Source organism: Protomyctophum bolini, assembly GCF_963924005.1.
Source record: "Protomyctophum bolini genome assembly, chromosome: 10".
Classification (NCBI taxonomy): Eukaryota; Metazoa; Chordata; class Actinopteri; order Myctophiformes; family Myctophidae; genus Protomyctophum; species Protomyctophum bolini.
The window spans coordinates 27,756,660-27,896,164 of NC_137871.1; the positions used below are offsets into that span (position 1 = coordinate 27,756,660).

Consider the following 139,505-nt stretch of genomic DNA (forward strand, 5'->3'; position numbering starts at 1 on the left):
CTATAGCCCATGGTCCAAAATGATGAGAAACGAGGCTAACTTTTTTTTCAAAATTTCAAAAAACATGGGCTATAACCCATCGTTTTTGTCATTTCGTCATTTTTTTCAAATCGTCAAAAATGATGAAAAACGGCGCGCTGTAGTATGCCGTACGATATGGGCTATAGCCCATGGTCCAAAATGATGAGAAACGAGGCTAACTTTTTTTTTCAAAATTTAAAAAAACATGGGCTATAACCCATCGTTTTTGTCATTTCGTCATTTTTTTAAAATCCTCAAAAATGATGAAAACGGCGCGCTATAGTATGCCGTACGATATGGGCTATAGCCCATGGTCCAAAATGATGAGAAACGAGGATAACTTTTTTTTTCAACATTTCAAAAAACATGGGCTATAACCCATCGTTTTTGTCATTTCGTGATTTTTTTCAAATCCTCAAAAATGATGAAAACCTGCGCGCTATAGTATGCCGTACGATATGGGCTATAGCCCATGGTCCAAAATGATGAGAAACGAGGCTAACCTTTTTTTTCTAAATTTCAAAAACATGGGCTATAACCCATCGTTTTTGTAATTTCGTCATTTTTTTAAAATCCTCATAAATGATGAAAAACCTGCGCGCTATAGTATGCCGTACGATATGGGCTATAGCCCATGGTCCAAAATGATGAGAAACGAGGCTAACTTTTTTTTCAAAATTTCAAAAAACATGGGCTATAACCCATCGTTTTTGTCATTTCGTCATTTTTTTCAAATCCTCAAAAATGATGAAAAACGGCGCGCTATAGTATGCCGTACGATATGGGCTATAGCCCATGGTCCAAAATGATGAGAAACGAGGCTAACTTTTTTTTCAAAATTAAAAAAAACATGGGCTATAACCCATCGTTTTTGTCATTTCGTCATTTTTTTCAAATCCTCAAAAATGATGAAAAACGGCGCGCTATAGTATGCCGTACGATATGGGCTATAGCCCATGGTCCAAAATGATGAGAAACGAGGCTAACTTTTTTTTTCTAAATTACAAAAACATGGGCTATAACCCATCGTTTTTGAAATTTCGTCATTTTTTTCAAATCCTCAAAAATGATGAAAAACCTGCGCGCTATAGTATGCCGTACGATATGGGCTATAGCCCATGGTCCAAAATGATGAGAAACGAGGCTAACTTTTTTTTCAAATTTTCAAAAAACATGGGCTATAACCCATCGTTTTTGTCATTTCGTCATTTTTTTCAAATCGTCAAAAATGATGAAAAACGGCACGCTATAGTATGCCGTACGATATGGGCTATAGCCCATGGTCCAAAATGATGAGAAACGAGGCTAACTTTTTTTTTCAAAATTAAAAAAAACATGGGCTATAACCCATCGTTTTTGTCATTTCGTCATTTTTTTCAAATCCTCAAAAATGATGAAAAACGGCGCGCTATAGTATGCCGTACGATATGGGCTATAGCCCATGGTCCAAAATGATGAGAAACGAGGCTAACTTTTTTTTCAAAATTTCCAAAAACATGGGCTATAACCCATCGTTTTTGTCATTTTGTCATTTTTTTCAAATCCTCAAAAATGATGAAAAATGGCGCGTTATAGTATGCCGTACGATATGGGCTATAGCCCATGGTCCAAAATGATGAGAAACGAGGATAACTTTTTTTTTCAAAAATTCAAAAAACATGGGCTATAACCCATCGTTTTTGTCATTTCGTCATTTTTTTTAAATCCTCAAAAATGATGAAAAACGGCGCGCTATAGTATGCCGTACGATATGGGCTATAGCCCATGGTCCAAAATGATGAGAAACGAGGATAACTTTTTTTTTCAACATTTCAAAAAACATGGGCTATAACCCATCGTTTTTGTCATTTCGTCATTTTTTTCAAATCCTCAAAAACGATGAAAAACGGCGCGCTATAGTATGCCGTACGATATGGGCTATAGCCCATGGTCCAAAATGATGAGAAACGAGGATAACTTTTTTTTTCAAAATTTCAAAAACATGGGCTATAACCCATCGTTTTTGTCATTTCGTCATTTTTTTCAAATCCTCAAAAATGATGAAAAACGGCGCGCTATAGTATGCCGTACGATATGGGCTATAGCCCATGGTCCAAAATGATGAGAAACGAGGCTAACTTTTTTTTCAAAATTTCAAAAAACATGGGCTATAACCCATCGTTTTTGTCATTTTGTCATTTTTTTCAAATCCTCAAAAATGATGAAAAATGGCGCGTTATAGTATGCCGTACGATATGGGCTATAGCCCATGGTCCAAAATGATGAGAAACGAGGATAACTTTTTTTTTCAAAAATTCAAAAAACATGGGCTATAACCCATCGTTTGTGTCATTTCGTCATTTTTTTTAAATCCTCAAAAATGATGAAAAACGGCGCGCTATAGTATGCCGTACGATATGGGCTATAGCCCATGGTCCAAAATGATGAGAAACGAGGATAACTTTTTTTTTCAACATTTCAAAAAACATGGGCTATAACCCATCGTTTTTGTCATTTCATCATTTTTTTCAAATCCTCAAAAATGATGAAAAACGGCGCGCTATAGTATGCCGTACGATATGGGCTATAGCCCATGGTCCAAAATGATGAGAAACGAGGCTAACTTTTTTTTCAAAATTAAAAAAAACATGGGCTATAACCCATCGTTTTTGTCATTTCGTCATTTTTTTCAAATCCTCAAAAACGATGAAAAACGGCGCGCTATAGTATGCCGTACGATATGGGCTATAGCCCATGGTCCAAAATGATGAGAAACGAGGCTAACTTTTTTTTTCAAAATTTCAAAAACATGGGCTATAACCCATCGTTTTTGTCATTTCGTCATTTTTTTCAAATCCTCAAAAATGATGAAAAACGGCGCGCTATAGTATGCCGTACGATATGGGCTATAGCCCATGGTCCAAAATGATGAGAAACGAGGCTAACTTTTTTTTCAAAATTTCAAAAAACATGGGCTATAACCCATCGTTTTTGTCATTTTGTCATTTTTTTCAAATCCTCAAAAATGATGAAAAATGGCGCGTTATAGTATGCCGTACGATATGGGCTATAGCCCATGGTCCAAAATGATGAGAAACGAGGATAACTTTTTTTTTCAAAAATTAAAAAAACATGGGCTATAACCCATCGTTTTTGTCATTTCGTCATTTTTTTTAAATCCTCAAAAATGATGAAAAACGGCGCGCTATAGTATGCCGTACGATATGGGCTATAGCCCATGGTCCAAAATGATGAGAAACTAGGATAACTTTTTTTTTCAACATTTCAAAAAACATGGGCTATAACCCATCGTTTTTGTCATTTCATCATTTTTTTCAAATCCTCAAAAATGATGAAAAACGGCGCGCTATAGTATGCCGTACGATATGGGCTATAGCCCATGGTCCAAAATGATGAGAAACGAGGCTAACTTTTTTTTCAAAATTAAAAAAAACATGGGCTATAACCCATCGTTTTTGTCATTTCGTCATTTTTTTCAAATCCTCAAAAATGATGAAAAACGGCGCGCTATAGTATGCCGTACGATATGGGCTATAGCCCATGGTCCAAAATGATGAGAAACGAGGCTAACTTTTTTTTTCAAAATTTCAAAAACATGGGCTATAACCCATCGTTTTTGTCATTTCGTCATTTTTTTCAAATCCTCAAAAATGATGAAAAACGGCGCGCTATAGTATGCCGTACGATATGGGCTATAGCCCATGGTCCAAAATGATGAGAAACGAGGCTAACTTTTTTTTCAAAATTTCAAAAAACATGGGCTATAACCCATCGTTTTTGTCATTTCGTCATTTTTTTCAAATCCTCAAAAATGATGAAAAATGGCGCGCTATAGTATGCCGTACGATATGGGCTATAGCCCATGGTCCAAAATGATGAGTAACGAGGATAACTTTTTTTTTCAAAATTTCAAAAAACATGGGCTATAACCCATCGTTTTTGTCATTTCGTCATTTTTTTTAAATCCTCAAAAATGATGAAAAACGGCGCGCTATAGTATGCCGTACGATATGGGCTATAGCCCATGGTCCAAAATGATGAGAAACGAGGCTAACTTTTTTTTTCAAAATTTCAAAAAACATGGGCTATAACCCATCGTTTTTGTCATTTTGTCATTTTTTTCAAATCCTCAAAAATGATGAAAAACGGCGCGCTATAGTATGCCGTACGATATGGGCTATAGCCCATGGTCCAAAATGATGAGAAACGAGGCTAACTTTTTTTTTCAAAATTTCAAAAAACATGGGCTATAACCCATCGTTTTTGTCATTTTGTCATTTTTTTCAAATCCTCAAAAATGATGAAAAACGGCGCGCTATAGTATGCCGTACGATATGGGCTATAGCCCATGGTCCAAAATGATGAGAAACGAGGCTAACTTTTTTTTCAAAATTTCAAAAAACATGGGCTATAACCCATCGTTTTTGTCATTTCGTCATTTTTTTCAAATCGTCAAAAATGATGAAAAACGGCGCGCTATAGTATGCCGTACGATATGGGCTATAGCCCATGGTCCAAAATGATGAGAAACGAGGCTAACTTTTTTTTTCAAAATTAAAAAAAACATGGGCTATAACCCATCGTTTTTGTCATTTCGTCATTTTTTTCAAATCCTCAAAAATGATGAAAAACGGCGCGCTATAGTATGCCGTACAATATGGGCTATAGCCCATGGTCCAAAATGATGAGAAACAAGGCTAACTTTTTTTTCAAAATTTCAAAAAACATGGGCTATAACCCATCGTTTTTGTCATTTCGTCATTTTTTTCAAATCCTCAAAAATGATGAAAAATGGCACGCTATAGTATGCCGTACGATATGGGCTATAGCCCATGGTCCAAAATGATGAGAAACGAGGATAACTTTTTTTTTCAAAATTTCAAAAAACATGGGCTATAACCCATCGTTTTTGTCATTTCGTCATTTTTTTCAAATCCTCAAAAATGATGAAAAACGGCGCGCTATAGTATGCCGTACGATATGGGCTATAGCCCATGGTCCAAAATGATGAGAAACGAGGATAACTTTTTTTTTCAACATTTCAAAAAACATGGGCTATAACCCATCGTTTTTGTCATTTCGTGATTTTTTTCAAATCCTCAAAAATGATGAAAAACGGCGCGCTATAGTATGCCGTACGATATGGGCTATAGCCCATGGTCCAAAATGATGAGAAACGAGGCTAACTTTTTTTTCAAAATTTCAAAAAACATGGGCTATAACCCATCGTTTTTGTCATTTCGTCATTTTTTTCAAATCCTCAAAAATGATGAAAAACGGCGCGCTATAGTATGCCGTACGATATGGGCTATAGCCCATGGTCCAAAATGATGAGAAACGAGGCTAACTTTTTTTTCAAAATTAAAAAAAACATGGGCTATAACCCATCGTTTTTGTCATTTCGTCATTTTTTTCAAATCCTCAAAAATGATGAAAAACGGCGCGCTATAGTATGCCGTACGATATGGGCTATAGCCCATGGTCCAAAATGATGAGAAACGAGGCTAACTTTTTTTTACTAAATTTCAAAAACATGGGCTATAACCCATCGTTTTTGTCATTTCGTCATTTTTTTCAAATCCTCAAAAATGATGAAAAACGGCGCGCTATAGTATGCCGTACGATATGGGCTATAGCCCATGGTCCAAAATGATGAGAAACGAGGATAACTTTTTTTTTCAACATTTCAAAAAACATGGGCTATAACCCATCGTTTTTGTCATTTCGTCATTTTTTTTAAATCCTCAAAAATGATGAAAAACGGCGCGCTATAGTATGCCGTACGATATGGGCTATAGCCCATGGTCCAAAATGATGAGAAACGAGGCTAACTTTTTTTTTGCAAAATTTCAAAAACATGGGCTATAACCCATCGTTTTTGTCATTTCGTCATTTTTTTCAAATCCTCAAAAATGATGAAAAACGGCACGCTATAGTATGCCGTACGATATGGGCTATAGCCCATGGTCCAAAATGATGAGAAACGAGGATAACTTTTTTTTTCAACATTTCAAAAAACATGGGCTATAACCCATCGTTTTTGTCATTTCGTCATTTTTTTCAAATCCTCAAAAATGATGAAAAACGGCGCGCTATAGTATGCCGTACGATATGGGCTATAGCCCATGGTCCAAAATGATGAGAAACGAGGCTAACTTTTTTTTTCTAAATTTCAAAAACATGGGCTATAACCCATCGTTTTTGTAATTTCGTCATTTTTTTCAAATCCTCAAAAATGATGAAAAACCTGCACGCTATAGTATGCCGTACGATATGGGCTATAGCCCATGGTCCAAAATGATGAGAAACGAGGCTAACTTTTTTTTCAAAATTTCAAAAAACATGGGCTATAACCCATCGTTTTTGTCATTTCGTCATTTTTTTCAAATCCTCAAAAATGATGAAAAACGGCGCGCTATAGTATGCCGTACGATATGGGCTATAGCCCATGGTCCAAAATGATGAGAAACGAGGCTAACTTTTTTTTCAAAATTTCAAAAAACATGGGCTATAACCCATCGTTTTTGTCATTTCGTCATTTTTTTCAAATCCTCAAAAATGATGAAAAACCTGCGCGCTATAGTATGCCGTACGATATGGGCTATAGCCCATGGTCCAAAATGATGAGAAACGAGGCTAACTTTTTTTTCAAAATTTCAAAAAACATGGGCTATAACCCATCGTTTTTGTCATTTCGTCATTTTTTTCAAATCGTCAAAAATGATGAAAAACGGCGCGCTGTAGTATGCCGTACGATATGGGCTATAGCCCATGGTCCAAAATGATGAGAAATGAGGCTAACTTTTTTTTTCAAAATTTAAAAAAACATGGGCTATAACCCATCGTTTTTGTCATTTCGTCATTTTTTTAAAATCCTCAAAAATGATGAAAACGGCGCGCTATAGTATGCCGTACGATATGGGCTATAGCCCATGGTCCAAAATGATGAGAAACGAGGATAACTTTTTTTTTCAACATTTCAAAAAACATGGGCTATAACCCATCGTTTTTGTCATTTCGTGATTTTTTTCAAATCCTCAAAAATGATGAAAACCTGCGCGCTATAGTATGCCGTACGATATGGGCTATAGCCCATGGTCCAAAATGATGAGAAACGAGGCTAACCTTTTTTTTCTAAATTTCAAAAACATGGGCTATAACCCATCGTTTTTGTAATTTCGTCATTTTTTTAAAATCCTCAAAAATGATGAAAAACCTGCGCGCTATAGTATGCCGTACGATATGGGCTATAGCCCATGGTCCAAAATGATGAGAAACGAGGCTAACTTTTTTTTCAAAATTTCAAAAAACATGGGCTATAACCCATCGTTTTTGTCATTTCGTCATTTTTTTCAAATCCTCAAAAATGATGAAAAACGGCGCGCTATAGTATGCCGTACGATATGGGCTATAGCCCATGGTCCAAAATGATGAGAAACGAGGCTAACTTTTTTTTCAAAATTAAAAAAAACATGGGCTATAACCCATCGTTTTTGTCATTTCGTCATTTTTTTCAAATCCTCAAAAATGATGAAAAACGGCGCGCTATAGTATGCCGTACGATATGGGCTATAGCCCATGGTCCAAAATGATGAGAAACGAGGCTAACTTTTTTTTTCTAAATTACAAAAACATGGGCTATAACCCATCGTTTTTGAAATTTCGTCATTTTTTTCAAATCCTCAAAAATGATGAAAAACCTGCGCGCTATAGTATGCCGTACGATATGGGCTATAGCCCATGGTCCAAAATGATGAGAAACGAGGCTAACTTTTTTTTCAAATTTTCAAAAAACATGGGCTATAACCCATCGTTTTTGTCATTTCGTCATTTTTTTCAAATCGTCAAAAATGATGAAAAACGGCACGCTATAGTATGCCGTACGATATGGGCTATAGCCCATGGTCCAAAATGATGAGAAACGAGGCTAACTTTTTTTTTCAAAATTAAAAAAAACATGGGCTATAACCCATCGTTTTTGTCATTTCGTCATTTTTTTCAAATCCTCAAAAATGATGAAAAACGGCGCGCTATAGTATGCCGTACGATATGGGCTATAGCCCATGGTCCAAAATGATGAGAAACGAGGCTAACTTTTTTTTCAAAATTTCCAAAAACATGGGCTATAACCCATCGTTTTTGTCATTTTGTCATTTTTTTCAAATCCTCAAAAATGATGAAAAATGGCGCGTTATAGTATGCCGTACGATATGGGCTATAGCCCATGGTCCAAAATGATGAGAAACGAGGATAACTTTTTTTTTCAAAAATTCAAAAAACATGGGCTATAACCCATCGTTTTTGTCATTTCGTCATTTTTTTTAAATCCTCAAAAATGATGAAAAACGGCGCGCTATAGTATGCCGTACGATATGGGCTATAGCCCATGGTCCAAAATGATGAGAAACGAGGATAACTTTTTTTTTCAACATTTCAAAAAACATGGGCTATAACCCATCGTTTTTGTCATTTCATCATTTTTTTCAAATCCTCAAAAATGATGAAAAACGGCGCGCTATAGTATGCCGTACGATATGGGCTATAGCCCATGGTCCAAAATGATGAGAAACGAGGCTAACTTTTTTTTCAAAATTAAAAAAAACATGGGCTATAACCCATCGTTTTTGTCATTTCGTCATTTTTTTCAAATCCTCAAAAACGATGAAAAACGGCGCGCTATAGTATGCCGTACGATATGGGCTATAGCCCATGGTCCAAAATGATGAGAAACGAGGATAACTTTTTTTTTCAAAATTTCAAAAACATGGGCTATAACCCATCGTTTTTGTCATTTCGTCATTTTTTTCAAATCCTCAAAAATGATGAAAAACGGCGCGCTATAGTATGCCGTACGATATGGGCTATAGCCCATGGTCCAAAATGATGAGAAACGAGGCTAACTTTTTTTTCAAAATTTCAAAAAACATGGGCTATAACCCATCGTTTTTGTCATTTTGTCATTTTTTTCAAATCCTCAAAAATGATGAAAAATGGCGCGTTATAGTATGCCGTACGATATGGGCTATAGCCCATGGTCCAAAATGATGAGAAACGAGGATAACTTTTTTTTTCAAAAATTCAAAAAACATGGGCTATAACCCATCGTTTGTGTCATTTCGTCATTTTTTTTAAATCCTCAAAAATGATGAAAAACGGCGCGCTATAGTATGCCGTACGATATGGGCTATAGCCCATGGTCCAAAATGATGAGAAACGAGGATAACTTTTTTTTTCAACATTTCAAAAAACATGGGCTATAACCCATCGTTTTTGTCATTTCATCATTTTTTTCAAATCCTCAAAAATGATGAAAAACGGCGCGCTATAGTATGCCGTACGATATGGGCTATAGCCCATGGTCCAAAATGATGAGAAACGAGGCTAACTTTTTTTTCAAAATTAAAAAAAACATGGGCTATAACCCATCGTTTTTGTCATTTCGTCATTTTTTTCAAATCCTCAAAAACGATGAAAAACGGCGCGCTATAGTATGCCGTACGATATGGGCTATAGCCCATGGTCCAAAATGATGAGAAACGAGGCTAACTTTTTTTTTCAAAATTTCAAAAACATGGGCTATAACCCATCGTTTTTGTCATTTCGTCATTTTTTTCAAATCCTCAAAAATGATGAAAAACGGCGCGCTATAGTATGCCGTACGATATGGGCTATAGCCCATGGTCCAAAATGATGAGAAACGAGGCTAACTTTTTTTTCAAAATTTCAAAAAACATGGGCTATAACCCATCGTTTTTGTCATTTTGTCATTTTTTTCAAATCCTCAAAAATGATGAAAAATGGCGCGTTATAGTATGCCGTACGATATGGGCTATAGCCCATGGTCCAAAATGATGAGAAACGAGGATAACTTTTTTTTTCAAAAATTAAAAAAACATGGGCTATAACCCATCGTTTTTGTCATTTCGTCATTTTTTTTAAATCCTCAAAAATGATGAAAAACGGCGCGCTATAGTATGCCGTACGATATGGGCTATAGCCCATGGTCCAAAATGATGAGAAACTAGGATAACTTTTTTTTTCAACATTTCAAAAAACATGGGCTATAACCCATCGTTTTTGTCATTTCATCATTTTTTTCAAATCCTCAAAAATGATGAAAAACGGCGCGCTATAGTATGCCGTACGATATGGGCTATAGCCCATGGTCCAAAATGATGAGAAACGAGGCTAACTTTTTTTTCAAAATTAAAAAAAACATGGGCTATAACCCATCGTTTTTGTCATTTCGTCATTTTTTTCAAATCCTCAAAAATGATGAAAAACGGCGCGCTATAGTATGCCGTACGATATGGGCTATAGCCCATGGTCCAAAATGATGAGAAACGAGGCTAACTTTTTTTTTCAAAATTTCAAAAACATGGGCTATAACCCATCGTTTTTGTCATTTCGTCATTTTTTTCAAATCCTCAAAAATGATGAAAAACGGCGCGCTATAGTATGCCGTACGATATGGGCTATAGCCCATGGTCCAAAATGATGAGAAACGAGGCTAACTTTTTTTTCAAAATTTCAAAAAACATGGGCTATAACCCATCGTTTTTGTCATTTCGTCATTTTTTTCAAATCCTCAAAAATGATGAAAAATGGCGCGCTATAGTATGCCGTACGATATGGGCTATAGCCCATGGTCCAAAATGATGAGTAACGAGGATAACTTTTTTTTTCAAAATTTCAAAAAACATGGGCTATAACCCATCGTTTTTGTCATTTCGTCATTTTTTTTAAATCCTCAAAAATGATGAAAAACGGCGCGCTATAGTATGCCGTACGATATGGGCTATAGCCCATGGTCCAAAATGATGAGAAACGAGGCTAACTTTTTTTTTCAAAATTTCAAAAAACATGGGCTATAACCCATCGTTTTTGTCATTTTGTCATTTTTTTCAAATCCTCAAAAATGATGAAAAACGGCGCGCTATAGTATGCCGTACGATATGGGCTATAGCCCATGGTCCAAAATGATGAGAAACGAGGCTAACTTTTTTTTTCAAAATTTCAAAAAACATGGGCTATAACCCATCGTTTTTGTCATTTTGTCATTTTTTTCAAATCCTCAAAAATGATGAAAAACGGCGCGCTATAGTATGCCGTACGATATGGGCTATAGCCCATGGTCCAAAATGATGAGAAACGAGGCTAACTTTTTTTTCAAAATTTCAAAAAACATGGGCTATAACCCATCGTTTTTGTCATTTCGTCATTTTTTTCAAATCGTCAAAAATGATGAAAAACGGCGCGCTATAGTATGCCGTACGATATGGGCTATAGCCCATGGTCCAAAATGATGAGAAACGAGGCTAACTTTTTTTTTCAAAATTAAAAAAAACATGGGCTATAACCCATCGTTTTTGTCATTTCGTCATTTTTTTCAAATCCTCAAAAATGATGAAAAACGGCGCGCTATAGTATGCCGTACAATATGGGCTATAGCCCATGGTCCAAAATGATGAGAAACAAGGCTAACTTTTTTTTCAAAATTTCAAAAAACATGGGCTATAACCCATCGTTTTTGTCATTTCGTCATTTTTTTCAAATCCTCAAAAATGATGAAAAATGGCACGCTATAGTATGCCGTACGATATGGGCTATAGCCCATGGTCCAAAATGATGAGAAACGAGGATAACTTTTTTTTTCAAAATTTCAAAAAACATGGGCTATAACCCATCGTTTTTGTCATTTCGTCATTTTTTTTAAATCCTCAAAAATGATGAAAAACGGCGCGCTATAGTATGCCGTACGATATGGGCTATAGCCCATGGTCCAAAATGATGAGAAACGAGGCTAACTTTTTTTTTCAAAATTTCAAAAAACATGGGCTATAACCCATCGTTTTTGTCATTTTGTCATTTTTTTCAAATCCTCAAAAATGATGAAAAACGGCGCGCTATAGTATGCCGTACGATATGGGCTATAGCCCATGGTCCAAAATGATGAGAAACGAGGCTAACTTTTTTTTTCAAAATTTCAAAAAACATGGGCTATAACCCATCGTTTTTGTCATTTCGTCATTTTTTTCAAATCCTCAAAAATGATGAAAAATGGCACGCTATAGTATGCCGTACGATATGGGCTATAGCCCATGGTCCAAAATGATGAGAAACGAGGATAACTTTTTTTTTCAAAATTTCAAAAAACATGGGCTATAACCCATCGTTTTTGTCATTTCGTCATTTTTTTCAAATCCTCAAAAATGATGAAAAATGGCACGCTATAGTATGCCGTACGATATGGGCTATAGCCCATGGTCCAAAATGATGAGAAACGAGGATAACTTTTTTTTTCAAAATTTAAAAAAACATGGGCTATAACCCATCGTTTTTGTCATTTCGTCATTTTTTTTAAATCCTCAAAAATGATGAAAAACGGCGCGCTATAGTATGCCGTACGATATGGGCTATAGCCCATGGTCCAAAATGATGAGAAACGAGGCTAACTTTTTTTTTCAAAATTTCAAAAAACATGGGCTATAACCCATCGTTTTTGTCATTTTGTCATTTTTTTCAAATCCTCAAAAATGATGAAAAACGGCGCGCTATAGTATGCCGTACGATATGGGCTATAGCCCATGGTCCAAAATGATGAGAAACGAGGCTAACTTTTTTTTTCAAAATTTCAAAAAACATGGGCTATAACCCATCGTTTTTGTCATTTCGTCATTTTTTTCAAATCCTCAAAAATGATGAAAAATGGCAAGCTATAGTATGCCGTACGATATGGGCTATAGCCCATGGTCCAAAATGATGAGAAACGAGGATAACTTTTTTTTTCAAAATTTCAAAAAACATGGGCTATAACCCATCGTTTTTGTCATTTCGTCATTTTTTTCAAATCCTCAAAAATGATGAAAAACGGCGCGCTATAGTATGCCGTACGATATGGGCTATAGCCCATGGTCCAAAATGATGAGAAACGAGGCTAACTTTTTTTTTCAAAATTTCAAAAAACATGGGCTATAACCCATCGTTTTTGTCATTTCGTCATTTTTTTCAAATCCTCAAAAATGATGAAAAACGGCGCGCTATAGTATGCCGTACGATATGGGCTATAGCCCATGGTCCAAAATGATGAGAAACGAGGCTAACTTTTTTTTTCAAAATTTCAAAAAACATGGGCTATAACCCATCGTTTTTGTCATTTTGTCATTTTTTTCAAATCCTCAAAAATGATGAAAAACGGCGCGCTATAGTATGCCGTACGATATGGGCTATAGCCCATGGTCCAAAATGATGAGAAACGAGGCTAAGTTTTTTTTTCAAAATTTCAAAAACATGGGCTATAACCCATCGTTTTTGTCATTTCGTCATTTTTTTCAAATCCTCAAAAATGATGAAAAACAGCGCGCTATAGTATGCCGTACGATATGGGCTATAGCCCATGGTCCAAAATGATGAGAAACGAGGCTAACTTTTTTTTTCAAAATTAAAAAAAACATGGGCTATAACCCATCGTTTTTGTCATTTCGTCATTTTTTTCAAATCCTCAAAAATGATGAAAAACGGCGCGCTATAGTATGCCGTACAATATGGGCTATAGCCCATGGTCCAAAATGATGAGAAACAAGGCTAACTTTTTTTTCAAAATTTCAAAAAACATGGGCTATAACCCATCGTTTTTGTCATTTCGTCATTTTTTTCAAATCCTCAAAAATGATGAAAAATGGCACGCTATAGTATGCCGTACGATATGGGCTATAGCCCATGGTCCAAAATGATGAGAAACGAGGATAACTTTTTTTTTCAAAATTTCAAAAAACATGGGCTATAACCCATCGTTTTTGTCATTTCGTCATTTTTTTTAAATCCTCAAAAATGATGAAAAACGGCGCGCTATAGTATGCCGTACGATATGGGCTATAGCCCATGGTCCAAAATGATGAGAAACGAGGCTAACTTTTTTTTTCAAAATTTCAAAAAACATGGGCTATAACCCATCGTTTTTGTCATTTTGTCATTTTTTTCAAATCCTCAAAAATGATGAAAAACGGCGCGCTATAGTATGCCGTACGATATGGGCTATAGCCCATGGTCCAAAATGATGAGAAACGAGGCTAACTTTTTTTTTCAAAATTTCAAAAAACATGGGCTATAACCCATCGTTTTTGTCATTTCGTCATTTTTTTCAAATCCTCAAAAATGATGAAAAATGGCACGCTATAGTATGCCGTACGATATGGGCTATAGCCCATGGTCCAAAATGATGAGAAACGAGGATAACTTTTTTTTTCAAAATTTCAAAAAACATGGGCTATAACCCATCGTTTTTGTCATTTCGTCATTTTTTTTAAATCCTCAAAAATGATGAAAAACGGCGCGCTATAGTATGCCGTACGATATGGGCTATAGCCCATGGTCCAAAATGATGAGAAACGAGGCTAACTTTTTTTTTCAAAATTTCAAAAAACATGGGCTATAACCCATCGTTTTTGTCATTTTGTCATTTTTTTCAAATCCTCAAAAATGATGAAAAACGGCGCGCTATAGTATGCCGTACGATATGGGCTATAGCCCATGGTCCAAAATGATGAGAAACGAGGCTAAGTTTTTTTTTCAAAATTTCAAAAACATGGGCTATAACCCATCGTTTTTGTCATTTCGTCATTTTTTTCAAATCCTCAAAAATGATGAAAAACAGCGCGCTATAGTATGCCGTACGATATGGGCTATAGCCCATGGTCCAAAATGATGAGAAACGAGGCTAACTTTTTTTTTCAAAATTTAAAAAAACATGGGCTATAACCCATCGTTTTTGTCATTTCGTCATTTTTTTCAAATCCTCAAAAATGATGAAAAACGGCGCGCTATAGTATGCCGTACAATATGGGCTATAGCCCATGGTCCAAAATGATGAGAAACAAGGCTAACTTTTTTTTCAAAATTTCAAAAAACATGGGCTATAACCCATCGTTTTTGTCATTTCGTCATTTTTTTCAAATCCTCAAAAATGATGAAAAATGGCACGCTATAGTATGCCGTACGATATGGGCTATAGCCCATGGTCCAAAATGATGAGAAACGAGGATAACTTTTTTTTTCAAAATTTCAAAAAACATGGGCTATAACCCATCGTTTTTGTCATTTCGTCATTTTTTTTAAATCCTCAAAAATGATGAAAAACGGCGCGCTATAGTATGCCGTACGATATGGGCTATAGCCCATGGTCCAAAATGATGAGAAACGAGGCTAACTTTTTTTTTCAAAATTTCAAAAAACATGGGCTATAACCCATCGTTTTTGTCATTTTGTCATTTTTTTCAAATCCTCAAAAATGATGAAAAACGGCGCGCTATAGTATGCCGTACGATATGGGCTATAGCCCATGGTCCAAAATGATGAGAAACGAGGCTAAGTTTTTTTTTCAAAATTTCAAAAACATGGGCTATAACCCATCGTTTTTGTCATTTCGTCATTTTTTTCAAATCCTCAAAAATGATGAAAAACAGCGCGCTATAGTATGCCGTACGATATGGGCTATAGCCCATGGTCCAAAATGATGAGAAACGAGGATTACTTTTTTTTTCAACATTTCAAAAAACATGGGCTATAACCCATCGTTTTTGTCATTTCGTCATTTTTTTCAAATCCTCAAAAATGATGAAAAACGGCGCGCTATAGTATGCCGTACGATATGGGCTATAGCCCATGGTCCAAAATGATGAGAAACGAGGCTAACCTTTTTTTTCAAAATTTCAAAAACATGGGATATAACCCATCGTTTTTGTAATTTCGTCATTTTTTTAAAATCCTCAAAAATGATGAAAAACCTGCGCGCTATAGTATGCCGTACGATATGGGCTATAGCCCATGGTCCAAAATGATGAGAAACGAGGCTAACTTTTTTTTTCAAAATTTCAAAAACATGGGCTATAACCCATAGTTTTTGTAATTTCGTCATTTTTTTCAAATCCTCAAAAATGATGAAAAACGTTGCGCTATAGTATGCCGTACGATATGGGCTATAGCCCATGGTCCAAAATGATGAGAAACGAGGCTAACTTTTTTTTTCAAAATTTCAAAAACATGGGCTATAACCCATCGTTTTTGTCATTTCGTCATTTTTTTCAAATCCTCAAAAATGATGAAAAACGGCGCGCTATAGTATGCCGTACGATATGGGCTATAGCCCATGGTCCAAAATGATGAGAAACGAGGATAACTTTTTTTTTCAACATTTCAAAAAACATGGGCTATAACCCATCGTTTTTGTCATTTCGTCATTTTTTTCAAATCCTCAAAAATGATGAAAAACGGCGCGCTATAGTATGCCGTACGATATGGGCTATAGCCCATGGTCCAAAATGATGAGAAACGAGGCTAACCTTTTTTTTCAAAATTTCAAAAACATGGGCTATAACCCATCGTTTTTGTAATTTCGTCATTTTTTAAAAATCCTCAAAAATGATGAAAAACCTGCGCGCTATAGTATGCCGTACGATATGGGCTATAGCCCATGGTCCAAAATGATGAGAAACGAGGCTAACTTTTTTTTCAAAATTTCAAAAAACATGGGCTATAACCCATCGTTTTTGTCATTTCGTAATTTTTTTCAAATCCTCAAAAATGATGAAAAACGGCGCGCTATAGTATGCCGTACGATATGGGCTATAGCCCATGGTCCAAAATGATGAGAAACGAGGCTAACTTTTTTTTCAAAATAAAAAAAAACATGGGCTATAACCCATCGTTTTTGTCATTTCGTCATTTTTTTCAAATCCTCAAAAATGATGAAAAATGGCGCGCTATAGTATGCCGTACGATATGGGCTATAGCGCATGGTCCAAAATGATGAGAAACGAGGCTAACTTTTTTTTCAAAATTTCAAAAAAGATGGGCTACAACCCATCGTTTTTGTCATTTCGTCATTTTTTTCAAATCCTCAAAAATGATGAAAAATGGCGCGCTATAGTATGCCGTACTATATGGGCTATAGCCCATGGTCCAAAATGATGAGAAACGAGGATAACTTTTTTTTTCAAAATTTCAAAAAACATGGGCTATAACCCATCGTTTTTGTAATTTCGTCATTTTTTTCAAATCCTCAAAAATGATGAAAAACCTGCGCGCTATAGTATGCCGTACGATATGGGCTATAGCCCATGGTCCAAAATGATGAGAAACGAGGTTAACTTTTTTTTCAAAATTTCAAAAAACATGGGCTATGATGAGAAACGTTTGTCATTTCGTTTGTCATTTCGTCATTTTTTTCAAATCGTCAAAAATGATGAAAAACGGCGCGCTATAGTATGCCGTACGATATGGGCTATAGCCCATGGTCCAAAATGATGAGAAACGAGGCTAACTTTTTTTTTCAAAATTTCAAAAAACATGGGCTATAACCCATCGTTTTTGTCATTTTGTCATTTTTTTCAAATCCTCAAAAATGATGAAAAACGGCGCGCTATAGTATGCCGTACGATATGGGCTATAGCCCATGGTCCAAAATGATGAGAAACGAGGCTAACTTTTTTTTCCAAAATTTCAAAAAACATGGGCTATAACCCATCGTTTTTGTCATTTTGTAACTGAATAAGAGTAGGAGTTTCCACCTCTATGAGTCAACATGAAATCATCTGCCAGTGCAGCAGCCTCTGATACAGTCTTTACCTTTTTCTCACTTATGTACATTGCCACAGTCTCTGGAACAGAGTTCTTGAATTGTTCCAACAACAACAAGTTGCACAAGTCATGAAAGTCATCTACCCCTGATGCTGCACACCAACGGTTAAAATGAGTCCCTAGATCACGGGCAAACTCCATGTAGGACTTGTTACCACTAGTCCAGGTTCTAAATCTCTGGCGGTATTCCTCAGGTACACGTTCATATATCTTCAGTACTGCAGCCTTAACTTTTCCATAGTCAGTGCTGTCTTCTGCAGACATTGAGGCAAATGCCTCCTGCGCACGTCCAGTTAAGACACATTGTAGAAGGACAGTGCAATCTGAATTGTCCCAGCCTCTCGCATCAGCAACACGCTCAAACAAGGTGAAAAACACCTCAACCTCCTGCTCATCAAACTTGGGAACCAGACGTAGGCTATTTACAATGTCAGTAGGCCCAGTTTGACCCACAGCAGACTCTTGCTTCAGTCTCTAATTCTCTATGTCCAGTTTAGCCATTTCAACTTTGTGTCTCAACCTCTCCATCTCCAAATCCTTTTCCTTTAATTTTATCTGTAAGTCAGCATCACTCTCCTTCAACTTCAACTGCCAGGTTAACTGTAAGGTTAACAACTCCTTCTGCTCTTCGAAGTTTAGCCCAGTGGCCCCCGCGGGCACCGAATCTACAGCTACAGTGGACTGAGGTGCAGTCAAAACATCCATATCATATAGACATGCTTTAACAATAGCTTTTATATCCGTTTTTAGTCTTTGATCACTCACATCAATGTTATAATGTTCAGCTATTTTTATCAGCTGATCTCTATTGAAGGTATTTAACCCTTCCTCTGACGGAGCATCCACAAATGCCTTAACCTCTGCCATGACAAAAAAACAACAAAACAAAAAACCCAGGAACCAGGACAGAGTAAGACAGTAAATTGAGCCTCTCCTCTTACCTGCCTATCCAAAAACTTCCCTTACACTGCACACTAGTCTTCAAGGGATACTTGGGCGGGTATTTATGCACTCTAAACGCTAGCGTGGAAAAGGCGACCAGCAAACTGGCAACCCCCCCCCAAGACTAGAGATGTGCCCCCGAGCATATAGCTCTAACCACTTTCTCCCCACACTACTTTTTAGAATGCTCACGAGTCCCAAGGGGAAACGCGCTTTACCTATAGGGTTAGTTCAAAATACTGCTAGAGATTAACAAAGGCCAATACTTACCCCAGTGCAAGCTTTGTCCATCCTGTGACTGACTAGTAACAAAACAAAAAAACTCTCAAAATCCCATTGCCGTTTCCCAATTTAGCGCCAACGAACTACTGCGCTCTTTAACCAAAATGTATTTTTTTAAACCACCAACTACAGGTAACTGTTTGAACGAGCCCCCATTTGTTAAGGTCCGGCTCGCAGACCATAACAAAGAAGGGAAACAAGCATGGGATAAATGTAAAAATGTAATTTATTAAATAGAATAATTAAGTTTAAAGTAGAACGAACAAATGTTTCCAACAAAAACTTGGCAGGGAAACTGAACTGCCACCACAAACTGAGAACTGAACAGTCAAACAAACAATATGCTCTGTGTGGCCATGCTCGGGTGTGGCCCAGGTGGAAGAGAAAGAACCACTGGCAAGGTGGCTCTTTTATAGTGATTGGAGGCACTGGCCAGCTGCCTCCAATCCTTGATTGCCACAACTCTCCAACCAGGTCCCATCACACTGAAAGACAGATTACTATTAGTAAAGCACACACAAACCCTGACAGGCCCTGGGGCCGTCACATCCAATAAATAAACTTTTTCATGAAAACATTAAACGTTAGTTTCCGTCTCACAGATGAGGCATAATTGTCTACAGGTCTGTCCAGTGTGCTTGTCTTGGCCTGCACACTAATGACCAGCCACTTTCCTCAGATACTGTATCATCTGTGTGAATCTAGACATACAGTAGCACTATAGTATCGATGCATAGTTTAATTATAGAAATTTTAACGGTTAGGTTCTTAGCTTACATATGATACTTGATGACTATTTCCAGGCAGGCAGGCAGTCAGGCATTCTGTTGCTGGCTCCATGAAGAGGCCTGGTCCACAGTCACACTATTGAGGCAGCTGGGGGTCCATAATAGATTCTCAGAGACAAATGTCTTTACTGCCACTACCCCAGTGGCTGATAACTAAGTTTCAACCACTAGAGGGAGATATAAGCTATGAATTGAGTCTGGGACTTGTCACAATTAAGCCACTCTAAATATCCTACAGACAACCATATTTCCAATGTTGGTTTGTTTGCTAGTAGCAAATTCTGATTTAAGCTCAGTCTTCAAACAATCCATTGAACTTTAGGCCTGCCTAGGCTACTTAAAATATCTAGTCTTAGCCAACTAAAAATGAACACTGGCATAAAATAAAATAAAACATAATTGCTCAGACTCTTCAACAAAGATGGCAAAACAAACATTATTTGTTCTGTACTTATACATACAATTGTATAGTACAAACCAGAAACCTATAACGCTAACCCTAAGGTAAGTGGGAAACATAGAACCTGCGTGAACATAGAACCTGGGGAACATAGGGATGACCCCAAAAAAGAGAGAGAGAGAGAGAGAGAGAGAGAGAGAGAGAGAGAGAGAGAGAGAGAGAGAGAGAGAGAGAGAGAGAGAGAGAGAGATCCACTGAGGTGGGTGATTAAAGAGATTGACCATTTAGATACATTTGTGATGTAGTCTGTCATATCATATATCAGACATGACCAATATAGAGGCACCATCTCTTATTGACCTGGTGCAAATCACACTCATTTTGTTAAATGCTATTATTAAAAGGGTGGGTTATCATTCAGCATCATAATTTCTAGCTATAATTTTCTTTTGCAGTTTAAAGAAAAGTAAACCACTGGTCTAATGTATTTATAACAGGGATGTTTTCCCACTGCCCACATGGAAAGGAAATATATTTTTATGAACATATACATGCCAATATATTATAGGCTATATACGAATATAGCCTATATGCAGAATATATCTTGCATATATGCCATATTCAGGTTAATAATATGTGCATATACAGTATGCGGATTTATAGGAAATGCATTTGTCATATAAAGCTCATATCCACATGTTAATTATGTTCATATATTTTTAGGATTTATTTTTCTAGGGTGCAATGTCTGTGTTCCTCTAAATCGATGTTAAAAAAGGCCAAATCGACATGAAAAAGGACAAATTTACTAAGGTCTCACTCTTGCCATTTGCTGAAACTTGGCAACCCTGGGTGACATCATATGCTCCCTCCAGTCAATAATATGGCTGCTGGCTGGACCACTTGGCTGGCTCACTCACTCACTCACTCACTCACTCACTCACAAAACCTGCTGGAATAACAGAGCCCACCAGAGTAAATGACAGCCTGTTCAAAAGAGATTTCACTCACTGTCTGTGGGTCAGGGGTAGAAAAGGATGTGGTTGTGGTACAAGCGTTCCCCCCACCTCATGGTCATAACAATATGGGTGAACACATTTAGTCATGAGTTGTGGGGAGAAATAAAGAAGTAGGACATCAATTGGTCAATGGGATTATGTGTTTCACTAGGGGTGCCCATAATGTCCATGTAGCTGATGATCACTCCAGTTGTAGGATGTTATTGTAGGATCCGTCTATAAATGGATGAGATCAAGGTTGCGTTGTAACAAACTTTCCAGAATCACTTTATTAGCAGTAGTTGAAGCTCCCGTTATTATAATCAAGAACAGAACTCATTTCTGCTCCCTGGGGCTGGGGTGCACGGAGAAAAGTGATTATACACTCGCAGCATATTATGTTCTATAATAAATAAATAAAATTAAAGATGCACATGAAACATCCAACTCACAGCACAAATAGAAAATCAGTGGAATTTGACATTACAATGTACCCAGCGTTTAGATCCATGCAGCAACTGAATAAAATATCACAGAGGGAATGAGAATTTTCTTTGGAGCAATAAATGACTCAGTGATTCCTTTGAAAGGGGCTTTGGAAGCCCCTTTGATCTATCCGTCATAATGTGGTTCCGACAACAAGAGATAATGGGAAGGTTGTCTTGAAGATAAGTGGTGTGAAGTGTGCTCTTGTTGCTGTGTCTTATCAATTAGTGCCTGAACGGACTAACAGGACAGACACATTACATAGAATAGAATGTGTTGCCACCCTGTCTCAAGTGTCATGTGGTGACCTTCCTTTGCCCTTTTTTTTTTTCATTGTCATTGCCCACTACTATTTACATGGAATGCAGATAGAGCACTGCCTTTTCCTGTATGTATATTCCTCTCTTGTCTTGTCGGCCCCATCTCCCCGAATAAGTATTTCCTCTAGTAGAGAGATGGCGTGGGAGCTGCCTGTATGTCTTTGAGTCCCGGGGACTTGCGGCATCTAATGTAGCAGCAGGTGGAGGCCGGGCTGAGGCATTGTCATGCTGTGGATGTCATGCGCAAATCAGGCCTTGATCTCCCACTTTGAAGTGGAGTGCCCTAAAAAGAAAGACCTGATGCAATCTGATCAGCGCTTCCACAGTGTAGCAGCTCTGTAGCAGAGCTTCTCAAAGAGCCTCAGAATACTTTGATGATGTTTGGAATTCATCTATATGACTTCAGTTTATACAGTAAAGTACACCAAGTCTCTTCACCAAAAATAGCAGATTTACCAGAGCTTGTAGATTGGCTAGTTTTGTTGAATGTACCGGTGGTACCCCCCAGAATAGGAATGCTGGGATTTAAGTGGTTACGGTTAAAGTATAAAAGTGACATAGTGTATCTTTGGGGGAAGGATTTACGTACCGTTAATATGACAAAAGGTGCCATGAAGTAAGTGGAGTGCTGTGGATGAAAAGGGTATTTACAGGGGTGACCTGAGCCGAAGATGTTTTGATTGATTGAAGTATTTATTAACAGTTTGCAGAATTACAGTATATTTCAAGCACAACTGTGAGTGGACGACACCATAAAGCATTACACTTGTTTACAAGAGTGTTTTCAATTCATCATAACATTTAGAGACGTACAAATATACATTTCTATATAGCCAAAAAACAGGAAATCATCATAAAGGAGGTAAAAAAGGGGGAAAAACATATACAGTGAGGGGAGAAAGGGGTGTGGGGATTCGGGGGCCAGTTTCGAATTGCAGCCGTCCGTAGGTGCCCTTTGAGAGCGGTTTTGAAGGAGTCAAGGGATTCACATGTCTTAATGACAGTTGGTAGGGAGTTCTACATTTTTGTGGCATAGGAGCGAAATTAATTTAGTCCCTTGTTTGTGCCGAATCTGGGTTGCACATGGTTTGTTGAACTCCCTCTGGTGTTGTGTTGTCTTCAATGACATTAAGGAAGTATTTAGACAGGTACATGGGTATCTTGGTGGTGTATTGCAAATCTTGTGGACCAGACCCATTGCAAGGTGCTGTACTCTGGTGTCGTCAATCCTAAGCCATTCCAGCCTGTCAAATTGGGCAGGGGTGAGGTGGGTTCGGGGAGGAACCACTGCTCTATAGCTACCTAGCTCAATTAGAGATAGTTAGGAACGAAATGGACCCTTATGGGTCTGTAACTCAGAGTTAAATTAACAGTGGTTTTACAATATAAATTGGGGTCCCAGAGATAGAAATGCCATTAAATCGGAGGTCCGTAGCATAATGCGTGTAAAACGGGGGGGAGGGGGTCCATGAAATTAATATGTTTCGGAATCACTGCTAGAGCCGTACAAATCCTTATCGTGGGTCACTGGCATACGTTTTCAAATGGGGGGTCCGTGGCCTAATAAGTGTTGATTTGGGGGTCCTTGACACGAAAGAAGTTTGGGAACCACTGCTCTATAGCACCCAACAGAGGGCGCCTGTGACCAGCGAAGATGCACACAATCTGTGCCTGTCCCCTCCTCCTGGCAGACTGGTGCCAGGCACACAGACTGCTGCAATAAAATTCTCACCTCATTATCTAAAGACAGCAACATCACAGGGTTGTGTTGGATGGGGAGGGGAAGGGGAAGAATGGATGGGATGGATGGGGGGTGGGTGGGTGGTGATGGTGGTGAAGAATGGGTGGGGGGATGAGTTGGTGAGAAAAGTAATAGGACCAAAGCAGAATTCATTGTGGCACTCTGTTCTGTTGACACCTCTGGTTCTCCTGAGGGGTGCGTTCGGCTCACTCGGGGTTCACACTGCCACAGTCCAGTGTTGATTTCATCGACTAAAACTAAGACGAAAAATGTTCGTCGACTACCTTTTTTCACTGACAGAAACTACATAAAACGAATTAACTAAGCCATGATGACTGACACTATGACTAAATATACTGACAATTTCGTCAACAAATAAAAACTAGACTAAAATGTTAGGAAGGGACTAGTGGACAAGAGATCCCGTTTAAGTCATTTTACACTTGGTTGCATGCTCGTGAGCTTGTACATCGGCTATTTTCAGCAAGTGTAAAAACAGTCATTACGACAGGCTAGCATCAAGGCCCACCAAAATACATTTCAGTCGACTAAATCAACTGTAGATTTAGTCGACTAAAACTAGACTAACACTAAAACATTCCAGGTGACTAAAATGTGACAAACTAAATGAAGTTTCATTCCAAAGACTATGACTAAACTAAAAAAGACATTTTCTGCCAAAAACAACACTGCCACAGTCCCTGGCTCACTTCACAGGATGGAAGGGGAGACGTGTTATGCACAGAAGCTCCAAGTTGAATTAATTGTTTCTATAATGGGTTGACTGTGAAAGGTTTGCCCAGTGAGGTTGTTAGGAATAGTCAATACAACTTTGCACCTCATTACAGGGAATTGGTGTCCATAGCGAGAAGATGCTTTATTGTAATCCTGGTTAATCCTATTGTAGTCTTGCATACCAATAAAATAACTAAGAACAGGCGTCAACAGTTATATATGCAGCTTTATGTAGTAACACAACAAATCATTAAATCAATTTGTAATTGATTATTTTCATCACTTTAAGGGTGTTAGAAATATAAAGAGAAAATGTCCCTGAGTCTTAATTCTAATTATTGTGAATTTTAAGAACAAATTTATTCAAACATTCATTTGGTCATTCTTTCTTACGTAGTGTGACATCACGATGTCTAATGGTTTTAGTGATATAGATGACAATTCAGAAGGTCTATTGTCTTTGAGGATCCTTTTAGGAGAACTAAACACTCTGGCCTAGATACTGGCAGCTGGTGTCACCTTATCTTCTTGTGTACAGCCAATAAATCAATATCAAATCTAAGGAACAGGAAGGCAGATGGCCTTTCCACACAGCAGACCCTCAACAGTTGTAGAGTCCCAGTCTCTGAGAGCCTCCATGGCTGCTACAGTAAAGCTCTGTTCAATGCAGCTATAGCTGGGCCTTTGAAGGCATACACATTCAACAGGGACCATGTGAATGACTAAAGAGGGACAAATAAGCCGTTACGACTCTGCTCAAATCAGTGTTTGTGTTTCCATCCACATCAAAGGCTCCGGTCTGTTTGATATGCAGATCCCCCCCCCCCACACACCTTGATCCAGGCTAGGTACAGGTAGAGGGAGGAGCAGTCCATTCAGAGCAGAGGAGGTCCTGTGGTTTCACCTCAGCCCCGGCTTGAGGCCACTTCAGGCCAGTTGACCCAGACGAAAGGTCTGGCGATGTTCTCTTATTCCCCAGGGAGCAATTGCCCTCTCTGCCCACTCTTCACTAGACACATTTTTTACTGGCCCGGCCTATTGATTATAAGGCATTGAGGAATACCGTAGTCACATTCATTCCTATAACAGTTGTCACAGAATAGAAAATCATGCTTCCCCCCCCCCCCCCCCCCCCAACAATTTAAATTCTCTGGACCTAATAGAAAGAAGAAGAACATAATAGACCATCATGTTTCATGTCGCCACACCAACAGTAGGTGCAGGACTGCAGAATGAAAAGGGTGCAAGAGTGACCGGCGAATGGCGCTCACTGGAGGGTCGATGAGGTCATTTACCTTAAATACATCCCCGCCAGACTCATCTTGATTTCTGTGTAGGGCCCGGGGGTCAGGTTAAACAGTAGTTTGATTGAATGGCTGTTCACAGGCCAGTGTGAAATGCCAGCTCTATTGCGATGTGGGGAGCGAGAAGGAGGGAGGCACACTGGCCTTTGTGTGGGCCCACAGTCTGAGAGTGCGGCTCCATTGTTTTAGAGGTTAGGTGGCCAGCCCCCTCAGACTCTCTCCGAGTCTTTGCTTTGTCTCGAGCAGCGTGACCATTTCCTTCATCCAGGTCAGGACAGGGTCATGACTTTGGACACACCGTTTCCCCCTCTCCTGTCTGTCTGCCCTGGTCTCTGCACACTCATAAATACACGCAGCGCCGAAACAGATGGACTGCTGTCACGTTTCACTTTCAAAAGGGTAGTAGTGGTTGAGAGAAGACGTCCGAGTCCCGCATGAGAAACCAATGCGAGAACCAACTAAAAGATTCAAATACATTGAATGATAAAACCTGATATACAGTAGGCTACCTTTAACAATAAGTAAGGCAATGTGTGTGTGGAGGAAAATAGATCCATTACACTAATATGAATATTCAGCTTATTGGGGTTCCTTGGTGTCCCCCTCTCTAAGAATGTTACCCTCCACATCAGGGAGCACACTGTCTTTTCTGCCCTCACTCTCCTGTTTCCCTTGACGCAAAAGAAAGCCATAAAAACATCCCACAAATGTTACGAATTTTACAATTTGCTTGTTAACATGAACTTGCATGTAGTCAACGTGAGAAATGTCTCACTTGCCTTAATAGAGCGTGCGTAAGACACGTCCATATAAACATGGAATAGGTAACCTCTGTGTTACCTTCAATTAGCTTTAACTATGTGGCCGAGCAGGGTCAGGGGAGCAAGCAGCGACCCTCCCTCTATCCCCAGGCTGGACCCTGCCTTATCACAGTCTACTCTTCAAAGTGATAAGAAGAGGAAAGGCCAAAATGCCATCAGGAGCAGTGTGCGGAGCTCAGGTCAACGCAGCGCTGAGAGGCAAAGGGAAGGTGGACAAGAATATGACCTGATAACCATCACCCTGAGCCGTTTGATCTCTGAGGGTTCCTGATACTGAGCTACAGGGTGTCATGCTGGGCAGACGAGCAGAGCAACACAACAGGTACAAACAAGTGAGAACTGGAAGATCAACTGGGACCCAGCATAGTCAAACAATCACACAGAGGAGAACAGTGTGGGTCTTGTAGTACATGCTCACTCTCACTCTCACACACACACACACACACACACACACACACACACACACACACACACACACACACACACACACACACACACACACACACACACACACACACACACACACACACACACACACACACACACACACACACACACACACACACACACACACACACCATACCAAACAAATCATTATTTAAAATGTGTGAGTGTAAAAAAAAAAAGACCCGACTAGACCTGTATAAGGTCACTCTATTATTATTTGCAAAATACAAAAACAAATACACCATAATGAAACAGTGTCAATATTTGTACAAAAGTGCACGAGAGGGCTATGACCCTAGAATGACCAGACGTCCCGCTTTGGCTGGGATTGTACCGCTTTCAAACTGGGTGTCCCGAGTTCCGACAAACACAAAACTGTCCTGTTTTTCATCACAATAAAAACAATAACAGATAGATAGTGCTTACATAGATGTTTATCATCTGCTGTTTTGTTGAAAGGTGCCGTCACTATCGGTGTGCTAATTGGTAATTGCTAAATTGTCCCCATCCTGATCCAGGTGAAAATATGTCAAAGAAATTGACAAAATTAATGAAAATAGCAGATCCGATTAAGGGTCTCGGTCAGTGGTGCAAAGTAACTAAGTACATTTATTGAAGTACTTTACAAGTAAAGTACTTCAAGTACAATTTTGAGGTTTTTATTTTTTACTTTCCCGGAGTACTTCCAAATCTCTGTACTTTACAACTTCAGCTCAGATTGACCATTAACCATTTATTGCAAAGCATATTGCATTTAGGCGGTGTGGCTATGCTCATGTGATATCCCAGATTATCTGTGTACCGAGACACAGCTCTGATATCAACAACAAATCCCAGAGCAGAACGTAACATAAAGACATTACAATCATAACTTTCAATGCATTCCATATACTATACATAGATACTGAACATATCACATGATCATCATATACAATCCATAAATCACATTTATAATCACAGAATCACCCATTAAGAGTACTTTTACTCAAGTAGTTTTTTAATTCTGAACTATTAATTGTAACAGAGTATTTCTACATTGCAGTATTTGATAATTTTACTTACGTTAAAAAAATGAGTACTTTTTCCACCACTGACTGATCCGGGTTTGGATTTTCTTTTTAACCCCAATATGACCTGCAGCTGGACTGCAAGCTGTGGCCTGAACCAGATACCTTGCTGTCTGGCCCAGGGCAAGACAGAAAGAATGATGTTTGAAGAGTGGATAGAGAACTGTTGGTAGAGTTTAGCAGAGTTAATGTGTCCTTGGTTTCTGCTCAGCAACAGTTATGTAATAGCGGAAACACTCACTAATTCACCTGTGTCTTCAGCCACTGTGCGTGTGTGTGTGTGCATGCGTGCACGTGCGTGCATGCATGTGTTAACTAGAAAGGGGTAGGGTGGAGCACATATATATATATCCACCAGGCTGGGTTGTCTACCCAAGGCTGTGTAAGTCGTAGGTTACAGCCATCAGGACCTGAGGAAGCTGCAAGGGAAAATAGCGTTTTTCTATGACATACATACCTTTCAACTTAGACAGATAGACAGAACAAACAGTCCGTTTCAGACTCCCTACACCCACACTTTCTGAGATGAACGATAAAAAATTACAGTGATCATCCTCTGTATCGCTTTTTTAATCTCATGCCATCTAAACAAAGATACAGAACCAGAAAAAGGTCAGTTTTAGTATATTTGTCCCCTCAGCCATCGCAGCATTAAACAAACTGCCCCGCCGATAGGATGGTTCTGTTTTGTATATGTGATATGTGATATTTTCATTGCATGTACTCCTACGGGGTGGTGAGTCAGTAGGATACAACAGCAGCAGTGACAGCAACACAGAAATGTCTGGGTGTGTATGGGGAGGAATCAATTGGCATTATAACTAAATTGGAGTTTGGAGTTAACTAAGGAGTAACAGCACCTGTAAACGTGTTCTGCTCTGTGGCATGTGTAACTGAGCAAGGCACAGTTGACCTCGATTTTGGAGCAAGATGTCAAAGAGGAAAACATCTAAATGATTAAGAAAGACGGTTCATTATTGGGGCACAGATGGCAGGAGCTTCAGTCACAAAGACTGCCTGAACTGGCTAGTGTTTCAATAGGAACAGTAGCTAAATTGACATGCGCATTTCCATCTATGGGAAAGACATCACTAAATAGGTCATAGCTCACATTTGATGAGTCTGATGCTCATGCATTAGTAGAATATGTAAGGAAAAACAGAAGGACAAGTGACTTCATCAAAGTGACTGAGAATGTCAATGCAAACAGCAGCAAATTGTCAGGCAGAACAGTCTGTCGACAACTACATATAGTGGGATTCATTGCTGTGCATAAACCCCTCATTACAATGGTTAATGAGAGAGTACAGTGGTTAAAAAACCATAAGCACTTGTTGCTTACATTATGCTTTAGTAGCATGTGACGTGTCAGTTTTCATGATTCTGAATACAATCCAAGCATTAGTTTTGCATGAAAAACACTCCTTGGACAAAAATTGGGCATAGCCACTTTCCCAAATGTGCTGAATTCATCACATTTGTGATGACGGCTATGGCCGTTTTTAGCAGGGAAGTGCAAAACTAATTGGAATGGATTCAGAATCATGAAAACCCACTTTGACATGTCTCATGCTACTGAAAGCATAATGAAATTTAGAAAATAATATTGCCTTATAATAGGTTGTCAATGGGGCCATCTTGGATTAATTTAGGGTATTTGCAGTGAGCAGATTAGTGTAGATTTTTTATCCTGGCTAGTAGACCTAATGTCCTGTCAGAATCTGTTGAGAAACAAAATAAAGCAATTTATTCCAACCTCTACCAATTAATGATTGGACTATTTGTCCTATGATGAAACATTGTTTCCTCTTCTCGGATGACAATGTCTCCTGCAGGATGAGATCCACGGCACACCAAAGCTCACTAAATGGTTTGATGACTATATTAAAATGATGTCACTCATGATCATAATGGGCTATCTATGGCCTTAGCAGTCTGCACCAGATCGTCTCAATCCAATCGAATGACTATGATGAGGGATGTTGACACTGACAGACATTAGGCAGTGCTCCTCAACAAACGAGGGAATAGCGTTTGTTAGAATGCTGTTCCATCCCTCCAGTAGTTCTAGACTATACAATCTATGACACGGTGCGTTGAAGCTCTTCTGGTGGCCTGCGGTGTCCCTCACAACACCTTACTAGTTATTCCCTTTCATTTGTCACCTGTCTCTATATCTATATTGTTATTCTGTCAAAACTGAGGATGTTGAAATGACATTATTATTATATTTACCTCTGTACTCTATTTGTGATTATTTAGACTCAATGGTTTAGGACACAATACACCATATCAAGCTAAAGAAAGGAGAGCGGGGTATATCACTGATCTCTTCCATCCAACACTCCATTTAAAATCATTAAGACGTAAGCCTTTCTATTTGAGACACAAAGTCTTCAGCAGAGTGAGTACAGCTGCCCCCATGGTGTGACTTTCTCCTCTCTCCCTCCAGAGGACCTTGTTTGTGTTTAGGATGTTTACCGATCCCAGGAAAGACAAACAGCCCCTCTTTCATTCTTGTTTGTAGGTTCCCCTTGCTCAAAGAGGGGGCCATGTGGGGTGTTCTCTCTGTGTGCACATGGGAGCGAACGAAAGAGAGCCAGGACTGAGGATGTATTTCATTGTTAGTTCTGCGTTTGCCTCGTCTTTCCTTTCAACTCACTTCCACCATGCAGTTCCCGCCAGAAAACAAACCAAATTCAATGTTGTGAAATTCAACTTGCTTTTATGATCATAATGAAAAATAAACAGACCAAACTTTCAAGATATTTCAGTGATCGCGCACGCATGCACACATGCACACATGCACACATGCATGCACACACACACACACACACACACACACACACACACACACACACTACTTCAGTTAACCACATGGTGTCACTCTTTATCACAAATACCCACTACTACTAATCAGCCTCACTGAGGAGGGTCTCTAGCTGCTCACTAAGGTCTATCATTATTTATCTGATGATGAATCACAAATGTTGTTCAATATTAGTTTTTTAACATGATGGGCCCTTCTACCCGTCTGTAAAACAACTGCCCTCTCCAGACCACGAATGCAGCATTTACTATGGTGAAAGAAATGCAAATGCCACCCACAATGCTGGGTTGCACACTGAAAATAGCTGATCTACAAGCTCTCAAACGCACCCCTGCCCCTCTAACACTCTCTGCATGTCCCTGATGGTGGGTAATAAATGACTGGAAGTGCTGGTGTGGCATGCAGTGATACAGACACTGCACAGTAGAATAGTCAGTGTAGTGATCTTTACTGCGCGCTCTTCTTATTGTGATGATAATGTGTCCTTAATTGTTACTTGTCAAATAGTTTGCCAAAAAGAGTAAAGCACTTTATACTTTTAATAAAGCATAATAACCCATACGCCGAAATAAGAATGATTCATTATGTGATTGATTGATGGAAGTCTCACATGATTGGTTGCACGACGTACTGTATATGGGGATTAGTTTGTTGCTGAAAGTCATAATCTTATAATGTAGACAAAATTATATATATATATGTGTGTGTGTGTGTGTGTGTGTGTGTGTGTGTGTGTGTGTCAAAGACACGCCTAGACATGCATCAAATACAACTTTGCGTGTGCGCACGCACGCACACCTAGACATGCATCAAATACAACTTTGCGTGTGCGCACGCACGCACACACACCTAGACATGCATCAAATACAACTTTGCGTGTGCGCATGCATGCACGCGCACACACACACACACACACACACACACACACACACACACACACACACACACACACACACACACACACACACACACACACAACTAACAGTATCCTACAGCCCATTGACAGTACATCAGTTTCATTGGGGGAAAAAAAGAGAAAACTAAATAATACATCAATCAATCTACAATAGTAGTAGTACATAATGTGACAAAGTAGTGAGGATGAGCCAGCAAGTTAGGTTTCCTTCCTGAACTATAAATCAATGGGAAAACAGATGAACACAGACACACACGTGACACAGAGGTTTTATGGCAGACTTCCCTTCCATCGCAGGGGGTATGTGGCACTTTCAAACTGTGTTACTTTTGTGTCGAAAGTGATTTTCCATCACTGATGCCTACAGCAGTGATTCTCAACCTTTTCAGGCCACGAACGAACACCCCAAAATAATCATATTTGAACTGGGGACCCCCCCCCCCCATCCTGACAAGCACTTGGAATTGTAGGAGTTGAGGTATAGGATTTGGTTTGTCTCGGTTCCACAGATAAACATTGTGAAAATACAGATATACAAGCTCACGACGCCTCGCAATGTGTGTTTCTCAAACAATTTCATGTGAAGGACTCCCAAAAATATACGTAATTGGCCACCGACCACTATCTGAAAATATGTAGTTCCAGAGACCTCCCAAAAGCAAATTAGAAAAAGCTAAGATTTGAGTTAACAAAGTTCACTCTGAAAGAATATATATTCAAAGGTTTGCACTACATTTTCACATAACATAATGCTTAAAACACCAAAAGGGGTTCCCGCCCAAAATGGGGTAAAGAAATTGGCTCTTTCGTCTAGTATTTGACAATTTGGACATTTAAAGAGAGTCCCATGATTGATTGGATTCCCCCCTAAAACATGATCACCACGTATTATGATTATACTAGGAGAAAAAAAAGTGTACAGAAAATGTTACAATTATATGTATGTGGCCACACACCCACTAGGTCATTAAGTACACCTGGTTTTGAGTTAGCGCCACCCACCTGAACTGCCATGCCCACAGCTGTTGTATGATAATGGGGGAGGGCTTTTTCCGGTGTATTTCGATTGGGCATTTTGACTCAAAGGCTTTCATCTTTCAGGAAGAAACCAAAAATACACAGGGAAGACATATTTGAATATTATAACCACACCCGGGGTACTATTATAGAGTAATGTTAACTCCATAGTCCATACACACAAAACTATGGCACTCCATCTTCAACCAGTTTTTGTAGTACAATTTGATTAATTTTGATGCAGTAATGGTATTAAAGAGTGCAGTCAAAGTATGCAAGACTAATTAATTGAGAGGATAACATAACACTAGGCATACAGCTTCTATTAGATAAAACGTCTGTATGAGAATGTGACTGTAGGCCGAAATACATTTGCCAGAAAAGGACCAGATCAGAAAACACATTTCACAAAACAAATTAAGTCAAGACCAAAATACTGTAGACAAATTTCAAGACGTTAATGGTAGAGGTATACAAATTCAAATAAATAGACTAGATCGCGCACTATAGCTCAGTGGCCTTGCGGTTTGAGCAAGACGCGGAGCCTCTCTTGTGCTGCCTTATTGTAGGTGTGGCGGGGCTTACAGTAGGCTATAGTCAGTCTGTTTCGAGGCTCTGTATTCGAGAGACAGTGCTGGATAATTCATTGCAGTGTTGTGCAGGATATACCATCATGTAGCGAAATCAAGATATTAAATTATCACTGTCTGGAGGTAACTTAACTTTTCCTGACTTAATGGTTTTTAGTCAAGAGACTCTGCAAAATCGACTTGAACTTGACTTACGTAGTATTCTACATCTAGACTTGACCACAGTGCACTGATGTGTTCAGTGTTGGCTGAAGTAGTGTTTATTCCCTTTTTGTTCTTAAAAGACTGCCAATGTCCAGGGGGAAAAGATTGAAAAGCTCTTGGAAAAACACCTCTGAGCATGTGAACCGTGAACGTGATGGATTGGTGCCGTCATCATGCCTCTGGAGAATGACATGGCTTGTTAAAGTGCACTAGCTGCTCCCAGCCTGGTTACTGGAGAACCCATGGAATGCAGGGGGGGGATTCAGATTCATGGCATTGATAAAATAACTACAACGTTCCTTTATTTATTTATTTTAAAAAGAGGGGAGAAAATTAATTCAAATTATTTAATAACGCCTAAAAAGTAGGCGTTGGGGACAAACACAAAAAAATTGCCAAGCTCATTTGCTGTCAAGTTGCATGAAATAAAATTAGTTTTAATGCATCTAGGCACCGATTCTGCAGTGGACGCTTTGCCTGCAGGAGGCAAACATCTGATGCAGCGGAATATATAGTCGCTTGGTGCTTGATGTTGACAGACAGCACACATGCTTAGTGTTAACAGATTTAGAACATTAAGGCCTTTGGACAAATGGACACAGAGTCTGACATTTCTTTTTTTTTCTCCTTTTGGGTGTGCATTGGTGTGCAGTGTGGACCATTCAAAACAACTACAGCCTTTTTCCCCAGGAAAGGAACAATACCAATTTGAGCATTGCCATGTGTGAACATGGCGCCAGCACCCACACCTTCTTCTCGGACCACAGCTGCAGGCACCTGACAATCTTGCGACTGACAAATCAAATCAAACATGCAGGGACGCCCATAAAAGAAGATGTTTACGGCTCTAGCAGTGATTCTCAACCCGTTTAATTTCAAGGACCCCCAGTTTTACATGCATTATGATGCATATTAGTCTACAGACCCCCCATTTAATGGCATTTCAAAATGTCTATCTCTGGGACCCCAATTTATATCGTAAAATCAATGTGAATTTAACTCAAGAGTGTACAAATGGAAGTTATGGATTACAGCATAACCATCACCACCTAGGATATTGTCTCGCCTCCTATTGCCTTATTGCCGATTGCTCCAGAATTCCATAACAGAGATCACAACTGAAAATTAATATATATATATTTCTTTTTAAAGTTAAGTATGCATAATTACTGTCTCTTACAGGGCTAGTAGGTAAATATGTGGGCAAGCAGTTTCCCTTCCAGCACGTTACGAAATATAGTCTCATTAGGAGTTTATTGATCATCATAAAACAGTTATATCTCACAGCAACTTTTTACTCGGGGAAAAAAATATTCATGAAGCAATATTTAGAATACTTCCACACTCTCCAAAAGGCCATTGATGTTACACAGACCTAACAGAATGATTAACATAAACCACCGTAGCTATGGGCAGGGCAACAACATTTCCTTTCTACAATTTCTATAATTATTAAAACTTTCAGCAAAACCCAATGTACTGAGTGACAGTTAAAACTTTCTCTCCAAGTAAAGGAGCAGAATAGGAGATAAAGGGGAAAAAACTAACAGCATTTTGGTTTAGTGGCAATTAAGGCAAGTATTCATTTTTGATCTGTTCTTCGATGTGTACAAGGCACCCACTTTATCATCAATGACATTCAGTATGAGGCATTGTACAGAAATTGAAGCAAAAATACAGCACAGTGGTAATGGAAGTCAGTCACAATCAAAATAAAAAGTAATCAATAGATTTTTGCAGGACCAATTCACTTATTTTCCCCATCTTTACACAAGTTAGACCAAGAACTTCCAAGTTAATTTAAGACTTAGGTCTGTCTACTAATTCCAACATCTATAGAAGGGCCAACAGCTTAAGCCAGCTCCCTGCATCCAAGAATCTAGGCCACAAACCAAAAGGTGAGCCTTTACTTTGAAATATGACCCTTTAATGTTCCTGCACACGGAGCGCGTCTTTCGGATTTTTTGCTGCGTTTCTCCATAGTTTTTCTGAAAAACGTGTCCAGTGTGCAACCACCTTTAGACTTGGAACACGTACCCTGCCTGAGGTGCCAGTCATCGACTACCACTTTCACCCCTGGCGTTCCTGCTTTGGTCATATATTCATTAAAAAATCTTCAAGCTCACAATGCTGTGTGCTTGTAGATCTGCCATTTTCACCTAGAAACAACGTCAAGTAGAACGGCGTCAAGTGGTCATTCGTTTTACACATTTACCGGTCGGTAGCCTTTATGATGTTTTCATTATATAATGTAGGCTGTGTGTGTGTATAGTAATTAATGTCTTTCTCCATCACGGTTTTATTATTTTCTAAAGCACTTTGTAGCAGTTTATTTATAACTTTACTAAGAATCACAAAAGGTAAAGGGTTATTTCACTTTCAAATATATTTGGGGTTAATTTCACATCTACTTGGGCACCCCAGACAAGTTTTTAAGTTGCTTGATTCAAGATATTCATTTTAACAGACACTAATTTTAACCACGTTAGGATTCATTGTAAACACCCAGTCCTCAGTTCTGGCGATTGTCCTTCCAATTACTTTTTTTCATTATCATTATAAAAAAAATAAAACAATAATCCCCCACACACCCAAAAATCATATCTAAATACTGAACCAAGCTACTTAAAAACTGTCTGGGGTGTTCACAAAAGCCTGAGTAGATGACCCCAAACATGTTTTGAAAGTGAAATATCAGTAGAAGACAATAAACGAACAGAATGATTTATCTGACTTTGGCATCAGTACGCATCAGTTGATACATTTCCTCACCATACCAACTTAAGTCATTGAGATTTCTTCATTGCCAGAATATGAATAGGCTAACATACATACATGTTTCATCTTTGGACAATGTCAGTGGATGAAACTCATGAATCAACCATTAACACGTAATCATAACATATGATCCGCAAAGTACAATTACATCATTCTTCCAAGACAGTAAAATAAAAACTAAATTAAGCTATACAAAAAAGGTTATCCTCGCCGTTTATACGTTTAGAATTGATTGTCGTCCATCTTACACTGATTAACCCCATTTTGTACAATCAATTGCCCTTTGAGCACAACCAGCTACAAAAAATGTGAAAGGTAGTCCCACTTTAGACAGAGCATTGTGCATTGATCTATTCTACAGTCTTCACAACCTATGCCAGAGAATACAAAGTTTTACTAAAATGAACTTCATTGATCAAACAACTTGTCACATCGAAACAAGATTGTGAGAATCTGTCGCGGGGAAAAAAAGGGAACAGTGAGTTGCAGCTGCGCAGGGCAAGGTGTTTGTTTTCTAAGGGGGGTTAGGGGAGGACGAAAAAGGCTATGGGTTTAACCACTTCTCACCCTGGCGTCCCCATTTGGGGGAATTTCATTTATAGACAAAAAAATACATTCAAAAATATTTAAAAATAGCCGATCTACAAGCCCATGAGCTTGTACTATGTTTGAATAGTGGTTAAAGTAGTCTGTGTGTGTGTGTGTGTGTGTGTGTACTTGCTACAGCAGGCTCCCTGGCCAGGACACCACAGTCAGCGTGACTTTATTCTTCTGTAGCTTCAGCATGGGGATGAGAGACGAGTTGTTCATGCCCACCGTGGTGGCGCCGTTCACCGCTACTATCTCGTCACCACACCTGGGAGAGAACCACAGAACTCGGGCTGGTAAATATGGGCTTCAGTGACTTAATTTAGGCCCGACGTCGAAATGTAAAAATCTAAATCTTGACAGTTTTCTGAAATACCTATGTTTCTGTATCAGTGGTGCTCAATATTTCATGTCAAGGACCCCAAAAATGATATTTAATTGGCCACGACCCCCATCTGAAAAGATGTTATTCCAGGAACCCCCCAGAAGCAAAGATTTGAGTTAAAAACGATCGCTCCGAAATAATATATATATACCGGTATATTCAAAGAATTGTTCGGCATTTCACGATTTTTCAAAAATAGCAGACTTACAAACTCGTAGCACGGCACTCGGTGCTGTGCTATGAGCTTGTAGATCTGCTATTTTTCAATAGCTAAAGTATAACATAATGATTTAACCCATTTTGACCTGAGATCAGTTTCTAAAAATGTCTTCTACATCCTGACAGTTTTCTGAAAAAACTATGTTTCTATGTCAGTCGTTCTTCGATTAAAAAAAAATAGCAGACCTTCAAGCTCATAGCGTGCCACTCGGTGCCGCGCTATGAGCTTGTAGATCAGCTATTTTTCAATAGCTAAAGCATAACATAATGCTAACACCAAAAGGGGTTCCCCGCCCAGAATCGGCTAAGTTGCAATGAGCAGTGAGTTCTAAAAATAAACAACAACAGCATGGATGGGGCGACTTACTTGAGGCGCCCGTCGAAGTGAGCGGGCGTACCAGGCACGATGGTTTTGATGAAGAAGGGCTGCTGCTGCCCGTGGCTCTCCTCGTAACCCCCCACGATGCTGAAGCCCCAGCTCTCGTTGTTGGTCTTCAGCAGCACAATGTCCCGACACCAGTGCATGTGACTGAAATATATCAGAGAAATAAAAAACAGTGCACTCGTCTGTCTAATATATACGAATAGAAAGACGGCAGAAAGGCTAATCTGATACGCTTGAAACCCACCAGGTGTGCAAGCAATGAGCGCACAGACCAGTGGCGTATCTACAATAAAAGGCGGACACAAATCAATTTCTGCCTGGACAAAAACAAGACCTGAGGACAATTAGTGGACAGCGGATTGGCCATTGCGCGTATAGATCACCCATTGGAATGCAAATGCATGCCTTTCAGCCTTTGTATCCTACTGTCTGGCAGGTATACCTCTTTGAAAACCTTTAGTGCTATGATTGTGTGCGGGACGACGACAATAAATGAACACATCTTGCCTGCCCAAATTGATGAATTAATATTTATTGACCTCATGTAACCCGGCAAGGGGAGATGAGGTTTCCGCTGACTGACTCTGCTGATGCACGGGTTTCGATTATGTAAAAGTGTTTGTCAAAACATGCAACAAGCAACTGAAGCATATTTAGCCAAAATATGTTGGCAGTTTCTTTATCCAACTCTCGATTTTATCTTTGGACACCCAACTGTTTGCTGGCAGGCTACAACAGATAAATATACATACAGTCAGTGACTGTATATATATTTACTGCTGAAAATAGCCGATCTACAAGCTCACAACTGCGACGCGTTTCAACTTTCAGCAAGTGTAAAAGTAGTCATTACAACCGCATCAAGGCCCGCCAAATACATTTTGTTCGACTAAATCAACTGTAGATTTAGTCGACTAAAATCTTATATTTAGTCGACTATAACTAGACTAACACTAAAACATTCCAGGTGACTAAAATGTGACTAAAACTAAATGTAAACTATTCAAGAGACTATGACTAAAAACTAAAATCTAAATGTGCTGCCAAAAAACAAACACTGGGTTGTATGTACCTCGGCAGTCCCAGCCATCGTGTCCACAGTGGGGTCCAGTTGAGGTCGTCGTCTCGCGAGCAGCTCTCCCCAGACTCCAGCTCATCCTGGTTGCCCGCCTCGCCGCCACCGTCCTCCTCCGCCGGGCTCTCCGAGATGGTCTGGATGACGCGCAGCACCACCTGGCTGTGGGCCGTCTGGGCCTTCAGCACCGACACCGCCTCGCTGTAGCTCAGCTGGGTGAGGTCTACGCCGTTGATGCTCAACAGAACGTCACCTACCAGGTGACATGATGGGGAAACGTCAAGACAGTGTTGTTTTCCGTCGACTGGTATGAGGTACTCAACGGAAGATGTTCGTCGACTACCTTTTTTCACTGACCAACACTACATAAAAACTAAATAAAAACTAAGCCATGATGACTAAAACTATGACTAAATATACTGTCGATTTCGTCAACAAATAACTGACTAAAACGTTAGGAAGGCACTGGAGGACAAGAGATCTAGTACAGTAGTAAGTCATTATACACTTGGTTGCAAACACTTGGTTGCAAGCCGATCTACAAGCTTGTAGATCGGCTATTTTCAGCAAGTGTAAAATCAGCCATTACGACGGTATCAAGGCCCGCCAAAACACATTTTAGTCAACTAAATCACCTGTAGATTTAGTCGACTAAAACATTCCGGGTGACTAAAATGTGACTAAAACTAAATTAAAACTATTCAAGAGACCATGACCAAATGTGCTGCAATAAAACACTGCATCAAGATGACTATGGAGGCACTGATGTGGAACGAGACTCGCATACAGTAGCATCAAGATTGGGTTCAATTTAATTTCCGTTCAAGTTGATAAAAGTACTTTTTTTGAAATTCATGAATTTGTGCATTTGTGCATATTAGTCCCACCTCCGAGCAAAGAGGAGAGGATTATATGAGAGTACGGCGAAATCAGGCTGGCTGGACTCATTTGTTGCTTCAGTAGCTTAGAATTTTCACTGTTACTCAGAATGTTGTATAACGAAATGCACTTCAGTATCTCTGCAGTTTAATCAAATGGGACACTTTCACTCTCAAACTGTTCAACACACACAGGCAGGCACGTTAAGTTTACATTTCAGGATATAAGCACACAGAACAAAGTTTAGTCGGCTCTAAAACATCCCTTTGAAGTCTGCGACACGCTAATGCTGTTTTTTTTAGACAGACAGCGTAGCCATGGGTTTCCCTCCCATAGCCCAAGAGACCATCCATCCAATAACAGAACAGATGAGGACGAGAACAGGCTGAAGCCTACACTCCCTGTTTGACACTCCAAGCGGCTTGGAGAGCCCCCTCCCTCACACTCTCCAGTCTCAGCTCGTTCCAAAAGAAAATTAACATTTGGGACAAAAATATTTCTGGGTTAAGCTGGAGGACAGGAGTGTGGAGTGAGCAGAGTTCTGCTCCCCAAGGAACAGGTGCCACGACAAACCGAATACATACAGCAATGCTAATGCAGCTACAGAAACCACCGTCCTCACACCAGACTTCTCTGTAAACATGACCAATTGCGTTCGTAGGGAGTCGCCCAGTCAAGCCTATGCACTAGGCCTGTCAAAAAAAATCGATTCGAGTTAGAATCGCGATTCTAATGCTGTCCGATTCAGAATCGATTCTCATTTTCCAATTTTTTTTTTTAATTTTCTTTTCTTTCACAAATGTACCTGTGCATGCAATGCATTATGGCCTGGGTTTCTGCATAGTGCATTTACTACCAGCTAAGCTAAGCCTGCCAATTGTATTTATTTTACACCTGTTTTAATACTAATGTATTGTTCTGGTTTTGAGTGAGAAGAGATTTTGTAACTTTTGTACTGGTTCAAATTTGTGCAAGCTAAATACATGAGACATGTTCTTACTCTTGGATTTAACCTTTGTGTGTTTAAATCATTCAGTTGATAAAACCTTTACAATTATACAAGCTTTTTACTAAATGTACTCTGCTTTCATGCCAGAAGACTGGAGTAGATCATGCTAAAATTCTATTTAATTGTTTTTAATAAAAATAAAATAAACTGCTTTAGAATCGAAAAAAATCTTTTTTGAATCGAGAATCGGAAAAATCGAAAAGATCGTTTTTGAATCGAATCGTCACCCCAAGAATCGGAATCGAATCGAATTCCAACCTCCACAGCAGACAATTGTTCAAGTCGCTCCGGTCCGAGTCCAAGTCGAGTCCCAAGTCGTTTGGTCCCAAGTCCAAGTCGAGTCCCAAGTCAGTCCAAACCCTCAGGTCCGAGTCCCAAGTCATTTGGTCCCAAGTCCAAGTCGAGTCCCAAGTCAGTCCAAACCCTCAGGTCCGAGTCCCAAGTCATTTGGTCCCAAGTCCAAGTCGAGTCCCAAGTCTTTCTGTTGTGGGCAAGTCAAGCCGAGTCACAAGTCGAGTCACAAGGTTGTGTCAAGTCTAGAATTTGAATTTTGTTATTTGTCATGTGACTTGTCATGATTATGAATTGATTACCCAGGACCGAATGGAAACAAGACAGCAAGGACTTTTTTCAGTGATCCCTTTTTGATCAGTGTTTGACTGTACCCTATACCGATTACATTTCTGCCAATAAAGTATTCAATCAATGAATCAATAGATATTCCCCACTGTATTTCACTGTACTATGGCTCCCCCTAATGGCCGTTTTGTCCCTGTACGCTGGAGCAGAGGCAGTGCAATCTGCGCATGCTCACAACTGTCACTGTGTGCCTCCGTGTTGACACTAGTTTACAGACACAACTTCACACTTAGTTAGTACATATGGAAATATGGAATATACAATTGGATCTGGGTGTCTTTCAGCAACACTAACTCAAAGGTAGGAAGCAACTTTTCAATCTACTGCAGCTGTGTGGTGAAAATAAAGGTTTTGCCTTAGTGTGCGAGTGGAGTTGCGCTGCACACCGACTGTATTCAAATACCGTATGCTCGGAAAACAAAACAAGTCACAAGTCATCTTGTCTCGAGTCGAGTCGAGTCGGGAGTCATTGGCTAGCAAGTCGGAGTCAAGTCTCAAGTCTCGTTGGTCTTTTACCTTCAAAGTCCGAGTCTTTACATTCAAAGTCCGAGTCGAGTCGCAAGTCGTCAAATATGCGACTCGAGTCAGACTCGAGTCGAGTCACTATGACTCGAGTCCAATTGTCTGCTCCACAGTAGTGGTATAGGAATGTCACCCCTGCGCCACCCCGATATCTACTAACTATGTTTATATATATATTGCCCAAGCCTTTATTGATAGTACGAGTGGCGATTGACAGGAAACGGGGACAGAGACACGGGGAGTGACACGCAGCAGGTGCATCGAGATCGGGATTCGAACGTGTGACACAATGTCAGGCTGCTCCTTGACCACTATTCCATTACGGTTTTCATTTAAATAAATAAAAGTATTACACACCAAACCTTGGTAGCCCTTTTTGGGGCCAAATCACATTATTTGTAGAAGACGTTCCGTTAAAAATATATACTAATTCAAATAAATAAATAAGTGTGAAAACAACACAAGCACCTGTTTTGATGGTGCCATCTCTGTGCAGACAGCCGATGGGCTGAACGCTGGTGATGTAGACCGGTAGGCGACTGCGGCAGTCTCGGCCCCCGGCGATGGTGATGCCCAGAGAAAGACGAGGCTCCTTCTTCAAGTTCACCGTCTTCTCCTGACTGGAAAAGCCGCCTGGAGGGTCCTATAGAGACAGCAATGAATGACACACTTTTTTTTTAACGATACATTACAAAAGATACACATTGGTCTATTTTTAGCCCAAGGAGTGTATTGTGTGAAAGCATGAGAGAATATCCGTTTCCATTAGGACAGATTTGAAGGAATAGTATGCACCCGCTCACTGTATATTTGCTCAGTACAAGAGTATTTTGCTTTTTAATGCAACGTTGCGGTCCGGAGGGACCAAAATGTTGCGTTAAAAAGAAAAATACTGGGCAAATATACAGTGTGCGGGTGCATTCTACTCCTTTCATTGATGTCCACTGGCTTACGAACATTCACCAAAAATAGGACAACTACAAGCTCACAACGTCGTGTCTTAAGCTTGTAGATCTGCTATGTTTGGCGAAGAGAATTGGTGTAGATAAATAAAAAAACGCACCAAGTACAGTGCAACTCAGGGCCTTCTACTGATGAATTCCAAATATGGGCCTTTTACTGATGAATTCCAAATATTAACAAAGTATTCTGCTGCACCCCTAGGTTGACACAACACTCACTTTGAGAAACCCTGCCTTAAGACTTCCGCCGATTCATATTGTCAAGTACTCGTACAGACAAATGTGAAGCATTTGAGATGCAGCCGAGAAGCAAAGGCAGAGGTAATGTGTGAGGATCAACACCAGGCTCTCGTAATGGGAGAGACGTGTGGAAACTGACAACTTGCAAGCATCTTCCTCCAGGCTCTCTGGAGTTTGTAAACCATCCAGAACACGGCTGGGGTGGGAGTGTGGGGGCAATGATGGGATGGGGACGGGACGGGACGGGGGGAGGGCTCTTCCTGCCCCAGCAGGGAACCCACCCTCTTCAAGTAATACTAGAGAGACTCCACTCTGCAGGCGAAAGCTAACGGTCACCAGGCTTTGATCCTCTGTCACCCCAAAGAAACAACCAAACAAAACAAGACAGTGGCCCCCATAGCGGCAGAGCGAGCAGCACCCTGGGTCTTTTGATCAGGACAGAGGGAGGGAGGGTCCCCGGGAGGGAGGAGGGCTTTTATCTCCCCTCCACTGGCACAGGGTGTCTGCTCCCAACGGGGGGAGGGGAGTCGCTTCCCCATTACTGTGCGTATACGTTGCAGCCGAGTGTGACCCACAGAAATGTGGTGACTACAGCCGTGTTGATTTCATCGACTAAAACTAAGACGAAAAATGTTCGTCGACTACCTTTTTTTTCTCCACTGACGAAAACTAAATGGAAACTAAGCTATGTTGACTAAATTGAAACTAAATTAAAACTAAGCTATGGTGACTAAAAATACTGATAATTTCGTCAACAAATAAAAACTAGTATAAAATGTTAAGAAGGGACTAGTGGACAAGAAATCCAGTATAAGTCGGTTTTTTTCTACAAGCTCACTACAACTTGTAGATAGTCTATTTTTAGCAAGTGTAAAATCAGCCATTACGACGGCATTAAGGCCCGCCAAAATACAATTTAGGCGACTAAATCAACTGTAGATTTAGTCGACTAAAACCACATGGCATTTAGTCGACTAAAACTAGACTAACACCAAGACATTCCAGGTGACTAAAACTAAATTAAAACTATGCAAGAGACTACGACTAAAACTAAAATCAAAATGTGCGCGTGTCTTACGTATGAGTGAGGCCTTATAGAGCGTGGCAGTCCCGCCCCCTTTCAGAAGAACGAGTGGCCCAGGGAATAATTCCCCGTTCATTTTCCCCATAGGCTTTTCAAAAAGTAGATTTATTTAAAGACGTTTACACCGTGGACAAAGCCAACGCGGCTCGTGACAAATCATGACAATAAAACACAATGTTTTGGGCCGATCAAATAATTAGAAAGAAGAAAAAAAAGGCAGGGTACAACACCTTGTTTTGTTTTTCTTCTTACTAATCATTTGATCAAATCTAATTTTGCACAGTTTTGAGTGTGCGGAGGCTCATTATTCATGTAGGGTGTGCGGAGGCTCATTATTCATGTAGTGGAGCAGTGAAATAGCATACATATCCTAAAATTATAAATCATTACTTTATGGCACAGTGGTGTCTGCAGAGAGTGGCTGACAACCAAGCCCCCAGGAGGACCGCAGTTCCATTATGTTATACTTTAGCTATTGAAAAATAGCAGATCTACAAGCTCATAGCACTGCACCGAGTGCCGCGCTACGAGCTTGTAGGTCTGCTATTTTTGAAAAATCGTGAAAATGTGGTGCAAATCTTTGAATATATATACTTTCAGAGCAAACGTTTTAACTCAAGTATTTTCAGATGGGGGTCGGCGGCCAATTGCATTAATTTTGGGGTTCCTTGACATGAAAATGTTTGAGAACTACTGACAGAGAAACATGGGTTTTTCCGAAAACTGTCAGGATTTAGAAGACATTTGTAGAATCGTCCTCAGGTCTAAATGGGTTAAACTAAACTACTAAAGCATGAATATAAAGCATTAATAACTGCAAGCTTAGAGCATAAAAGACAAAACACCTGTGGTTTCCGAGGCTAAGCACACTGACTCAGAATTCCACACGTCGCAAGCCTGTGACTTGGGGCACATTCTCAGATTTTTACGTTTCAAACTCTTTCTTGTCAGAAGTGGCATTGCTCTAATTGAACATTGAATATTGAAATTATTTTATTTGGGGAATCTCCACATTACCTTCATGTAGGTGGAGCGTCGTCTGAAGTACTGTGGCTCAGGAGCCCTCCTGGCCGCTCGGCTCGGTGGGCCTTCTCCATTACTGCCTCCGTCCTCCTGGGAGGCCTCGGTGTGCCTCATCACCACGAAGTTCACTCGCACCTCACTGGCCTGCAGGCACATCCAATGTGAGAACATCATTCATTCGTATATCCTTACCCAGATCATCAGCTATTCGATCAAGTATTTGGTAAGTATTTCGATCAAGTATAATCTTGGCAGCAGCATATACCTGCATGGATTAAAAGGAGAATTCCATGCTAGAAGGCTTTCTTACCTTTATTTGTAGTTGTTACGTCCCCGCCTAAGAGGTCCAGGTGTTATTTTGTGCAAAACGCATGATTGGCTATTTCCCCTACTATAAGCCCTCAATGAATTGAATTGCATTGGGTTGTTGTGCTAATTCGCTTATTTCCATCGATCAAAAAAAAAATATATATATATCCAAGCGGCACACTTTACTACTTATTTCGATGGAAATAAGCGAATTAGCACAAAAAACCAACCCCCATTGATGGCTTATATTAGGGGAAATGGCCAATAATGCACTTTTGCACAAAATAACACCTGGACCTCTTTGGTGAGGCCGTAACAACTACAAATAATGGTAAGAAAGCCTTCTAGCATGGAAACAAAATCATGCCAAGTCCTAAACTGCTAGTTGTGAAAACGCATGAAAGGATCCCCCTCCCACACACTAGAGCTGCGTTTCATAAACAAGCTAAATGTGTTCAATAATGATCATGTTTTGGTAGCCATTTGGTAGCGATTTCTGGAAGATTCAAATACTCTTTCATCTTAAAATAACAACTAATAAGCAAAAATAGGCTATCTACAAGCTTACACCGCATGAGTTGTAAGCTTGTAGATAGCCGATTTTGAGTAAGTTCCAACAGCATCAAAGTCATGGAATCCAAATGAATAAATCGTGGTGACTGCGAACTGTTTTAAGCATTATGTTATACTTTAGCGATTGATAAAATAGCAGATCTACAAGCTCATAGCGTGGCACCGAGTGCCGCGCTACGAGCTTGTAGGTCTGCTACTTTTGAAAAATCTTGAAAATGTAGTGCAAATCTTTGAATATGATATTCTTTCAGAGCCAACGTTTTTAACTCAAATCTTTACTTCTGGGGGAAACTGACATGTTTCATAAAACTTGTCAGGATTTAGAAGGTATTTGTAGAATCGTCCTCGGGTACCTGTATGATCTGGGCAGCACTCTCAGGGGTTCCGTGCCTCAGGTCGTGTCCATTGATGGCCAAGACCTTGTCGTTGTTCCTCAGCTTGCCGTCCTTGGCGGCCAGGCCTCCGGACAGCAGGTCCAGGATGAACACCCCGGTGTCGTCCGACTTGCGGATGAGCTTGATGCCCAGCGGCTCTGTGCGCTCTCGCTTCACCAGCGTTACCTGGATGACCGTGCCCGGGTTGTTGTGACTGGTGCCGTTGGCGTTGCCACCGTGGTGGGGGCTCGTGTGTGATGACGACTGCGAGGAGGCAGTGGCAGCGGTGGTGGAACTGGAGAGGGTCGGGTGGTGATCTGCAGGCCGCGGCTTGAAGCCCTTCTCCTGCATGACGGTGACACGGAGCATGGCGCACGGCCGCTGCAACATGGCGATGGCCCGACCATGGGGGACGGAGGCCAGGCTGACATCGTTCACCTATAGTAACATGACACCAAAGAGAAAGAGTGAGAGGGGACGGACGGGAGGCTGAAAAACAGGTCTCTTCCAACAATGCAGGCATAATATGATGACAAACTTAATTGCAGACACTATATACATCCATATACAAAACAAGACACAAAAACAAATAGCTGGGGCAATATATCAACATTGTGATATGAGCCTATCTTTTGGGATTTTGGTTGTCTTTAACTGAATCAAATGATAAGCATCTGTGGTACATATAGCTAAATATATATAGCACACTGGTTGGCTATTAAAAAATAGCAGATATCATAGCACGGCCTTGAACTTGTAGATCTGCCTTTTTTCTTTTTTAGATTTGCGTAAATCTTTGAATATATAAATGTTTTAAAATGTTTAACTCAAATCTTTGCTTCTTTATTTATTTTGAGATGCGGGGACCCCGGCCAAATACATTATTTTGTTAGTCCTTAACATGAAAATGTTTCAGAACCACCGATAGAAAACCGTTTTGATTTAGAAGACATTTGTAGAATCGGCCTCAGGTTTCAATGGGTTAAACAGGTCTCAGCAATGCAGGTATAATAGCTGGCCAATATATCGACACTGTGTGGCATGAGACTATCACAGTTGGGATTTTGTTGGTTGTCAATATATAGCTTGTGTTGTCTTTTCCTGGTAAACCATTTAGACCCGAGGACGATTACACATAGGTCTTCTAAATCCTGACAATTTTCAGAAAAACCTATGTTTCTATGTCAGTCCTTCTCAAACATTTTCATGTCAAGGACCCCCAAGATTATATGTAATAGGGAATGCAAGGCTGACGTCACGGTAGCCCTACTGGCCTACAGGTGCCATTTTGACTGTGATGGCCTACATATTTGATCTGCATCAAGTGTATAAAGTTGGTGTTTGAGTGTTTAGTGTACAGTGCTAGTGCTATTTCAGTTTGCCAAAATGGGATTTATTAAGCCTACTTGAGTAGGCTACTTGTTGTGTGAAATACAATTAGTAGGCTTCTCACCATAAACAAGGTCAGAATAAAGGGGATGAAATAGCGCAGTTCTTTTAACGAGCCGTGTTTAACCATAGAGTTATGTTTCACACACACACACACACACACACACACACACACACACAGTGCGTTTCCCCCTCTCCCTTCTTCCATAATAAGATGGAAGATGGATATAGTCCACGTGCGTCGTGCACAACTCAGTAGTTAATTCCAGTAGTTAATTAACTTTGAGTCAGAGTTAAATGAACACTCGTGTTTTTAGTGTGTAAAAACTAAAAAACTAAACTAAAAAAAGATCCGAGTTAAAAACATTCGCTCTGAAACACATTTTCACGATAAAAAAGCAGATCTACAAGCTCGTAGCACGGCACTCTGTGCCGCTAATGAGCTTCTAGATCTGCTATTTTTCAATAGATAAAGTATAACATAATGCTTAAAACACCAAAAATAAATGTGAAAGCTAAATGGTCATCCCGAAAACATTGTCACATTATCAATATCAAGGATTCTGTCAAAATATAGCAATATTTGATTCTACCAATACCAGTATGATGCCTGAGGGCGAGAAGCGACCTCGCCCTGCTGGGTGAGCTCTGGCGCTTTGGAATGGGGGGTCAGATCAACATATCCGCGTGGGTGACAGCAGACTGCTGGGCGAGCGTTGGCGCTTTGGAATGGGGGGGGTCAGATCAACATATTCGCCTGGGTGACAGCAGACTGCTGGGTGACAGCAGACTGCTGGGTGACAGCAGACTGCTGAGCGAGCGTTGGCGCTTTGGAATGGGGGGGTCAGATCAACATATTCGCCTGGGTGACAGCAGACTGCTGGGTGACAGCAGACTGCTGGGTGACAGCAGACTGCTGGGCGAGCGTTGGTGCTTTGGAATGGGGGGTCAGATCAACATATTCGCCTGGGTGACAGCAGACTGCTGGGCGAGTGCTGGCGCTTTGGCATGGGGGGGTCAGATCAACATATGGAATTAATTCTGCACCGGCCATATATGGAGCGTGTCTCTTGAGTGTACAGGGTTTGATGAGGTCAGATCAACATATGGAATGTCAGAACAGGTCAGCTCCATATATGGAGATCTAAGGGTGTACAGGTTTTGATGAAGGCCCAGTTAGGGCCGGGCCTTAATTTTCGGGCCTGTTGAGAACTCTAGTTTTCGCCGGCTGCCGAGCGCGGCTGCACTAATAACTTTGGGGCGAGCCCGTCTAGAGTTTAAATGGACAGGTATCAGTCAAAAGGGAGACATCGACGAGGAAAGATCATCGACGAGGAAAGATCTACAAGCTCATAGCTTGTAGGTCTGCTATTTTTGAAAAATCGAAGAACGACTGACATAGAAAGTAGAAACATAGCTTTTTCAGAGAACTGTCAGGATGTAGAAGACATTTTTTTAATCTGATCTCAGGTCAAAATGGGTTAAATGAGTCTCACATGTCACATGACTCATTTAAACAATTCATATCTGGATGTGGCTCAGATCTGATTTGGCTGCCAGGTCAGATGTAGAGTTGCTGGCCAATATTGATGACATCAGGGATCTCCATATATAGGCTTAATATTGATGACATCAGGGTCAGGGATCTCCATCCCTGATGATGTCACGTGATGTTATGAGGCATGGGGGGTGACCGACTGACGATTTCATAGTAAATGCGACCTGCAGTCACAACAACCCAGATCTAGTACAGTATATGTACATACTGCACACAAACTAAAGGCAGCCAAGATTGCCCTTGTGATGAAAGGACATGAATGGATTTAATAGACCATTTCTGTTTCTAGATAATTCTATGATACTGGGAATTCCCTCTGGGAATCTTGCCATGGTGGACCACTTTCTTAGCCTTGAATCATATATCAAATCAAACACATGTACACATGTTAAAAATAGCTGCCTGTCTAAAGTAATGCCTGCTTTTACAAATCTCATTCGAGAAAAGGCCTTCACAAAATCAATGCATTGATTCAGCGGGAAGAGAGCGATTCAGTTTCAAGAAATTAGGAATGCAATCTTCACTCACCTAAAACATATCTGTTTACATGCACTGGGCTTCCACAAAAGCCAAAAGAGCAAGCGAGAGAGAGAGAGAGAGAGAGAGAGAGAGAGAGAGAGGGGGGGGGGGGGAGCAGGTCTACTATTACAACCCCTGAGGCAGGTTTAGCTGGTTAAGTTTGACTTTTATTTCCAGCTCTGGGATTGGTCGGCATTGAGGAAACATTGCATTTTCGATGCATTCTGGAGGCAGGGGTAACGGAGCTCAGGGTGAATCCATCCTGAGCTCCGTTTACAGTGGCACTACATTCCAGAACAGCCGAGGGCAGAAATCCAAGGAGAGAGAGAGATTATGGAAGAGACTGCCGCACCTTACCAAAAAAACCCCCTCTGTAATAATTCTTTGTGCCTTCATTCTGCTCTAGTGCAAACCGCAAGACAACTTGTACAGCTGGTTTCATAATTCCATGGTTTGCCATGAACGGAACACTGCCATATGCTATGTAAAAAAATAATTATAAATTAGCTTTTCATACGTGGGATGAAACCGATTATACTAAAAGTGCTAATACAATTAATAAATTATCATCCTTGTCTTGCCATAGTTATAACCAGCGTACATTCACAGCAGTATATTAACCATTGAAACCAGGAAAGCATCCGTGTCATTTTAGATTTTAACCACTATTTTATACTTTGGCTATTCAAAAGTAGCTCATAGAGGAGCTTGTAGATCTGCTATTTTTGAAAAAGATTGTGCAAATCTTTGAATATATATATTCTTTTGTTTTAGAGCTAACATTTTGAACTCAATTCGAGCTATAATTCTGGGGGTCCTTGACATGAAAAAGGTTTGAGAACCACTGATAATAGTTTTTCAGAAAACTGTTTGTAGAATCGGATTTAGAAGACATTTGTAGAATCGAACTTAGGTCTAAATGGGTTAAGACCTGAGGGCGACTCTCCAAATCTAAATCCTCACAGTTTTCTGAAAAACCCATGTTTCTATGTCAGTCGTTCTCAAACATTTTCATGTCAAGAACCCTCGGAATTATCTGTATTTGGTCGTGGACCCAATTCTGAAAATATGTAGTTCCAGGGACCCTCCCAGAAACAAAGATTTAAGTTAAAAAAGTTCGCTCTGAGAGAATATATATTCAAAGATTTGCCCCACATTTTCACGATTTTTGATGTTGAAGTACAACATAATGCTTAAAACACCAAAAGGGGTTCTTGTTCTGAATGGGTTAATGGGTTAATCGACTTGGCTATGAGCAAAACACAAGACAAAAAGAAAGGAGCTATACACAGCCAGATCCGGTTCCAGTTAGCTTTGGGTGTGAACCTTGATCCTCTGAAAGACGAGGGGATCAGTGACAGTAGCCAGTCAATGTTGCTTACAGTAAATGATGTTTCACAATGCCAGGCCCAGTGCCCTGAAGTGCACAGCCATGCCGGTCGCCATGGAGCTAAACTTGTTTATCTCGAATGTCTGCGTCCCCGAGACCTTGTATTCAAAATGTCATGTTTACAACATTGTGTGTATGGCCTTGAGATGAGACAGAAGTGTTTGTGTACAAATCCTCTCAACTGAACCAGGTCAAATTGGGCACGCAAAGTGCTTTTTTGTGTGCCATTTTGATTGTCACAGGAGATGTGGAATACTTTGTAGTAAGAGCTACTTCATCCCAGACAACCTCATCATCACTTGACTAATATATACTTTGTTGCACAATAAATGATATACTTTATATACTGGCGACGAGTGACACCACATGTTAAGAGTTTCCCTCACCTCTAAGATGTGATCCCCTGGGGCCAGCCTGCCATCACGAGCCGCCAGCGAGTCACGGACAATCTCCTGGATGACTATGTTTCCCAGCGGGGTGTCTTTCCCACCCACGATGCGCAGACCCAACTCGTCTTCTGGCTCCTCTCGGAACAGCTCCACCACGTTGGCCTCTGAAACCAGACTAGACCGCAGGGGGGTGTTGTCTGGAGGGCAGGGGGTGCATGTGTTACAAAGTGCATGCAAAGAGGGACACATTTTGTGTTTACAGCATATCCCCAAGATCTACACTGCTTTTTCCTTAGAATATGGTAACAAAAGAGGGGGGGGGAATAACCTTTTTTCCAATAAAGGTTAAGACTGACAGGAGAGTAAAAAAAATGGCAGGCTGACCTTAGTACTACTACAATGTAAAATAAGTAACATAGGTAGGTACAGCTAATACAAATTGAAAAAGAAAATCTCCCATTGGGCGATGGCCCCTAGCTTCCTACTTTAAAGTACCCACGGACGCTGCCGGGCCACATATTTTTGGATAGATGGCAGGGGCTCCTCCAAACTGTCAATGACCTTGGAGTGTAATATTGATCATGTATTTGTATACATGTAGCCAGCAATGGGAGTGTCATTTGTGAAAAGCATTAGTCATTAGAGAATGTGTCACGAATGCATACCGTTATGTAATGATTTAAACAAAGGTAATATTTGTTTGAATGAATGAGTTATTATAGGCTCACTAGACAGAGCAGCATGAAGAATGTTGTGAGTTATTCCATCCTCATATCTCACAATGAAAATGTCCAACAGTATTGGCAATGCTTGCATATTGGCACAGCAGGCACACCTAAATCCAACACACCCATTATTACTTTTATTAGCTGCAGCTGCATGACTTACATCATAGCGTACAAAAGGCCATGATTTTACCTGTCTATAGTTCTTAAAAGTCCAGCGGCAGTGGTTTTCCTGTTTAACAGAGGCTGGTTGAGTTACAGGGTTCTTTCCATGCATGTTTAACAATGAAATCTCATTCAACCATTTCCAGGCCTATAGCAATCAATGCCTCAGGATGATACGTGCATCAACGCCCCAAGATGCCTCATGGTGCAATGTGCTTAGCTTGTAGATCTTTTATTTTTGTCACACGACATCCTGTATACATTAGGGCGCGGTCACGCAGCTCGCGCATCGCAAGTTCGCAACACTGCATTTTTTCCCCGTTTCCTGTCAACCTACTGTACATCAATAAAAGGCAAAAAGCCCCCCAAAATATGTAAAAATAAAAAAGAAATAAAATAAATAATTGAGCAATTGTAAATCCAGACAATGACAATGAGAATGATGATGTTTTTCCGAGAATTAGGGACTTACAAGGTGTCTGCAAACTACTTTGTCTTTGAACCAGTCAGCTAAAAACGTATGCGAGTTGTTCCATGTTCTAATGATGATGATTTACCTGTGCGTCAAAATCAAAACCCTGAGGCCTAAAACCCATCAGTGTGCACTGTTTTGACAACTCCTGCCATGAGCACTTCAAAAAGGAATGCCATTTTCACAGTTAACAAAAGCATACCATCTCTTTCACATGGACAACAGCTCAACACCAATTTGGATGAATATTATTACAGATAGTGTCCTTTAGGCCCTTTTCCAACATACAATACATAACATTGTTGGATATTAGAAAATAGCTGGCAAAGGAGAATTGCCCTCATGCACAGATTTTATACTAAAAATATACGTCGATTTCCACAAGGACAGTCTGATTCGTCAGTATTCTTTTTATGTGATTTTGTTTGGTTATATACACACAAACTGACTGTTTGGAGGCACTCGTTATCCTTATTTAGGGCGGCTGTGGCTCAGGAGGTAGAGCAGGTCGTCCAATGATCCCTGGGTCGGCGGTTCGAATCCCAGCTCCTCCTGTCCACATGTCGAAGTGTCCTTGGGCAAGACACTGAACCCTACATTGCCTCCAATGAGTCGGTCGGTGTGAGCTCGCCACCATTGGTGTGTGAATGTGGGAAGTGAGGACGCTGGCGTCGACGGTTCACCGCTTCACCTCCCAATGTATGAATGAATGAACCATTGTAAAGCGCTTTGAGCACTTGGAAAAGCACTATAAAAATGCAATTCATTCATCGAATGAGCCACAGCAATCAACAGGCAATATGTGACATTGTCTGGATTCATCGCTTTGCATGCCAGTGGGAAACAGGCCTTAGTATTTGGTTAGTGAAATGACTCCATACCATCTTCGCTCTCCTCGTAGGCAGGATTTATTAGCCCAGGCTCGGCCTGGCTTCGGACAGAGGATCTTGAAGAGCCAGGGGCGTGTTTGGCATCGGCCGACGACTCTCCCTCACTCTTAATCCCCTTTAACTCGTTCCAGGACGGCTTCTTCTTTCTCTCCATCTCCTCCTTCATCTTTCTGAAAACAGGACACCTGAGGGGGAAATAATCCAACCGATAGTCAAATCTATCACACATTTCAACTGAATTGGTCCCACCAACAGAACACAGAGCATTAATTCACGTTCATCAATGATTACAATATATAAAATGAGCAATGAAGTTCGGTTCTGAAGCATAACTAAGAGGTGCAAAAAAGATTAAAGGACGACCCGTCTTCATATAATTGGTCCTCACTAATACTAATGAAACATGGTACCATTTTGTCTACTCTGTGTTTCAGAGGAGGGCTGTGGACGGTTCAGAATCCTGCCTACCAGTGACATCATCGATGGGGAATCCAAGCTATAGAAAACTACAGACATTCTATTCCTGCTGGACCGTTAAGATGCTATAAGAGAAGCCAGTGTTCTCGTCTTAATAATTTAAAAAATAAATGTCTGGGAAAAAATAAAACACCTGCCTAACGGTGTGTTGATGGTGCATTTATAAATATAGCGCTTTTATCCAAAGCGCTTCACATAGATTATGCATTACATTTACACACCGATGGCGGTACACTTCGACACTAACTCTGGGGGTTGCCCAGAATCGACTGGGAACCTCACGGCTTTCCCATGCAGCCGTTCTACCGGCTGCTCGTCTCTACCCCTGAGCCAGTGCTGCCTCACTGGTAGGCAGGGTTCTGAACTGAAGTATTTTATCATGAGCATTAGTGAGGTAGGTTGAAAAAGTGGTCCTTTAAGGCAGGGGTTCTCAACGTTTTTGGCTGGGGACCCGTGGAAATGCTTTGACCCCCCTCCCCACCCCCAATACAAACTGACTGCAAAAATAACCTTAATAAAGAAAATATATCATAAATGAATAGTGGAAAGTTTATGCATGCACTAAAATGTGTACTAAACTCTAATTTCCATTTTCCAGCCATTCAGTTGCAAAAAATACATATTTTTTTAATAATTTGGGGACCCTCCAAACGCAACCCACGGGTTGAGAACCCCTGCTTTAACGAAGAAAGGACAGAGGGACTAGTCAAGTACAGAGTTTCTGTCAGTGTGGTAGACTAGAGTAAGCATAGAGTAAGCAGGGAGGCTAAGACTCGCAAAGCACACTGGGCCCCGGGCAGCGCACCCCCCGCGCCCCAGTTCTTCTGCGTGCGCCGTGCGTCAACACATGCAGAGATGACAGATCAGAATCACACACACACACTCGCAAGCACACGACAGTTTTGGTATGGAATGAACATAATATAATAATTAGGCCTGCATCGCTTTGCCTAAAACACTGAATTAAGGACCGCAATTGGAAAAAGCCCTGCCGCTGGCTCCCATACATTTGTTGAAGAGACATCTATACATTTTCAAATTATATTGTTATTATGCTTAAATTATCGCTTTGGCTAAAAACGCTGAATCCCGTGGATAAAGTAGGGCGGATATGTACAAATAGCTACAGGCATTAATAACTGCAGACATTAATATAGTCTACTCTACCGCATATGTACAATTATATAGCCTACATTTAACAAACAAGCTTGATTGACGTTGGTAAATAGGTCAATACAAAAACTGCTATGAGGATAAAACCAGAAAAACACTAAGGCTTCTTTACATCAGGTATAAAGTAAAAGGAAAACGTGACAACTGTATGGAAAAAGGGGCAGAAGTACTGGGAGGCGCCGGAGGCGCGGGGCAGTGTGCTCTGCGAGTCTTCGAGAGAGACCAGATTCACATACAATTCAGAGAAGCGCTATGCAGATGAGCACACTATTATACTGCATTGCAGGGAGTTTGTGGAGGGGGACAGGTCCAGTCTGATTAAGTCAGTCATTCAGTGCTAGTAGTACTGCCGTTTGTTGCTGGTGGCTGAACTTTGCCTCCTCATTGTTTACACTGGGAGGCTGCAGCAGGGCTGTGAGTGACCATATCTATGACAGCGATCGAGGCCTTAGTTTACCCACAAATGAATGCGTCACCACAGAGATGATAAGCATCACAGCGACCGACCAGACCACGTGAAAAACAATACATGAAGGCTGGCTTGTTAAGTCTTATGAGGTTGTGAATGAAAATTACAGTGCATGTTTTATGTTACAAATGGCAACATTGAACATATAGCTAGTAGCTAACATATTGCTAGGTACTATAGCTGCCAGCAATATGTGTCACGAAGACATTATAATAGCTTTAGCAGCCGTATAGAAGAAGGGGTGACATTTGAAACTAGGCACCTTTAGAAACTAGTCGTTTTACATGCCAAGGGCAATCAGTAGTCTCTCTGTCTCTTCATGACTTCACAACCGTCACAAACTCAAGCACTCCTTCAGGTAGGGACTCTCACTGTGCTACTAAACTCAAGCACTCCTTCAGGTAGGGACTCTGACTGTGCTACTAAACTGAAGCACTCCTTCAGGTAGGGACTCTCACTGTGCTACTAAACTGAAGCACTCCTTCAGGTAGGGACTCTCACTGTGCTACTAAACTGAAGCACTCCTTCAGGTAGGGACTCTCACTGTGCTACTAAACTCAAGCACTCCTTCAGGTAGGGACTCTCACTGTGCTACTAAACTCAAGCACCCCTTCAGGTAGGGACTCTGACTGTGCTACTAAACTCAAGCACTCCCTTCAGGAAGGGACTCTCACTGTGCTACTAAACGGAAGCACTCCTTCAGGTAGGGACTCTCACTGTGCTACTAAACTCAAGCACTCCTTCAGGTAGGGACTCTCACTGTGCTACTAAACTGAAGCACTCCTTCAGGTAGGGACTCTGACTGTGCTACTAAACTCAAGCACTCCCTTCAGGAAGGGACTCTCACTGTGCTACTAAACGGAAGCACTCCTTCAGGTAGGGACTCTCACTGGACTACTAAACTGAAGCACTCCTTCAGGAAGGGACTCTCACTGGACTACTTTTTCCCTGCTGACACAGAGTCCGTGTTGATGTGATGTGAATTGAATTTAATAGTCAATGATTAACATATAACAAACTTAATTTATAATACAAGTTAACCCATATTGACAGTTTTACACCCCTTTTCAGTATTCCTATGTAGTTCAAATGACCATGAATTGGCAAACACTGGCCTTACATGCTTGCTCATAGCCCATAGGGTCTATGACTGCAATTGCATCATCCGATTCAGTCAATATAATTATTTTGTACACCAAACTTTTCAGGACAACTTCAGTGGCATTTCAGAGATACACATAAGACATACGTTTAGTGTTATGGCCGCTAAGGGAAAATTAGCCCTACTAGAGAAATATATACTGCTGAAATTAGAAATTAGAAACAAACCTTCTGTGGAAAATTCTAGCATGAAAAAACGTGCCTCTCCACATGGGATTTTGGCATCTGAGAAGAAATATGCATACGATGCAATACGTGCCATGCACTCTCTAATATTGGGACAACTAGCTGGGGAGCCAGCCACCAAAAATGACATACTTTTTATTTATATTCTTTTCTACTACGGTAATTTGGTCATTAAGGTCCACACTAGAATGAGAGGTCTGCTCTGCTGGAAATATCTCGAAAGAAAAGTTATGGCCATTTTTGTATACCCCATCATAGACAACCAATATAAGGCAAAATGTAATCATACATTAAGTAGCATGTGACTTTGATTGAAAAGTTTTAATACAAATAGTTCCAATGGCATCAAAATATAAGGTTGCAAATATGCTCATCGGTGTTGCGAGGATGAGGTTGGTACACAAAAATGTCCATCACTGCGATGTTTCCGGCAGAGCAGACCTCCCATTCTGTGGACCTTAACGACCAAGTGAATAGAAAAAAATCACACCCGTGTGAACCGAGTGGTGCAACTCCCCTCTCGCTCTCCCCCCGCCCCCCCCCCCTTCTCTCTCTCTCTCTCAACAGTGCAGCACTGTCTCTCCGTTTCTGGCACAATAGCGCCCCTACTGGTACTCCTCATACTGGTGCTCATTAACATCACATAGGTGAACCAACACGGACATTGCTGTTCCTTGGAGTGGTTGCACCACTCAAAAAGCCCACAAATAAAAGGTATGTCATGACATCACAGGTTAATCCTTAACCGTTGAGCTTTTGGGCCTATATATATGGCTCCCCCGCTACACTTCAAATGTCAGCCTAGTATCAGTATCAGCATCACTATCGCCACTCCTATTCTCCTCGTTCAGTGGGCCCCTTACCTGTTGTGCAGGTGAGGCTGCAGCTCGCAGCGCTGCATGCGCTGCTGGCACTCTGTGTGGTAGGGGCAGAGCACCGTCATCTTGTCCAGCAGGTTCCTGACCAGCAGGCTGGAGGGGCGGCACTGGTGCAGCTGCAGCCGCTGGCGGTCCACGGGACAGAAGTCCTGCTCCTTCAGGAAGCTGCTCAGGCAGTTGAAGCAGTAGGTGTGGCCACAGGGAGTGTCCATGGGCCTGAGCAGAGGCTGCAGACAGATGTGGCACACCAGCTCGTCGTCCACCTCGTCCTGGTACTCGTACAGGTGGCTCTCCTGGCCCTCGTGTTGCTGCCCACACTCCTTACACACCTGGGCCCATGTCAGGCTCGCAGTGTTGTTGTTATTAGCACTGCTGCTGCTGCTGGGAACCTTGGGCTCCGTCATCATGGCCACTGGCAGAGGAACCCCCCAGTCCCAAACTTCCTCTGCTCCAGAGGAAGGGATATGAGTCTCCTTAACTTATTCTCCTTGAGAAATTGGTCTCTAAGTTCACTTCATAAGGTATTATTCTATGTGAGTTTGTACATCCCCGGTTGAATCCATTGGAAAGATCATCAGACCCAGGTCGGCAATTCACTGTTCACCCGGTCTCCTTCATGACTTCATGTTGGCTTTCTGCTGAGAGAAAAACAGAAAAAAGTCGTCGTCTGTTGAAGAATTTATTTGTACTCAAACCAAACCAGCCAGCTCTACAGGAAATGACACAAATCCACAGAGGACCTGCAATATGGCAGCAAGCGGCAGCTGTTTCCTCTCAGCAAGTTTCCTGAGGGACAAAGGGAATTCCCATTTCAGCTAAATATCACCGCGCGCTTCATCAAAAGGATTACGCTGCTATAGTCAAAGACCTGCTAATGGGACGAAACGAAAAGCATGGAGCTACAGAGAAATAAGAACTTAGAATGAACTGGGAAGAAATGCAATCCCCATCACCAATGACCCCCATGCGCCCAATCAACAGAGGTCTGTATCCCTCTGTGGAGTCTCCTAATCCCCGCTAATTCGCTCTCCTACAGAGAGTGCTGGTTACAAATGCATTCTTCTTAGAAACTATTGTCACTTCATCCACATCAGCAAACACATACTCCAACCAGTCAGCTCCAAAAACTCATTTGTTTTATGAACATACATTTTATTTCAATTTCACATGCATTTGCATTTATGGAAGAAAATTCTAAAATCAGATGCTACACAACCAAGGAGCACAATCACATTATAGACATACAACTTCTGTTGCCCATTGTCAAAATGTAAATTCCTTATAAGAATAAACAAACAGAGCCTAAAAAAAAACAGCTTTCGTTCCTTGTATTCACAGGTCATTGTGTGACCCCCATGTAGAGGTCAGGTGGATGTAAAAAGGCTTTATCATGTTTTCATCTTCCACGTTAGCTTTGTTCCACTCACCTGAGATGATATCTGTGTTGTCAAGCACCCAGCAGCCTCTGTCTGCACAATCAACCAAACTAGGAGCTATGCTGGCTGCCTACAGCCTGAATGAAACCAGAGCCTTTACCTCAACAGCACATCTCAGAGTAATGTATGTGTGCGTCTGTTTGAGTGTGAGAAAGAGAGAGAGAGAGAGAGAGAGAGAGAGAGAGAGAGAAGGGGGAGGGGGATGTAGCAAAAGACAGTCCAGAGAGAGTGAAAGGAATATGAAGGGTTATGTAAAATTGGTTGTCACACACTGAAAATAGCCCATCTATAATACCATAGGCAGAAAAGCTTGTAGATCTGCTATTTTTGGTGTGTGACACTGCACACGAGGAAATAAAGGAGTATATCATATATATATATATATCATCAAGTGTGTGTGTGTGTGTGTGTGTGTGTGTCCTCCCACTGCACTGGCTGGGAGGACCGTGGAGGGAGAGCTGTGTGAAGAGGCACAGGGGAGTTCAGAGTAAAGGAGAAACATTCAGTCTGCTTCTGTCAGAGAGAGAGAGAGAGAGAGAGAGAGAGAGAGAGGTGGGGGGTATGGTTTATTATGTGCTGATGATGTCGCACTACCGCAGGCAAAAGCACTCAAGAGCATCTGAGAGCTAGATCAACCAGTTATCTATATACACAGTATAGCTATATCCATCTCCCAATATATATATATATATACACACACACAGGACTTGTCCTTCACACAGCCTTTCTTTTACTTTGCTCAGGTGATACCTATTCTTGTAATGGATATGGGTCATGAATCCTGTAACACACAGCGAGGCAAACAAATGAGAAACCAGGGTGGGTATGCTCAATTTAGCTGGGAATTTACATGACCTTGTTACCAGCCCCAAAAGAACGCGATCCGATAGCGGAAATCTAACAATAAACTAGATTTTAAAAATAGCCTGCATGCATTGCCTAATTGAAAAGGACACACAAGTGGTTTGTGCTGCGACAAGAGACGGGCAATCACATTAATTCATTCTCTTGTTGCAAAATACCGTAAGTTGCATTTAATTAAATGACAAAATGTGGTCCCGTCGTTTTGGAAAATCACCAGGCATTGTATAGCTAGAGAACGCACCACTGGGGGTTTGGTTTAGGATGCAGTGCATGTCTTCATTAGAGCAGTGGCTATCTGAGCAGCGAGGCAAGCAGTGGCCCTGGGGATGATGATGATGGATGGCCTCCTGGCTTGCCCTGTGTCGCTGCACTGTCACATTCAGGGTGTCAATTGAACCCAGGCAGGCCGCATACGTTTGTTTGTTTGCCATGATCACCCCCCACCATTCTACCAGTTTTGACCCACTAAAACCGGAGACATTTTAAAGCACAGCTGATCCCGTTTTGTGTTGGAAACTCAGGCATTGCTTTTTAATGTGGATGGTAGGAATGGAGACCTTTTGAATCCAATGATGTAGACAGACACCTACATTAGCCTTCTGATTCTGTATCACCAGTCAGGGACTCAGGACGTAGCTTTCCCTAATTGAATCATCAATTGATGAATCATCATTATCCTTTTCCATAAGAAAAACAATGCATCGAACTTACTAGAGTGGTTCATTCAACATGAATAACAAATTACAGGTGTTGCTGGACGCAGATGTGAAGAGATCTGGCCACACATGAGGACAGCTCGAGAAAATAGCCCACGTTCTCACGTTCCCACTGGCTTTCATGTTGTGAGCCGTAGCGAACGAAAATAAAAGCCTGGGTAACAAGGCTATCCTTGAAGCAGCTCCAGTAGAACTATGGTCTACGGTCTACGCAGACCTACCTTACCACCGTCCTCATGAGTGTTATGGTACGTCTCCCCCATCGTCACATCAAATTAAAGCATAACCATCACCATCTCCTAGAATATTGTCTCGACTCCTATTGCCTCGCAAATAGCCTGCATTAGAGTCAATAAATTGAAAAAGGACGCAATCTGACATGTCACCCTCCGGTGGTCCTGGGATGCAATACTATTTTTTTATCCCACGATTTTGTGAGGGTACCTATCCTATGCAAACTCCACACAGAAAGGCCCTTTTGCCAACCCCGCCTCAGGTATGGCGCGGAGATGACGCGGAGGAGACACGCCGCCAGCACCCACAGCGTCCCGAGTGGGAATCGAACCCAGGACCTTCTAGCTGTGAGGCGACAGCACTACCAACCGTGCCCCCAGTAGTAGCATTATGAATGCTGAATTTAATTCAACTGCATATGAAATAAGTGAAATCTTGTTTCATGGACTCAACTCAACTGTATTTAAAAAGGTAGTTTGGCAACAAGCTGACTATGTTGTCCACTGTATGTGGACAACATAGTAGACTAGATACTACTTCTACTGTAGTGTACTGCAGTAGACTACATATTGATTCAGAATCTCTACTTAAACATGAACGCTATGCATAAGAATGTGATGTAAAAGCATGATGGGAATCTACTCCAATATAATATACAAGCCGCAGGGACCTTGAGGCGGTAGCACATTCTCAAAATCAAATGCCTAGCAGCAAGCATGTGACTTTCTAAGCTTTCTAGGGAAATGTATTTTGCCCGAGTGTCCTCGGGTCTCTCTCTAAACTCTAAAGAGAGGATTACCAGGGGTGGCATTCCCTCATAGCTCAGCAGTGTTGCCAGATGTTGTTAGCGAAATAAGCAACCAGGTCTGGTCTAGGAAAACAAGCCCAAAATAAGTTAAGTTACTATAGGCCACATGAGCACTTTAAAGTAAACCTATATACTGTATACAACGCGGCTACTTGACAATAGCCATGCGTTGTGAGGTTGTAGATCTGCTATTTAAAATATATATATCTTGAAATAAATGTGTAATATTTTTAAAGCGTTCTAATTATTTATATATATATATAATTTTTAAGCAAGACCTAATAAGCAACTACACTTTAGTCAAAGAAAATGCAACCCTGCAACTACCAATATTTACAAGCAACTTTACAGAAAAGGAAGCCCAAAGTCATTTAGAATAAGCGGACATGGAAACACTGTAGCTCAGCCGAATCACTTGCTCAGATTGTTGATGAGAACGTGAGACGTGAGTCACATGTGCAGACACACCTTCTGTGACACAGGTGACTGAGGTGAGGGCAACAAACGCATGCAAAGTTTCCCTTCTTGGCTGCCAGACTGTACCAGACAGGAGGTGTGTCATGTCTCTAACCACAATCTGAAATGCATGGTGCCAGACCCTAGTATTAAGCTAGCATGGGTCATACAATGCCAGCCCCTGCCTAATGTATCCTCTCATGCATCCTCTGGAGTAATGCATTACCAAGTGAAGAGTTGGAATATGAATGATAATAATGAACATGACATCATACCTGGGCACTTCAGGAGACTAAGGAGAGACTACTACTAATACTACTACTACTATGTTTGCCTATTTTGTATTGCATTGGATTGATGCCAACAGATTAATTTCGTTGTACACTTGTGTCCAATGACAAAATAAAATCCATCCATTCATCCACTACCCAAATTAAATATACTGTCTGGGACAGTCTGGAGCACTCGACTGGTCTGCACATGTTTTATTGTTTTGCAGGGGTGGCTTGGCTGCTAAACATGTGCCTGCAGACTGGTCAAGTGCTCCAGTATATTTTATTTGGATGGTCTCTCCTGAAGTGCCCAGGTATTATTATTTTCTCCGCTGCAAGTTGTCTCCGTTGAGCACCGACGAGCCCTTCTATCTTCTACTGGCTGAAGTGCGCTGGAATTTACCATGTTAGTGTCAAAAAAGTTGAAACAACATTTATTGGCAACATGTAGCTGACTTCATTTAAAAATATTGAAACTTGAAGAGTGAAGACATAGATTTTTAATTATTGCCAAACATGCAAATCGAACCCTTTAAAAAGCAATGAACACTATTTGCATTGCACTGATTTGACGATAATTCATTAGACCCCTTGGTGTGGTTGTTATGTGCAATGGATGTCTTCCTTTTGTATTTAGGGTTTCTTCCTGAAAACTGATATAGTGACATCACAATATCATCCCTTTTTATCATACAACAACAGTTGTGGGTGCGGCTTCAGTTCAGTTGGATCACCAGTCACCACCCACCACTAAAGACCAAACTACAAACCTCCCAAAACAAACTAATTCCACTACTCCTCGGTCTGGGGCCCACCATGACACATCTTTTTGCAACCCATTTTGAAAGTCTAGGGTGGCTCCGGGTAGAAAAGAGTCAGACATTTAAAATTGTAAATGCCGCTTTGCCCTCTGTACCCGCATACCTGTCAAAAAACGTGATCGACTCCCACAGCAACAATACAAGAGGAAGTGAGAACAACGATCTGGTACCACCACCCACTTTCAAAATAAACATGGGCAAATTCTCCTTCTACAGCACTGCCACCCAAGTGTGGAATGCCCTGACTCCATCCCTCAAAAAATGCAAATCCCTGGCGTCCTTTAAAACAGGCCTGAAAATCCACCTTTCAGCATGCCAAAGGGAGAGGAAATTACCTCTCTTTATGTTTCAACATTCACGCACAATATTTGTGTGACAATTAACCATGAAGTAAAATGTCATGATTATGAATAGCCCTATTTGCCACTGCAAAGTGCCATTGGTCAGTTCGCAACCACTTCAAGCCGCGACACCCCCCCAAATAATCACGCGTGAAGTGGGGACCCCCCACCCTGACAAGCACTTTTTGAATTGTAGGAATTGAGGCATTCAATTTAGTTTCACTCGTTCCACAGATAAATATTGTGAAAATAGCAGATCAATAGCTGATATACAAGTGCACAACGTGAGCTTGTAGATCCATTTTTATAGCATAGTTTGTTGATTACTTTTGATTTAGTAATGGTCTTTTTTCACTCTTTTTTTTGCCATTAAAAAAAAATGTCTACCTATTTTGGGCGGGAACCACTTTGGTGTTTTAACTTTTAAGCATTATGTTATACTTTAGCTATTGAAAAATAGCAGATCTACAAGTTGGAAGCGGCACAGAGTGCCGAGCTACGAGCTTGTAGGTCTGCTATTTTTGAAGTCTTGAAAATGTGGCACAAATCTTTGAATATATATTTTTTCAGAGTGTCCCCAGCCAAATACAGATAATTCCAGGGGACCTTGACATGGAAAGATTGAGAACCACTAACCTGGGTTTTTCATAAAACTGTTAGAATTTAGAAGCCTTTTTTTTTTAAATCGTCCTCAGGTCTAAATGGGTTAAAAGTAAAAAGTTAAATTATCACTTCACTGTGACTTCACTTCACCCCCCCCAAAGTCAGTTGGGAATCCCGACCCAGGGGTTGAGAGACTAAAGCCCAGGTTGTACTACTAAAGCCCATACATGGGGTCTCTACACCTCCCACTGTACAGCAGACCAGTGTCTATCTCCATTCTCTACGCATACCAAACTGGTCGAAAATAGCACCCATGGCATTAAGGTTTCAGACCAGGATTCCTCTAAAACATGGCATTCCATTCCATTCAACAGGGACAGTGAGAAGTAAAGTAATTCATTACGAACAAAGACTCTCTCTCTCTCTCCAAATTCCCAGTTAAAACTGTGACTTGAAACATTGCGACGAAGCAGTGTTGTTTTCGTCGACTAAAACTATGACGAAAAATGTTCGTCGACTACCTTTTTTCACTGACAAAAACGCTACAAACTTTCAAATCTGAGCCTCTCTGTGAAAGAACGTTTGCAATATTGAATTATTAGGTTTAGCCATTTGCTACGTACCTTGCTTTTGGAGGGGAAAAAGTAGTATTTTGAAGTATGGTAATGATTACTTATGCCCGTTATGGCAGTGGTGTCAGATTACATACATGTATACATAGGGGCATTACCTTTAGTCCACCCGACACTGAAACATATCATTACGTGACGTCACCATCGTAAATCAATTATACCCTGGCATTGGTACATATCTTCCATCACGTCATGGGACATACGCTTTGTAGCATGACGGAAAACATAACTGCACAGTCTGCTTCGTGCCAGCATACGTCAAATCATATGCTGCTAACGGACATACGCATCATAGCACCTGATTGATAACATTACTTGCACGCGAGTTTGTGTTTTGTCATTGTGTGTGTTTTAGTCTCTTTTTGTATTCGTCACATTAAAAAAAAAAAAAAAAAACATTACTTGCACGCTCTGCTTGCGCAAGTAATAATATACTGTTGATTTTGACACCAAATAAAAACTAGACTAAAATGTTAGGAAGGGACTAGACGACAAGAGATCCAGTTTAACTCATTTTACACTTGGTTGCATGATGAAAATAGCAGATCTACAAGCTCACGACACGATGCAAGTGTAAAATCAGCCATTACGACGATCAAACAAAGCCCGCCAAAATACATTTTAGTCAACCATTAGTTGACTAAAATGTATTTTGGCGGGCTTTGTTTGTTTGTTTGTTTGATTTCATTCGACTAAATCTACAGTTGTTTTTAAAACAACTGTAGATTTAGTCGAATGAAATCGCATGATATTTAGTCGCCTAAAATTAGACTAACACTAAAACATTCCAGGTGACTAAAATAGGACAAAAACGAAATGAAGTTTCAGTCCAAAGACAATGACTAAACTAAAATAGAAATTTGCTGCCAAAAACAACATTGCAACGAAGGCCTCTTGTTTTACATTTAGTCATGACTAATCATACATGACTACAGAACATTACACTGCACTGGTTCTCAACCTTTTAAGGCCGCGAGTGACCCCCGAAAAATCATATTTTCACTGGGGACCTCCCCAAAATAATCATATTTAACTGGGGACCTCCCACCCTGATAAGCATTTGGAATGTAGTAGTTGAGGCATAACATTTTCTTTGACTCAGCTCCACGGATAAATATTGTGAAAATCGCCTTAGGCTAGCTACTACAAGCTCACAATGTCAGCTCGTAGATCAGCTACTTTCACAATGTTTTCCTCTTTCTTATATTATTTGATATTTTTACCAGTTAGTTAGTTTGATGATTACTTTTTATGCGAGATCTTTTTCTTTGCTTTCTTTTCCAGTATTCTTTTAAGTATTTTAATTGTCAAGTGAAGTGAACATGTGAGGAGGACCCCCCTGGGGGTCCAGACCCACAGGTTGACAGCCTCTGCACTAGAACATGGACATTCAGTGCCGCAATTACCAAATAAGCCAGTCGTTAATTAATACAGTTACCTGAAACTTTCCACGAGATAAAGTTTGGTGACAGGTACGGTAACAATGCCATAGCCTATAGTCCTATACCCTACATGACAAATATAAGCAAACTATAAAAACCAAACTGTTTAGGCATAATCACACTGTATGTGGTCACATTACAATTCGTATCGCCAAACCAAAAATGTAAATGTACATAAATGTTAATGAAGCTGAGCTGTGAAAAAATGGCTGCTCTACAATATTCTTTTTCAACACTTTGGATTGTTTCACATTCTCAAAAGTGTATATAATACAAACTGGCTAGACTAGCATATAGTAGAACTTTATGTACAACAACACAAGGTTAGTATTACTATCGTTATTGAAAATGAAAACACAAAGGTGCTGGCTGGGGCATGGCTGTCTGGCCAGCCCATAAAGGAGTATCTCAGACTGAAGAAGTGAAGCCATAAATAATTCACTGTCCTCCACTGACAGCTATAGTGACAGTCTGTTTGGTCCACCTGACTGTAATAGATCCAACTGATAGAGAAGGTAATAAAAAATACACACGTGCATAGGGAACAAAGAGAGAACTCTAGATACTCGGTCGTGTCGCTCACCTGGCTCGGTTGGCTGGCATTATATATATACAGTAGCCTAATAAATGGCCCCCGACCGTGTTCGGGTGCGACTGCGAACACCTTTAACCGTTTTAACAGTTTTTGTTAAATCAAACAATTCCATAAGTTTTCACCCTAGCACGGTTTTACTGTACGTTACCTTTGGACCTTTTAAGCCACATTGTTTGCTTTGAATTACATAACCTGTCCGAGAGTCAACTCAACTCAGACCGAGCGAAACTCGTCTTACCTGTAAAGGTTTTTCCCCCCGGAAGTAAGTTAGCCTAGCTCAGCCTAAAAAACAAAGAAGGTATCGTGGTGGCGAGTCTCGATGAATCGCGGAAAAACACGCTTTAAAAAACGGTGGACGACGTGTGTCTATAATAGCAAAGACTCTCGTTTAATGATCACCATAGCGCGACGGAATTGGTCATATTTCTGGCTGCTCGCCCCCAGGTGTGGTTCATCAGGCGAAGGCTGGCTCGCTCTCTCTCTCAGACAGGCAGGCAGCAGGCTGGCTGGGCAACAGTCCCAGTTTCGAACAACACACACAGTGACACACACACACACACACAGATAAGACACACCACGGTCTGACATTCACCACTAGGACGTCCATGCAAATATCACGGGTAACATAACATCTGTCATATAATGTGATTCTGTGAACTGTACTTTCCTGTAGTGTGCTTTGTTTCTGCACACTGCTTCAATCAAAGAACTCACAATAATATTATGGAGCCTATGGGGAATATACAGTATATGCCTATAGTTTATGTGGGCTAAAACCCAAAGGAAACAAGACCAAAACATTGTATATTTTTACCCAACTTTTTTTAATGAGTGTGCTAATAAGTAATAATTGGTAGGACATAATTTGTCACAATTCTCAATAATATAATATAGTATAGCCTAAGAATTAACTTTAAACCCAGAGAGATTGCCAATTATGTCTGAGCAATTATCCGATATCATTGGAATTCAAATGATTTATCATGGGACCATGGGGGGGGGGGGGGGGGGGGTCCTCAGTCCCCACTACAGGCAAGACCCCACAGAAGACAAGGTGGGAGGCGCCCACTGGCCTAGTGGTCCAGGTGCATGCCACATACAGTAATGGCTCCCAAAGTGGGGTCCTTGAGGGAATTCCAGGGGGTCCCCAGCTAAATGATAGTTTGGAACACTCTCAAAGTTAAATTAACTTAGATTTTACTATATAAATTGGGGGTCCCAGAGATATAAATGCCATTACATGTGGGCCCATAGACTAGTGCATGTCAAACTGGGGGTCCTTGAAATTAAAATGGTTGAGAATCACTGCTAGAGCCGTAAAAATCTTCTCTTATGGGGGGGGGGGGGTCACTGGCATATGTTTTCAAATGGGGGTCCACGGGCTACTTAGTGTCAATTTGGTGGTCCTTGACATGAAAAAGTTCGACAGCGCGTCGCGTGTCCGAGTCCCGTTCATGACAACCTTTGCTTTGTCTCTCCCCTTCTCTCTTCCTCATTCCTGTCATTTTTCTCTTTCACTATATTTCAATAAAGGCAAAAATGCAAAAAAAAAAGAAGAGGCTGGTGAATGTAAATCTGTGCTGCAGAGCATGCCATGGACAACTCAAGGACAACTGCTTCAAATCAGTCTTTTCCAAACTGTGTAGGGACCCATTTTGGAATCTCAGACTCAGACCCATTTTCATGGGTCAGGATTTCATTTGCTAAATTATTTCAAAAGATAAAACAAACCAAAAGAACAATAAATGCATACATTAAAAAGTGCTATATTGTCACTAGTTTAGGTCCTGATCTAGAGCTAAAAATAAAATTGTGAATCTTAAATCACTCAGTACAGTTCCATGGTGTAAGTAAATCCCTATCATAAGTCATGTTTTGTCTCAAACATTAATAAATATAATCACTGCAAAGTGCATTTCTGTCGGCCAATAGACTTGATATTCTGATGTACTATATGATGATGCAGGAATATTGCATACTGCCTGGTAGGTGTGCCAGATTTCAAGAAGGAATCTACAAAACGGATACCAATGGCTTACCATATAGGCTGCATACAATAATAATAGTCCAGTGTACATTATAATGTACAGAACGTTCATGGATCAGTCTGCCCCCTAGTGCACAGACTCTGTCAGCTCCAGGAATGGTTCAGGTTCTTGTTATTGTGGCATTAAGTCATTTCAGTCCATCAAAAACTATTCTCCCCTGTATGCTGAGCCAGTGTTTTGAAGACCAATCAGTGTGAAATGATGTTCCTTCCTGTAACGGTCATGTTGAAGCATAAATAACAAATTTCAAATAAATAATGAATGATAAATAAATACATTTAAATGATAAATTATTTTCAAATAAATTGTAAACATTATGGACACGGATGGACAGTTGTAGTCAAATTTACCTGTTCAGTCAAAATGTTTATCGCCCTTAATGTTAATGTATATGTTGCAGTCATCACAAGTCCAATGATGAATAAAGTTAGAATGAAAGAATTGAGTGCCGGCTACATGTCTGACCCAGTATTATTTTTGGCATGATAAACAATGAATACACCATCTGAGAGGTAATGCTGAGTCGAGTATTATTTGATGACTGAGCAGCCATTTACCATTCCATTATTGGAGCAAATGCCGAAAAAGCTCATGCCCAAACGAAGACTTCTGTCCGCATTCTACAGATCAAACGGCAAAGAAAGGACAATGTAAAATAAAGAACAAAGAGGCCCATAAATGTTACAATGAGGCCCACTCCTGCATACAATGGATTGTGATATACAGTAAGAGCAAAGCATTTCTTTGAAATACCATACCATGGCCATAATATTATAAACTGTTGGTAATGGTGTTTATGAATTTTACACATCAAGTAATTACAGGCAATCTTGTGAACTTGACGGTTTAACACCTTATTAAACATGAAAGATAGCCATGTCTCTGTTATGTGGCAGGAGGCTTTGGGGAAAGTGCATGACTTTTCCCCCTTTTAGTAAATAGGATGGTTTAAAGTAAAAAAAAAAAGAAAAGAAAAAAAGATGACAAATAAAATTCAAAATCAACAATTTATTTCCTCTCTCCATGGGGATTTATGTCATCATGAACATTAACAAGAATTTTAACGGGGACAATACTAGGGAGGTGGCTTTAAAATGTTACCTGCAGTACAAATACGGTCCGACCCATACCGTGGTTCATTTACTATTCCAGAGGCACTCTAACAATGCAATGCATTGCAAACTCTCCGTTATAGGACTTGGGGGGACGGGACGGGGGGACGACAATACTAACACTGGGCAGAATGAGTAACAAAGGAATCTTTAGCTCAATATGCCATGTATTGTAGAAGTATGTGCTTCAGAACACAGCACAGGGAAATACAAAACTATAAAATAAACAAAACACAAAGCTGTAATAAAACAATTGACAAACAAAACGATGAGAATGTAAGTGCACAGCTCAGATCATTGTGCAAGCAACAACAACACGTCATTAAGAGATGCAGACATCTCCAGTTAAAATGGATGACACTTGTTTCAACATCATCTCCTTCATTGGCAAAAGAAATTAAAATCACACAACATGCACTACTAGTGTCATAAGCATAGTCAAGACATCAGATATACCACAGTCTGAAATCCTGACATTTTGATGAGCTTGAATTGAAGTGCAATTATCAGTCCTACCTCTGGCATCACATACATTGTAATGTAACTATATGGCTTACTAGGTAAACAGGTCCATATAAACTGGAAAAAGGTACATACTGTAGACATCTTTCATAAAAAACAAAACTATGGTACAGCAATATATTGGCAGACCAAACTAAAAGAGATAAGTAACTTTATGTAAACAATGGTATACCACTGTACAGCTTACTCTAACATGGTATTTACACGTTTTTTTTACTCCTTTCTTTTTTCTAGCTAGTTCCCATGTACAGGGTCAATACTAAAGGAAAGAAAAACACATGGTGATGACGTACACTGTACGTTAGGCAAAGCCAACCATCTCATCTACTTGCAAAGAACTAGGACCAAGGAGAGGAAAACAACCAACATTTGAACTTGTTGATCAGCCCAATGCCTTTCTCCTCCTGTTACTGAATGTATAAAGGCAAGGATGCTTATGGAGGTCGGCTGCATAAACTTATTTGCAAGGGATTAGAGACAGGATTGCCGGGATATCGGTCAATAGTTCTTTGGGGTAAATGCACTTTCTCAAAGTTTCGAGATTCACATATTTGTCATAATATGTAACAAAGAAAATATTTTCTGTTTTTCAGGATATGTGCAAAATCCGCTCTAAAGCAAAGTGACGGTGTTGCAAATTCTACTGTACAAGGTACTGGGAGACGCACAGTATTATCTCAAGAAGACGCCAGTGCACACCCTTATTCCATATTTACAAGGCACTAAGGATAGGATTCAAGGGACACACATCCAGTCTCATAACAGCCTCCTCAGTCCGGTCGGAATATAGGATATTTGGGTAAGAATTCTATAAGAATTACCTATGAAAGGAAAAAGGCATAAATTCAGTATAGATGCCATTGCCATAATGAATCCCAACATACGACAATAACGACTCTGAGCTTTTACTTACGTATTCCATCATATTGCTGCTTTCACATTTTCTTTTACTAAGTTTCCAGTGCAGCCCCAGCTGATGAGAGGAGATAAGACACACACATTGTGAACACACACACACACACACATACGCGCACATGCACGCACGCACGCACGCACACACACGAAAATCACAAAGGAAAATCTGTCTGAAATCTCCCCCTCAGTGTGAGGGGGAGTTTGGGTAAAAGGCTGTCTGCTTTTGCCGGGGTCAAATTGTGGCCAGACACCCTGAAGAGCTTCCTTTATGTCTGTGCACAGCAACTAGCGGTAATTTGTTGCTGTGAGACAAAACAAAATTAACATGGCATTTTACTGCTGACCTCATGGTCTGCTTGGACCCCGAGAAGACCATGATCAGGCTGAAATAGCTTTGAGTAGAAAAATGACTTGTATTGGTGGCTAAGGTTTACATAATAAGTTAATTAACGGTCATCATCCATCAATCAGGTACTCTCACAACACTCAACAGACAATTAAACACGTTCAAACAGGTGCTAATATGCAATTTGTCCTGTCTTACCTTGTGGTATAATCGGTTATTTTCCCACTCTAACAACTTTTGAATGGATCGTCTTGTCTGTAGGGGGAGATTATAATGTTATATGTTTACCTTGCTTATTCTAAGTCACTCTGGTTAAGAGCATCTACTAAATCCCTAAATTGCAAATATATGCATATGAGCACAGAGTAACAGAACAACAACTCACTCGTGCACTGACTTTTACAGATAACAGTATTTGCGTTTATAGACTGTAGTCCCCTTTTACCAGCCAGTAATTTCCACTTTGTTGTCAGGAACACTTGGCAGTAACACTGCCTTTAAATGACGTATCACTCTTGAGCGGGGCTGGGCCTGTGCCGTGAGATGCATAATTTCTACACAGTCACTAATTGATTATGAGCTGTTATTGGCCTATACGCTTCGACCAGTACGTCTGGATTGCTATAATAGTCCCAGAGCAATTAGCGCTGATTTAAGGGAGAGTTGAACTGTGAAGCACACACACGCCACAAGGATGGCTGATACTTACTCTCTTGTTGAGGCAGATAACGGGCCATAGACTGCAGCCTACTGTACAGCAGCAACACAGACAGCCGCAAAGAAGCCACTTCACATTGACAGGCAAGTTCTTCCTCAAACAAGAATTCACTCTACTGATGCTGGTTTTGAATTCTTCTGGAGCTACCTAGAAAAGAAAGAATGGATGTAAGAACATTAAATGCCCACTTCCTAATGGTTCTGAATGGGTAAGCACTTTTCACAAAACGGTATGAGGCAGTGAGTGAAAGAATTCAAAGGTGTTGAGATTCCTAATTGCTCAAAAGAAACCCGCCCTAAGAGGATCAAAGGGATAGCCTTTAGAAAACAAACAGGTAGATATTTGCTAGATGTTGTCCAGAGATGAGATATCTCGTAATAAGTAGTATGCCTCTAACTTGCTAACCAAGACCTATTCTAGACAATTCAGGGCGAGGAGGGAGTCAAAAGAGATAAGCACAGTGCCTGTGGCAGTGTGGCAGTGCCGGGCCAAACAACATGAATGGATGCTCATTCCTCGCCGAGTCTGTACGCCATAAAACAGGGGTCGTAATCTTTTATGACAGGATGCAAAGGTCTCTTTGCAAACAGCCAAAGACCTTAGAATAAAGCTCAGCAGGGCTTGATCTGCACCCTTCAATCATCATAATTGTGACCCCGTCCATCACATGTCACCCCTGGTCACAATACTGACGGTACATTTTATTGCCCCACACTTCCCTCTGTCCGATCTTACCCCTACAGCCTTTTTGTGTTTCAGTGTCCGACTCAGGAAGCTTTCCTTTCTTGTGGATGGCAGAGTCTTTATTTCATTATTTTATCACCTGGAGTTGTACCTTCCCAAACACCAGGGTCCCTGCCAACCGAACTCCAAAGGCGGCTTACTCATTTACAGAGCTCCACTGCAACACATTCAGGCACTTTGGATGCACTGTGATGTGTTTCTGAAAATGCATCTCCTCGGATCAAAACCAGTCCAAGAGGTTTGATCAAAATGCCCAGAAGGACAATGGATTCACCATGGTCTTAATTGATTAATTCAACCCACTTGGAGTCAACAGGACATTTCTGGAAGTGCATGAATGATAAAAGTGTACCTTTCCTGTGAGGACAGAGGGAAACTCTGCATCAAATTTGTTGCTCAATCCAAACCTGTAAAAAGTAATAAGTCAAACGTTAACATTGATTTAATTGATAAAATACGTTCCTACAATCAAGTGTCAATGCAGAACACTTTCTCACAAAACAATAAACCAGCAAACTAAGGCTCTATTGTTAAGGCTAAATCTGAAGCTACTCCGTCCACTGACAATGGAGACAGACAGACTGGATCCAGGGAATAAGGCTGGGCTGTTTGTTGCAGAGTTAAAAAAGCATGTTGGCCCATTTGCATCAGTATCTAAATAATTATTTCTCAGCATTAACTGGCATTAATAATACAGTAACCAATAAGACTGATGTTAAAGTGAGGGTTAGGGTCTGTTCGGGCTGAAAATACATCATCTAGATTCTAGAGCTAGAAGGATGATATTGTTGTTTCTGACCTATATTGTGATAGATCTTTTTTGGATTATTATTATATTTATAACATGAACACATATTCCTTAATTTGTTATTTTGTGTCACCATGCTTTAGTACTTATGCATTTTTAAGTGTCCTATGAAAGCCACCTGATAAGCCCACTTTGTTTTTTCCATTGTATCCTATTTTTAAGAATTTGTCTTCTCTTTTCTCATGTGTTTTTAACTATGTGCAAATAAACTAAACAAAATGGTGTGGTTCTCAAACTTTTTCATGTCAAGGACCCCCAAACTTAATTAATATGTATTTGACTACGAACACCCATTTGAAAAGAGTTTGAGTCAGGGAACCAACTCCCTCTTTTAAAGTAAAAGAGGGCGCTGTTTTTCCTTTTTTATTGACGATGGGTTCTCAGATTGGGGAACCCCATACAAGATTTGTGCTGTTAGAATGTTTCAAATATATTCAAAATTGTTCACAATTAAAAGGGTAGGAAACACCGTTTATATTCACACTGATGCTGGCTGGATATCCGAAACATTTGTCCACCCTTATCAATATGCGGTCTACAGGCCAGTTGAATCTCAAGGTCACAAAAAAGGAACGTCACTCTAAAGTTAAACTAAGACCAGAGCCTTTTCTGTCATAGCCCCCAAACTGTGGAATGAGCTCCCCTCTCATGTCAAACTGGCCCCCACCATTGAGACTTTTAAATCTAGCCTCAAGACCTACATTTACACCTTGGCATTGAATTCCGTTTGAGATTGTCTGTTTTAGTTTGGCTTTGTTATGTGTTCTTTTTACTGTGTGATTTTGCTGGTATTTCTATGCCTTAGCTTTATAGTGTAATTTAGCTTTTAACTTTCTGTACAGAACTCTGTAAACCCTGAGTTGTGAAATGTGCTATATAAATAGGATTGGAAAATGAGGAACAATACAAATTATGGACTTTTGTTTCAGGGTGCCGACCCTCCATGGTTTGACAATAGAAACTGTAGTGGTCAAACTGATTTGTATATACTATATACATCTATTTATTTGGGGAACCCCTGGAAGCCCTTTAAGGATCCATAGGGTTTCTCCAGACACATTGAATGGGTGTCCTGTCCGCACTCTGCAGCCTCATATGCTAGCCCCTTTCGGTACCCTCGGTTACCTAGGTAACCGAGGGTACCGAAAGGGTCTACCTCATAGGCATACATTTGGACTGGAGGTACTTGACATGATGATGTGTGAGAAGAGAACCATTAGTAGTAAGTCTAATGTCACATCAGTCTAAAAAAACTATTCGGGCTAAGATAACTGAGAACTGACAGCTGCTTGTAAACAAAACGATGCAACAGACAAGTGCCTGGGGGGGGGGTCTATTAAAGCTCAATAGATATTACATCATCCTGTCAGTCATCATGATGATGATGATGATTGTGATGATGATGTTGCAGCTGAACAGAATAGACAATGATGATGAATGATGTTAAGTCATCAGGCGGCTGACTGCTTCTAGTTAACGTTGCAGCACATGACAGTCATCTAAAGTTAATTACCTAGTAGTTAACGGTTAACTACCTTACAGTCGTTCCCTGGTGGTCGGTCACACACACACACACACACACACACACACACACACACCTACTGAATATTGAATGTCACACACAGGTCTCTACTACCACAGCACCACAACGTCGCCTATAGCACCAAACCTAACGGTTATAAGCTCGCTGTTGTTGTGCTTAACGGTTAGCTTTAGCAGCCAGCCAGCCAGGCAGGCTAGACAGTTTTGAGGCTAGTATGAAGGAACAGAAACATGGCCGCTGGGGACCGCTGTAAAGTGTTCACTCGGCTTACACTGTGATGTGTCCGGCACCTCGCATGACCACGGGCTCGGGGCAGTACCTCGGCAGGTGCTCCTCGCTCACTACCTGCTCATCTTCCTCCTCGTCTTCTAACTCATAAATGGTATCAAAGTCCGCCATGTTTGTTGGGCTGAGCGAGAGAACTAGACGCTCATCGTGACGTCACAGTCATCATAGCCAGGCTGCGCACGCACTACGCAGCCAGCCACGATCTGAGCGAGAGCGCGCATCCATCGCGCGCGTAGCAACTGGACCTTGCTTGCCGTGCTGAAAAAAAGTACTCACATGTAAAAGTAAAATATTTGCCTACGCTGAGTCTCTGAAATCTGCAGTGGAGAAATACTCCAGTAAAGTAACAAATGGTATAGCCTAAAAGTATTTGAGTACTTTTTTTGGTAGCCTATAAATGTCATGGGTTTATTCATCCCTCGGCGAAGATTTTAAAAAAAAGCTTTGTATAATAAACTGCATTTATCTGGGTTAATCGGAGTGGGATTACATTTTTGTTTACAACTTTAGTTGTAATAATAACCCGCTTACCCACTGGAACAGCTATTGCCATAACGTGATTCAAAATAGTTATGGGATTCAATTAATTTGACCATGCTGACCGGTTCTCAACATGTGAGGGGTCCCCCACGTGATTCTTTTGGGGGGGTCCTCAGGTGACAGTGAGTGAAGTGTCAATTTAAGGACTTTTATACTTTTATACTACTTTATTCTATACTGCTTCAAAAGTAATCAACAGGCCTATAAAACTGGTCAAACATATTGGTCAAATTGTCAAATAACATAAGAAAAAGGTGATCTACAAGCTCACAATGCATAGTGTTTGCAAGGCGTTGTGATCTTATAGATCTGCTATTTTCATAATAGCCTATTCATCTGTCATCTATGTCATGGATGGAACCGAGTCAGACTGCAAAATGCCTCAACTACAATTCCTGCAGGGTGGGGGGGACCCCAGTTCAAATATGATTATTGTGGGGGGTCCCAGCCTGAAAAGGTTGAGCATCACACTGGACTTCAAGGAGCCAGCCCATTATTTTCCATAAACATGTGCGTAATATAGGCCTATATGGGCCTGCCTGCCTGTGCCATACTTACGCTCACGGTGCGACTCAGTGTGTGCTTCTGCAAATGCATGCGTGTAATATGCAGCATTAAAGTAAAATTAGGTAAAGTAAATTAGCTTTTTTGAGAATTTATACTTCACAAAGACCCCAAAATAGTCTATATTTGCTTCATCCTGCGCCATCTATTCATGCATGCCTGCTGTCCCATTCAGAGCATTTATAAATACCCTCAAAAGCATTATGCAAACAATATGGTATGTAAACGCTTAAATGCTTTATTTTGTCATTGTATAATATTTACAAGGTTCAAATAAAAGTGTGCTAGCCATTCAGAGGCTTTGTAGACCATCGGGCTGCATGATATATAGCGTGTTTTACTGCCCACTGTGCCCAGGCAGTCCACAGCCAAAAATAAAACTGCTAGAACTACTATCGCAAATTGGCTTGTATTTACACTTTGAAATGTTGCAATCAAGCGCAACCTGCAGGTTATTCCCTGTTGTATTGCATGCGTTCTTATTAAATATGCTCGATGCAAAGCAAATGTTTCTAAATTCTCATTTTATTAACAAACACATATATTCGTCACAACATACGAAATTGATATTTATATTTTTTTTAACTCAGACACAAACCATTTAAAGCACTTAGTTAATAATTGTAGTCAAACATGTTGATTTTCTGCTTGCTTCTTTAATTCAAATTATTAGAACTATTCTATATGTTTTAAAAAAACGAAACGATATTTCAAGAGCCTCCAGCATTTCGTTGCTATATACACATCATCCAGCATTTCGTTGCTTGCTATACAGATCATCTTTTTCCTCCACATCAAATCCATAGCAAATCCATTGTTCACGAATTAAATACATATATATAGGACCACAATGGAAACAAGTCTCCAGGACGTTGTTTGTTGTGTTATCCTTTTAGCCTTAATGTCAACTGTAGCCACGTGCTGTCTACATTTCTGACTAATACAGCATCCAATCAATCAATCAATCAATCAATCAAAATAGCATGTGCTTAAGGATGTATTTCTTGAGTCAGTCCCCTGGGGCCTCATGGTTGCTTGCCTGCGTGTATCCAAGTTCAGGAAAGGGGAGTGAGTGCTCAGTTATGTTCATATAGATCGTCCAAAAAAAGGCGAATTTACCGAGTCACAGTGACTTGCTGTATATTCCTGATAGGTGGCAAGGTGTTCAATGTGTTCATGCCCGGCGGAGGGTATACGAGAGAACCGTGTCCGTGAATGTCCGACGGGCTGAGTGACCCGGGCACCGGCAGGGGACTGACTGAGCCCGGGTCACTGTGCACTGACCCTCCGCTGCCGTCACACTGGCCCAACTTCTTCTTGATTAATTTCCTCTCCTTCGCTCTGCGATTTTGAAACCAAATTTTTACCTGCAAATAGAAAATAAATGTTTTGTTTAGACGGGTTGCATGTAAATGTAACGTGTTTATGTGTACAACTATATTTTATATCGTGGCGTTTTCATATTATTTAGCAGCAGCACACCCTATAAAAAGGGCCAAGACAACATACCTGTCGTTCCGAGAGACCCAGGTTGACCGCCAGTTCCGATTTTCTTCTAATGGTGATGTATCGGTTGAAGTGAAACTCCTTCTCCAGCTCCAGTCTCTGGTGGTCCGTGTACACCACCCTGTATTTCTCCTTCGTTCTCGTTTTACCTAGAGAATGCAACAAATTGTAGGTTAGGATATGCATGGCCCAAGGGAACTCATGGTCACACATTCTATAGTCTTTCATCTCATATCTGAATGGACATGTCAGATGGTTCGTTTGTTAAAATAAACATGTTACATCAAACGATTTCCAGGCTACATCAGTCTATCGGTCGAGACGATCTTTTATAAATTGCCATAAATCCAGATTGTCCTGTTTTAAGATATGCAAAATAGGCATCTGATCTCGCTTTGATGTCACTTTGAGAAAACAGCACAGTGGAATGCATTTACCTTAACATCCATTGATATGTTAAGAGGAACACATCGGACACACAAAGCGAACAGGGGAAAAGATAAAAATCGGGTTTTGCCCTAATACCTCGAATAAGCATCGGCAGACAAGTTCTATATGGAAATAACAAGAGCATATTGTGGTTGGCTTTAGCCTACCTATAGGCCTACAAATTGGCCTGATACATTATTTTAGCCTAAGTAGGCCTATTGCCTGATACATTATTTTACAAGTTGCGTCACATAGGGTGTCCACTTTAAATTATAGCAGGTTATAAGAAATCATCATATCGTTCTATATTGCCAGACCACAATGTTTATGGAATTTTACGCACATGCATGGGTCGCGCAGGTGTTAGGCCTGTGGCACAATTGGCTCATTCCCCCCCAAAAAGCAAAAAAGAAAAGAAACGTATAGGCCTATTGGGAAAAATACGATTATACTATTATAGGCTTTATAGTTACATATTACATATACATTATGTTACATATACATTGATGAAGAAGACCTATATATTAGTAGACCTTAGTTCTACTATAACCTCGCTCGAGACGTGCTGTGAAAAACGTCACTCTTTCCGGCAATATAACTCCCCAAGAGGAAGAGAGTTTGGTGCATATCAAAGCAAAAGAGGTGCTGAAAGAAAGGAGAGACAGCCCTGAATATGACTGAATAACCCTCAAAACACGAAACAATGTCAACAGGGAAGTCGAACGAACCCACGTCTTGTTTACAAGAGTAACAAAATTAGCATTACAAGTGAGCTTGGCACCGATTTCTCGCACCTTTATTATTTGATTTCCTCCGAGTGCATAGCAGTACACACACACACACACACACACACACACACCGCTTTTTGTTATACGCTAAATAAAATCGTCTGTTATTTATAACTTATTATTTATTATTTAGGCTAGGCCTATATATAACCTATTGCATAAATGCTGTCGGAGACTATACATCTTTGTACATGGATGCAGTCTCATGTTTAACTACTCAGCTGATTACATGCAGGTCAATGGGATGTCAGTGAAAGTGAAACCATATCCCACGAATTTCGATTTAATCAAGGATATTCAAATTACATATATTTTTTGTTATTTATTTTATGATTCTATTTTAATTGGGTTACCCTACTAATTCTTTATATGACATTATTATACCTGTACGCCTATATTTTAAATTGTTTCACCCTTGCGGTGCTGACAACTGACAACTGAATTCCCTGAGCTCGGGATCAATAAAATTAAGGTACATGCATGGTTTCTCCTAAATAAACCTCAAGAGCTAATTTAACGAACGCAAGCCACGGTACCTCATCAATCAAACGAGCATTATAACTTCAGGTTACGATCATCATCATTGAGCTCCCAAACTCACCAGTGGAAGACGATTGTACAGTTTTGCTCATCCATTGGAACGAATTGCGCCTTTCCCTGTCATCGGGAGAAAGCTGTGCAACAACGGTAACGTTCTCTGGCGGCGGCTGCAATACCACCGACCCCGGAGCGTGCATGTGGTTGTATTCTGCCGACGAGCAATAAGAAACCTGTCCGGGAGAAGAGTTGTTCATGGGTGTGGGGATTGCGTTAGGGGGCCCCAGACTATATGCTCCCCAGTCCTCGCGCGTCGGCGCGCCGTACGCGGGGCCCCAGCTCGCCGCGGACTGCGTGTGCGTATCCATGTTTGGCACATGATGGTATCCAGAAAAGTCGGGATATTGTGGCGTGGAAACAAAGTTCTGTGGAGGGAGATTGAGATTGATCCCCGGTCGTCTTACGGGCCCTTGGTGATACATGCTGCTTTCCTTATCCAACAGGTACCCCACGTACATTATATTTGTAAATAAATAAAGTACAAAATAAAATAAAATAAACGGCTAAAAACTACTAATATATAGGCTAATCTTGAGGCGCCATAGTTTCCTCCTATATTTACATCAAACAATCCTTGGTTGTCCTGTGTTGTTTCCGATGTAGTCCAAAACCGTTCCCCTTAAAATGATATTATGCGACGTATAGTCCCAATCCTTGTTCAGCTTCACGTGATCTGGCTCCTTTGCCAAGGTGGTAAAGGTTTATAGATGCCTGCCCTGAAGTCTTGGAGAGCCGTTATCTAAATGAGAAGAACGCATTGATGCTGCCGGCCCTAACTGCCCCTTCCTGCGACGCGTCATCAGCTGACAGCGGGCCTATCCCCGAACATCTGAATAACTGACTACATGAATATATTTACATATTAGGCCTTTCATCTGAATATCCCATGCAGGCCGCAACCAACCATCCTGCAGGGAGAAAATAATACACTTCCAAAAACTTTATATTTTCCACTGTTCATTTAAAGATGGCATGCACATATATATATAAGTTAAAAAATGTTTTTACTGTATGCTTGTTTTATTGATTCAATATTATATTAGCAGTTTGCAAAAAAAGAGCACAGGAAAGTATAGGCCTACTCTTTAATACAAGGTCTGCAGAATGATTTTAAACCAGAAAGCCTATATGGCTTGTTTCCATCACTTTATATAGGCTACACAATTCACATACACATACACAATAGGGGAAAGGGGCCTATATACTATGCAAAAACATCATATAAACCTAAGTTGAATATTGCGTTTCATGCTAATAGTTGCCTAATTTCACACTAGCCCGGTGCGCATCTGTTCTGTATATAGGCCTAAATTGCGAACAATTAGCCTATCGACCGTTTCGCGACAGTTCTCTGGCCCATAAAGCTGTTATCTTTCAGCATAAGCCTACAACACATTTGACGCATTAACCTGTTTGTTAAGATATTCATCTTAACAAACGAGGTGCAAAGTATGGGCAACTTTTCTTTCTTGTTAAGTTGTAGGGCGAACCATTCGTGTTTTCCACCCACGTTCACACCTCAAGTTCGCACTTCACAGCTAATTCCGGTTAAAAGGAAACTCATTGTGGAGCGACCCCCCCACCCCAAACACCCCCCCCCCCCCTCCTCAAGCACCCCCCCCACCAATGACATGTCATCTCTACACCTATGTTTGCACGTCCACAGACACCCCCCCCCCAAACTGGCTGCCGTTTCATTTTTGAGCTGAATCTGCGAAAGAAAATAAATGCCTGCATGGGTACCGACGACTCGAGGCTATAGGCTAAGGCTACTGTTCACTGTTTCAGTGAAACTCTCATCACTCTGATAATTTACTTTAGAGAGAAGGAACAGCAACCTGTACTATCAGAAGTCGCACCGGTCAAGGCCGGCCAAGAAGAATGAGGCAGCTCCCAGACCCAAGAAGACCGGCCCCAGCATGCAGCGTCGCTGAGCAGGTCGTCATATCAAGGCCGTGTTCGCCTCCTCCAAGGAGCGGTGTCTCTGGGTGGGTTCGAAAAATCTCTGAAGAACAAGGCTCGCTTCAAGATCGCAGTGCAGGGGCTTGATAGCTATATAAAGGCCTGGTCCACCTCAAAGTCTGGCTCTTTCAAGATGAAGATGTATAGTCGGCCGAATAGCCTACGTCTTTAATTACTTTAAATGTTCTGATTAATTGAAAATGGACCCTGCTGTAAACAAGTCCTAGTGCTTCCCCTGGATATATCTTTGAAGGCCTATAGCAGTTTTTGTATTGACCTATACTTTCTTTTGAACATTCTACAAACTGTAAATAAAAATGTCAATCAATCCCTTTCCCCTTTTCCATGACTTGAAGGTCTAGCCTACATTATTGTCACACACCGGCTTTCCAAAGTCATTGAATATACGTTGCCTGAACGTGAAATTGAAAGCAAAACCTGTTCTATTCGTTCATTATTTAGTTTTATGCTATTTCAGCCGCGGCCTTGCAGTTCATTAGGCTCCTTTAGTCCTTTATATTAGGCCAGTGGTTCCCAAACGTTTTAGCTCGAGACCCAAAGACATGTTATGTCTCCTCCTCATGGACCCAAGTCCCAAGCTAGTGAAAATAGCAGATCTACAAGCTCACAGGGGTGGAGATGCATGCTTAAACATTCGTTTTTCAATTTATTTATGTATTTACTTTAAATGTAGGCTATTTATTCATGAAATTAGTTTGAAAAAAATAAATTAAAACGCACAAACGGTCCGACCCAGTGTTGTGGAAACTTTAGGGCAGGCTACACTCACTGAATGGAGTTTGAATTCTTGGAGAAAATAAGCATATGACTATATTGACATAAATAATGTTAGGCAACATGATGCATGTGACAGTATAGATTACAGGCTTAGGCTAATTATGAATATATATATATGTCTCGGTTCATTTGAGCCTGTAGAAGTGTATATTTGTACGTCTCTAAATGTTTTGATGAATTTAAAACGGTGTGGGCCCTATATTGTAAACAAGTGCAATGCTTTATGGTGTCGTCCACGCACATTAACAGTTTTTGTATTGAGTTGTCCTTGAAATGTACTGTAATTCTGCAAACTGTTGATAAATACAAATACTTCAATCAATCAATGTTACAGTGAGCCAGCCAACATAATTCTTTGATAGGCTATAGCTATTTGATATTAATCGGCGAATGGGTCGTTTATAATGATAAGCATGCCCTATGCCTAGTGTAGCCATTTCTGCATTTGGGCCTCTTTTGGGATTGTTTGTGTAGTCTACCTGGATTCAGCGACATGGAGATATGTATCCTCACTGATGGTTGCTGCTGCCCTCTTGTGGACAATTCAGTTCTCCATTAACCTCCATTTCAGTCCCAGGCATTGTAAACTGTAATAGGCCTACTACAAATAGCTTGCTAATTGCTATTTTTTTTAAAGTAAAACCAAAAAAGTAAATTAATTAAATATTTTGAAATGTTTGAAAACCTTACCAATATAAGAATGCCAATGAAGGGTTAATTGTGGTTAACTATAGCCTAATTATTTACAACATCTGCTCTCTCGTACTGAATGTAAAGTGGTAAAAGCATAGTTCTATAGGCTACTTAATTAATTAAATTCATTATACTTCCCTGTTCAGCAAGTGTATATCTCCACTATACTGGGGAAGGGGAGCTCTATACCTTCCATATATTCGAATTAAATATAAACCGACAGTTCTAACAATTAATTCACACAGTATCCAGGAAAGACCTGCTGCGTCCTTAATATTCATTATTTTCCCACATAGCACTTGCTAGTGGATCATACTGCAATGATAGCAGAGAAACTGCAGGAAATCAGGGCTACGTTTTCCCAATGCAATGAAACTACTGGCACAGGCCACCGGCCCACCATGGCTATGGTGCCATGAGTCTTTAAGGAAACAAGCTTTGACAGGGGAAGTTCAGCTTTGGTGAGGGAAAGAGGGGACTGGGCGAGACTGTGTGGAAGTCCACACCCACAACACCAGAGGGAGTGCAACAAACCATGTACAACCCAGATTCGGCACAAACAAGGAACTAAATTATTTTAGCTCCTATGCCACCAAAATGTGGAACGCCCTACCAACTGTCATTAAGACATGCGAATCCCTTGACTCCTTCAAAACCGCTCTCAAAGGGCACCTACGGACGGCTGCAATTCGAAACTGGCCCCCGTAAAATCTGAATCCCCCCCACCGCCCCCACCCCCTTTTTTCCCCTCAGCCCTCACTGTATATGTTTCTTTTCCCTTTTTACCTCCTTTATGATGAATTCCTGTTCTGTTCTTTGACTACCGGTATATAAAAGTGTCTATTTGTACGTCTCTAAATGTTTTGATGAATTGAACAGGTAAACAAGTGTAATGCTTAATTGGGTCGTCCACTCACAGTTAACAGTCTTTGTATTGAGTTTGTGCTTGAAATGTACTGTAATTCTGCAAACTGTAAATATTTCAATCAATCAATCAATCAATAGGGAAATTCAGTTTCAGCTTCACCCAGCTGATGGCTGCTCAGATGGTTGTGATGAGCGCTAGGGGGAGCTCTGAGGAGCCCGTTTCTCACATGGACTTTCTTTCTACCCATTCAGCTATGGCTGCCCCAACAAAGTCCATGGACATGCACACATGCAAATGTCCTCACCTCTTGTGTACGTCCTTTTAAGTGGCAAAATTGTGAACAACTCTCTTGCACTCATGTCATCAAATATTACTAGAGCGGTGCCCGTTGGCCACTGTCCTACTTGGAATGATGCAAGTTGGAAATGCATGTCCCACCCAGTTATTACGTGTCCCTTTTATGCTCATATATGGAGCTCTTGGGCAGGCATGCCCAAATATGCAGATGTCAGAACATATTTGTGATGTCAGAACAGGCCAGTGCCATATATGGAGCCCGGGCAAGGGCACTGTCCTGAGCCCGGCCAGAGGCCTTTTGTGGCGGTTCTGGAATCTGGACAACCAACTCGACACCGGGCACTGCACTCCCTGTAGGGTTGTGGAACGTGTGTGTCAAATTTGATGACGATGGGGCAAACGGTTCTTGAGTTATGTGGATTACAACCGTACACACACAGACAGACAGAGACGGATTTCGGTAGACAAGGAAATAAAGGATTTCACTTTTCTTTTAGTTGACTGCTCAAATATCAGTGCAGCGTTGGCATGGAAAGGATGAGTAAGTGGGGCCTTTGCTGTAAGTGCTAAACACAGTGGGCAGTTACCTACGACCGCTCTTACAATGTGTATTGCGAACGCAGTGAGCACTTACTATGAGACCTATAGCAGATCATGTCTGTCCGTGTGTCCGTCTGTCCGTGTGTCTGTCCCGCTATCCAAATATGGAGTGTGTTGCATCAGCAATCACTCAGCTCCATATATGGGCACAAAAGGGGCCAGGTCCACTCAGCTCCATATATGGGCACAAAAAGGGCCAGGTCCACTCAGCTCCATATATGGGCACAAAAGGGGCCAGGTCCACTCAGCTCCATATATGGGCACAAAAGGGGCCAGGTCCACATATACAGTAACAGCGGGACAGACACACAGACAGACAGACATGATCTGCAGGGTCTCAGCTGCGTTCGCTTCCCGCGTTTGCGCGTCTTACTGGTGTCATGGAGTCATATGTCATACAAAGTCATTGCGAACGCAGTGAGCACTTACTATGAGACCTAGCAGATCATGTCTGTGTGTCTGTCTGTCCGTGTGTCTGTCCCGCTATCCAAATATGGAGTGTGTTGCATCAGCAATCACTCAGCTCCTATTATGGGCACAAAAGGGGCCAGGTCCACTCAGCTCCATATATGGGCACAAAAGGGGCCAGGTCCACTCAGCTCCATATATGGGCACAAAAGGGACTGTTTTCACAGTCCCTTTCACAGTACTACACAGTTCTCACTAATTCGTAATTTATTCTAATTGTTATTGCAATTTACGATCTGCGTTCGCTTCCCGCGTTCGCGCGTCTTACTCGTGCATAGGCTCCATCCTCCGGACAGCATGAATGCGCTCTGTAAGTTTCACAGCAGTCTATTCAATACTGAGATATATTTTGTGCATTTTGGCTTCGATTAAAGGTTATTGATCATAAATACACAATGACAAATACAAGCTCACAACATGTCGCAGCGCAACGCGTTGTGAGCTTGTAGATCAGTCTTGTAGATGTGAGCTTGTACATTAGTCTAGTTTTTATTTGTTGACGAAACTGTCAATATTTTAGTCATCATAGCTTAGTTTTCATTTAGTTTTCCTCAGTGAAAAAAGGTAATCGGACACTTTTCGTCTTAGTTTTAGTCGACGAAATCTACAGTGCTGCTTTGTCAGTTCTGGGCCTGTGGTAAGAAAGTAGCATGAAGCTGTATAGAGCTATCAGAATATTGTATGTGGAAATCCCACCTTGGTATTAATATGGTTGAGTGATATGTTTGGATGAAACCAAAACGTATTTTGTTAAAATGTTAAACAAAGCTCTATATTCTGATAGTATTCATTGCTCACAGGTCCATCTCTCTAGCTCTTTAATAAACAAAAAATATGAATGTTTCAGGTGGATTGAAAATGGTCAACTCATCAGGAGAGAGTATTGTCTGCCGATCTTTCGATCTTTTCTTGTTTTGGTTTATTAAAGTATTTTAAAGTAATAGGCTAGGCCAACTTGAGTTTTAAGAAAAAGTTAAATTTGTATTTGTTCACACAAGAACTGAAGGGATATGAGGTATGAGCTACCACCCACTATAATATATATATTTACATTAAATTAATCGAGTTAAGAGATTTATATCACGTTGAAGATTAATTTATAATATAGAGCATATATTGAGTGTATTAGACAGGTTATGAGATGGTGTCTTTGTGTTGTATGTTGTGAGGAGTCTGTTGTATGAATGTTGTATTGATGTATTGAATGTTGGCAGGTTGAGACGCCAGGAAGAGTAGTTGCTGTAGCATTACACTAAGCTAATGGGGATCTAATAAATACATTAGAATATATAGTTATTTAACACTTATTTTAACAAAGGAATATTACTTAACCTACCTATAAGATTGTATGTTGTCAAAACAGTCACAAATTTGATTGCGAGAACCATTTCTGAATGTAGTACTTGTTATACCCACTGGAGGGCACCGTAATCTAACAAACGAATAAACGATGCCTTGATAGTTGATAACATTTCATGACACATTTTGTCACATTGTTTTTTTTTTTGTTTGTTTTTTAAATTTATATGTTTATACTATTGTTATTCAGTGTAGCATCAACCTCTGGGCCTTGGTGTGGCAGTGGCTCAGGTGTAGAGTGACCGGATGGCATCCCAGTTAGTTAGTGTCGAAGTGTCCTTGAGCAAGACACTGAATCCCTAATTGCTCCGGATGTGGATTGGTGCCTTGCATGGTTTCCTCCTGCATCGGTGTATGAGTGTGTGTGAATGGGTGAATGTAATGCACAATCTCTGTAAAGCTATAAATGCACCATTTACCTCAATGTCACATGATTCGATGAATTGAGTAATTGATTGGGAATAAGGACCCCCCCACCCCAGAGAGGACGTATAGGGCCTTAGTCCTACTCCTCCTCCCAGCCAACACTCCCCACTGACAGGTAGTTACCCACCCTCCTTTTATCAAAAGGGCATGTGAGCTCAAACCCACAATTCAACATTTTGGTTTTAAGATGTTGATATTCATTTTGTATTCATCCTTAGGACCCCAAATCACACCTTGGAAAGCATGAGTGTCTATTTGAAACAAAGTGTTTTTTTGACTGGGGGGTCATATTTTGACAGCAGGAATTGCCTGTCACGATTTGACGCCCCAGTATTAGGATGTATTAGGATGATATTCATTCATCAGCCAACACTCCCCACTGACAGGTAGTACCCCCCCCCCACCAGAGAGGACATAAAAGGCCTTAGTCATACTCCTCTTCCCAGCCAACACTCCCCACTGACGGGTAGTTACCCCCCCCCCCCCCCCCCCCCCAGAGAGGAAGTATAGGACCTTAGTCAGTGAAAAAAAATAAAGAATACAAGAACTGCCGCACCGAGCTGTAGGCGTGAGGTCGGCGGAAAAAAGCTGGAGTGAGATGGAATTGGGGCAACCGTACCGGTTTCCAAGCCAAATACATACATGCCATCCTATCTATTAAATAGCTCAAAGCTCTATTGCTGATTACTTAGGTTAGAATCCACCGCAGTGGTGCCCAATATTACTATTACTTAGCACTTAAACCAGGATGCTTCGACTTCTGCTTTGAGCAGACCTCTATTATATTACCAGTAAGACGCACAAACGCTGGACGCGAACGCAGCTCGTACATATTTGGGTTTTTTAAAGATTTATTTTTAAGTTATTATTTTTTTAAGTTAAGTTTTTAACCATATAAGGAGTCCCCAAAGCAGCTATACGTACAAATATGGAGTGTGTTGCATCAATCACAAACAAATCACTCAGCTCCATATATGGGCACAAATGGGGGACACACGCACGCACGGACAGACATGAACTGCTAGGTCTCATAGTAAGTGCTCACTGAGTTCGCAATCACTGCGTTCGCAATAATAGATGGATGACTGAGCCAATAAGATCTATATATGGGTTCTACCACATCGATCGGATATCAGCACTAAGTCAACCCGGACCAAATATAGGGATTATCATTATCATTATCATATGTCATATAGCCCAACGTGCTAGTCGGATATGTCATGTAGCCCAACATCCTAGTCGGATATCCCCATATTTGGGGACTAAATATCCAATGGAGCAACTACTCGGATCCAACATCATGACTAGAGTCTAGTGAGAGTCTTCGTTACACTATCTAAAATAAATAAACAGATAGGCTGCATGAAAGTTTAACATTTTGAAATATTAAATGAGTTTGGTAAAGACCAAGGGATCAACAGTACTGAATCTGGTTTGATTGTGATTGGAGCTCAAATTAAAGCTACAAAAGTCAACGTATGAAAAATAACGTTTTATTATTTTAATCAGTAAAACAAAAATGGCAAAAACGCTCAAATGCAAGCAATTATTAAAATGAGATTTAATAACATGTTGGAACATGAAAAATGTCAAACGCTTTAGTTCTGATTACGGTGAGGCAATTTGGATTTAGGAGCTTGAATTTCAGTCTGATGAACTCGCCGCCTCTTCCATTGCTGGGAAGCCTGAAAGGAAAGGGGAAGATTACTGAAATGAAGCTATAAATTCAGCTTTGAATGCAATCCGGATTCCTGAGGTTAATCAGGATAATATTAACAAATTCAGACTATACAGTTTTAGCTGACCACCAAATACTTGAACATAACGTCACGCTGTGGTGGCAAGCGCTTCACCGCTCACCCAAACGCATCCGCTTTTACCAACCACCGTTTTAGCTGGTCAACTCATCACCTAAAACTGTAGTATGAATATGCCCTTATGGTCCATTTGAAATCAGGAAGGGTCCCTGGCCTGGACCCCAAGATGGTCCCAGGTTGACATACCTAATGGCCTTAAATATGAGAACAGAACCATACTGGCATACTCTCACCCTAGTGATAAAGAGACAAAAACAGGATAATCAAGGAACGTGACTGAAGTAAAAAACAGGCCTCAGACCAACTGTCGCCCAATGACAGCATGATGACGGCACGATGATATGACATTTCAATTGAAATGTGACAACTGGGGACTGAGACTATGACATATCTTTTGGTATAAATGTTTGTGCATATGAGATGACATCATCAGAGCATCTTGGAGACCTCTCTCTCCTTTATCCTTTTACTGTGGCGAGCGAGGGACACCATGAAGGCGTCTGGCGCACTTAGGGAATATAAAGTCGTAGGGCGTCTCCTGCCCTCTGCCAAGAACCCTGCTCCTCCTTTGTACCGCATGAGGATCTTTGCCCCAAACCATGTGGTGGCCAGGTCCCGCTTCTGGTACTTTGTCTCCCAGCTGAGGAAGATGAAGAAGGCCAACGGAGAGACGGTCTACTGTGGCCTGGTGCACGAGAAGACTCCCCTCAAGGTGAAGAACTTTGGCATCTGGCTGCGTTATGACTCTCGTAGCGGCACCCACAACATGTACAGAGAGTACAGGGACCTGACCACCTCTGGGGCTGTCACAATGTGCTATCGGGATATGGGAGCCCGCCATCGTGCCCGTGCTCACTCTATCCAGATCATGAAGGTTGCAGTCATTGCTGCCGACAAGTGCCGCAGACCTGCCGTCAAGCAGTTCCATGACTCCAAGATCAAGTTCCCTTTGCCCCACAGGGTCCTTCGTCACCAGCACAAGCCCCGCTTCACCACCAAGAGACCAAACACCTTCTACTAAAGGAATTTGTGTATTTTCATATTGTGTGGCAAAATAAAAAGGAAAAATGACCTTTGAGAAGGAAAACAACCTAATTGCCTTAAGATGAGAACAGCATCATACTCTCTCACCCTAGTTATAAAGAGACAAAAACAGGATAATCAAGGAACGTGACTGAAGTAAAAAACAGGCCTCAGACAAACTGTCGTCCGATGACAGCACGCTGACATGACATTCCGACAACTGGGGACTGCAGAGACTATGACATTTTTTGGTATAAATGTTTGTGCCTATGAGATGACATGTGTAAGTGTTCAGAGCATCTTGGAGACCTCTCTCTCCTCTATCCTTTACAACTGTACATGCTCTGGATCTGAAGTTACTCACTAAAGATAACTTGGAAATACTTTACGTCCTTTGCCTGTGTGTCCAAATTCTTTCAGGTCTTTCAAAAATATTTTTCATAGAGTTGTCTTTTATTCCTGGGTTAAAAGTTTTACATGGTTTTCATCTTTCCGGTGAAGTTATTAAGGTGGAGGATTCTGGTCTTGGCTATTCATTTCCATAGCCACATACTTAAGAATTCCAACACCAAGTTCTTGTCGTTCTCGTTGTAAGAGACGGATGCCGCTTCAACCTCAAGCAAATCCTAGACACCACAGTTGATCATTAGAACGCTACCTAAAAGCCAAGGACTATTCAATTTCAGAAGTTCATATATACATAAAAAAAAAACACTTTAAGTTTCTCTGAAACTTTAACTTAGCCAGTCAGTTAACAGAACCACAGATGTTTTCAGTGAATCCAACATGGCTAAAATGGAATTTGAAGTTACTGAAAACTATTGTGGTAGACAAATGACAAAATGAATAACCGTTAACTAACAATTGTTGGAAGTAATGGCCGATCTACAAGCTCACAGCGACACTGGAAGAAGATATTTTGAGATGGGGTCCAAAAAACACGAGCACTGACATAACATACATTTTTAAGAAAACCGTTCTGCCCTAGTCAGTAACTACCAGAGAGGTCAAATTAACCTGTGTCCAAAAATGTCGCTAGTGCATTTTGGCTTTGTAGGGCAGTCAGGTCTTAATGAGTTGAAGAGTTTACCTGCTCTATTCTGGAGGTAGAACGAGAGCTGGAGGCTGAACAACACAGTGCATCAGTGGTGGCCTGCAGTTCAATGGTGGCCCCCTGTTGACGCAGGCTCTCCAGCAGTTCAGAGTGCCTGCTATGGACAGACTGGGATCGGCAAGACCTTCACCATGGAAGGCGAACGAAGCCCAGATCTGCAGGTCACTTGGGAGGATGTAAGTTTTTCACACAACAAGCAAAGTACTGCAAGGCATTGTTCGGGGCAGTTACAAGTGAACAGGGTGATAAACAAAAAAAAACAATCTCTTTTTGGACTGAGGTTTGGTCTGCTTTCAGTTTTCCATTGATGTATACTAAACCAGTCACACAAACGCATGTGCACAGTGCAATCATGTTCATTTGGGTGCAGTTAAGTTAATACCTGTCAAATGGACAAAGAACACATGGCCACATCGTACCAGTGCGTTACCATAACCTTGTTGTTGCTTTCAGGACCCACTGGCTTAATCCCCAGGACGCTGCATCAGATCTTTGACATGTATGCTGATAGGGAGTGAGAGTGTCTCAGGGAGTGAGTGGCTCAAAGTTCTCTGTCAGTGTCCTCAAGATCTATAACGAGGAGCGTTTGACCTGCTGAGTCCTGGTGTTGGCGAAAAGCTCGACCTCTTCGATGACCCATACAAAAAGGTAACGGTCTCTGATGTACTGTTTTACTTTGCATGCTAAAGCTGGGTAGTTTGTGTGAAATTCTAAAAGTGTTATGATCAGGGGTTTTTTCCGCGATCGACCAATCGTGCATAAGGGGACAATCCGATATTTCCAAAATTAGTATTATGTTGATTAAGGGTCAACATCTTTGCAGTCATGTACATGCCGTCAGTAAACGATGGGTGATTTTGTTAGTGACTAATTAGCTGTGTATCGTTTGTCCCAAGGTTATAATAGTTTTGGATTTTTCATTATAGTTTATTTTTCTAATTCAGTTCATTTTTAGAGCGGGTTTGCTAGTTTCCATTTCGTTTTTATTTTGGTGAAAATGCTTAGTTTAGTTATTTTTCAGGTATAGGATTAAAAAAAAGATCAGAGTAAAGTATATAAAAAATACCATTTAAAAATATAAACTCTGCAACAAAAGTTCAGAAACTGGTCCTTTATTTCTCCACTTTAATACCAATTGGTATTATGTTTTATATATTCTTAATCGTTGATCGTCGTCACCTGTACAACAAGGTATAGATTGAAAGTGTGGGTAGTGCCCCCAAAAATGTGCCACAAAAATGGCAAATGGTTGGTATACCAACCCTTGCTTTGAGTTGCTTAGTGGATTGGATGACTGCACTCTCCCTCAGTAATAAGGAAAAAACATGTGGTTCTGTTGGTCACACGTACACTCGTACAGCACACCCAATCTGATCCCACAAGTGTTCAATTGGGTTGAGGTATGGACTCACGGCCATTCCATCCTCTGCACTCCTACATTTTGGAGGTACTCTGTGATCCTGGCTCTATGGGGCGAGCGTTGTCATCCTGGAGGATGGCGTTAGGTCCCAGATTCTGAAGATATGTGATCGCCACTGGCTCCGGAATCTCACTGCATTGAGATTGCCTTTAATGATGACAATTTCTGTCTTGCCCGTGAAAGAGATACCAAACCAAGCTGTTGTGGCAAGGGTGAATGCCAACCACTTGCCATTTTGGCAAATGTTGTGGGCGCTACCCACACATTTAGCCGTGTTGCTCATTCCACGAATGCCAGTGTCCCCTCTTCAGGGACCAGGGCTGCCTGGCCGTCGTGGGCCACCCGAAGCATCACTTGAAAAACCAGCACACCGACCTCACTGAACATCAGATGAACGGATACCGAGGCCTTTGCGGTACAGGGTCGCCATGCAGAAACTTGGCGGCCCAATCGTGCCGCAAAGGTACCAATGGTCACTGACCTTGACGTTATATTCGTCAATGATGAGGTGGAACCCTTGGCCACAACCCACAATTACCACATGGGTTAGGGAGAGCTTCATATGCTTGTTTGACAGTGCTGTTGTAACAGTGTGTGTGCAACAACAATACATATCACACCGCTGGGACAGCGCTAAAACCGTCTCTCAACCCTAACCACTTAAACCTTCCATACTTGGTAAACTTTACCTAACAAAGAAATTCTATTTTCTATGGCTCAAATGGTTAGACGTTAGAGTTACTACAGGGGAGGCTGCCAAAGCTTTTTTTCTTCATACCGAGAACCGCTAGAGTAAGGATCCCTGAACACCTGTTGAGGAAGACCCCTGCTCTATTGCAAATTAATGTAACTTGCTATCCGAATATAACTTGTTGATGGGCTCTATGCACACAGAATAACTCTTCCTACTTCCAGGCTCCTTTCCTACTTCCTTCACAGGTGTTGCTGATGATTCTAATTAAGGCTCCGTTTAGTGTACAGTGGTTCTCAAATGTTTTAATTTCAAGGACCCCCATAACTGAGAGTACGGGGCAATTTGGAACACACTCAAGGTCACTTTGAGACCCACTGGTGTAGCCAGTGTTTCCAGTGAGCCAACCATGCACAATAGCAGTCCCCTGACTCAGTTTGACCAGAATGGAACAGAACCTTCATTAGCATCATCTGAAACACCTGTGAAGGAAGGGGGCAGCCCAAGTTCTTTCCAAAATGGCGTGTGTGCATACAGCCCATTCATTTGTCTCAGGAGTGCTGTGTACCGTTCAGAAACCTGAGGAGTTCTGTGGACTGTTCAGAAACCCGCGTACCGGTGACCTTCAGCCATGGCCACATCTAAACCATCTGGATCTGACCCATCTGCTGACATCCAGCAGCAATGCCAGTATGTTTACACATCAGTGTTTTTCAACCCCCAGTTTGGTACACGTGAGCGAGAGAGAGGGAGAGAGAGAGCCACATTTTTACGCTCTGAGTTAAGAGACCCAGAAGAGTCCATTTGGAGCCCTTCTTGTACCAAAACATTTGTTTTAAGTACCAATAACTAAAATACCGTAGACACACACTTCATTAGAATGACTATCTTCCACATACGGTAACCGCTATGTACAGTAGGCCTGTATTCATTTTTAACAGTCATTCATCTAATCACAATTATTTTATATTTTATACTTTATTTTGTATATTAGGTATTAAGGGTCTATAAAGTCCTTAAATTATCACTTTAGAAATGTGCAGATACACTGTATGCATTGCGAGAGTGAGAGTAGGAGTGGAAAATATATAATATCACAATTATTTTTCAAGCAGTATCACGATCCACGATATCACGATTCTTTTTCATGTAAATATAGTACAACAAGGTAACAAAAACTAAAAGTTTTCAGACAAATACTTATTTTTGGCTTAACTGTCGTTCTACAGAAGTATAGTTTATAATTAAGGCAGTGGTTCCCAAACCTAGCTGATGCACACACTTAGACGGAAAGGAAATGTATGAACATATACCTGTATATACACACGTCCACAAGGAAGCATACTAGGGCCTTTACTGTTCCTAATATACGTATGTTAACGACATGACATCATCTTGTGACTGCAACTTGTTCCAGTTTGCAGATGACTCAGCACTGCTGGTCTCGGACAGGAACAAGCTGCAGGTTGAAAAGGCCCTCAGTTCTGAGCTCGGTAGAATCTGCACCTGGCTCGCTGATAAACTATCTCTACACCTGGGAAAAACTGAATCCATTCTTTAGTTCAAATAGTAATCTCAGCTAGGCTGATGACTTCTTGATTAGAGTGGGGGACAATATTATCACAAAGAAATTACCTACCTAGGTTCCATCCTGGAGGCAAATCTTTCCGGTGATAAAATGGCCACCAACGTAATCAAAAAAGTCAACCAAAGAACAAGATTCCTATACAGGATCTCCTCACTGGTCAACAAAAACACCTTGAAGACCCTAACAGAAGCCCTCGTACAAGGTTTCTTCGACTATGCATGCACCTCCTGGTACCACAGCACCTCTAAGGCCCTTAAAACAAGGCTCCAGACGTCCCAAAACAAACTGGTCAGGCTCCTACTTGGCCTCACTCCCCGAACCCACCTCACCCCTACCCACTTTGACAGGCTAGAATAGACGACAGAGTACAGCATCTTGCAATGGGTCTGGTCCACAAGATTCGCTACACCACCAAGATACCCATGTACCTGTCTAAATACTTCCTTAATGTCAACGAAGTCCACACCCACAACACCAGAGGGAGTTCAACAAACAATGTGCAACCCAGATTCGGAACAAACAAAGGACTAAATTAATTTCGCTCCTATGCCACCAAAATGTGGAACGTCCAACAGTCACATGCAAATCCCTTGACTCCTTCAAAACCGTTCTCAAAGGGCACCTTCGGACGGCTGCAATTCGAAACTGTCCCCCGTAAAATCTGAATCCCCCACCAACCCCTTTTCCCCCCTTACTGTATATGTTTTTTCCCCTTTGACATCCTATGATGATTTCCTGTTTTGACTATATAGTTGTGTATATTCGTACGTCTCTAAATGTTTTGATGAATTAAATTGTAAACAAGTGTAATGCTTTATGGTGTCGTCCACTCAGTTAACAGTTTTTGTTGTACTTGAAATGTACTGTAATTCTGCAAACTGTTAATAAATAAATCCATTTATTAGACCTGTTGCAAGTTGAAACCTATATGTTGTGATACCTTTCAATCCACCTCTGTGTCTGTGTCTCAATAGTTTGCTATACACGTATAAGCACATTATTTTGTGTTTGACATTACATTTAGACATATACTGTAAGTTTCAACTTGCAATAGGTCTAATAAATATAATATATATGAATACATAATGTATAAAAAAATATCTCTGCGCGTGCTCTGCTACGACGGCACAGTCTGTTCGTTTGTTGGTGCTGGGTGTTTTTCGTCCATTCGTCAATTTGTTTACTTTTACCTTGTCTGTCCGAGAGGTTGGTGAGCGGTGCGTTAAAACGACCGGATTAAGGGGTGCGTTAAGGGTTGGGAGAGGGTTAAGGTTAGGACTAATGACTGGTCTAACCAAAGACTAGTCTAAACTAAGTACTGCACCCGTACAGAACTACTACCTGCAACACGCCTACCTGGATTGTTGCGAATGCAATGAGCGATTACTTATCAGAGCTGTTTTTTTGCCATTGGCTTGCCTTTCAACTATGCACCCCTATCGGTCGGGAGTGTGGCACTGGGTGTGTTCGATATAGGCACGCTTACCGCACTGCCAATACAGACTAATAGGAGAGTGCGCTTCCGGTGTGCAGCAATGCTAATCGCTGTACCAGCAAATTTGTATGTACACGGTTTCCGTGTAAATGTAGCGATCATGTAAAACTGGCTTCAGTTGCAGGGCTAATATTGTCCATGCCTAACAGGAACAAACTTTTCAGTATTAACCGTATTGCTTCCAAGATCATCGGACTTCCTACACCCACACTTTCTGATATGAACAATAAGGCCATCACACTGGTAGCACTTTCGATATCAAATGACACCGAGCATCCCCTGTATCGCTTCTTTAACCTCATGCCATCTGGACAAAGATACAGAACCTTGCCATGTTTTGTCCCCTCAGCCATCGCGGCATTAAACAAACTGCCCCACCGATAGGATGGTTCTGTACACAGTGGGGACCTCATGTTTTTGTATTGTCTTGGTGTTATGTGCGCTGTGTTGTTTTTGATGCGAGTGTTGAACAGACTGTGAAGACGAATATCCTTCGGGACAAGATTATTATTATTATAAAAGATATAAATATAAATATATATATAATAATAATATATATGATAAATATATAAATGGGTTGAACTATGTTGACGGTGCTGCGTTGTCCCTGTGCTGTGTAGGAGACATTGAAGACCTTTGTGTCAGCACTCAGCAGAGCAAAGCACGTCATGAATAAACTGGAGATTAACCAGAAGAGGACCAAGAAGATGCTCGTAGAGATACACGGAGAAACTAGTCATGTTAGGAATTTAGCCTTTAAAGTGAAAGACCACTTTGGGCTATGTAGTTACTAGTTACCCTCCCATGATGGAACTCTAAATGTGAAAAAAGAAAGAAAAATGCTCGACCGTGATTAGAAATTGATGATTCAAAATATGCTCCTCATTGACTTTGTATGCCAAAACAGCTCTCAAAGTCACCAAATGAATAAACTTCCTGTTTTGTTTTTTTACTATTTGAAGATCTGGATTAAGTCTGGGTTTTAATAAAAAGGCAAAAACAGGAAGTTATATACTTTAATGTTTTGGTGGGAGTTTGTTCTATAATTGTCTGAATGAACTTGTTTGTTTTATGTACTAAAAGAGTGACTTTGAGAGCTGTTTCAGCATACAATACAATGTAAGTCAACAAGCATATTTTTATATTTTATATTATATATTCTAATCACTGGAGCAATTTAGATTTCTTGTCCACATTGGAGTTATATCATGGCTAGGTATTAGGTAACTATAACCAAACTTCTACCAAAGTTCTTACCCTTTAAACTATACACTAGTAGACTGTAGGCTACAGATGTGATCATGTGACACATCAGTTCTTGAGAATGACAGTTTTTGACAAACAAGACAAATAATTTAATGTTCCAACAAAGCTGAATGTCAGTCATCTTATATGTGGACTCCTTTCTCACCCCCACTCAAGGAATGCAAAGAGGAAATTGAGCGCTTGAAGCGTGACCTGGCTGCCACTCGAGACAAGAATGGGGTGTACCTTGTCCGGTGAGAACTACAGGTAGCCTATACTTGTATTGAGTTGTGCTTGAATTGTACTGTAATTCTGCAAACTGTTAATAAATATTTCAATCAATCAGTATGGCACCAGGGGAATACAAAATTCGATGCCTACATAAATTGGACCCTAGTCATGAGCTTTTGTTTATAAGCTCAACACATTTTAGTTAGTGGTTATGCCTATCCACGCACTTGAAATATATTGAATGCAACCTTTTCACCATTCCTGAAATGGGGCTAAATTGATCTACAAACTAATCATAAAAGCTCACAACTTTGTCCATTTGGCAGATTTGACAGAACCTTAACTGCACATGAACATGATTGCACTGTGCACACATTTGTGTGACTGATTTGTATACATCAATGGAAACCTGAAAGCAGACAAAACTTCAGTCCAAAAAGAAAAATTGTGTGCGCGTTTCAGGGTGATTTTTAAAATCACCCTGTTCACTTCATTATGCAGCTTGTAACTGCCCTGAACAATGCCCTGCAGTACTTTGCTTGTTGTGTGAAAAACTTACATCCTCCCAGTCCCAAGTGACCTGCAGATCTGGGCTTCGTTCGCCTTCCATGGTGAAGGTCTTGCCAGTCCCAGTCTGTCCATAGCTGACCAATCACAACAAATATACATCAGTCAGGGATCACGTACTGTGCGATTTTGAACAGTTAGTAAAATACTAGTTATTAAACGAGTTAAATAACTAGTATTTTTACTAGTATAACTAGTAAGATCAGATAAAGTAAAATAAAGAATTTGGTTTAATCTGGATACGATGTTCAGATTCAGAAAAGGGTCAAAAGTGGACATGAAAAGCCAATTGGCCTGATTAAGCACTTCATTTAGTTTGTTGTGGAATCAGTTGTTAATGGGTTTTTTTTTTAAATGCCTGCTCACCATGTCCAAGGTGTAGGCTTTCCTGGCTGCTGTGTCCTGTCAGACCTGGAAGTCTTCACAGTCACCTCCCTGGCCTCAGTTCACTACATTGCGGGTGCCCTTGCTCTCCGCTGCACTGGAAACACAAGGATAAGTGACTCAAGTTAGTGGCACATTTACTTTACTTGGCATTTTTACTTGCGCATTACCAATACATCTCAAATCCAAATATTGTACTTTTACGCCACCTCATTTGACAGCTGTAGTTACTATTCATTTTGCAGATTTGATTACAAAACTAACATTAGCCAGTTCAACCCTATATACATTTCTTGAAATGAGACCCCCCCAAGGACTACAAAGTGTCAATTTCATACCCAGGAGGGACACCTACGCACATTATACCAAGTGCAGTTGAAGGGGAACAAATCAATGTATTGGATTACAGATCTGTTCCAAGGGTGTAAATGTAACCCTGGCAGAAATAGACATAAATATATAATATTCGACTACGCCACCATTGGAATTTTAACCCAAGTAAAACAATTAAAGTGCTAACAGAAAGTGCAACACAGGTTCGTTGTAAGAATAGGAGCAGAGACGTGCTTCTCAAAATAATCACTTACAGATTATTATAACAAAGTATGAAATGTCAATGTTCGTTCAATCAATTCGTAATAGACGGTACAATTTAATAGTTAAAAGGCTGAAAACCATTAAAGGAGGGCAACAATCCACTAGGGGGAGGAGAGAAAGAAGGTTAGTCGGGTGAGGTTCACTACTTAAATCCACCACAAATTACAAAACCACACTTACGCACTGGGTGATTTGTGATTAGGTGCACTCTAAACACACATGCAGTGAGTGAGAGGGGAGAAGCCCTCCAGTTAGTTTTCCCCCACAGTACGATTGTTGGTGCCTCTCTGTGTCCTCGTCTGAGTACACAAGAAACAACGATTAGTATACCATTGTTAATTTTTTTTGGGGGGGGCTTTCACCTTATTTTATATTTTTTATGGAGGGATAGACAGTAGGCTGCGGGAGAGAGATGGGGGGGCAACAAGCAGTAAAGGCACACTGCCAGACTGGATTACCAGCCAAGGTGCCTGGACCACTGAGCCGATGAGGCCAATTAGTATACAGTTAGCAGCTAAGTGAGCAGTTGGTTATCAATGCAAAATAAAATACAATACAAAAGAGATAAATTCTAGAAAAAGGGGCAAGCACAGCAAAGGAGCCTAGGATATAAAACAAAACACAACAGTTAGCTCCCACCATGTACCAATGTACCATAATCAAACATAAACACATGATTAAACTATATTGTTTTAACCTCAACAATCAAGGCCCGATACATGGCAAGGACTCATGAAGACATGGCAGTCAAGATCTGGTACAGCAGGGACTCATGGAAGGAGAAGGCATACACACTGAACATGACAGACGGTACCCCAGCCTGATAAGTACAAAATGATGTCAGAACCACAATATAAAAGATACATAATATAAAACATTACTTTGAAAATGGTCGATCTACCAGCTCCCTGCACAAGAACATACCTCCAGTGAAGTGTAGTTTTGGCCCCAACAATGGATTACAAACAAAACAGGTCCTCGGCACTGAGGCCTATGAGGGCACCTGAGGAACAATAGGACCATTAAAAAATACACAATGATTTAAAACATGGTTTAACATCGAAACAACCCAATGCCTGAGAAATGCCTACCAAGTACTCACACAAGTCAGTGATACAGCCAAGCAGGCATGAATGACTGACTACCTCGCTTTATAGGGGGAGGGGATAATCAGTGAGCACTTGCAGCTGAGTAATTGGGCCGTGGACACAGAACTTTGTGTGGAGACAGGTCTCCCCTAGTCTGTTCTCCCACCAGGCTGGACTAGGCATACTCACTCAACTCTCCCCAGCTGGAGTCCACAATGTGTTGCAATGTGACATATTGGAGCTTGTAGATCTGGTTGCCAGTGTAAATGGGACCTAAATTGACCCCCCAGGGGTCATTGGGGGAGTTCCAGGGGGTCACCAGCTAAATTATAGTTTGGAACCAAATGGACAAACATTGGGTCTTTAATTGTAGTGTAAAATGTCCATTTGGTTCCATTTGTACACTCTCAGAGTTAAATTAACAGTGATTTTACAATATAAATTGGGGTCTCAGAGATAGAAATGCCATTAAATGGGGGTCCGTAGCCTAATGCATGTCAAACTGGAGGGTCCTTGAAATTAAACGGCTTGAGAATCGCTGCTAGAGCCGTAAAATTATTCTCTTATGGTGGTCTCTGGCATATAATTTCTGATGGGGGGTCCGCAGGCTAATTAGTGTAAATTTGGGTGTCCTTGACATGAAAAGGTTTGGGAAGCACTGGCCTAGTCTATCAGGGCTTCTCGAAGTGGATGCAATGACACCCAAGGTGCCTTGACACAAGTCTAGGGGTGCCTTAGAATACTTTGATAATATTTGGAATTGGGCGATGTTCAGTTTAACTAGTCTACCCTCTAGGTTAAACTGTACTTGTGTTATTTTTCAGTCTACAGTAAACCAAGTCTCTCCACCAAAAATGGCAGATCTACAAGCTCACAACATGTTGAGCTTGTAGATCTTGTAGAGCTTGGAGATTGGCAGGTGTTGGGTTGCCATGGCAATCAATTGGCTGAGGCAGAGGCTGGAAATTGCACTCGATACCGGGCACTGCACTCCCTGTGGCCGTGGGGTGTGGAACGTGTGTGTCGAATTTGAAGTCGGTGGGGCAAATGGTTTCCGAGTTACATGCATTGAAACCGTACACACACACGCACGCACGCATGCAGGCAGGCAGGTAGGCAGGCAGGCAGGCAGGCAGGCAGGCAGGCAAGCAGACAGACAGACTGACTCCATCACATTTGTGATGACTATAGTGACAAATCTTGAACAAACATTTTTGACTCGTATAATCAAATGTCAAGACTTCGACATGCTGTTGGCTGTTCCCAATTATTCAATACATACACTCTGAGTTACAGACCTGATATGGACATTCAGGGCTAGCTCTTTCTGTGTATTACTGTCCACTCATTTTGTATGTCTGTGGCAAAAATTGAATTTTGACAAAAATGTCCGCCACAAGCCATCACGGCGATGACCCCTGTAGTCAAGTAAAGTAAACATTTTACTTAAGTACAGTACTTAAGTAAATTTACTTTCCACCACTGCTGGTGTGCCTGTATGAATTAAGGACTCTGGTCAGGTAACTGTATAAAAGTGAACTTTTGCCTCCATTAGTGCCACCCAGTGGAATAGACTGGACACTGCAACCAAAATGTTTGTATTAATGATTTTGTGTTTGTTGTTTGTATTGTTTGTCCCGTTTGTAAAACGAGAAAAACAATAAAAGAAAAAAGATGAATATATGAAGCAGTAGGCCTATGTTTCTGTCTTTCCCTTCATGCTTTCACTCTATAGGCTACCACGCTCTGTGCAAAAATGATGGAGCACACAAGAAAAAAACACCTGCCCCTCCACCAAATGGGACCAGTCTGTGCATGGACATATTTGTTCTGGTGTGTGTCTATCTACTTCCAGATATTTTTCACAGTATGGATATATTGATTGATTGAAATTATAGCCTAATGGAACCAAATGGACCTGTCAGGGTGCATTTGGTTCTATTTGTACACTCAGTTCCATTTGGTTCCAGCTGGGGACCCCCTAACTCCCTCAAGGACACCTGGGGGTCCCTGGACCCTACTTCCCATTGCTCTAGTGAAGTCTATATGACTGTCATTTCTTCTTATTCACACAGGATTAGGCCTATCCTGCCAGGCAGTATTGATTTACTGAAGCTGTAACTCATTTCAAACACCTGGTTGCAGCACCAGCTGGCATTAGTATAGGTTTAGGCCATTAGGCAGTACATATTGAATTGCATTTTTATAGTGCTTTTCCAAGTGCTCAAAGCGCTTTGCAATGGTTCATTCATTCATACATTATGATGAAAGTAAGGATAGCACTCAATCCATTGATTCACAATTTGGGAGGTGAAGCGGAGAACAGTTGACCGTGACGCCAGCGTCCTCACTTCCCACATTCACACACCAATGGTGGCAAGCTCACACCGACCGACTCATTAAGGTAGGCCTACATGTGAACTGAGGCCTCTAATTCATCTATACAAAATCTTAGCTTTGGTAGGCTACCTGGCTACCTATAGGCATATCTCAAATAGAATTTTAAACATATTGCATATAGGCTATGCATTTGAAATAGCTACACTTTCAGGATATGCCAAAGTATAGCAAAAATTATTTCGTCTGTATTCAATCAGATTTGTTATGATTTAACACAGAACATGCTTCTCCATTTTACTATTTCGAGAACACTAAATAATAGAATAGGCCTATAGGCTTAGGCAGCCTAAGAGCTATAGGGTCCATTTAAATCATCTGCCACTAGATGATCGCTGTGTGGTAAATATTATCTGAGTGCTGACTTAGAGCTTGTCAGCGACAAAATGGCCTCTGCCATCACTGGTAGAATTTCGCTCTGTTCCATTTAGCTTGTGTTCAGGCTTGCTTGGTTATTGAGCCCAGAGCTCCATAGTGGACACATCATCATGATCACACTAGAATAAAGAGACAGAGGCGCTCAAGTCCCGCCTGTCATGTGTGTGTCGGTCTCTCTGCAGGCAGTCACCATTAACGGGCCCTGCTGTCTGTCTGGGGATTGGAGCAGGGGGTTTGTCAGTAAATAAGCCCACCCTTCCCCGGCCACTAGGCTATGGTGTGTGTATGAGCGAGAGACAGACCAAAGCCAGACGGCTCGGTGACGAAAATAGACAACCCCAGTCATCACTCACACACACACACACACACACACACACACACACACACACACACACCAGGCCTGCCTGTCTGTCAGTCAGTCACACACACACACACACACACACACACACACAAGGACGCGACAATAGCGACCATACAGGACGGGACCGACGGTGGGTGTGCGTTGTCTTTCTTGATGACACATTGGTCGCGATGGAGGGAGAGATGCAGCCCGCGGACGAAGGACCCTGCGCCCCGAAGATGTGCCGCCAGCAGCGGGGTCCCTACAGCACCCTCAAGCCCCTCCACAACAACAAGAGGTCCGCCGCCGCGGGCAAGTCGCGCTTTGACAGATCCACCGTGGTCGAGGTCCCTCTGTTCGGCGACGGCGGCGGACACCACTTCACCTACCACCCCGGGCAGGCGCATCTGTTCCAGCCGCATCACCATCACCACGCAGCGGCGGCGGCGGCGGCAGCATCGTCGACCCGGCAGAGCCAGCAGCATGAAACCGCCGCCACAACCAGCACAGCGACCATCAGCAGCAGTCAGCAGCATCAACACCGCTTCCCCTGTGAGAACAGGCCAAGTAGCAGCAGAGCGGCGACATCCAGCGTAGCAGCATCACTTGGCAGCCAGCAGCAGCAGAGACGGGCCAGCAGCAGCAGCCTCTCAGCAGGTAGCCATGACTCCAGATATGCGCCTGGAAGAGCCGCGCTCAGCAGCCACGAGTCCCCGGACTGCACGTACGGCATAAGCTCAGGTTGGTTTCCAAACTTTTTCTTTTTGAAATGTGTGTAAAGAAATGGTTGCTTGGAAAACTTAAAAAAAAAGAAGTGTGTGAAGTCTGTGTGATGACTGATGAGAGACTAGAGTAGCCTAGTATAGGGAACAGAGAGGGAGCCCACTTCAAGGTGTGTACTGTAGCCTAGGATGGTTTATAGACTAGGCTTAGGTTTATGGTTATCATCTCAAATATCATCATTTGGACTCCTACATTAATGTATAGGCCTTTTTGCCTTGATTTTGTGCCAGCTATAGGGAACCCCTAATTCCCCCTATACGATGTCGATTTGTGTGGTTGAACATTATTTCCAAGATTTGTTGGGGAAAAGCATATATTCAATGAAATCACATTGTGGTGCGATGTGGGCTTGTAGATCGGCTATTTTCAAATAACCAATGTAGACAAAGTGGTTAACTTCCGGGGACCCCTGTAACCCTCTCTCTAGGAATCTAATGACGTGTGATGATAAGAGCGCCCCTCACTTCACACAAGTGTGATTCCTAATATTCCAAAGGCCTGTGTTCAGCACACAAGAATGGTCGAGGGAAACATGACATTTATGCTGAGCATCTCCTTCGTTTTTTTTCCTCCTACATTAGCTAGCCTATTCTTTCCCATTTCCTTCTCTCTGCATCGATTGGTCCAATGTTGTATGAGAGCGAGGGCAGTCTCGATGGAAACTAGTGTTTATGTATGCTGAAATCCATAATTACATTGTGTGTGTGTGTGTGTGTGTGTGTGTGTGTGTGTGTGTGTGTGTGTGTGTGTGTGTGTGTGTGTGTGTGTGCGCGTATGTGTGTGTGTGTGTGTGTGTGTGTGTGTGTGTGTGTGTGTGTGTGTGTGTGTGTGTGTGTGTGCATATACTGCACGTGCCTCATTTTATTCCATATTGTTCATTTCATTTGCTTCTCAAATGAAAAAATGGATTCCTGAGAACAGGGCTGGGTCCACCATGGGAACCTACAGTACATTAAGAAGAAAACAATCAAATCTATTCCCAATACTACTACTGCTCCTCTAAATCAAACATTCTCATCTCTAAACAGATATTAATGCTGTGTTTATTGTCCTTTTGCGGGCCCGCAACCGTTCCATCTTCTACACATCCCAGGAATATATGTTTAGTGCGGTTAAATTGTGCTCGAGGGCCGCTATAGACTATATACATGTCAGTGAATACAAGATGAGATTTGGGGTGTCACGTCCACCAGTCCACCTGCAATGTGCCATGATGTGAATCATAAGCTCAGGTGTCCAAAACGGTTGCTTTTCAGCATTCAAATTCAAAAATGGCAAAAGCAGATCTACAAGCAGATCTACAGGCTGTGATGCAGATCTACAAGCTCGATCTACAAGCATGTACTGTAGATCTGCTACTTTTTATACTTTTGTGTGATGCTGTTGTATGATGATCAAGTAAGTGTTAATTTACAAGAAAACACAAAGTTACAATATTGGATACCTATACGTAAGAGCAGTGTCTACATATCTGAGCTCGTAGATCGCCTACCTTCAAAATATTTATTTTATACATTTTGAACTGAAAACATTCTGAACCATGAGTACTTTTACTTATCGTGCTTTAAGTATATTTTGATGCAGATACTTTTGTACTTTTACTCAAGTACATTTTGAATACGGGACTTCTACTTGTAACAAGACCCATTTTTTGCAGTTTTGGAAGTTCTGTTCTGGCGAGTCTGGACCTTGTTAATGCATGGTGGTGGCAGAAGTACAGCGTTGACAGACAATTAACCCCTTCCGCCAATCAGCGAAATAAAAAACACACCCGTGTGAAGTCAGGGGCGCTCTTATCATTATACATCATCATACATCATCTCATGAACAACTGAATTTATGTGATTGGTTAGCCGATTTGCTCGTCTACATTTGATGTACATTTTCCCTTCATTGTCAATGGCATTTAATGTTTGTGTTGGCACGAATTTACGTCATATTTGGCGGACATTTGATCTAATTTCTCCTTTCATTGTCAATGGCAAATATTGAGATGTGTGTGGACAGAAGCTGTATATAGGAGGGGCTAGCGCCCCTCAAAAAAGCTGATCATCTCCAGTCTCCAATCAGTGAACGACACTAGCCCGGAACACGGAACTTGATTGGGGCCAAAATCTGGACCCTGCTAATGCATGGTTGATTCATGGGGGGTAACATAACAAGTGATGTCATCTCCAGTCTCCAACGTATTATTGTTAATTTGGAAGAGTATGACATCACTCATCTCTATAAAAGATAACTTTTAAGTCCTAATGCAGTCATTGTAGTTATCATTGTATGTAAGTATCAAGTAGTACCAATTAGAAGACAGGCATTGCGTATAGCCTTTTGAGCGGCACTATAGCCACTCCTATGCACAGCTTTGTGTGTATGTCCGGAATGTATTGTCTGTTTAGCACGGAATGTGTTCAGCTGATTGGCTGAGCACGGAATGTGATGTATAATGATGTTATAATGATGTTATCATCATACATCATCATCATGATGAAAGGTGCCGCAACTTGCCGCTCACTTCACACAATTGTAGTTTCTTCTTCATTGTTTTATTACTTTTATGGCTCAAGTCGACCCCGTCTTCTCGCTGCTTTTAGCTATATATATTATTATTAATATTATGAGTGACACCCTCCTAGCCCTGGTCCAGACAATGTTAGCGAGTTCTCTCTAACGCCCTACCAGGCGCTCCCCTGCTGCACATGGAAAGAAAATTCCACTGCCGTGCGTGGACTCCCGAATTTAGTAAAAATAAACAAAACTACTTTGTTACTCACTCACCCGAAACAAAGGCTGTTTTGTGTTGTTGAAAGTATTCTCCAGGGTGGGAATCCTCTCGGGACCCCACCTTCTCTGAATAATATACGTTGTGGGGGCTTTTTGGGTTAAGGTTAGGTTTAATATAGTTTTACTGAGTTCAGGGTTAGGTTTCTGGTTGAAGGACTTGGAGGTGAAATGCTTAAGTGTGATTACCTTTGAGGGCATTAAAGGGTAAGACCACTTTTTTAGAGGTTTGGGTTGTTTTCTTACCTTATTATGGGCAAACTAGTCCATTCCATGAGTTATTTCGCTCTGTTGTGTTGTTTATTAGCAATTTAAGAAATAAAAATACCAGCCCATTGACTTCCATTGTAAAGGGGAAACAGCTCTCAAAGTCACTCTTTTAGCACATAAACCAACGGAAACAAAAGCTGATTCTGACAGGTTATCACATCAGGAAAACTGCAGTTTTATTTTCGTCTTTAGATTTATAAAGTTACTATTTTAGTCTGAGATATACTGAAGCAGTACTACGGCGTTCACAACTCTTGCGGGGACATCTTGCGAGGTTTCGTTTGTAAACAAGTCTCCACACTGTTTGAGATGCACCCAGCTGCAGCCTCAGAGCAGTCCCAGACACTTCTTCTAAAGTGTCTTCTAAAGTGTCTCCCTCAAACACGTGACAACTGACAAGTGGACATGATCAATCCATTAGTTTACGTCCCCGTCGTGGCTCAACGGCATTCCAATAATACGCTTCAGGAGTGGGTGTACAGTTTTGGACCCAATCAGATCTTTCTCCACAAATGCTAAAAGAGTGACGTTGAGAGCTGTTTCCCCGTTACAATGGAAGTCAATGAGCGACTTTTTTTAATGTCTTAAATTGCTAATAAACAACACTATGGAGCGAAATAACTCATGGAATGGACTAGTTTGCCCATAATAAGGTAAGAAAACAACCCAAACCTCTCAAAAAGTGATCTTACCCTTTAAGCATGTTTACTTACACCAAGTTAGGTTTAGGTATAGTTTTACTGAGGTAAGGGTCAGCTATTTAAAATGCTCATTTGTTAATTGTATGTTTTTTTTTTCCTTCAGTGTTCTATCTATGGCTTACTGTGCATATATTGGCTTTTTTCTTCTTCTTCTTTTTCTTATTGCTTGTCCCCTGTTATCACTGCTTGCAGCTGTGAGGGTTGTGCATGTTGGTGTGAAACTGTCTGTGGCTGTGTAGAAGACAGACAAACAGACAGACAGGCAGCATGTGAGGAGAGGATGTGCATGGTCACACAGAGTAGCATGTAGATCTGTTTATTAGTACCAAAGATGGTGCCACTTTCAACCTATAGCCTCACGAGCTATGCAGCTCATATGCTTTCAACCTACGTAAGTATAGGTGCTATAGAGCATTGCAGTCCCACCCCCTACCAGGGCCCAGGAAATGATTCCCCGTTCATTTTCCTCATAGACATTTCAAAAAGTATTTATTTAAAGACCTTTTACGCCTTGTACAAAGCCAACTCTTGTCGTGACAAATCATGATAACAAACAAAATTTATTGGGCCGAACAATTAGAAAGAAGAAAAAACGGCAGGTTTGTTGTTTTTCTTCTTTGTAATTATTTGTTTGGTCCAAAATATTGTGTTTGTTGTCGTGAGTTGTCACAACTCCAGTTGGCTTTGTCCGCGGCGTACCCGTCTTTAAATTAATACTTTTAAAAATGTCTATGGGAAAAATGCATTGGGAATCATTTCCTGGGCCTGGCGTCGTCATGAAAGGGGGCAGGACTGCGATGCTCTATAGGTCAGTGGTTCCCAAACATTTTCATGTCAAGGAACCCCCAATTTCACACTAATTAGCCTGCGGACCCCATTTGATGCCAGGGACCCCCATAAGAGAAGATCGAGATGGCTGTCGGGATCGGGAGTCGAACCCGCGGCACACTGCCAGACTGGATTACCAGCCACGGTGCCCAGACAGCTATGCCAGCCGCCCTAAGTGTCGGTTTAAAATAAATTGCTCAGCCCTGTGTAGTGTACTGTACAATCTTCTGTTACATACGTTTTGGTAAGCAAACAATACAAACCTGATCACAGCTCTTCTCCTCTGCTTGTCTCAAACAATTTGACATCTTTTTCATTTTCCAATGACCCAGCCACGAGTTCGGCGTGCAATAATGCAAATTGCATCTAAAAGCTGTCCCAAAGAGTTGTGATTAAAATAAATGGGGCTCATAAATGTGCCTCCGCCGAGCATGTTGTATTTAATGAAATTTTATGAGGCTCTCTGAGGCGCGCAGTGCCATGGAAGCGGGCCGAGAGGAGGAGGGGGATATCAGATACATCTCCACGGGTAAACAGAGACCGTGTGCATATTAATAAATGCGACACGCATCTGTGCCAGGCCGATAGACACGTCTCAGTGACTGGCAGAGCAGTGGGGGCTCTGTGTGTGTGTGTGTGTGTGTGTGTGTGTGTTGTGTGTGTGTGTGTGTGTGTGTGTGTGTGTGTGTGTGTGTGTTGTGTGTGTGTGTGTGTGTGTGTGTGTGCACGTACGAGTATACGCATACTTGCAAGGGCCAAATTGCCTTCTGCGTTTATTATTGCTGTCGGGCAGAAACCTCTTACCTCCATATTTTAACTTTTTATATAAATCAACACCCTACCCCAGGCTCCCAGTTACTGCCTGCACAGAGTACAAACACTGATGTTGACCTACAAAGCAATCAAATGTATGGCACGCCCATACCTTGAAAGCCTGATCCAACCCTACAAGCCCTTCCCTCACTCAGATCAGCGAACACAGGGAAGACGCCCCTTTCGGCTGTGGAGCGTATGTGCTCGAGGGAGGGCAAAAAAATCCCGAGATTCCTTACGAAGCCCCGCGGAAGCATGAGTGTGAAAAGATGCGCTGTGATTGGCCAGTTGTCACTTGAGTGGCAGCGTGACGTAGTGTCCCGTAGTGTCCCGTAGTGACTCTTCCTGTACCAGTGTAAATTCTTCCGCCCTCCCATCAACACACATGGCTCCAACCAACTGCAGCAGCCAATGAGGCATCTATTTTTTTAATATCTATGCTCCACACATCCCAGATTCTTCTCCCTTCTGGCTCTCCAAACTGTGGAATGAACTCCCCATTACAGTTAGAACTGCAGTCACTGGCCTGGGCCGCGCTGAGTGGTCCAGGCACCTATGTCGCGGGTTGAAGTCCCGAGCCTTTTCTGCATGTCTTCCCCCCGTCTCTCTTCCCCTTTCCTGTCAAATTACCGTACCCTATCAATAAAGGCAAAAAAGCCTAGAAAAAAAGAACTGCAGTCACTCCCAATCTTCTCAGACAGATGTTGACCCGGCAGGGCATCCTATAGTGCGTATACAGTTTCAATGTACAGATTAGATGTTCTGCTGTGCGTGCGTGCGTACGTGTGTGCGTGTGCGTGTGTGTGTGTGTGTGTGTGTGTGTGTGTGTGTGTGTGTGTGTGTGTGTGTGTGTGTGTGTACTAATAATCATTAGGGAGGGATGCCATTGAGAGGTGATTAGACCATGACAATCAGGGGAGGCTGTAGTCCTGGATAGCAGCTTAGTACTCTTCTCTTCTGAGACACTGAAACTCACCTGAGCGTCTCATTAGGCGAGGTGTTTAGCCATAAAAATTGCTTTTAGCAGGAAATGCCCAAAACATGCATTTAAGTAAAAAGAAAAAGAAAAACATATAAAAGAAAGAAAAACACCTAACACCCCACATCTTTCACACATTTTTCCGTAGAGAATCGTCTTATCTTGGACGCCTTTGCCCAGCAGTGCAGCCGCGTCCTCAGCCTCCTGAACAATGGCCGCCTCCTGGAGCCCCCCTCCTCCTCCCCGGCGGTCACCTCCAACATCAAGCAGGAGGGCGGCAGCCCGGGTCGGGGAGGCCAGGCCCTCCTCCAGGGGGGCCACGGCTCCTCCCTGGTGGTGGGGAAGCCCCCGGAGGAAAGCAGCTCCACCACCGAGCCTGACCAGGACGCCCAGCGGACTCAGTGGAACCAGCAGCAGACCTCGGCCTTCCTCCGCATCTTCACCGACTCCCTGCAGACCTACCTGCTGACGGGGCCTCAACAGCAGCAGGTATAGGGATTCTGGATCAATCAGTGGATAATGAGAGTTGAGACGGAGAACCATTTAAGTCCATCGTTTATGTCTCCTCCTTAAAAAGTCCCAACTGTCCTGAACCATGAATTATAAATGATGGCTTTATAAATGGTTCTTTGTCTCAACTTGAGGCAAGGTGATGGTTATGCTTTAAAGCCCAAACTCTTGGTCGGGACCCATTTGTGGGTCGCGGACACATTTGTGTCCTACATATTTTTAGTTTCCTACATTTGGTTTTTAATTATTATTATTTAAAAACATAAAAAAAAAAGATTCACCAAAAAGTTTTGCATGAATTAAAAATAGATTGAATTAATTTAATTCAGTAGTTTCATGAAGAAATAAAATAAAAATCTAAGAAATTTGAAAACAAATGTTTTAGAAGTCTTGGGGGAGAAGTACAATAGCACAGTGGTTCCCAAAGTGGGGTCCGGGGAACCCTAGGGGTCCTTGAGAGAGTTCCAGGGGGTCCCCAGCTAAATGATAATTAGGAACCAAATGGACCCTTATGGTTATGGGTCTGTAACTAAGAGTGTACATTCTCAGAGTTAAATGATTTTACAATATACATTGGGGTCCCAGAGATAGAAATGCTATTAAAAAGGGGGTCTGCATGTCAAACTGGGAGTCCTTGAAATTAAACGGCTTGTGAATCACTGCTAGAGCCGTAAAATCTTCTCTTATGGGAGGTCCCTGGCATATCTTTTCAAATGGGGGTCCGCGGGCTAATTAGTGTCAATTTGGGGGTCCTTGACATGATCAAGTTTGGGAACCACTGCAGTAGCACTCAGGCCGGTGGAACGGTAGTTCTGCCAAAGAGCACAGGTCTCAAACCATACTTCTACTAGCTGCTACAAGTACAAGCAGTACCAAAACAATAGCTATCAGGCCTAGTGGAGACATCTAGGCTCTTGCATATATGGCAAAATATAAACGTTAGATATAAGCAACCACAATAACAATGTAGTATAATGAACAATTGTTCTGCATACAGACATTTTGGGCGATATCCGATCACTGAGTAATTGCAGTGCATTAACCTTAGCACAACCCACATGAACTGAAGCCGTGGCCACACCTATTGTTGTATGATGGTTAAGAGGGAGAGGTTAGGGAAGGGGATGATAATTTAGTGTGTCACTAAAGTTGTGTATTTCGTTTTGGGACTTTTGACTCAAAAAGTTTGAATATGGAGATAAGAGTTTTCTGCCCAACAGCAACAATATATTATTCAGTATATTGCATATTTATTTAGGTCGATATATTGCCGATACAATGACCATGACAATCATGCCCCAACCCCCCTTGCAGCAGGCGCACCTGGCCGTCGCAGGGGGCCTGAAGGACGAGCGGTGCCCACCGGCCGAGCCCAGGTCTGGGGTCTCCCCAGAGGGCCCCACCCTGGGGGGAGGAGGAGGAGGCTGGAGCTCGCCGACTCCGTCCGAGTCCTACGGCCACCCGTCGTCTACGCTGCCCGAGGAGGACGAGGAGGAGGAGGAGAGCTGCTGCCCGCGCTGCCTGGAGCTGGAGCAGGAGGTGCTGTCCCTGCAGCAGGAGAACGAGGAGCTCCGCAACAAGCTGGACACCGTGCCGGGTACGAGAGCGCTGTCGAGTCCGAGTCAAAACCGAGTGTGGGAGGGGGTCCAGACCGTGCTATTCCATTCAGGACCTGAATGGAATATCGGTGATATCCTTTTAGACGAGGGGCCCTATCTTCGTCAGTGCCTAACCCATATCCCTAAACTTCTTTGCCTTTTTTACTATTTTGAAAAACACTTTTGGATAGTTCAAAGTTCAAACAGCCAATCTACAATCTACATCTGTTGATGTAGATTGGCTAGTTGAACAATAGTAAAAAAGGCAAAGAAGTTTAGGGATAAGGGTTTAGGCACTGACGAAAATAGGGCCCTAAGTGCTTGACTGTACTCTTTACTGTTTACATTTCTGACTAATTTAAAGTATTCAATCAATCGATCAATATTAACCTGGTGTTTTTCTTCTTGCAGTGCCCTGTCAAAATGTGCTGGACTACTTCAAGACTGTTCTCCAGTTCCATAACCAGCTGGTTCAGCCCATGCCAGAGGAGCAGCTTGTTGAAGTGAGGTTAACACTATGTTGCCGGGGAATTCTTCAAAATATTTCCAATACGTTTACTTCTACTCCACTACATCTAAGGCCTCACTCACACCTTTCGATCTAGCATACAACATTGATGCATGCTAGATGTAAGCAAGATGTAAGTGTCATGGCCTCCCCAATGCATTTCCAATGGAAGTCACATGGTTTGATACAACATTTTGGACTACAAGCTGTTGTATGGCTTTCGGCTGCGTTTCGACTGCCCCCCTCCCCCTCATACAACACAAATGTTGTGTCAAACCATGTGACTCCAATTGGAAATGCATTTGGGCAAGATGTATCACACCCTTTGTATACAACAAGCATACATCAGTCTGGGAGCGATAAAACGTGCCTAATAGTTTTCTAATTTTCAATGAGACCTGCGTTTTTGCTCGGAGAAGTCGTGGTGCGACAACGCAAGCGTATTTACGCGAGCGCGGTCCTGTGATTTTGTTGCGTGTGTGCTCGTTTCGTGCGCACGCCCGCGACTCACCAGACCTGGATTCGGTTTAGCTTTTCTTTTTACGCTTACGTTGTCTGCGCCCCTCTGGAGCAGACCTGCAGCAGACCTGTCGTTGATCCAGGCAACAACGTGTGCGTTCCTCGCTCCTCGTTTGCAAGGCCCTTTAGGGGTTTCCATATAAAGATGTTGGCAGTAGAATGGATCAACCCATGTTGGTTCATGCAGTAGCTGCATCTGCATGCAAACACAACTATGTATAGTAAAGTGGTTAAAATGATTGTGATGATATATTAACACATTTCGCTGGGGACCCCTAATGATTTACCTAAAGTGCCAATGATTTACTGCAGACCATCTGTCATAGCTCACACATGCACGTAGAATTATAACACATTCAATCCCATATAGATTTGTTGTATATATTTATTATTCACATACAGTATATCTCTGCTATCGGGCAGAAACCAACTATGTCCAAAATAAATTTGTAAATTGAAAAATAAATGTTTTTAAAACAACAATACTGCCTCATCAAAGTTGGTATGATGACTTTATACATTGTTAGATGTGTCCTTATCATCACTTTACCCAGCTCCAATGGCGTTTGTGCCTTTATTGATAGTTACAGTGAAGACGGACAGGAAAGAGGGAGGGAGAGAGGGGGAGAGACATACAGCAAAGGTTGTCATGAATGGGTCAGGCCAGAGCCCATATGTGGCATGCGCCTGCAAAACTATAGGCCAGCGGGCGCCCCGGTTTGGAGGGTTTTGACCATTCATGTGGAGATAGTTGTTATTATGTCTATCAGTATCAGTCAAAGTCAGACGAAAAACAAAAATAAATAAAACTATGTTGGAGTTGAACGACAGTTTGATGATCCAATGGACTTAGGAGGTTTAGTCAGAAGCGTATAGATCTAAATAAACCTCTCTCTCTCTCTCTCTCTCTCTCTCTCCAGGAAGAAGAACAACAAACAGTCTTTGAGGTCAGTAATGTTTTCACAATGGTGTTTACATTGAAGCCTGCAATGGGCTGACACACACACATATTACTCCAGTTTCAGTTTCATACTGCATTCATGCATTTTGATGATTAATGAGATATAATATGTGCCAGTCACAGACTTTGGTTTTGACATTGGGAAAATAAGTAGCTATGTATTCCAGTGTGTACTTTACTGTCCATGTGTCTCAAAACCTCTCTGTCGGGTGGAAACCTCAACATGTCCAAAACTGTTGCTTTTCAGGATTCAAAAATAGCAGATCGACAAGCTCAAAATGTGTGGATACGTTATAGGTTTCTGTAACCTGACGCTGCCAGATCCAAGAAGCTTGCTACACAAATTTGTTTCACAGCTTATTGGGATCTGGGATCGCGGAAGCAAATTCGATGACGGGGCTGTTCCTTTTTTTCAAGATACTTGGTAGATGATTGGATGGGACCATCTGTCTATCACCATGTGGGCGTGCAAACACAACCAATCATATTGACGTGTCTATATAGCTTCACATCCGGTTTCGCACATATCCCGCCCTTAGCTCACGCTGATTGGTTCGGTACGGAACGGATTGGTGTTAGCTGAACTCCCTGAGAAATCCCAGATGGAAGCTGTGTTGGGGAACATGCCCAATACCGCCCCCATCTGGCAGCGTCAGGTTAAGGTTTCTGCCCTACAGCAACGAAAAGTGTCTTTGTGAGCAGAGTATAGTGGAGGCAGGGTGGCATGTTGAAAGTGTCCCCATGTCTCAGTCTGTATGAATGAAAGATCTTTGTTGTTTTTGTTTGGGAACCTGGGGCGTATTTTACGAAACTTGTATTAACTAATCCAGGATTTATTCCGTTCCACTAAAGCCAAGCGGGCGGATTTGGCGAGCCAGAATCATCAAGCCTGGCTAAATACAAAGCCTGGCCCTTTCTCACTAGACCCATTCGGTGGAACACAGATGCTTCTTCTTCGTGGGGTATTATGGCAGTTGGCATCCTTAATAGTTGCATTATTGCCCCCCTGGACCCCCAAAATGTATTTGGCTGTGGACCCTCATCTCAGCACAAACTTTCACGATTGTTCGCACTATGAGCTTGTAGATCTGCTGTTTTTGAATAGCTACATAATATAAAATGTGGTTAAAGTGGTTAAAACGACGAACAACTCCTGTTCCTCTTTGTGTTTTCCTCTTCCAGGGCAGCAAACAGCTCCTGGGGAACTATCCGCTCTTCATCTCCAACAAGCAATGGGATGAGGCGGTGAACTCTTCCAAAAAGGACGGCCGCCGGCTGCTGCGCTACCTGATCCGCTTCGTGTTCACCACGGACGAGCTCAAGTACTCGTGTGGCCTGGGCAAGAGGAAGCGCTCGGTCCACTCCGGAGAGCCCGGCGTGGAGAGACGACCGCTCAACCCCGTCAAAGTCAGCTGCCTCAGAGGTATACGACAACACCGGCCGAAAATAATAATAGCAAAAGTTGTTCCACTGTCAATCAAAGCACTCAATAACAGATGACTAACTACTGGGGGGGAATGGGGAAGACCTTATGATGAAGAGTGCAATACTGTAATACTTGAACCTCTTGATATATTTGCACAGTGTGGGTAGGATAATTATTTTTGTACTATGAACTGTATTTTTTGTACTATGAACTGTGTGTATGTATGTATGTATGTACGTACAGTATGTATGTACAGTATGTATGAATGTATCTATGTATGTATGTCATGTATAACGCTGTCTCTTGGTGCCCAAGACAAATTTCTCCTTGGAGACAATAAAGGCTAATTTTATTGAATTGAATTGAAAAATAAATACATGCTATGTCATATCTGAAAGGGTTTGATGCTAAAAGAAGTTCAAATGTGGTGGAAATGGGTACTATAATTAGGGCTGCAACAGTTACAGATGTAGTGCCGTGATTTTTTTGATCATCAGGTATCACAGGGTATTGTTATGATATAAGGAGGAAGATTTATTTCAAAAAATTGTATGGTATTTGTTAAAATGTCGTTTTTATGTGGACAGTGGACACGCCCACAGCGCTAGTCGCTAACCCATGTTAGCAACCATATTTACGATATGAAAACCACGGGTTAGTTTTAACCTGCCATGGGTTAGTTGTAACCTGCCACGCATGTTGGGGGCCACAGGTGAGTTTTAACCTGCAGCACGGGGTTAGTTGAAACCCGGCAGTGCATGTCGGGAGACACAGTCTTGTCGAACTAATGCCTGTCGGACTGTTAGTATGTCTCCTAAACCTAACCTCACAGGAAACCACGGGTTAGTTGTAACCTGCCACGCATGTCTGGAGCCACGGGTGAGTTTTAACCTGCAGCACAGGGTTAGTTGTAACCGGCAGCACATGTTGGGAGCGACGGTGTTGTCGAACTAATGCCTGTCGGACTATTAGTATGTCTAACCAACATATGCACCCCCCAAAGAAGGCGCCACTCACTTCATACGAGTGTGATTATTTGTACCTATATTCAGCTATTAGTGTAGATTTCCGTCTTACACAAACTTTAAATTCCATTTGACAATGAATGGAGAATTTTACTTCATAGTGTCTGAGCAATTGGCTTAAGACTCATTCATAGTCTGGATTTTCGGTGGTGAGGTGACCACCGCTCCGGTGGTGAGCTGACCACCGGAGCTGAAATAATGTTGAGCGGTGGTGAGTAAAAACAGAGAGAAGGGCTGGGGCAGTGGCGGTGGTTTGCTCTTCACCGCGGCTCAGTGACGTCATGTTGTAGTTCGGTGGTCACCTCACCACCGAAAATCCAGACTATGAATGAGCCTTTAGTGTCTATGTTTGTCCTACACAAACATTAAATTCCCATTGACAATGAATGGAGAAATTACGTCATAGTGTCTGAGCAAATCGGCATAGTGGGCTCTATTTTCGTCCAACTAGCCGTCTAACTGCTAATACAACGCTATTTTAACTATTCAAAAAATTTAAGTTTAGGTATAAGGGGTTTAGCATGGAAGAAAAAAGAGCCCAACAGTGTCTATTTTACGTCATGATGATGCACAATGATAAGACCGCCCCTCATTGTTCTATTCCTCCAGAGTTCATCCGGATGCACTGTGTTCTATTCCTCCAGAGTTCATCCGGATGCACTGTGTTCTATTCCTCCAGAGTTCATCCGGATGCACTGTGTTCTATTCCTCCAGAGTTCATCCGGATGCACTGTGTTCTATTCCTCCAGAGTTCATCCGGATGCACTGTGTTCTATTCCTCCAGAGTTCATCCGGATGCACTGTGTTCTATTCCTCCAGAGTTCATCCGGATGCACTGTGTTCTATTCCTCCAGAGTTCATCCGGATGCACTGTGTTCTATTCCTCCAGAGTTCATCCGGATGCACTGTGTTCTATTCCTCCAGAGTTCATCCGGATGCACTGTGTTCCATTTCCTCCAGAGTTCATCCGGATGCACTGTGTTCTATTCCTCCAGAGTTCATCCGGATGCACTGTGTTCTATTCCTCCAGAGTTCATCCGGATGCACTGTGTTCTATTCCTCCAGAGTTCATCCGGATGCACTGTGTTCTATTCCTCCAGAGTTCATCCGGATGCACTGTGTTCTATTCCTCCAGAGTTCATCCGGATGCACTGTGTTCTATTCCTCCAGAGTTCATCCGGATGCACTGTGCCTCCAACCCAGACTGGTGGATGCCGAGCGAGGAGCAGATCAACAAGGTGTTCAGCGACGCGGTGGGGCACGCGCGCCAGGGCCGCGCCGTGGGCACCTTCCTGGGCAGCAGCGGCAGCAGCACCAGCAGCCTCTACATGGAGGCCTTCGACGGCCACCTCTCCCAAGACGAACTGTACCTGAAAGGATGCCAAAACGGCCAGGCGGACTGAGGGTGGTGAACCCCCCCCCCCTCCCCGTCCCCGTCCCCACCTCCCAGGGTTGTGCATGTGTTTGGGCCGACGTACTAACAGTACTACAGTCATGAGTCCGACACCCTACCCAAAACCAAACCCTAAACCTATAACCTCACAGGAAGCCACAGGTTAGTTTTAACCTGCCATGGGTTCGTTTTAACCTGCCACACAAGGCGGGAGCCGCTGGTTAGTTTTAACCCGCCACAGGTTAGCTTTGACCTGCCACGCATGTCGGGAGGCACGGGTTTGTTTTAACCTGCCAAGGGTTTGTTTTAACCTGCCACACATCGGGAGCCACATGTTCGTTTTAATCCGCCACGGGTTAGCTGTAACCGGCCACGCATGTCGGGAGCGACGGCGTTGTAGGACTAATGCCTGTCGGACTGTTAGCATGTCTAACAAACGTATGCACCCCCCTCCCAGGGGTCCTTGAGGGGGTTCCAGGGGGTTGTCTAACAAACGTATGCACCCCCCTCCCAGGGGTCCTTCAGGGGGTTCCAGGGGGTTGTCTAACAAACGTATGCACCCCCCTCCCAGGGGTCCTTGAGGGGGTTCCAGGGGGTTGTCTAACAAACGTATGCACCCCCCTCCCAGGGGTCCTTGAGGGGGTTCCAGGGGGTTGTCTAACAAACGTATGCACCCCCCTCCCAGGGGTCCTTGAGGGGGTTCCAGTGGGTACTCAGACGAAATGATTGATAGTATAAGGAACCGAATGGACCCCTTGCCGGTCTGTAAAGGGTCATTCACACCAAGCACTATAACGATGATTATGTGAGCGTCCGCACCGATCAGCGATAACTGTCAACTGTAAACAGTCCAGCTGTGTCGGAGCACGAGTGGACGAGGAGAGGCCTGGCCCCATTTCCACCGCAGGGTTGAACACGTTCCGTTCTTTTGAGCCAGTACCAGAGAGTTTACACTGAAAATTAATAGGTTCAGAACCCTAAAAGTTGGTTCAAAACTGGAACCAAAAAATACTTTTTTACTGTTTTTTTCATGCCCTGAATGAACTGGGAACCAAAGTGGGTGTGTCACTATTCTACAGGTTGGAAGATGCAGATATGATACAGTATGTATATGATGGCAAATGCAAGAGAAAAATCATCATTTTAAAAGAAAAGAAAAGGGAAACTGTAACTGGCCTGCTATTGGCAATAATTGAATATGTTCTATGCTCACACACCATTTTGGAACTTGGGCTCCTTCCCTACTTCCGTGTTACAGATGATACTAATTAAGGCTCTGTTCCATTCTGGTCAAACAGAGTCAAGGTGCTGCTATTGTGCATGTTGGCTCACTGGAAACACTCTGCTACACCAGTGGGTCTCAAAGTGTCTTTGAGTGGGTTCCAAATGACCCTGTACAGGTCTGTAACTCTGAGAGTGTACAAATGGAACCATTACTGGGGACTCCTGCTCCCCAACTGGGCATAGCCATAGTTATCACTGTAGTTACCGTGCTTGATGTGAACAACTCTTCATTCTGAGAGTGTATGAATGTATTGAACCAACATTTGGTTCCATTCACCCACTCTCAGAGGGCTATAGGCCAGGGTCCATGGCCTATAATGCAATAGCAAGCTGGGTGTCCTTGAAATTAAAATGTTTGAGAACCATTAACATACAGTGCAAAGAAGCACCCCCACCCCCCAAAAAACACTGACCGTCTCCTGTCCCTGCACAGGCAGAGTAAAACATTCCATTGGAAGTAGACCAACAGAACTGTTGTAATCCCCTTTTCAAACAGGTTTCGTTGCGTTTTTTTATTTTGTTTTACCAGCATGGATTTGGTTGATCGAAAAGAAGAACCTAAAGGCAGACAGACTCACACATGAACCTGTGTCCCGCTTGCACACGCACGCACGCACTCAACACACACACAGACACACACATGAACGTGTGTCGTGCTTGCACACGCACGCACACACTCAACACACACAGACACACACATGCGTGTCTGAATAGCATTTGTCTACACTACTACGCATAGTCTACTTTAATAACTAACATTACAGTGTCTTGCTATGTTTATATATTTTTATTACATATAGCCTAATTTCTCTATTTCCTAGAGATGTATTTTCTATTTTACAAATCATTCCAAGACAGCATGTTCATTCTTACAACAGAACAGATATTAAAGTATAATTTCAAAGACACTATACCAGTGGCCAGAGCTTGTGAGCAGAGCGGCGGTGAATGCCACTCCTCTCTCCAGGGGTCTGTTGTCAGCACCGTTGGTAGAGTAGCCTTTGCACCACGGGTTTGATCCCGGGCACCACCAACTCAGTATTTAGTCATTTGCGCACCCTCTTGAAAACGAGATGGTTCATCTCACGGGGTTTACTCCTAATAAAGACATTTAAGACAGTGAATATTTACTTACTGGCGTCCTAGAGTGCATAATTTGCAGTATTTCTGAACAGTCATTAGTCATTAGAGTGGATAGGGCAAAGAATCCACAACCGTCACATTTTGCAATGACACTTCATCCGACCGTCATTGTTGTCATGTAACCTGAAGACGCAAACCATTAGTCAGTCAGTGCTTGGAATATTCGATCGGCAATGATCTGCGCATTCGTCCGAATGACCAAGAAAGAGTGACGCGCGGCCCAGGTCCATTCAGCTCTCGGAGCGTATATCCAAATGCACAAAGTGGTGTACTGTAAATGGGGTGGCACCTTGCCTGGCACCTCAACGGGCATCGCATTCAAGGGGGTGGCCTGTGCCACCTGAGGCCACCCCCTGTAACCGCCTCTGCCTAAAGGGCTCGTCCACAGTCTCACACACCAGTGTCGTTCTAGTTGTGTGTGGACTCTGCCATCCACTTCAGTGCACGCTTTCCCCACAATAAAAGAAAGCAGAAAACTCCCAAGCACAGAGCCCTGAGGGACTCCAGTCAACCATATGGAGTTTTAAAGGAGAATTCCGGATTAACCTTAATCTGATTATATCCAATAACGAGTGGTACAGGTGAAAAAAATCCTAGAGCACACGGCTCTAGGAGCACACTGCTCTAGGAGCACACTGCTCTAGGAGCACACTGCTCCTAGGAGCACCCTGCTCTAGGAGCACACTGCTCTAAGGAGCACCCTGCTCTAGGAGCGCACTGCTCTAGGAGCGCACTGCTCTAGGAGCGCACTGCTCTAGGAGCGCCCTGCTCTAGGAGCGCCCTGCTCTAGGAGCGCACTGCTCTAGGAGCGCACTGCTCTAGGAGCGCACTGCTCTAGGAGCACACTGCTCTAGGACACTGCTCTAGGACACTGCTCTAGGAGCACACTGCTCTAGGAGTGCGTAACGGTCATACGCTTAATAGCTTATTTTGATCGCTCAAAAATAACACTAAATAAATAAATAAACTATAGTCATGCTTAGTGTCCCAGAAGAAGGGTGAAATCAGCCGTCAAGGGCTTGAACTATCCCATTGGCCAGTCTCTCATTGGCTTAGAGGCCAGCCAATCATGAAAATCTCGCCACTACATCGCTACTAGACCACTTGACTAGACTAGAAAGTCTGATCACTGATCAGCTCTGCAAGCTGATAATAATCTACACATCTGTCTGACCGAATACTGACTGCACAGTGTTTGGTCCCAAAGGGGCTTCTAATTCTTTCGAACGAGCCTATGACCCAGCCAGCGCGCATGCTCTGAGCTCCGCTGCATTCTGGATGGATTTTTTTCACCTGCCTCTTCCACTGGTTGTTGGGTATAATAATAGTATCAGATTGGTGGAAGAAGAGCGCTGGTCCGGAATTACGAGACTCTCTTCAGATTTCACATTGTAAAAATGAGTCTTCCATTTGTGCTATACCCTTTTCAGTGGTTTGGTCTTAATAGTATTAATAGGAATATCAGCGCCCATATTAAGGGGCCAACCTAACCTCATTGAGACAAGACTGTTTTGTGTTCAATTCCACGTTAGGAAAGAGGTAAAAAAGAAAAGTATTCAATGTATGAGCTATACTCCTATTTGAATGTTGCCCAATTCAAAGTCAAGCTTCTGAGAAAACGTCCATGAAAGGTTTGGATAGGATGTCCTGTGTTCAACCACTGCCATTATGGAAAGTGACTGTGTCCATACAATTACATATCGTTGGCTAAGCATCATTAACGAGTGCCTCAGAGAATGATTTTATAACGAGTTTCTTTATAGTTAAAAAAAATAACTGTAAAACTAAACTTATTTCTGCGAAAGAAATTAAAACAAAGTCCTTTGTGTTAAATTAACTGAGTTTACCGGAATGTGATACTGTACATGTCTTTCAATGATCAATGAAAGTGCACCTCTCAGTTTGCCAAATGTATACAAAAACGTTGACACTTGGAATGGATGATGTAATTCTCTGTTTCTTTCAGAATTTGTGTCCATCCTACATTAGCCTGGGCAGCATTCCTTTTCGGGTTTATGATCCAGTCGGGTGCGAATGATATCGCTACGCCATGTTGTAGGCTATGAGAGCTTTTATTGTTATTCTTCCGGTTTGAGGGGAAGGAAGTTCAAGATGATGGTTCCTGCCTGATAACTACAAAACAATGACTACAACATGACGTAACGATATCATCCGCTCCAGACCGGTTCCCACGGCAACAGACCAGGCTTTCCTCCGAGGTGGAAAGCCTGGTGACGCGAGGTTAATCCTATACGTGACGTCCCTGTCGGGTGGAAACGTTGAATGTCCAAAACTGTTACTTTTCCGGGTAATAGAAAAGAGAACCAAGTGTTCCAGTGGATCCAATGTACTTATTAATTAATCACAAGCTCTTGTTAATACTTTTCATTGGTTCAATATTTAGCACACGCGTGCGCAGCCGCACACACACACACACACACACACACACACACGCACGCACACACACACATACACACACACACACACACACACACACACACACACACACACACACACTTAACCGCTTTCACTTTCCTTGCAATACAATACAATGCAACGCGTAATGTGAGCTCGTATATCGGCTGTCTCCGCTACTTTATACACTATACCACGAATTGACTATAAGGTATTAATTTATGAAACAACATACAAAGTTGAAATATGGACATGCAAGGTTCCTGTCCAACAGCGACAATGATTTTCTTAACCACTGCTCTTCAACACAATTTACAATTCAGGCATTTACTGTAGAATATGCTCTTAATTCAGAGCAATTTTCAGTAAGCAAGTTAAACACAAGGTAATACATCAGATGCATAGTTCATCTAGGATTATAGGTAAACCAGTCTAAAACAGTATAATACCAAATTAAACAGATTAACTTGTCATCTGTCTACATAACATGCTATTTAACCTTTGCATAAACCTGCAAGGTTGTCTTGTCAAGGCTAGGGAAAGTGAGTACACAAGCCTGGCATGCCCGTATGGTGTGTGGCCGTCATTACATCAACCTAAATCAGGGCTGGGCGATATGACTTCAGATCAACATCATGCACAATTGTGAAATTAGCAAATTTACACATTTTTTTGATATTTTGCTTGCCACCGTTGTACAACAAAATGTAACAGCGTTATGTGTTTAATCAGACTAATCCGGTTTAATTGATTTGAATGAATCTATTAGAATTTATAAGAAATAGAAAGAAAAAATGCTTCTCGATTATTTGATCAGGATAAGTGAGATTATCGGTTCTAAATATCGGTGTCAACAATTGCCCATGCCTATAACCTGAGTACCTGACAGTGTCTAACCTGATAGTGTCCCTTTAAGTACGTCTGAAATGCAAAATCCAAAACTCAAAAATATCAACTCCAAAAACAAATATATAGATACCGAAGCGTTGTGGTTATAGCCCTTCTGTGTGCTTCTTTGTCTCATTTTGGCTTAATCCAAAGCAGAACTACAACGTGAACTGAGACTTAAAAAAAAAAATCATTACAGTATGTTTTTGTTTTTTGCTTTATTAAGACTCGAGTAACAAAACTCTTTTTATTTTTTATTTACGTGTGAATGTAGATTTATTACATGACCGTGTTTAGTTACAATGATACAATGAAAAAAAGAATAGGTGACTGTGCTGTGTAAATGTGTAATATAAAGTACAATATTGTGTGAGGTGTCTTGAAATGCCACTTTTCTCTTTAAGGCCAAGTAGGAAAAAAAAGTGCCACAGACACCTTGCTATAGGTTCTGTTGTTCTTGTGCTGTCCTGATATGAGCATTTATTTCCCTGTGATTTCTCTGCATTTTGATGGCATATGCATATTTATGCTGACTGTGTTTAACACTGTGAAAATGTCAAGATGATTTTTTACAAAACAAAAAATAAATGGAATAGTTTCTGTTGTTGGTTTTTATTTATTATGAATAAAACAAGCCTTTGTGCTGAAAACAATAACGAAAAAACGAGTGGTTCCTCATGTAAGGCAGAGCCCTGGTTCATATAGGGGGGTAGCAAAGCTTTGATGTACAGTAGCTGGGAGCCAATCCCTGTCGGGCTTTTGTAATGTTTGTAAACAAATAGTACAATCCCTTGACCTTCAATGGAGCTGTTCAGTACTGCCACACTCCCACTAGATGTCGCTGTGATTCCAAGATACTGAATAAATACTGCTTTGTAGGTGGAGCTCAGCTCATTTATCTCCTAAAGTGTTAACTATATTTGGCATATCTATTCGTTTCACGTGGATATCATTAAAGAATAGTCTCACACACAGGCCCTGTCCTCTTGAGAGAGGCAACATTGTTTCTAAAGCAAGCATGCCACTGCCATGCCAGTATCCTGACCTGAGCATATATACCCAATTGGCCAATTCTGAACAGCATTCAGATGAAAATAGCAGAGCTACAAATTCACAAGATCAACAAGTGAGATTGTAGGCCTAATGGAAAACAAACATACAAATATATGACAGCTCTAATTTGAGAATATGCAAAGTTATCAGCAGCTATAGTATAGCTTAAGTATCAATTAGCCTAATCATTAATGAATAATCAATTTGGTATGATGACCAATTGGATTTATTAGCCTATAGCCTATAACGTGCAGCATCTATTGTATATTGTGCAAGTCATTATGAAGAGGCTGCAGCCCATACATCATGGTGACCATAAACAGTTCAACAAGCACTATAGTATTGGTGAGAGGATGATGATGACTATCTGAAATATTGATAGTATACAGAAAATACATAATGTGAAATATTACACATATCCTATGCCAGTGGTTCTCATACATTTTCAAATCATGTTGATATATATTTGGCCGCGGACCCCCATCTGAAAATGTTTTGTGCCAGGGACCCCCAGAAGATTTGTATATTAGAAACTTCAAAATGATTAAAAATGTTCCACACTTTCAATATTGTTGTTATTGTTATTGTTATTATTAGTATTATTACTACCCATATATTATTATTATTATTATTATTATTATTATTATTATTATTATTATTATTATTATTATTATTATTATTATTATTATTATTATTATTATTATAGCTTTATTAGCCTAAACAACACGTGGGTCTCAATCTCAGGTCCAGGGACACTGCAGGGTCAGAATTCAGAGTAGACCCCAGAGTGTATGGACTATGGAACCTTCAACCAAATGGACCTCTTCTGGGGGCGGGGGGTCCCCTATAGTTATAATACAGATTTTTTTTTGCCCTAACATGAATCTTCTCTTCTGGGGGTCCCTGGCACTAAACCTTATTGGCTATATAAATCATGTAAATTTGGGTCCATTTGGAAACGATTAAGAACCACTGAACCACATTATATACCAAGCTTACATGCAGCGGGGTTCGGATGGATGGGGTGTTTCTCTTTAATTCCGCAGCATCTGTCATACTGTATGCGGCCCTCCGTGTTCGTTCACTTCGGAGGGCGGGCCGTGCCGTGCCGTGTGTGCAGACACACAATGACTGCTCGGAGTCTTTATCTCGACTCGGAGTCGGACAGTAGAAGAACTATAGGCTGGTATTGATGCGACATCATGGACCGATAGACAGGATCGAGATCGTGCTCGCACAACAACATGCACGTCGAGGCAGGCATTGCACTGCAGTCTGACCGATGGCCTATAAACGGCATTGACACAGGATTTTAAGGAATGCCATGCGATCATCATCAGTGCCTCCGGCGCCGTACAGCTGGCCTATGTCTAGATCTCCTCTGCTGCTGCAAGAACTGACGTCGGGGAGAGGAGATCCCAGAGCCAGACAGTGTCTGTGTTTGTTGTTTCGTGTTGTGCGTGTGTCAGCGTGTGTGTGTTTGTTTGTGTGTGCGTGTGTGTGGGACTAATTGTTGATATTCTGCAGTCCTGCGTCTGTTTCCAAAACGCAAAGGGCGAGATCGAGAGAGCTAGCAGATCCTAAATTAACGGACCAAGACGCGCTCGGCTCTCTCAAATAGGCTACTACCAGAAGAAGCCACAACCAAGAAAGAAGAAAGAACAGCGCGACACTTTTTGGGAGGAGGAGGGGGGGCTTTTTTCTTTCTTTCTTTCTTTCTCTCTTTCCAAGCGGGGTCACAAGATGATGTCGCTCATAGACCTGGACGACGACCAGCGGTGGGTCCCCACGCACGTGAATGTGACCGTGCTCCGCGCCAGGGGGCTGCGGACCAAGGGCAAGCACGGCAGCCGCTACCTCTACACCATCATCCAGGTGATATTGGGCACTGCATGGCATGGAGGGGGTCATCGATTCAATATTATGTCGATACACGGACACAATGTCTCCGTGGCAATGTGGCAAGAAAGACTTGACTGACTTTATTTTGATCTTGGTTCCCAAACTTTGTCATGTCAAGGACCCCCATATTGACACTAATTATTAGCCCGCGGACCCCCATTTGAAAAGATATTCCAGGGACGGACCCCCATAAGAGAAGATTTTTATGGCTAGCAGTGATTCTCAACCCGTTTAATTTCAAGGACCCCCAGTTTGACAAGCATATTTGTCTACAGATCCATTCCACATTGATTTAATGGCATTTCTATCTCTGGGACCCCAATTTATATTGTATATAATCAATGTTAATTTAAATCAGAGTGTATAATTAATTTAACTCCGAGATATAGTTTGGTTACAAACTATATCATTTAGCTGAACTCACTCAAGGACCCCTGGGGGTCCCACTGTCTTAAGAGACCAAATTACTCTCCAGGTCCAGGTTTTCTTCAGAATATGTATGACACTGATTAGTGATTGACTACACATTAGTAGTCCACTGGGACAGTGGTTCTCTAAACGTTTTGTTTCCAAGGACCCTCATAACCAGTGTGGAGCAGATGGAACCAAATGGACCTGTAATGGTCCATGTAGGGTTTTTAGCATCTGCTTTTAGATTAAAAACGTGCAGCACTTTCCCACACTATTCATTCATTACTTACTTTTAAAGATATCTTGGTTAAGTTTCATATTCATAATTTAGGCCTATACAGGTGAATTTATTATTATTATTATTTAATAGTTTGAGTGATTTAGTGCATTTTAGATTGACTTCACCTTCATTTAAATTGCATTGAATTGAGAGAGAGAGAGAGAGAGAGAGAGAGAGAGGATAGTTGTTTAGAGTTAACACTAGAGAAAGTAGGAATGCTAAAAGTATAAACACCAAAGTACCGAAACAATGTAATTCATTAGTAAACAATTCCTGAAATGGTAGGCCTACTTAGTGGTAGGCCTACTTATCATTGGTATTCACATGCTGACCATTTAATTGCACAAAATAATTTGAGCACTTTGGAAATGAACTATATAAATACATCTGGGAGTTTGACATACTACACTGATGAAGACAGCATGTTAGCATAACGATGAAGACATTGATGAAGAACTTTCGACCATGGCGACTTGGTAAACTGGCGAGTTCTCCGGTATTCCTTGCAGGTGGGGAAGGAGAAGTACACCACGGGCCTGGTGGAGAAGGCGGCGGTGCCCGAGTGGCAAGAGGAGTGCTGCTTCGAGCTGCTCCCGGGCATCCTGGAGGCGGGGGGCCGGGGCGACTACCCCCCGGGCAGCGGAGACCTGGTCCTCACCGTCATGCACCGCGTCCTCATCGGCCTCGACGTCTTCCTGGGCCAGGCCATCATCCCCCTGGACAGGATCTTCCAGGACGGCATGTGTCCCAGAGACGAGTGAGTACAGGCGCCTATAGCGTTTCACCGCCGAGCTACACCAGGCTTTTCAGCACACATGCACTTATAGATCCGCTTTTAAGGTGCGCCTATGCAGGACTCGCGTTGGTTCGAGATCTGGTTCAGTTCTAGATTCTTGGAACCTTTCACGGAGCCGTCAACCTTTTCTTTTTGGTTCCAGTTCCGAACCAGCTTTTAGGGTCCTGAAACCAATTCATTGTCAGTGGACTGAACTCGTTCAATATTAGGCAGGAAAAAAGAACCGAACAGGTCCAACCCTGGTGGAAAAGGGGCGTAAGAGTTGGCCCGGTATATACCGATACATACAGCATCAAAAAAGCTGCCGGTACCGCCTAAAATGCTGGTATCGGTATCGCGGCGAGTATATGCCAGTCTATGCCGATCCGATTGCATTTACGGTAATATTTAGTTTCAGTTGATGTTTCATGACTGTTTTATACTGTACTATATTTACATAATCATTTTACTAAATTTACCTTACTAACTAGCTGCACATTAATGATTAGTAATGGAATTTTTACTTATTCCAAGATCCATGTTTCATTTCAAGGACAAATGGAAGTGGTTCCATTTGTACACTTTCTGACTTGCAGACCCTGCAAGGGTCCATTTGGAACCCCCTCAAGGACCACGAGGGTCCCTGGACCCCAGTTTAAGAACCACTGCCATAGATCATTTCAAAATTATTATTGAATTGGTACTCGGTATCGACCGACCGTATCGGAATCTGTAACGGGACGGGAAGGAATAACTGATATCGGTACATCGCTAAGAAATACCACCACCAGGTCTGTTGTTTACTGCTCACAGGCTGACCGAGAGAAATGGGTCAAATCTGTCAGCACCACCTCAGAAACAAAGTCACACAACCACATTATCTTATAAAGCATGAATGATTTGTATTAATTGCTGCAACAATGTAGACAGACGCCATTGGTACAAACCGACCCTCAAATTATTTCTGCATCCATGTCTTAGACTCTGGCCAAATTAACTCCAACCCCTATCTGAAAACCCATGTGATGACACATTCTTTTCTCAGTATGGCTTCATTCTATATGCGGTAATTGCAGTATGTACCTAAAACCATCTGTTCTGTCGCCTATCTGGATTGACATGGACATGTGGTGCATGGTGGTGGTGGTGGTGGTAGTAGTATGTCAGCAGCCTAAGGCCATGTGTCACAGGTCACTAGACCCCAAGCTTACTCTCAACGCAAAGTGGTCACACTGATACAGAAGCACACACAATTTAAATTATAACTTAATCATATATCCTTATTTCTTAACATTGTCACACGATTGTCTGTCTGTCCGTCCATCTGTCTGTCCCCTTATTGAGGCTTAATTTTCTCTTCATGGACTGTCAATTAGACTATTCTAATGTCTTCATATTGTCTCTGTCGGGTGAAAACCAAAACTGTTACTTTTCCAGGACTCAAATTCAAAACTAGCAAAAGTAGTAGATCCACGACCCAAAATGTGGCGCGTAGTGACACTTTATGAGCTGCTACTTTTGAGGCTTTGGTGTGATGCTGTAGTGTGATCACTGATAAAGTTGGGCGTTAATCTTATAGATTGCAGGTTTGACCACTTGAATGCCAGCATCTCTTCTGGGGAAAAAAAATCACCTTAAAAATCACACCCGTGTGAAGTGAGGGGCGCTCTTTTCATCTTACAACATCGAGGACAAAACGAACATTAAACTCTGTTCATTGTTAATGGCATTTAATGTTTGTGTTAGTGACAAAGAAAACATTAAACCTGTATATAGGAGGGGCAAGCGCCCCTCAAAAATAGCAGATCTACAAGCTCACACAATGCGTTGCATCGAATCAGCTCACGACGGGTCACATTGTGAGCTGAAAATAGTACTGTTGCAGTTTTATTAATATTAGAGGGTTTAAGGACTAAAATCCCACTGTATGTCGTTGCTGTCCGACAGAAACCTCTTATCTTCAACACCCTACTTGATCACACTGCAGCCTCACACAAAAGCATCAAAAGTAGCAGATCCACAAAGCTCGAAATGCAGCTAAAAGCGACGCGTTCTGAGCTTGTGGATCTACCCGACAACAACCATGTACACACAGGCGCATGTGGGTCCTCCCTAGCCCATCCCACAATGCACCGCATCCCGATCTGATCTGAGATCAGGTGGTGGTGATGATGTTTGGACAGTTCGTGCTGTGGAGTGTGGAGACAGCGAGGCTACTGTGGGAACCATGCATGGGATGTAGCACTATCAGACGGGGGTGCAGACGTTGGTTAGACATACCAACAGTCCTACAGTCATTAGTCAGACAAAACCGTGCTGCGAGTTAATAATCACCCGTGCTGCGGGTTAAAAATCACCCGTGGCTCCCTGTGAGGTTAGGGTTTGGTTAAGGTTTGGTGAGGGTGTCTGACTAATATTCTGTTGGTTCAGGAGGCTGCAAATCACTGATACAGATATACAGTTAAACCATTTTCAACACAGTCTCCACATTTTGGGGATGCACATACATAAAGCCAATGGCAAATCGAGTGGCAAAGTGAGTGACAAAGTCAGTTTAATGTTGTTTAACGTCATTTAATGCAATCAAATAGAACTTTTCTGTTTGGATGTATGGGCTGTCAAGGCCAGAAAGTAGTTTTATGCCATTCAATAGAAGTTCCCGCATAACTGAGTTTGATGATGTCACGCACTTACCCTCTATAGGCATGAATAAAAAAGTGTTTTTTAATACATAACCCTGTCACGATTATGACATTTTACATGATGGATAATTGTCACACAAATAATTGCAATGAGCGATTTTATTGTGTCATTGAACATTATGCATAATAATGAGTAAAAAACAAGACCTTTTTTAAGTATTTGCAGCGTGCAGTCAGAACAGAAAGCCTACAGATATTTTTGTTCTGAAAAATGTGAATCAGAGGTCAAAACTCCTCCATGTGTTCAGAAAGACTACTCTCCAGGAAATTGCTTTGCGGCACACTGTTATTATGATGCATGGTAGGCTAATGTATAGCATTAACATGTCCATGATAATTAACTAAGCTGACAATGTGTAGTTTGGTTTGGGTGGGAAATTCACACAAGTATGAAAAGTATGCCGAGCGTCCACGCACGCACGCACGCACAAACACAGTAATTTAGACTGCTATTCAAGACCCATTTTAGTGAATAAAACATGATTTTAACCAATGTGTATGGCAAAGTATGTTAATATAAATGTAAAGTACAGTAGCACAATGACGTAATAGAACACAGTAGTAGAACAAACATTTATTAGACAGAAATGGCGTGATCAACTGTCTAAGGGCCTGATCATACTATAGCAGTGGTTCCCAAACGTTTTTGCCCGTGTACCCCCTGTTACCTCCTGACTTAGCTGGCGCACCCCCAACACTAAAGTCTCGTTGTATTTGGCCGAAAATGTAAATTGTAATAGTAAAATACTTTAATATGATTTTGGCAAATTATCACAGCATGTCACTGCACTGAGAGACATGCAGCTGCTGTATACTCCCGCAGCTGCTCTATACATATCTTCACAGCAGTGTTTTGCCAGAGTTTGACGTTTCTGCTACATAAAACTGCCATTACCCCTTTTCATGTCACCCACCCGAGGGCATTTGCGCACCACAGTTTGGGAACCCCTGTACTATAGCGTCACACAAAAGCATCAAATGATGCAAATCCACAAGCTCGAAATGCGGCACAAAGCGACACTACTTTTTGATCTGCTACTTTTGCTATTTTTGCGTTTGGGAAATATGAGTTTTCCACCCGACAGAGGTGATAATACTTCATTGACTGGGGTCTCCTAGGGCTCTATACTAGATCTGATCTCCCTTTGAATCAGAATTTGTTTTTAGTGTGACAATTACAGTTTACAGGTGGTGAAGCAATGGGTGAAATTCTTGTTTTCGTGCACGGCGTCCCATCGTTTTGTATATTGATTGATTGAATTAATACTTTATTACTTATTAGTCAGTAATGTAAACAGCACGTATAGTACAGTAAGACAGTCCTGGGGAGACTTGTTGCCATTGTGGTCCTACAGTATGTATTCAACCCATCAACATAGCATACCTCCTCCAAAATGTACACAATAATAGGTCTACATGTCATACAAAAAAAAACCCACTATACAGTATAGTATCTTTTGTATACAGTGTATACAAAAGAGATGGGAAGTTACATTTACATCTGCTCCTTTTCAGTCCAACTCTCAGAGAAGAGAGACTCTAGATAGATAGAGATAGAGTCTAGCACCAACCAACTGGCCAGATGTATGGAGAACCAGGATGACTGGAAGCGATGATGGAGGGCTCGTCTGAGGACGACCTCCTAGAGAGATTAGTGGTTCCCAAACGTTTTAGCTTGAGACCCTATATACAGTGTAGGAGTAGGACCCAAACTAGTGGAAATCTACAAGCACATGCACAATGCAGTGACATGTTGTGAGCTTGCAGATCTACTATTTTCACAGTCACTACTTTTTTCGTTTAAGCACACCACAGTGACGTGTTGTGAGCTTGTAGATCTACTATTTTCATAGTCACTATTTTTTTTATTTTAAGCACATGTAACGCCCAGGACTCGAACTTCATGGGTCTCCCACATGAAAGTCCAAAATCTTAACCACTAGACCAAAGGGATATCCCTATGGACAGGGGGAGATATTAGACTATTGATGCCATCAGGTAGAGGCTCTGAGCCACACTTGTGAGCTTGTAGATCTACTATTTTCACAGTCACTACTTTCTTCTTTTAAGCACACAACACAGCAACATTGTGAGCTTGTATATCTACAGAAGGCCCATTTTCACAGTCACCATATTGTTTTTATGGAATTCCTTTGATTATTTAGTATTTGATTGTAATACTTAGGCTACTAAACTAAGAAAATAAAGGGAGCATTTACTTGTGACCCATTAAATTGGTCCACTGTTTGGGAACCACTGGCATAGAGGATAGAGGTAGGGAGTGACACCAAATATCTATCTGAAAATAACCAATCTGCTGCTCACAGATCCCGGCTGTAGATAAGCTATTTTCGGTTATTGTTCTGCCCAGAATAGGGATGCTAAGGTTCATGAGGTTAGGTGTCTGACGCACAAGTACAATTACTCCCAAGTACTGTACTGTTTGAGATATTTCCAATTGTCAATACTTTCACTTCTCTGTCTTTGGTGAAAATAATAATAATAATAATAATAATAATAATTACTTTTGATACTTTAACTATAATTTTGTTGCCAATATTTTTCAAGTCAAATTGTAATCGCAGACTTTTACTTGTAACCGACTGAGGTTTCTGCCCAACACCAAACCAAAAGACACAAAGATACTAAGCATATGTCTTAGCTTTGAAGTTGAAACCAGCCCAAACGTCTTTGTAGCTTTGTAGCTGTTGCAGCCTCTAACGGCGGATGTATCTTTGTGTCTTCATGTCGCTGGCTTACATTGGAAAAAAAATAATAATAATGGGAGCCTGCATCTTTGTAGCTGAGTCACGTTTTCACTCCCTATCAGATTTCATAAACACTGCAGCTCAGTTCTTCAAGGTGCTGGTGGATGAAGAGATGTGGAAGAACGACTTTAGCATAAATAAGTCAACATCACACTTAATAAATAGCAAAGGGACACTTTATCATTTAACCCATTAAAACCGTTAAATCATCTGTGTCATTTTAGATTTTAGCTGTATACTGTATATACCATAGCACAAGAAAAAGTAGTTAATATTGCATATACTCAACTCAAAGTGCTTCATAATGAGATAACCATTAATTATTTCTCTCCGTATATATACGTACCCCCCAGCTAGGGGATGTTATTTGCTAAGTCTGTATAAATACGGACCCCAACGTATACTCCGTGTATATAAGGGTTGAGCCCCACGGCAGCTTTTAACATAGATCCGGTTGCTATGCAACGCCTCCGTCACCACCAGCTATGGGACGTTAAGGGTGCGTTCGGAAATGCGCACCGGGAGCGCACTCGCCTATTAGTTTGCATTGCACAGTGCGCTCAGTGCGCTATTCCCGAATGCGCCCTAAATCTGATGTCCGTTTACCTCGGTTACGAGCAGGATTTTAAAACCTCCATAAGTCGGAATCCAGGAAAGGAAAGGAAAGGTACTATGTTTACCCAGGGTTACTGGGCTAAGCTCAATAATGTACTTACTTAGTTACTTTCCATCACTCATTCTGTCTTGTCTCTGAAGTGAAACATGGAGCTGGTCTATAACTTTTGTTTGATGTGTGTTTATCAATAGGGCCTTTCATTAGAGGCACTGGCTGTGACGCACATTTGTTAACTGTCCCCAGCGACCTCCCACAATTTCCCGAATGCTTCTATCATTCAGTCTGGAGCAATGGAAGTTCTGAAAATGATCAGAGGATAAATCAGATGCGACGCCTCCTCTCCATTAGCATAAGACATTGAATGTAGGCCCCAAGCCCCCAGTAAGGCTATCCAACATTGAAGCTTCCACTACCTAGGCCTACTGCCGAAAAGTGGCACTGTAGCACGTTCATGGAGGTGGACGGATGTTCGGTGACGTCATGTGCGTAACGTGCGTAATCCCGGACCTCAAATTTGAGGTCCGGGCTGCTCTTCCGCTCGCTCGAACCATTCAGTTATAATGGTACTTCCGGCAGTCTTCGGGGTGCTTCAAAACGGGGGGGGGGGGGGGAGACGGAGACGGAGACGGACGGACTGTCACTCCGGTCCTCCCTCTATCCTTTATAACTCTATGGTGTGTGAAATGGCACAAGGGACGGACCCCACAAAAAGACCACCCCCGAAAAACGGGGCGCACTCTGCACCCACACACATGTGCCCTTCCTGTGTTTGAGCTGCCCCCTCAGTGCTCTCTGCACGGCCCTGCGTCATACCCATCTAGTCTCAGGTTTCTGCATGTATCAAACCAAATGTCGGAGGTTTCAGAAGTAACATTGTAAACCAAATGGATTGAGCTGCAAGCTGATGATTCTTTATCGTCAAAGATTATTATAATTGTTTGGAACTATGTATTATTTTAAGCTACGTTACCTGGATCAATTATAACTTATAATAATAATAATAATAATAATAATAATAAAACTTTATTTGTATAGCACCTTTCATGACATGAAATGCAGCTCAAAGTGCTTTACAGAAAAATGGAGAATAAAAGAAAAGCAAGGCAACAACATTAAGAACAAGCAGTAATGCAATACAGTGAGGACATGAATAACAAAAATAAAAAAATAAAAGATCAATTAAAAGCAATGTTGTAGAAGTGGGTCTTGAGCTGAGCTTTAAAAATGTCTACAGAGGCTGCCTGACGAAGGTACAGTGGGAGCTTGTTCCATGCCGACGGCCCGTAGAAGCAAAAAGCTGCTTCCCCCGTATTTTTTAGTTGCCATTTGTTTTGGCAAAGCGAGCAGGCCAGCAGTGGAAGACCTTAGGGGGCGGTTTGGGACATATTTAGGCAGGCAGTCATGTAGGTAGGAAGGTGCGAGACCATTGAGAGCTTTATAGACAAGTAAAAGAATGTTAAAATCAATCCTAAAATCAACCGGAAGCCAGTGCAGTGATGCCAAAACTGGAGTAATATGTTCTCTCATCTTAGTTCTAGTTAAAACTCTGGCTGCTGCATTTTGGACAAGTTGTAATCTGTCAGTTGTTTTCATAGGCAGTCCTGAAAAAAGTGCATTGCAGTAGTCAAGCCGAGAAAAAACAAAGGCGTGGATTAGCGTTTTTGCATCGTCCAAGGACAAATAGGCTCTGATTCGTGCAATATTTCGAAGGTGAAAAAAGGCAATCTTGGTAACATGATTAATGTGTGAATTAAAATTCAATTCAGAATCAATAATAACCCCCAGGTTCTTTACTGTACTGTTACTTTCTACAGTCAGGTTACCAAGTCTGCTTATTATTGTTTCTTTCTGCTCACTTGACTTGTATCCATAGAGTTATAAATATATCTAGAGGACGGACTGCCCGCTTGTTGTACGGCTATTTTCACAATTCTTTCCCCTCTTTCTCATAATATTTGCCAATTTGGTCAATGAAAACCATCTTATTTTAGAGGTATTAAACATATCTTGAACTTCAGCCCTATATACATTTCGGCCATTTGAAAATAACAGATCTCACAATGTGTCGCATCGCGTTATACATTTGAATCTGTAAATTCAGAAAATGTACTTTAAGTACGTTTTGATGCCAAAACCTTTATACTTTTACTCAAGTACATTATGGACTTTTACTTGTAACGGACTACTTCTAGATTGCAGTATTGATACTGTAGCCTAGTATTTTTATTTAAAAATGTTCCAAGTTGACTCTTTTGAAAGCTTCCCCAGAAAGCACTGATATAATCTGCAGCCTTCATCATCACAAACGTTTTTTTCAGGCTTTTTTATTAATTTTTCAACAATAAAATAAAATATCTGCTAAAACCGATATACAGCATTATTTTCTATTCGATACCGATATTGCATTTTAAGGCCAATAACACTGATATGATGACAGATGAATTGCCCATATCCCTACTATACTACAGTATGGCCATATGGTCATATCGGCCCCATGCAGCAATTAGTGTGAGACATCATATACCAACGTCGACATTAGAATGGAGCAAAGGAACAACGGAGCACAACATCTGGCTTTAATTGCAGGCCCTCCTCTCCTCTCCACTGCACTGCACTGTGCTCTCTGAAAGTCACAGTGAATTCCAACAGCGTTTATTTTGGCTCGTCGAGACACAGAGAGAGACTGGGAAGACTCCCACCACAGTCAGCTGTTTGGAACGTGCTCCTTGTCACACACACAGTACCGTACACCATACTGTAGTGTACAGCAAGCACCGGGTGGCAGGAGGGCGGTGTGGGTTCTTGGATTACAATACCCTGCTTGGAGACGGTCCAGTAAATCAGTAGTTCTCAAACTTTTGACCCCCTCCGCCCCATGTTTTGTACCAGGGACCCCCAGAAGAGAAAATAAATTAAGATAATTTTACATCAGTTATTTGAAACTCTTGTACCGTGTAATGTGCAGTAGATAGATATATAGATTCTTTATTTTTGTGTCATGAACCCAAGGCGCCCAGGCCTAGCCCACATGGACTTATAGGACACACCATACAAATCATTGCTTCAATATTGCATTGTGTACAAGAAACAGTTTTTCTTTTTCTTTTTTTTTACACAAACAAAACATTGTGCCTTTTTCCCCCACGCTTTGCATAAAAAGTCTTCTAAAGCAAAAATACCTTTCCTAAAACAAAATTCCAGTTTTTCGTAGTCC

General features: G+C 41.7%; 6 protein-coding genes across 7 annotated transcripts in view; 3 read left to right on the forward strand and 3 right to left on the reverse strand.

Annotated features, from left to right (window-relative positions):
• Positions 1-34,783: 34,783 nt before the first annotated feature.
• lnx2b (ligand of numb-protein X 2b) lies at positions 34,784-68,140 on the reverse strand. Of its 2 annotated transcripts, none has more exons than XM_080774758.1 (10): positions 67,887-68,140; positions 58,414-59,063; positions 54,076-54,269; positions 51,830-52,029; positions 46,567-47,025; positions 45,326-45,475; positions 42,491-42,665; positions 38,971-39,226; positions 37,881-38,042; positions 34,784-37,177 (listed from the first exon to the last, which is right to left on the reverse strand). In XM_080774758.1, the coding sequence occupies exons 2-10, from the start codon at positions 58,833-58,835 to the stop codon at positions 37,042-37,044; spliced, it is 2,154 nt and encodes a 717-aa protein (XP_080630884.1). In that variant the 5' UTR covers positions 58,836-59,063; positions 67,887-68,140; the 3' UTR covers positions 34,784-37,041. The 2 variants fall into 2 exon arrangements, with proteins under 2 accessions (XP_080630884.1, XP_080630885.1); XM_080774759.1 differs by having other exon boundaries at positions 58,414-59,066.
• Positions 68,141-70,689: 2,549 nt separating this feature from the next.
• On the reverse strand, positions 70,690-76,814 carry chic1 (cysteine-rich hydrophobic domain 1). The gene is made up of 6 exons (XM_080773893.1): positions 76,676-76,814; positions 74,406-74,460; positions 73,301-73,456; positions 72,790-72,846; positions 72,244-72,303; positions 70,690-72,151 (listed from the first exon to the last, which is right to left on the reverse strand). The coding sequence occupies exons 1-6, from the start codon at positions 76,801-76,803 to the stop codon at positions 72,101-72,103; spliced, it is 507 nt and encodes a 168-aa protein (XP_080630019.1). The 5' UTR covers positions 76,804-76,814; the 3' UTR covers positions 70,690-72,100.
• A 2,097-nt stretch (positions 76,815-78,911) lies between these two features.
• On the reverse strand, positions 78,912-81,574 carry cdx4 (caudal type homeobox 4; the record flags this gene model as incomplete). Its single annotated transcript, XM_080773442.1, has 3 exons — positions 78,912-79,163; positions 79,306-79,451; positions 81,121-81,574. 3 exons carry the CDS (start codon positions 81,572-81,574, stop codon positions 78,912-78,914), a joined length of 852 nt encoding a protein of 283 aa, XP_080629568.1.
• Positions 81,575-90,884: 9,310 nt separating this feature from the next.
• On the forward strand, positions 90,885-91,437 carry LOC308322662 (large ribosomal subunit protein eL20-like). The gene has a single exon (XM_080774057.1). The coding sequence runs from the start codon at positions 90,895-90,897 to the stop codon at positions 91,423-91,425; it is 531 nt and encodes a 176-aa protein (XP_080630183.1). The 5' UTR covers positions 90,885-90,894; the 3' UTR covers positions 91,426-91,437.
• Positions 91,438-105,153: 13,716 nt separating this feature from the next.
• On the forward strand, positions 105,154-120,064 carry bend4 (BEN domain containing 4; the record flags this gene model as incomplete). The annotated part of the gene is made up of 7 exons (XM_080773446.1): positions 105,154-105,703; positions 112,263-112,603; positions 113,939-114,221; positions 114,634-114,725; positions 116,170-116,196; positions 117,393-117,633; positions 119,832-120,064. 7 exons carry the CDS (start codon positions 105,154-105,156, stop codon positions 120,062-120,064), a joined length of 1,767 nt encoding a protein of 588 aa, XP_080629572.1.
• Positions 120,065-127,950: 7,886 nt separating this feature from the next.
• rab11fip5b (RAB11 family interacting protein 5b (class I)) overlaps positions 127,951-139,505 on the forward strand; it is a 25,540-nt gene continuing 13,985 nt past the window's right edge. The window contains exons 1-2 of the mRNA XM_080774470.1: positions 127,951-128,712; positions 129,940-130,187. Coding sequence (XP_080630596.1) covers positions 128,581-128,712; positions 129,940-130,187 — 380 coding nt within the window. The 5' untranslated portion in view covers positions 127,951-128,580. The remainder of the gene's footprint in view (positions 128,713-129,939; positions 130,188-139,505) is intronic.

What these genes read in the sequence shown, in the direction of transcription:
- chic1 (XM_080773893.1), bottom strand. Translation starts at nt 76,803, where the DNA reads ATGGCGGACTTTGATACCATTTATGAGTTAGAAGACGAGGAGGAAGAT. An exon ending in TTATCTGCCTCAACAAGAGA is followed by an intron (nt 72,847 to 73,300) that starts GTAAGTATCAGC and finishes CTCCCCCTACAG; the next exon opens with ACAAGACGATCCATTCAAAA. An exon ending in GCAGCAATATGATGGAATAC is followed by an intron (nt 72,152 to 72,243) that starts GTAAGTAAAAGC and finishes TTCCTTTCATAG; the next exon opens with GTAATTCTTATAGAATTCTT.
- lnx2b (XM_080774758.1), bottom strand. Translation starts at nt 58,835, where the DNA reads ATGATGACGGAGCCCAAGGTTCCCAGCAGCAGCAGCAGTGCTAATAAC. An exon ending in CAGCCTCACCTGCACAACAG is followed by an intron (nt 54,270 to 58,413) that starts GTAAGGGGCCCA and finishes TTTCCCCCTCAG; the next exon opens with GTGTCCTGTTTTCAGAAAGA. An exon ending in GACGCTCCACCTACATGAAG is followed by an intron (nt 42,666 to 45,325) that starts GTAATGTGGAGA and finishes CTGTCTCTATAG; the next exon opens with GACCCTCCAGGCGGCTTTTC.
- LOC308322662 (XM_080774057.1), top strand. Translation starts at nt 90,895, where the DNA reads ATGAAGGCGTCTGGCGCACTTAGGGAATATAAAGTCGTAGGGCGTCTC.